The sequence below is a fragment of the Procambarus clarkii genome, chromosome 49 (genome assembly GCF_040958095.1).
Source record: "Procambarus clarkii isolate CNS0578487 chromosome 49, FALCON_Pclarkii_2.0, whole genome shotgun sequence".
Classification (NCBI taxonomy): domain Eukaryota; kingdom Metazoa; phylum Arthropoda; class Malacostraca; order Decapoda; family Cambaridae; genus Procambarus; species Procambarus clarkii.
In genome coordinates this window covers 26,608,340-26,747,827 of record NC_091198.1, presented here as the reverse complement: position 1 = coordinate 26,747,827, position 139,488 = coordinate 26,608,340, and the positions used below count along the sequence as shown (strand labels likewise).

At 50.3% G+C, this 139,488-nt stretch overlaps 1 protein-coding gene and 3 non-coding genes across 4 annotated transcripts; 2 read left to right on the top strand and 2 right to left on the bottom strand.

The window, feature by feature from the left end:
• The first annotated feature begins 23,549 nt into the window (after window positions 1-23,549).
• Window positions 23,550-23,623, top strand: TRNAN-GUU (transfer RNA asparagine (anticodon GUU)). Its single transcript has one exon. It is a non-coding gene; the product is annotated as a tRNA-Asn (tRNA).
• Window positions 23,624-27,456: 3,833 nt separating this feature from the next.
• TRNAV-CAC (transfer RNA valine (anticodon CAC)) lies at window positions 27,457-27,529 on the top strand. The gene has a single exon. It is a non-coding gene; the product is annotated as a tRNA-Val (tRNA).
• Window positions 27,530-40,437: 12,908 nt separating this feature from the next.
• Window positions 40,438-40,511, bottom strand: TRNAN-GUU (transfer RNA asparagine (anticodon GUU)). Its single transcript has one exon. It is a non-coding gene; the product is annotated as a tRNA-Asn (tRNA).
• A 26,207-nt stretch (window positions 40,512-66,718) lies between these two features.
• On the bottom strand, window positions 66,719-121,136 carry LOC138351235 (peptidyl-prolyl cis-trans isomerase-like). The gene is made up of 3 exons (XM_069302870.1): window positions 120,994-121,136; window positions 68,182-68,361; window positions 66,719-68,065 (listed from the first exon to the last, which is right to left on the bottom strand). The coding sequence occupies exons 1-3, from the start codon at window positions 121,108-121,110 to the stop codon at window positions 67,553-67,555; spliced, it is 810 nt and encodes a 269-aa protein (XP_069158971.1). The 5' UTR covers window positions 121,111-121,136; the 3' UTR covers window positions 66,719-67,552.
• Window positions 121,137-139,488: the final 18,352 nt, after the last annotated feature.

Genomic DNA, 139,488 nt, shown 5'->3' with positions numbered 1-139,488 from the left:
GGGTGTGTGCGTGGGAATACCCACCACATCGGTTCGAATCCTCATCATGGCTCCTAAGGAATTTTTCACTAATTTGATTATTCCCATCCTGATTAGTATCTATATGCATTCGAGAAATAGTGATGAGCTTTAATTACTCTCGGGTCACTTCCACACCTGCAGAGGTAGGAAATAAACTCCTAAGTAAAAAAATAGAACATTTAATAAAAATAAATGACGATGGCAAATATTGATATTAACTGAGACTGGACCCACAACCTCTCAGTGTACTCTTCTTGAACTCTCCTCAACACTCCCGTTACACCATGTCACAAACATGTTGTTAATTGTCTTATATCACACGTGACTGTCTCCTCTGTAACTGAGGTGAACCTTTGGTCAAAACTGTACATATATCTAATGTGCTCATGTGCTCAATATCTTCACCACATAACCTTCGCTTCCTGGCCAAAAATAGTTACCAATAAATCAACATATGGTCAAACACTCCACATAATGGACAACAATAAATGGGTACACTAACTTGCACATATATGTCTAATATTGGTAAATCCCTTGATGATTGTTCATCAATAACATTCCCTGAGGTAATTAAGATCAGCCATTCTCGACACGAAGACAAAAGAATATTACATGCATGGAAAGGTATGAGCAGTTGGTCATAGGAGACACTGCTAACGACCCGTTGTTGAGTGCCTTAAACACTCCACTGGGATGTTGGGACAATGTTTACACTGATGCATCTGGCAGCGTGGCGCCTCCCTTGCTGGCTGAGACCCAGTAACAGTCTGGGCTTCACATTCTCCTCCAAATATATCAACCCAGCCTCTTGTTTACACACTGCTTTTGTAACTGTGTGTACTGCTGTGTAACTATGTGCACCTGTGTACTGCTGTGTAACTATGTGCACCTGTGTACTGCTGTGTAACTATGTGCACCTGTGTACTGCTGTGTAACTATGTGCACCTGTGTACTGCTGTGTAACTATGTGCACCTGTGTACTGCTGTGTAACTATGTGCACCTGTGTACTTCTGTGTAACTATGTGCACCTGTGTACTGCTGTGTAACTATGTGCACCTGTGTACTGCTGTGTAACTATGTGCACCTGTGTACTGCTGTGTAACTATGTGCACCTGTGTACTGCTGTGTAACTATGTGCACCTGTGTACTGCTGTGTAACTATGTGCACCTGTGTACTGCTGTGTAACTATGTGCACCTGTGTACTGCTGTGTAACTATGTGCACCTGTGTACTGCTGTGTAACTATGTGCACCTGTGTACTGCTGTGTAACTATGTGCACCTGTGTACTGCTGTGTAACTATGTGCACCTGTGTACTGCTGTGTAACTATGTGCACCTGTGTACTGCTGTGTAACTATGTGCACCTGTGTACTGCTGTGTAACTATGTGCACCTGTGTACTGCTGTGTAACTATGTGCACCTGTGTACTGCTGTGTAACTATGTGCACCTGTGTACTGCTGTGTAACTATGTGCACCTGTGTACTGCTGTGTAACTATGTGCACCTGTGTACTGCTGTGTAACTATGTGCACCTGTGTACTGCTGTGTAACTATGTGCACCTGTGTACTGCTGTGTAACTATGTGCACCTGTGTACTGCTGTGTAACTATGTGCACCTGTGTACTGCTGTGTAACTATGTGCACCTGTGTACTGCTGTGTAACTATGTGCACCTGTGTACTGCTGTGTAACTATGTGCACCTGTGTACTGCTGTGGGAGTGGACAGGGGTAGAGGGAAAGACCCGGCTTAAAAACGGTGAAACGTATAATTGTCAATATCTCCACTAGTTTATAATCACATCTCCACCATTCTAGTTCTCTTCACACAATGGGACTTTCCACCTGCAGAGTTCAGTACAGTCATCCCGTGCAATTGGTGTTTGCCAGAGATGAATTTATAATAATCTAACCCAATTAACACTCCTATATCTTTGATACGTTTAAATTTGTTTTATGGGTCAGCTAATTTGACTCGCTGCTGTTTTAAATGTTTAATTGTGATCCCTAGACCTGGTACATGTAGGTCAGATGGGATTGTGTCCACGACTATAGAGAATACAGGTCTGAGGTAACCACCCAAGGGAATGTAGGGTTTGACTACGATGTAGGGTTTAGGTCCACTGTTGGATAAAAACCCAAGTATATTCAGGGTGACCTGCATCACTGGTTTGAATTTCATTTGTTCTGCCGCCCTCTGTGTGACAAAGGTTTTCTGGGAACCCTCATAAAACAGCACCTGAATAGTAGTTTCCTTTTCCCCTGAGGCAGAGTTAACATGGCTGTTGGTAGGGTTGCAGCAGTGTTGGTTTGGGTCAGCATAGCCCCTGTACTGCCTTCCACTTGACAGTCGTTGTCTGCTGCAGTAGTTTAGGGTTTAACGCCGGATGACGATGGAGTTGGTCTCCTACCGTCACCCCTTCACATTCCAGCCCGTTGCTTGGTGGGCTGCTGTCAGAGTGTGATGCTCCATGGGACAGCATTTCCTTTGTCCTTTAGTAGCCTTATGCTTCTAAAGGATATACCCCATTGTCCTTTCGTGAGAGGGACTTAGTGGGCAGCAGCCAAGGTGTGATGATCCATGGAACAGTCCTCTGCCGTCTTTACGAATCATGCTGGTTGCTATTTCCTCTTCCTTATGTTTTGTTTTCCCTTCCCCATCTTTTTCTTTCTAATTGTCATTTCCCGCCGATCTTTTGCATGCTTCATTATTCTTTCGAACATCTTCTGGTTTGACGCCCGGATGTTTGGGGAGGCACATTTTCACCCGTAGAACTGTGGTACCCGACGTTGCGAGGGAGGGGGCGCTTGTATTGTCAATCCTCGCCTTCGTTGCTGAACCCGATTTCGACGGACTGACGGTTCTTAAGGTGATGATTGCGGGGTGTATACTCATGATGCACCCCTGGGGTGGGGAGAGGGGGGCCATCTTGCCAGGTGTTCTATCTTCTAATTGTGGCTCCAGGGTGGGTATGGGGGTTTATTCGTAAATCAAATTATTACCTGCTCATTCCTATGCCACTGAATGATCCTCTTATAACTTCCCCAGACTCGTGGGGTGGACGACCAAGCCCCCGAGGTGGACTGTGATGCAAGATTGGGCTCTTTAGCTCCCGCAACATTGGGCCCAGACCAAGCTACTTCTTTGACCCTATCGACTAACCCCCTCCGGTCCCCTCCCACCTCTGTGGTAGGGTTGAGCTCCACGACCCCAGGGTTGGGCACCTCATCACCTCTCCCCCACCACATCTGTATTTTGCATGATTCCTGCCAGTGCTAATGTGTTCCACACCTTGTTTGGCCCTGCTACGTGGACTAAATACTTTGGTCTCAACCATCTGGATTCTACACGGCCTGATGATTTCTTCCTCCATAAACACCTCATCGATTCAGTGGATACCTCTGTTTCTTTTAACCTCACCCGTCCTGGTTCATGTGTCATTGCTGCTCCTTCTCAGGAAGTAGCTGCCCACTTAGCCATATTGTCCAGCATTGGGGAGACGCCTGTTAGGATCTCCAAAAATGCCCGGTTAAATGTCAGTATTGACACTGTTATCTGGCGCACTATGTTGCGGCTGGTGTTAGGGACCTGAAAGACTGCCACGAGGATATTAAACATATCCTTGCAGCCCAAGGCCATTCTGTCCTCCAGGTTGATACGTTCACCCAACCCTTTCGTGGTCGTCATCAGCCTCTTCGCATCGTGAAGATCACTTTTGATAGTAGTATTTTGATAGTATTTGATCACTCCCTTCTGCTTAATTCTTGCTGATGCCAGATGCTCCATTCAGGAGTACATTCCCTCTCCTAGACTTTGCAATAGGTTATCTTGAGGTTATTTTGAGATGATTTCGGGGCTTAGCATTCTCGCAGCCCAGTCCTCGACCAGGCCTCCTCATTGTTCCACACCCCAGGAAGCAGCCCGTAGCAGCTGTCTAACTCCCAAGTACCTATTGACTGCTAGATAACAGGGGCATTAGGGTGAAATAAACATTTTACCCATTTGTCTCCGTCTCCACCCGGGGATCGAACCCGGAACCTCAGGACTACGAATCCGAAGTGCTGTCCACCCAGCTGTCAGGCGTCAGGTACTGGAACTTTGGGCATGTTTTTTTTAACTTTGAACTTTGGGGGCCTGACAGCTGAGAGGACAGCGCTCAGCATTCGTAGTCCTGAGGTTCTGGGTTCGATCCCAGGTGGAGGCGGAAACAAATGGGCAGAGTTTCTTTCACCCTGATGAGCCTGTTCACCTAGCAGTAAATAGGTACCTGGGAGTAAGACAACTGCTACAGGCTGCTTCCTGGGGGTGTGTAACAAAAAGGAGGCCTGGTCAAGGGCCGGGCCGCGGGGATGCTAAGCCCCGAAATTATCTCAAGATAACCTCGAGGAACCTCAAGATTAGATGGTGCCCTTAAATTCACATGTGCAGTGTCAAAAGGCTCAGATGACATTCATTATGAGATGTTGCATCATCTCTCTCCATGCGCGTTTCAGTGTTTACTGAATCTGTATAACCGTCTCTGGGAGTCGTCGTCAGTCCCTGAGGACTGGCTCGAGGCAGTTGTTCTTCCTATTCGGAAACCAAGGTCTCTAAGGACATCACCTAAGGACTTCTGACCCATTGCCCTCACAAGTTGCATCTGCAAACTCTTTGAACGTGTGGTCAATGTTCGTCTGATGTGGTTCTTAGAACACTATCACCAGCTCTCCTCTTCTTAATTTGACTTTTGCAAGTGCTGCAGTTTGACTGATGTCCTGGTGAACTTGGAGGTCCATATTCGTGCTGCGTTTGCTGCGAAAACCTCCGTTGTTGTTGTCCTTTTTGACCTGGAAAAGGCATACGACACCACCTGGAGATACCATAGTCTGTCCCAACTCCGTTCTTTTAGCCTTCGTAGTAATCTCCCTCTCTTCCTCCGAAGCTTTCTCTCTCTAGTCGTTCCTTTAGAGTGAGGTTTGGTACCACCCTCTGTGCCTCTTTTCGGCAGTACGATGGTGTGCCCCAAGGTAATGTTCTGAGCACTACTCTTTTTCTGGTTGTCCTCAATGGTCTTCTTTCCTCCCTTCCCTCTGGCATCTTCACAGCACTCTATGTTGATTATCTTTCCCTCTGCTGTCGAGGTGATGACTCGCCTTTCCTTCAACGACGGCTTTAACTTATGATTGATGCCGTGTCGTCTTGGGCCACTAATCATGGCTTCATGTTCTTTACAACTAAAACTTGTGCTATGACTTTTACTTAGAAGCAGGTCGTTCTTCATCCCCCTTTGTCGCTTTATGGTCATCCCCTTGTGTACAAAGATTCTGATAATCTTTTGAGGTTATTCTTTGACACTTGTTTGTCTTGGTCGCCCTGTATCTCTTACCTCCGAGTTGAACGCTCTAAGGCCCCTAACTGATATAAGGTCTTGTCTCATACTTGGGGAGTATGAGACAAGGAGACATACTTGGGGAGCGGATAGGCACATGCTCCTCTTTCTAAATTCCTCTCTCTTACTGTCTAAACTCGATTAGGGTTGCTCTGCTTACTCGTCTACTTCTCCTTCTACTCTTTGCCGTTTGGATGCTCTGCACCATACTGGGTTGCTCCTCAGATCTGGTGCCTTTCTTTCGACTCCTACCCCAACCCTAAGCCTGTGATCGCTAACGCCCAAACTGGCGTCCTGTCTCTACAGGATCAACATGATCGCTACTGTCTTCGCTACCTTGCACGGTCCCTTACTCTCGTGAATGTCGTACTTTGACCTTTACTCCTCCTGTGGTCCCCAGTTCCCTTTCACCACTTACCTCTTTCTGTACGATTGTCTCGCATATAAGATTCTCTTTCGGTTCGTGTTTCCAATATTTCTCTTCATGTCGTTTCGTCCTTGCCCCTTTGAAGGGTCCCCTTTCCTCAGTTTTGTAAAACTTTGGCTCACGTAACTAAAGCTTTTACCCCTCCTACCGGGGGGGGGGAGTAAGGGGAGTAAAGTCTGGGTCTAAATCTAAGTACAGAAGGGTCTAAGTCTGCCGACGGTGTAGGCTACTCTGTTGTTTTCCCTGACAACACCTATATGTGTCGCCTGCCTCCGGAGACTAGCATCTTCATGGTGGAACTTTATGCTATTTTGTATGTCCGTCGTCGCTGCTTTCTCGGTGTCAACTCTCCTTTGTTGTTGTAGTTGACACTCACAGTGCCCTCATGGCTCTGGAGTGCTTTAATCCAGTCCATCCTGTAGTAGTCGAAACTCAACATTGGCTGTTTCTTATCTCTAGTAGATTGAAGACAATGGAGTTTTGCTGGGTTCCCAGCCATATTGGCGTGTCCTTAAATGAGCATGCAGACGCTGTCGCTAAGGAGGCTCTCCACACTTGTGCCATCTCCCGTAAAGGTATCCTCTATTCCAACTTCTACCCAGTTATTCATTCCTCAATCCTTGCCCATTGGCAGGGTCGTTTGTCTTCTATTACTGGTAAAATAAGTAAAGTAAATTTTATTCAGGAAAGTACATACATAGTTGATTAACAAACATAATGTTGGGTTTATAAATAGAGCTAGTACATACAATACCTAAAGTTACTAGTACGCACAGCGTTTTGGGCAAGGTATAGGGGAAAAAAACATAGAATAAAACTTAATAGTAATTGGGATTTGGTATAAATTATCTTGAAAAAAGGAATAAAAAATAAAAAAAGGGGGGGAACATGGCAGAAATCAGAAATTGTACAAGTTCGTGAACAAACAGCATTGTTTTACAAATAAATAGCAAGACATGGGGTTGACATATAGGGGGTAAGGTAGGTTACATGGAGTTAATTAGGTAGTACTTGGTTTTACTCTTTAACTGGTTGAAGGAGGTACAGTCTTTGACATAATTGGGGAGGTCGTTCCACATTCTGGGTCCCTTAAATTGTAGAGCATTTCTAGTTTGGTTAAGTCGCACTCATGGAATATCAAATAGGTATTTGTTTCTGGTGCGATGCCCATGCGATCTGTTACAACCTTCTAGGAAGCTTTTAAGTTCAAGATTGACATTGCAGTTCAGAGTTTTAAATATATTGAGTACACATGAGAGGATGAGCAGTGACTTAATATCTAACTTATTTAAAGATTTGAGTAAGGGTACCGAGTGCTGTCTGGGGCCAGAGTTAGATATTGTTCTAATAGCAACTTTGTGTTGAGTAATTAGAGGACGTAAATGATTTTGTGTAGTAGAACCCCAAGCACAAATACCATAGTTGAGATATGGATAGATGAGGGAGTAATAGAGCATCACCAGGGCAGGGCGTGGTACATAATATCTGACCTTAAAAAGAATGCCAACAGTTTTTGAAACTTTTTTTTATATATATTTAGAATGTGTCCCTGGAAATTCAGCTTGTGGTCTATGAGAACACCAAGGAATTTGCCATCTACTTTGTTACAAATTTGGATATTGTTTATCCTGAGATTAATTTGATTTGAGGATTTATTGCCAAACAAAATATAGAAAGTTTTGTCAATGCTGAGGGTGAGTTTGTTGGCAGTTAGCCAGAGATTGACTTTATTTAGTTCAGTATTCACTGTGACATTTAGAGCAAGAGGGGTCAGGACTGGAGAAGTTGAAGGTTGTGTCGTCAGCAAATAGAATTGGTTTGAGGTGTTGAGAGGCATTTGGAAGGTCATTAATGTAGATGAGAAAGAGGAGAGGGCCAAGTATGCTGCCCTGGGGAACACCAATGTTGATGGGTAGGGTGGAAGAAATTGAATTATTCACAGAAACATACTGAAGCCTGTCAGTAAGGTAAGATTGAAGGTATTGCAGGAAGTGACCTCTGACTCCATAATGATGTAATTTAAAAAGAAGGTTTTGGTGGTTGACAGTGTCAAAAGCCTTACGCAGGTCCACAAATAACCCAACATGGAACTCATTATTATCAAGAGCTGCATGTATCAAGTTAATCATACTAATAAGTGCATCGTTAATACTTTTTGGGGGGTCTGTAGCCATATTAACAAGAGCTAAGTATATTGTGTTTGGCTAGATAAGAGTAAAGCTGCTTGTAGATTAGTTTTTCAAATACTTTTGACAAGTTTGGCAGAATTGATATAGGTCTGAAGTTGTTGACATCAGTGAGATCACCACATTTGTGGACTGGGGTTACTCTCGCTTTTTTTAGAATGTCTGGAAAAGTTTGGAGTTCAAGTGACTTGTTGTAGAGCAATGCAATGGCAGGGGCTAAAGATCTGGAGGCTTTTTTGTAGATTAGAGTTTGTATCTCAGCAAGGGCACTGGACTTGGTTTTAAAGGAAAGGATTATGTCAGTAACATCAGTGGAATTAGCGGGCGTTAGGTACAGAGACTGTGGGTAGTTACCTGTAAGATAGTTCTGAACATTAGTAATGGAAGATGGAATATCATTAGCAAGGGATGACCCAATGGATGAGAAGAACCTATTGAATTCAATAGCAGTATCAGAGGCTGAAAGCAGACCATTGTTATTGGACAGGATTATTGGTATAGTGTTCTGTATACTGTTCGGGGTGCTGTATAGTGTATAGGTTTCTGTATACTGTACACTGTACGAGGTTCTGTATACTCTACACTGTTTTGTATACTGTACGAGGTTCTGTATACTGTACGCTGTTTTGTATACTCTACGCTGTTTCGTATACTGTACGTTGTTCTGTATACTGTTTGCTGTTCTGTATAATGTACACTGTTCTGTATACTGTATGGGGTTGTGTATACTGTACACTGTTCTGTATACTGTACACTGTTCTGTATACTGTACGGGGTTCTGTATATTGTATGCTGTTCTGTATACTGTACAAGGTTCTGTATACTGTACAGGGTTCTGTATACTGTACACTGTTCTGTATACTGTACGGGGTTCTGTATACAGTGCAAGGTTCTGTATACTGTACACTGTTCTATATACTGTACGGGGTTTTGTATACTGTACGATGTCCTGTATAGTGTGCACTGTTCTGTATACTGTACAAGGTTCTGTATACTGTACAGGGTTCTGTATACTGTACAGGGTTCTGTATACTGTATGCTGTTCTGTATACTGTACGCTGTTCCATATACTGTACACTGTTCTGTATACTGTACACTGTTCTGTATACTGTATGGGGTTCTGTATACTGGACGGGGTTCTGTATGCTGTTCTGTGTATTGTACGGGGTTCTGTATACTGTACACTCTTCTGTATATTGTACACTGTTCTGTATACTGTACACTCTTCTGTATATTGTACACTGTTCTGTATACTGTACACTCTTCTGTATACTGTACACTGTTCTATATACTGTACAGGGTTCTGTATTGTATGCAGTTCTGTATACGATACACTGTTCTGTATACTGTACACTGTTCTGTATTCTTTACGTGGTTCTGTATACTGTACGGTGTTCTGTATACTGTACACTGTTTTGTATACTGTACGCTGTTCTGTATACTGTACACTGTTCTGTATACTGTTTGGAGTTCTGTATACTGTACGCTGTTCTGTATACTGTACACTGTTCCGTATACTGTATACTGTTCTCTGTATTGTATGCTGTTCTGTATACTGTACACTATTCTGTATACTGTATGGGGTTCTGCATACAGTACACTGTTCTGTATACTGTAGGGGTTCTGTATATTGTACACTGTTCTGTATACTGTACATTTTTCTGCATACAGTACACTGTTCTGTATACTGTACGGGGTTCTGTATACTGTACACTGTTCTGTATACTGTACACTGTTCTGTATACTTTATGCTGTTCTGTATACTGTACGCTGTTCTGTATACTGTATGCTGTTCTGTATACTGTACGCAGTTCTGCATACTGTACGCTGTTCAGTATACTGTATACTGTTCTGTATACTGTACTGCTGTTCTGTATACTGTACACTGTTTTGTATACTGTGGCTTGCTGTGTTCATCCTGGGACCCTCAACCGTTCCTGGTATGGGAGCCACCATGCCCCGTCTGGCTTGCTGCGTTAGTTCTGGGGCCCTCAACCGTTCCTGGTATGGGAGCCACCATGCCCCGTCTGGCTTGCTGTGTTAGTCCTGGGGCCCTCAACCGTTCCTGGTATGGGAGCCACCATGCCCCGTCTGGCTTGCTGTGTTAGTCCTGGGGCCCTCAACCGTTCCTGGTATGGGAGCCACCATGCCCCGTCTGGCTTGCTGTGTTAGTCCTGGGGCCCTCAACCGTTCCTGGTATGGGAGCCACCATGCCCCGTCTGGCTTGTTGTGTTAGTCCTGGGGCCCTCAACCGTTCCTGGTATGGGAGCCACCATGCCCCGTCTGGCTTGCTGTGTTAGTCCTGGGGCCCTCAACCGTTCCTGGTATGGGAGCCACCATGCCCCGTCTGGCTTGTTGTGTTAGTCCTGGGGCCCTCAACCGTTCCTGGTATGGGAGCCACCATGCCCCGTCTGGCTTGCTGCGTTAGTCCTGGGGCCCTCAACCGTTCCTGGTATGGGAGCCACCATGCCCCGTCTGGCTTGCTGCGTTAGTCCTGGGGCCCTCAACCGTTCCTGGTATGGGAGCCCATTTAGTTCTGAGACGCTTTTTGTCGCTCTGTGTTGTACTTTCTCCACAGCAGATATGTTCTGAAGCTGAGGCCTCTATGCTTGATACAGCAGTCCAAATGTGGCCGCACCAGAGATGTTTACAGTTCAATAACTTTATTTTCCTTGAAAGTAAAGTTGACTTTCTTATTAGAGTTCACAATTGTTGTGCAACTTTCAATGACTGTGTAACAAGAGAGCAGTACATAGTACATGAACATCATAACAGCATGAACAGGCCACGTGGAGGATGAACAACCCACAGGCGCCAGACAGGCGGCGGCAGACAATGTAAAAGTTACACCTCTGTACAAGTTACCCATAGAGTCAGGTCAACGGTCATCGAATCACAAAGAGGTCAGAGTTGATGCCGTCATGGTAATCTTCAGGGATTAACCCCTAAACATCAAATGCAAAACCCTCATGTTCAGCTGAGGAGCAGCAGATCATGGGACAGAGTTGAGTGGGCGCAGCCCAGTAGGAAGGTGTGTGTGGACTCGGGGAAGGAACATCATCTCCCGGAAACGGTGGAACAACATACGAGTAAGTACGGCTCTCTTGTACTAAAGCACCTCATTCAGTACCCTTGGCCTCTAGTAGGGAATATAGTTAGGGAGTGTCTTATTTAATTAATTCAATAAAGTCATATATTAAGTGTTATTAAATGTGTATTAATGGTTCCTTGTCTTAGTGATATTGGGCCTACCGTCCCCTTTGCCCCAGTGACCTAGTGTTCTTAATTATCCCGTACTCCTCCCCCCGTTCGTCTTCCGTGTTGAGGTGTTAGTATTGGGTGTGTCCCGCCTTATTCTTGTGTACCCTATAGTTCCCAAGTGGTCAGGATTATTCGAGTGTCAGGCCAGGATCCTTGTACCGTTCAATTGTCCCCTACACCTGTCCTGGTAGGTTATTCCATCTGCAAGACCTACGACTCTCACTCCGGTCCCCTGTCCGGTAACTCAGGGTGGTGGCAGCGTCACTCGGTAACTCATACGATAGGCTGTGACTACGATTATCTCTATCTTCCTGTCTCACTCTTCCTCACTAGTGTCTCACTCTCCCTCGCCCTCACGCGCTCTCGTTCTCCCTCCCTTGGTCTTGTTCTCGCTCTGCCTCACTCTTCCTCTCTCTCTCCTCTCTCTCCTCTCTCTCGCCTCCCTCTCTCTCTCTCTCTCTCTCTCTCTCTCTCTCTCTCTCTCTCTCTCTCTCTCTCTCTCTCTCTCTCTCTCTCTCTCTCTCTCTCTTCTGTTTACTGGTTTACGTCTTCGTATGACGGCCCGAGTGTTAACATCTTACATGATCGATAGCATCTGTTATTACCATAGAAAGAGTGGAGATTGCACGGTTAGCTCAGTGGTAGTAGCGGAGTGCGCGGTCGAGATAGATAAAAGGCGAGATATTACAATGTGGGTTATTACAATGGTGGTTTAGCGGTGGTGAACATTGTTTTACAGTGTTCAGTCTCACGCGTCTTGTGCCGTTCGGTGTATCTATTAAGTAGTTTTAAGCGGTGGTTCTGTTCAAATTATCGCTATTGACTGATTTACTCCAATTGAACGCGATAATCTGAGGTGTACTGGTATTGTACAGCATGCTAGTGTGGACTAGTGTGTCAGTTGACTCACGTCTAGGGAAGCCTGACGTTTGAAGTCTGGTCACAGGAGTGGCAAAAGTTTTGAGTTGTTGACCGGCGAAGAAGCTAGGGAAACACTCTGGGTCACGTGATGTGGCTGTAGGTTTAAGGAGTAAGAGTTAAGCTCATACGAGCAGTAATTACAGTTTCCCGATAGGAAGTACAAATAGTTTCTATCAGTGAATTATTGTTAATGAATAGTGCGTGGGAAATTGTGTATTGGTATCGCGTAGGAGAAGTTGTCTCAACGCGGTGAAAGTAATATCGATTATATTCTGTCATAAGAGCAGGCAGATTGAAAACTAATTACGTTTTTTTTTTGGTTTAGAAGTGACATTGAAATTACCATCCTTGTTAAGTAAAGGGGCTGTTTATAACAACGTTGTGAGTTTTTGTCTTGTTCTCAGTGAATCATTGTTAGTTCCAAAGATTTGTTTTAATTTTTTTCAACATTTTTGGGTCAGCGCTAGTCCGGTGAACTATTCGTTCGGACGTAGTTTAGTGGCATCATGAGTTCAGATAGGACATTAAGGAGTCAGGGAGGGCTTAGCCAACGGAACCTTCTAGCAGTACAGTTTTCAGAGGATCAGGCTGAGGCCGCACGTAGGGACTTAGCCATGACATTGTATAATTCCTCAGATGTAGTGGAAGTTGAAATGTTGAGACCGAGACAGGCTATCCAAGTGGATAGCACGGTTCAGGAGTCAGGTGACGATCCACAAGGTGCAGGTGATGGGGTCACATCAGGTCACATGCTGGGTAGCCGTCCTTTGTCCACCCCTGATACTCAGCAGCCTAATGACATCACCCCTCCCCCACTTCCTCCCAGACCGACCCCCCAACCCAACACCCCAGGGGCGCGGCGGCCTGCACCTTCCCCACATTCCCCTCCCACCTTACCCATCCTCAGAAAGTAGGAAGCGCCTCTCTGAACCCCTGTATGTGAACCTTCCGGCAGGGCGCTTACATACGCCTACCCAGGGGTCCACCCAGGGGTCCACCCAGGTGACTGTCCCCACCAATACCACCCCACCTCTCCCCCCTCGCAACCCCAACCTTGGTCAGACGACCAAACCCTCCTCTACCTGGTTGGTTGATACCTGGTTGATGGGGTTCTGGGAGTTCTTCTACTCCCCAAGCCCGGCCCGAGGCCAGGCTCGACTTGTGAAAGTTTGGTCCACCAGGCTGTTGCTTGGAGCGGCACGCAGGCCCACATACCCACCACAGCCCGGTTGGTCCGGCACTCCTTGGAGGAATAAATCTAGTTTCCTCTTGAAGATGTCCACGGTTGTTCCGGCAATATTTCTTATGCTTGCTGGGAGGACGTTGAACAACCGCGGACCTCTGATGTTTATACTATGTTCTCTGATTGTGCCTATGGCACCTCTGCTCTTCACTGGTTCTATTCTACATTTTCTTCCATGTCGTTCACTCCAGTACATTGTTATTTTACTGTGTAGATTTGGTACTTGGCCCTCCAGTATCTTCCAGGTGTACATTATTTGATATCTCTCTCGTCTTCTTTCTAGTGAGTACATTTGGAGGGCTTTGAGACGATCCCAATAATTTAGGTGCTTTATTGCATCTATGCGTGCCGTATATGTTCTCTGTATTCCCTCTATTTCAGCAATCTCTCCTGCTCAGAAGGGGGAAGTGAGTACTGAGCAGTACTCAAGACCGGACAACACAAGTGACTTGAAGAGTACAACCATTGTGATGGGATCCCTGGATTTGAAAGTTCTCGTAATCCATCCTATCATTTTTCTGGTTGTCGCAACATTTGCTTGGTTATGCTCCTTAAACGTTAGGTCGTCAGACATTATTATTCCCAAATCCTTTACATGCTGTTTTCCTACTATGGGTACATTTGATTGTGTTTTGTACTCTGTATTATGTTTAAGGTCCTCATTTTTACCGTACCTGAGTACCTGGAATTTATCACTGTTAAACATCATGTTATTTTCTGATGCCCAGTCGAAAACTTTATTAATATCAGCTTGAAGTTTTTCAATGTCCTCAGCCGAGGTAATTTTCATACTGATTTTTGTGTCATCTGCAAAGGATGATACGAAGCTGTGACTTGTATTTTTGTCTATATCTGATATGAGAATAAGGAAAAGCAGCGGTGCAAGGACTGTACCCTGAGGTACAGAGCTTTTCACTGCACTTGGACTAGATTTTATATGGTTGACAGTTACTCGCTGAGTCCTGTTTGACAGAAAACTGAGTATCCAGCGTCCTACTTTACCGGTTATTCCCACTGACTTCATTTTGTGTGCTATCACGCCATGGTCACATTTATCGAAAGCCTTTGCGAAGTCCGTGTATATCACATCAGCATTCTGTTTCTCTTCTAATGCCTCAGTGACTTTGTCGTAGTGCTCAAGTAGCTGTGAGAGGCACGATCTTCCCGCTCGAAATCCATGTTGGCCTGGGTTGTGAAGGTCATTGGTCTCCATGAAATTGGTGACCTGACTCCTAATCACTCTCTCAAATACTTTTATGATGTGCGATGTTAGTGCAACTGGTCTATAATTTTTTGCCAATGCTTTGCTCCCTCCCTTGTGTAGAGGGGCTATGTCTGCTACTTTAAGTGCATCTGGTATCTCCCCCGTGTCCAAGCTCTTCCTCCACACTATACTGAGTGCCTGTGCTACCGGCACTTTGCATTTCTTTATAAATATTGAATTCCATGAGTCTGGACCTGGGGGTACCATCCCATGCCTTGCCCAGAACCAACCCCTAGAATCCCCTGCCTCACACCAACATCACCCTACCCAACCCTCCCCCCCACCTGACCATCACTATAACCCTACCTTACACCAACCCTTCCCTACCCATTACCAGCCCTTCCCTAACCATTGCCAACATCTACACTCCATGCCCCCTGCGTCTCATGGTATGCGTCAGCCCCCATTTTCATCATTCTCATTGCCTAGACCAGTGTTACCCAAACTAATTTGCAAAGAGTTACCGACAAACATAGTGGAACGTAACCGGAAAATAGACGACTGGCTAGGGCAAGTAGGTTCATGTTTGTCAGCTGCCCAGGATGACTGGGTGAAAATTAATTTAGCAGCGGGAGCTTGTATAGACCCTATAATGGTTCAATAATGCAGGACCAAGAGTTTCAATATTTGCAAACATGGCCAGAGTTTGTGTCAGCAATTAAGAGACGATATAAAGATAAAATAACAGAGGAAACAGCTAATAGGTATTTAGCTAGTTTAAAACGAGGCCCAAACGAAACTCTCAAGGACTTTGGAACTGGCATATTGCGTAGAGTGCGTGACTTGAGGCATGAATTAGGATACGATGACCTGAGAATTAGTCAGAAGGCTAAACAACTGTTTTGTATGTCAATCCCCGGGACACTTGGAGCTCACGTTTCAGCTGCAAGTGTAACGATGGATTACTACAGTTTAATAGAGTACGCTACGGACTTACAGAATATTCAGGGGCAGTGTAAGTATACAACTGACACCAGACAATCCTCTTATGTCCAAGCGGTAGATACGAACAATTCGCATCGTGTTAAGGAGAGTGTAGGTAACTCTCACAGCAACCAGAGGGGAGGGCACCATAGAGCAGGTCTGCCTCCTCACTGGTACTACACTTATGACCCCAGGTGTTGGAGTTGTGGCGGACGCGGCCACAAACGAGAGGATTGCCCCAATAATAAGGAGGAATTATGAGATAAGGCCCCCAAGGAGGAAGGGCGGCCCACTTTTGAAGTGAGGGTGTACGGGAAGAGGTTGACTGCATTCCTGGACACTGGTAGTCAGGTAACCATCATTAAGATGGACTCATTTAGGACCTTCAGTCAGGTGCGCCTTAAGGAAGGGGGTGCACAATTAACAGCTGTCAATGGTCAACATTTTGACGTTCTGGGAAAATGTATTTTAACTTTTAACATTGAAAAAGATAAACCTTGTATCCATGAATGTACTGTGGTGGATAATGTAATATTCCCTGGTGATATATTGTTAGGTATGGATTTTTTGAAACGATTTACGTATTCTTTGACATCGGAGAAGGGAGCAAGACACAGTAGGCTACAGTTGGGATCTGTGTCTTTCCCAGTAAAGTTAACTGATCACCCTCCCATAATTGCTTCAATTCAACGAGCACCTAAATATGTAAACCTTCCTAAACAATTGTTCAAGTCTCTTCAAGACCCTGACAAGAAAACATGTAGACTACATGCTGTACACAGACAAGTATGTCCACCACGGTCATTTAAGTTTATTAAAGTCGCCGTAGGAAGAAACATTCAACCCGGAAGTACCCTTCAGGTAGCTGGCAGAGTTGATAAGTTGTTGATACCATATACTCTGGTATCTGTACATGACAAAGGTGCGATAATACCAGTGGTCAACCTCTCACAAACCTTATCGCTTTAGGGTAGGCGATAGTCTGACACAAGGAATTGTGGTAAATTTAAAAGAAATAATAGAGTCAGATACCACACAAACATCGACTGTAACAGCGCAATGTAGCGCATTGAACGTAAGAGACGAGAAGTCACACAGTAAGATCGGTAAAGAAATCTCGTTATCTCCTCAAGATAAGGAAATGGTGGATAAATTAATAACTGCTCTAGATTTGACTCATATGTCACCTGCTGAACGTAAACAGGTACGGGAAGTCCTCCGTAAATTTCCTAGGTTATTTGCGACCGAGGATGAGGAAATAGGCTACCTGCCTCAAGTCGAACACACCATTCCAACAGGTGATAATCCTCCGGTCCAAACACGTCAATGGAGACTCCCAGAGCAGGCGAAACAACTTATTAGAGATGAGTGTAGAAAGATGATGAGACAGGGCGTTATAGAAGAAAGCACGTCACCATGGCTTTCCCCAGTAGTGCTGGTACGCAAACCTGATGGTAGTTACAGGTTCTGTGTAGATTACCGTAAAGTGAACGAAGTGACAACAGCGGACGCTTATCCTTTGCCTCTCATTCAAGAGATCATAGACCAGTTTGGCACAGCTAAGTACTTCTCGACACTTGACGCAAAGTCAGCGTATTGGGCCATACCAGTTGCAAGGCAAGACAGAGAAAAAAACTGCATTTTCGGATGGTGTTAGGACTTACCATTTCAAGCGTATGCCATTTGGATTAAAAACAGCTCCTTCATCTTTTCAGAGGGCGATAAATTATATTCTAAGCCCTGTTCTTGGTAGGCACTCATTGGCGTACCTTGATGATGTTGTAGTGTATTCTAGAACTTTTGATGAACACCTCCATGATTTGACAGAGACCTTGTCGCTGTTGAACAAGGCCGGGTTCAAATTGAACGCCCAAAAGTGTACCCTGGCGGCTCAGAAATTCAAGTTTCTGGGTTTTCAGGTAAGTACAGATGGAATACGCCCTGACCCGGACTCTTGTCGCGCTATTGCTGAAATGCCAACACCAAAGACAGCAAAGGACGTGAGAAGATTTCTGGGTATTTCCGTCGACACATAGAAAGTTTTGCGAGAACGTCAGCTTCACTGACGAATCTCACTAAGAAAAATTTTAAGTTTGTATGGACCCGAGAGCATGATGAGGCTTTTGAGAAGTTAAAATCACAATTGAGTACTACTCCAGTTTTAGCAATTCCTAACTTTGAGAAAGATTGGGAAGTCCACACTGACGCTAGCGGCATTGCCATAGGTGGCTGTTTAATTCAGCGTGACTCGGAGAACAACCCGCACCCGGTAGCTTACTTTAGTAGGAAAGTGAAAGGACCGGAAGTAAGGTACTCAGCGACTGACAAGGAAGCTTTAGCTGTAGTAGAGAGTGTAAGGTATTTTGAGCCTTATTTGTTTCAGCGTCACTTCATAATTTTTACTGATCATTGAGCATTGACCCATATTTTTAAGAAAAAGACACGTTGCCCGAGAATGACAAGGTGGGGTCACGAACTGTCAGCACACTCGTTTCAGATATTGTATAAACCTGGTCCATCTCATGTTGTTCCTGATGCGTTAAGTAGGAACATTGCTACCATCAATATGAATGTAAACATTGAAACGATTGCGAGCGATAAAATGAGAGAACTTCAGATGAAGGAACAGCGATGGAAGGAAATTATTGAACATCTGGAAGGTGGGAAATATCCTTCGAGAAAACAAAGTACCTCTTTAAATGACTTTGCACTCAAAGAAGGAGTGTTGTATCATGTAAATGCCCAGAAAGACAGGGCGTTGTTTCAGCTAGTTATCCCTGACGCATTAAAGCCTTCAGCATTAAAACTTGCGCATGCGTCAAAGATTGCAGGTCACCCGGGAGTGTACAAAACTTACACAAAGGCCAAGTCATTATTTTATTTCCCAGGGTTATTATCACATGTAATTAAGTACGTGAGGTCATGTGGGAACTGTCAACGACGCAAAGGTACTCCTAAAGTACAAGCCCCACTCCAGGAATTCTCAGAGATAGCAGAACCCTTGGATCGGGTGGGGGCTGATTTAATTGATTTACATAGTAGCAATTCAGGCAACAGATATGCGCTAGTTCTAGTGGACCATCTGTCCAGGTATACCACTCTAGTAGCCCTTCCCAGGAAAGACCCCCAAACAGTGGCAGATGCATTTTTAGCTAGGTTTGTTACTGTGTTCGGTCCGCCTAAAGTTCTAGTATCTGACAGGGGACAGGAGTTTATTGGTAGCTTATTTCAGGAAGTATGTAAACTCTTAGAAACAACAACAGCGCTAACAACAGCATACCATCCCCAGACGAACGGTATGGTGGAACGAACTAATAGAACGGTGAAGGATATGCTTGCCATTTTAGCAGAGAATGACCCGGCCACTTGGGATGAACAGTTGCCCTTTGTTCAGTTTGCACTAAACACCGCAGTGCATCAGTCAATAAATACTCAACCACTTTTGCTGTTTACTGGACACTCGTGTAATTTTGCGTCAGGTCTGCTTAACAGACATACTATTAGTTATGGAGAGGATTATCCTTCAGAAATCCTCACCAAGATGAAGAATGCGTGGAGGATAGCAGCTGAAGCATCAAAGAAAGCAAGGACACGGTATGCCCATTATTATGATAAGCAGGTACAACCATTAAGAGTGAAGGAGGGAAGCCTAGTGATGCGGTTGAATGAGTCAGCGCCCGCCAATCAGAGTAGGAAGTTAGCAGCTAGATGGCGAGGCCCTTACATAGTTATTAAGAAACTAGGCCCAGTAAATTTCATAATCAAGGGTATATTTGAAGACCAGGTTGAAAGAACCATCCATATAAATAAATTGAAACTTTATGTAGCAAGGGAAGAACTGGAATTACCTTCAGCAATTCCAATTCCCGAGAGAGTGGAGGGAATGGTTATTCCTGATGCTCAATCAGAGGAGGATGATGACATCCTATCATCCTTACTTAGTAGCCAAGTTAGGCCTGGTCACCCTATGGTCACCAGATCTCGCGCGCACATGAGCGCACAGTAACTGAGTTAAGCTGTCATCTGAGTTATAGGTAGAGGCAAAGAATTGTACTGTAGGTGCTTGGTCAAGAGTGACGTACCTTGGAGGAGTTATCTTTCTTAAAACCTCCAGGGCAGATCCAGGTCTCCACCAGACATGAGTTATGAATGTTTCTTTTCCCAGGTCTGCTCACATTTCCACACTGTCGGCCATATCCCATCTCTACAACTGAGGGCAGAGTAGCATGTCACCGCTATTGTCTGGCGGGAACCAGGTTTAGTTCCCGAGGGACAGGACGGGTCACACTACATCACCCCCTCCATCCCTCACCCCCACCCTTGTTAGTGGTACCTGCCATGGTGGGGGCGGCTACAAGTCAAGGTCACAGCCGACACCTCATCTCTTAATGAGGGTATGGAACTGCCAACACTAGCTGTCATCTGGAGGACTGATTCAACATATCAGACGAGACATTAATGAGGTCACCTGCCTTGCTATAAAGAACACCGGTGACCGGAAATGTACAGCCAAGAACAATGGAGTGGATTGGGCAACGGTTGCGGGATTACACAAGGTCTTGCCCACTCCTGAGGTTTCTGATGCGCCGAGCAACAAGATGTGAAACTTGGTGGCTACGTAAGAACAGCACGTTCCCTCTAGAGTGTGCATGATACGCCAACGCGGATGCACGATTTGCATCTTGGGCCTACAATCATGTGCATGATGGGATAACGAAGAAAGTCGTAAAGGCCTAGTACGACGTAGCAGAAGAAACACCTGTAAGTGGATGGAACCCAAGAGCTGGAGCCGGAACCCGAGGGTTCTGCCGCCACGCCCACCCCGCCTCAACGGACTGGAGCTGTTCACTCGTCAAGCAAGACCTCGTCTGGTGTCAACGTCTCAGTACTCCCAGGAAGTCAACATGTATGCGGCAGACAGAACATCGCCAGCAGACGTTCAGCAGGCGACAACATCTTACAAGAGGATGGAACCCCGGTACGCCAGAGTTCCCCCCAGTGACCGGACAGCAAGTCAATCATCGCTGTCAACACCGACGTCATCGCCTCGTCGACGACCCGGAAGTATGGACCAGCAGCGCGGATGTACTGCGGATTGTGGACTAGATCAGTGGAAGACTCTAGTCAGGAGGGGAGTGGATCTCTTCTCACAACAACTGAGGCCAACTGAAGAACATCGTTGGTGAAGAACACGACGCATCGTTGCAGAACTACAGCAAGAATACAGCAAGGGGCGAGTCAACAACATCGGGACAACGGACTCGTCGGGAATAAAGACTTTGTTAATTTGTATATACAATATATATGTAATTTTTTTTAAGTTCAGAAAACTTGGAGTTCACCGTTACAGAGAAAATGTTATGAATGACAATTTTTGTGTAGACTCTGGTGAACTGGGGAACCAGCGGAAAGATGGTTCCAGTATAAATTTAATTGGTTATCATAAATTGTGTGTTAATTTTTTTTCTCAAATTAATGTTGATTTGTCATCTGAGAGGATTGATGGGCTGCCATGCAGGTATGGTCAGCCTGGATTTTGAGTTACCAAAGTAACTGTTATTGTTGAGAGTTTTTATAAATATTTCTCGACTGTGAGATGTATATATTTAGATAGGGTAGCTATTTTTTTTTTCGAGGCATGTGCTAGTTCCTTTGTGGTCTGGGATAAGAAAAGCCATGTTCGAGTTCCTCGCCCACGGTTTTTCTTAAACCGGGACATTGGGGGATATGTAACAAGAGAGCAGTACATAGTACATGAACATCATAACAGCATGAACAGGCCACGTGGAGGATGAACAACCCACAGGCGCCAGACAGGCGGCGGCAGACAATGTAAAAGTTACACCTCTGTACAAGTTAGCCATAGAGTCAGGTCAACGGTCATCGAATCACAAAGAGGTCAGAGTTGATGCCGTCATGGTAATCTTCAGGGATTAACCCCTAAACATCAAATGCAAAACCCTCATGTTCAGCTGAGGAGCAGCAGATCATGGGACAGAGTTGAGTGGGCGCAGCCCAGTAGGAAGGTGTGTGTGGACTCGGGGAAGGAACATCATCTCCCGGAAACGGTGGAACAACATACGAGTAAGTACGGCTCTCTTGTACTAAAGCACCTCATTCAGTACCCTTGGCCTCTAGTAGGGAATATAGTTAGGGAGTGTCTTATTTAATTAATTCAATAAAGTCATATATTAAGTGTTATTAAATGTGTATTAATGGTTCCTTGTCTTAGTGATATTGGGCCTACCGTCCCCTTTGCCCCAGTGACCTAGTGTTCTTAATTATCCCGTACTCCTCCCCCCGTTCGTCTTCCGTGTTGAGGTGTTAGTATTGGGTGTGTCCCGCCTTATTCTTGTGTACCCTATAGTTCCCAAGTGGTCAGGATTATTCGAGTGTCAGGCCAGGATCCTTGTACCGTTCAATTGTCCCCTACACCTGTCCTGGTAGGTTATTCCATCTGCAAGACCTACGACTCTCACTCCGGTCCCCTGTCCGGTAACTCAGGGTGGTGGCAGCGTCACGCGGTAACTCATACGATAGGCTGTGACTACGATTATCTCTATCTTCCTGTCTCACTCTCCCTCACTAGTGTCTCACTCTCCCTCGCCCTCACGCGCTCTCGTTCTCCCTCCCTTGGTCTTGTTCTCGCTCTGCCTCACTCTTCCTCTCTCTCTCCTCTCTCTCCTCTCTCTCGCCTCCCTCTCTCTCTCTCTCTCTCTCTCTCTCTCTCTCTCTCTCTCTCTCTCTCTCTCTCTCTCTCTCTCTCTCTCTCTCTCTCTCTCTCTCTCTCTCTCTCTCTCTCTCTCTCTTCTGTTTACTGGTTTACGTCTTCGTATGACGGCCCGAGTGTTAACATCTTACATGATCGATAGCATCTGTTATTACCATAGAAAGAGCGGAGATTGCACGGTTAGCTCAGTGGTAGTAGCGGAGTGCGCGGTCGAGATAGATAAAAGGCGAGATATTACAATGTGGGTTATTACAACTGGTCCCCGTGCATGCAGTCCCCGTGGCGCAGTGGTGAAACAATAATCCCCGCACTTCGCGAATAATTTAGTCTGGGTTCGTATCCTGGCCGGGGAGGATTGACTAGGTTCCAATCCTTAACTGTACGCCTCTCTTCACCCAGCAGTGAAACGATCTGACGGGTCGTATTCCGGGGTTTTAATTAAGATTAATATTAATCTTAGGACCTAACTGTATTAGAATAAAGGACCTGCCCGAAACGCTATGCGTGCTAGTGGCTTTACAAGAATATAAAAACTGGTGGACCATCCAAATAGTAGGCGTCCATCTGTCTCAGGAGACTATGGTGTTCCGCTCTGGTTGTCGGTCTGGAGTGGCCTCTCCAGGGCACAAAGCCAGTGTAGGTTGATACGTGGGGAGAAGCTGTCACCCATGCAGCAGGTCCCCCTCTCCACAGCACCGAACGTCTCAATTGGAAAGGCAAACGCCACTAAGACAGGGTCCAGCGCTGTCGCAGGAACTCTCAGAACGAGGTTGAAGGCAACAAGGAACTGCCCCCAGGGGGCTCCAGCTCCGGAGTTAACCTCGAAGTTGGTAAAAGAAAGCACAGGGACTCCAACCCCAGAGTCTTTTTGTTGTTGTTACTCTTTTTTGTGGGGGGAAAGGAGGAAAATTAGGGAAGAAAGAAAAGGAAGAAACTTAGGAAAAATGGGGGAACCATTGACAAGCTGCCGGCTTCCCGTCTCCGTCGTGACCACTAGACACAAGGTTACTTTAGGCATTAGGACACTATTGGAATTCTCATCATCAGGAAAAGATCATCAAGGCAAATGGGGGGACCTTCGATAAGCCGCCGGCCTCCTGTCCTCATCGAGGCCACTATTAGTAGCTCTCAAACTCAGATAATTATTACACTTCGATAGCTAAGTAGTTCCGCCTTATTACAAATTTGTTTAGTATGTTCTTCAAGCCTCCGTGGCACAATTGGTTAGCGCGTTCGGCTGTTAACCGAAAGGTTGGTGGTTCGAGCCCACCCGGGGGCGATTATTTAGGCCAACTCTAGGGGTTGACCCCAGACAAGACCGACATAACTCACTTGACAGCGATGTCACACTTGGCCCCGTGATCCAGCCCGTCTTCCTCAAGTCTCCCAACGTCAACAAACTCTCGCGCGTAAGTGACCTTATCCTAACACAACAGAGAACGGCACAGTATGTCAACGTCGCCACCCATCCTCCTGTTTACACAGTAGTTGTTGTATATGCTCCATAGTACAAACGTTGACGTACTAAGTCATTACATAATAGTACTTACTGATCACTTTATAGTCTGAATTCTTAATTATAGTCTTAAATATAGACTCTTTATAGTCGGAAGTGAAGTATATAGCACTAATCACTTTATAGTCTGGAAAAATAAAGCTAAAAAATATATATATATTCCTAGGTCTAGTATAGCACACATATGTACGATATTAGGCCTCAAATAGCGTGTATTAGGCCTAGGAAGATTCAGTGAGTTTAGGTTGTCTTTGCAACATAAATACAAAACCTTTTCCGGTTTGTCTAATATCAATAGTAAAAATTTCTACTTTCTAATTGCGTTGTACGTCGATATATTTACTTTGGTCCTCATCGTTACTATAAGTACTACCAACACAAGAGGATGGGCTGCAGTTTCACGAGCCGCTACCATTTTCTAGTACGACAATTGTTGGTCTCGGGAAGAGTATTCGTCAAAAGGCGCCGTTCTATTAGGAGGACGGGATGAACATCTACATACCGAGTTTTGGCGGCATAACACAACAATTTAGAAAATAATATATAATTATAAACTGCCTCCCAGTCCTTTGGAGCTCATAAACTGTTTAATATGTGTAAAGTCGCCAAAGATTGAGATAACATGTTCGTAAGTACTTGCGTAACTGACTGATGAATCTCGGTCCAGACACTAAATATAATTCTTATGCTTGGAATGTTTACATGCAAGAAGAGTTGCTATAGACCTCAACAAACATGACAGATCAGCCTCAAGGGCTGAGTGGATCCCATACTTATCCTGTAGACCCCATGTATACCTATCCTGTGAGCGTTAGTGCCTCCAATACATGTCCTGTTCATGAGTGGTAGTGAACCCATACCCATCGTGTGCAGCAGTGATCACATACCCATGCTATGATGTATGTCATACCCAGCTTGCTGTGCACAGTAGCCATGATGTGCGCATCCCATGCGCAAGATTAGTACGTACTGGTGCGTTACTGCGCAGAAACACTGATACTTTTATTTATGAAGAAAATATTACCAATTATAATATTATAAAAGATGTATAAAATGTATCATCCAAATAATATGAGCAGCAGAGTGGCGCAGTGGAAGCGTGCTGGGCCCATAACCCAGAGGTCCGTAGATCGTAACTACGCTCTGCTACGAAGTTGTTTTAATGTAATAATAATGTTTTATATTACAAATGTAGGTACATAGCAGTCTCTGGCTACCCCCTTCAATATTAGTAATTACATATTACAGGTCGAGCTAGCTATATGTTTAAAAATAAAGGCACAATAACGAACGTGGGAGATTTGTACCTGAATTTACCTGTCTCTAGTGTCCTGTAATCCTGTAAATATTTCATTCAAAATGATCTGCTACCAGAAATTTTAGCCAAATATCCCCAGTTTGCTAACTGTAGCCTCTGTAACCCTTTCCACTACCGCCCACAAGATGGGTATGGGGTGCATAATAAATGAACTAAACTAAAGTAAACTAGTGTCCTCGACGGATAGTGGAAGCCATCAGCTTGTCAAAGGTCCCCCCCCCCATGGTTCATGAGGATTGTTTCTGTTTGGATTTTGAACTGAGGTAATATCTTGGTATTTAACGTGTGACGATAATCTCCTTCAAGAGATTGAGCCTGCTCTTCCCTCCAAAAATACGTCGTTACAAATATATAAAACTACTATGGAAGAAATGTCCAACAACACAACAACATCTCCAAGGTTTGACAGAGCGCAAAACGTATGCAGCCAGGAACACCTGCTTCACCTCAAACCGCCAAACTACCTGTCTTATTGCCGGCTCCTCGCTGATTGGCCGCCGGTCCAGCTGCTACTGCACTCACCCACCATACTACTTGATGTCTGGGGCCGCCATGACCTCAGTCTTCAGAATATTCAGTGCTTTCATACGGTTAACACTTCTTCCTGGTAGACTAAGCTGTGGCTTACGTGTACTAAGAGAGGTGATAGCTTAAAGCCAATATTCCTGCACCTCTCATTTTATTGTATATTGCACAGCTTGTTATTGCTCACTTGTCTTAACGTAACTTTTCATTTTGTCATTTAATTATTCTTATTATTTTGATTGATTGATTTTATTATACGAATTTGTATGTCCATTTTATTCATGTTTTGTTTATTTAACGTAATTAAAATTCCATTGTTAAAATTTACTTGTGTTTTGTGTGTCTTCTCCTTACCTTACCACAGACGAAGTTCCAGATTTTCTATTTTTTTTTTATTCTATGTGACGAGGCCATACCCCTAGCTTTGAACAGCCGAACACCAACGCGTTACCGTCACAAACGACTTCGCTAGTTAGACAATTCCATGGGATAACCCTAGTTTATAGTTTAGTTCATTTAATATGCATCTCATACCCGTCCTGTGGGCGGTAGTGGGAAGAGTTACAGAGGCACATAATGGGCTCAGGGACTGAACCCCACAATTCATTTACCTGAGCAAGTTAATCTTGCTAAGAGAGTTACAAAATTCAATGCACATCATCACATCAACAATGGGCTCAAGACCGCCCACAAGTACAGTTTCTAAATTAAGCAACTGACATGTGGAGAGTCCTACAGCGAGAAACATTTGTACGCTAACCAACTGTGTTACGGAGGCTACGCTCTCTAAAACCTTACAAATATTTCCTCCTGCTTCCTCCCGCTCTCTGAAGCTCTAGTAACATTTCTTTCCACTCTCTGAACATATAAAAATACTTCCTCCAACTCGTTCCCGCTCTCTGAAACCCTATTAATACTACCTTCTGCTACCTCCCACTTCCTCCCGCTCTCTGAAGCCTTAAAAATATTCCCTCCTGCTCTCTGAAGCCCTAATAACACCACCTCCTGTTTCCTCATGAAGCACATACCTTACAGATACTTACTTCCTACTGCTTCCTACCACTGGCTCCTGCTCTCTGAAGCCCTAAACTCATTTCCTCCTGCTTCCTCCCGTTCGATCCCGCTCTCTGAAGCGTTACAAATTATTTCTCCTGCTTCCTGCCACTCGCTACCGCTCTCTGAAGCCCTAATAACACTTTCTCCTGCTTCCTATAACAAATGTTCCAGAGATGTGTAAATATTTAATTCAAAATGATCTGCTACCAGAAATTTTGGCCAAATATCCTCAGTTTGCTAACTGTAGGTAGTAACTAATTGATTGTAAGCTATCCACCGCTGCCCACTGGATGGGGGATGGGGGGCGGTGTGCAGGACAAACATATCAATTGTGACACTAGCTCTCCACATTCAGTTGTTTAATTTAGAAACCGTACTTGTGGTCAATCACGAACCCATTTATGATGTGACGACTTATACTGAATTTTTTAACTAGCTTATCAAGATTGACGCTTGCTTAGCTAAGTGAATTGTGGGGTTCATGAGTCCCTGAGCCCATTATGTGCCTCTGTAACCCCTTCCACTACCTCCCACGAGAAGGGTATGGGGTGCATAATAAATGATCTAAACTAAACTTAACCTCTCATGTTATCGTGACGTCACACACACATATTATATCGTTGAAGGAAAACTATGTGCATCTCCGGTATCAATTAACCGGATTTGGTCCATATAATAACAGGTCACTATACTTCAGGTTTCCGTAGTGTAGTGGTTATCACGTGCGCCTCACACGCGCAAGGTCCCCGGTTCGATCCCGGGCGGAAACATTTGACTTTTTAAATGTTTGTTTTCATAACCCATTGAAATAAACTCCAAGTGAAAAAGTGTCCAACCCCTTGGGTCGAACGGTAGAGTGACGGTCTCGCTTCTTGCAAGGCGGCGTTCATCCCGACCGTCCAAGTGGTTGGGCACCATTCCTTCCCCCCGTCCCATCCCAAATCCTTATCCTGACCCCTTCCCAGTGCTATATAGTTGTAATGGTTTGGCGCTTTCCCCCTGATAGTTCCCTTCCCTTCCCTTCAAAGAGCTAAAATTAATAACAAAGAATATTGACAATATTTATTAAATCATAAAACTTATACCATTTTGTAATTTGCTAATACTACATTACACTAATTATTAATATTGAGAGTCATATAACTATATATTGTGGAGCAGAGTGGCGCAGTGGAAGCATGCTGGGCCCATAATCCAACTAGAGGTCCATAGATCGAAATTACGCTCTGCTACAGTCTAATTTTTTCCTACCATAACAAACCAAAAGAAATGTTTTTATCTTTAATGAATGCAATCTATCCTCCTGTACATTTTGTAACTATGTAAAACATCGTACATATAAATGAAATATTGACGTAATAGACAATTACATAGTAGAATTTGGTACTAATCACCTTATAGTCCGGAATAAATATAGCTAAAACCAAACATATATATTCCTAGGCCTAGTATAACATATATATGTACTATATCTGGCCTCAGTTAGCATGTATTAGACCTTGGATGGTAAGTTAAGTTTTATGAGAAACAAATACAAAGGTTCGGGCCAACCTTGCCTGAAACGCTTTGCGTAATAGTGGCTTTAGACATTGTATGTACAAGCTCTATCTATAAATCCAACATGTTTGTATCTGACCTTGTATGTATATACTTTACCTGAATAAACATTTGATTTGACAAAACCTTCGCCGGTTTATCCAAATTCACTAATACCAAATTCTACTATCCAATTGTCCATTACATCAATATATGTACGATGGAGGATGGATGTGTTGCTTATAGGCACTGCTATTAATATATCATAAGCTCCTACATAGATTACACACAGAAATCACAATAGCGTGATGCATCAAATGAACAAATCTACCAGGTCCGTGACGAGGGTTCAAACCTACGTCCGAGAGGATCCCAGACGCTGCCTTAATCGACTGAGCTACGACATGGTAAAAGAATTGCAACCACAAGTTCTTCTGACCGTACTTGGATCCTGCAGCCTCTCCGAGACACAAACCAGGATTTTACACAATTCCCCCCATGCACCCGAGCTCTGTCAGTAAGCCGTTCTACCTCTTCGCCCTTACTTTATTTTCTAGGATCCTCTCGGACGTAGGTTCGAACCCTCGTCACGGACCTTGTGGATTTCTACTACATAGATGTTATTACTGCACGGTTGTCTTAGGTTTGCTATTAATATAAATGCCGATATTTCTTAAAGTATTACAATTCGGCGGACACCGACTAGGCTATGACGCTCCCCTACCCAACATGACTCATCTTGGAAAGCTGGGCGAGGCTAGTCCCACCAAGTGTCTGGTCACCAACCTCGGATAAACATTCTATTTTATAGATATAGGTTATATAAATATATAGGGGTATCATCTTTGGTTGCGTTTGTAGGGACCCTCGACCTCGAAGAAGACGACATGCAGCATCCGGTTAAGCCTTGTGGGGCACCCGCGTACACTCACATATTGTCTTTTCATACCACCCCTTTTTTTTTTATTTTGTCATTTTATTTTATTTAAAATTTCATTACACAAAAAGGGTTACAACATTGGTTACATTCAAAGTACAAGACTTCTTATTACAGGTTGTAGAGTTCCTCCAATATATAGTTTTGTGTTAACTAACACTATTACATATATATTATTACCTATATCTTCTAGTCGTAGTAGTAGCAGGCATCCATCAGTCTCAGGAGACTATGGAGTTGTGCTCTGGTTGTCGGTCTGGAGTGGCCTCTCCAGGGCACAAAGCCAGGGTAGGTTGATACGGGGGAGAAGCTGTCAACCATGCAGCAGGTCCCCCCTCTCCACGGCGCCGAAAGTCTCCAATGGAAAGGCAAACGCCAATACGATTGGTTCCAGCGCCGTCGCAGGAACTGTGAGCTCCGGAGTTGACCTGGAAGCTGGTGAAGGGACTCATAACCCGGAGACCGCCGTGGTCGGGGCCGGAGAAGAACCACCCCAGCAAGTGCAAGAACGCCCCCAGCCTCCTGAAGCAGAGCCTGGGGCTGCTAGAGCCCAAGGAGGAGGACTTCAGAGTCCCGCACCTACGGGTTCCAGGCGTAGTTCAATAACTAACTGATAAACATAACTTTAATATTGATTCATTAACTAAGTTCAATAACTAATTGATAAACCTTAAAGAACTGGTGAGAACAACTGTGTACACTTCAGTTTGCTTAAATTTATTAGATCTGTGCTGCTTATAAAATACGTTTGTGTTCGATCCCCGATGGTCCCAGTGCTTCATGGGCACCGTTACTCCACTCCGTCCTCTCGCTTCTTGCAAGGTCTGCGTTCTATCCCCGATGGCCCAAGTGTTAGCTTTCCATTCCTTCACTTCGTCCTTATATATCCCAGATGATCTTAATATCCCTTCCAAGTGCTGTATAATCATACTGGCCTAGTACTTTCACCTCATAATTACCTTACCTTACCTCGCTTCCTCAGAGACTTTTCCTTCCTGATTTTGTCTTCACATGTCTCAGTTGTCAGTTGATGATGTATGATGAAGTGGATGAATGTATGACTGTTGAGTTCTTCATTAAGCAGGAAGAGTCGTGGCCAGACTGGGAGGTCGGACCCGGTGTTCACGCGGTCACCAGTTCCAACTCTCAGTGGCTGACATTTCCTTTTTTCATTTAGTTACATAATGATACAGTTTTAATTATTTATTCGCAGTTTTCATTTATATAATCACATTTTAAATGTTCAATCTCGTTAAGTTTGTCAATTACAGCAACTTTATTATATATGTTAAATAACATTTTATTTAATCTAACAGTTTGTTCATTCAGTCACATTTTATTTATTCATTTATTTTATATACATCTATTTAATCACTTGTTAGTTATTTGTTTTCTATCACCTTTTGTTTATTTATTCAATCACTAACTTTTATAAAATTTACATATTTGCAATAAAACATTAATGTCTGGCAAGAATACAACGTTAAACACTTGATGGGAATTTGAGTTGTGAGTGTTGCATCACAATAATTACACGATGATAGTTGCAAAATTGCAACGCTGTAAACTGTGCTTTGAGTGTTACAACACAACAATGACGCGGTGTGAGTGTTGCAAGGCAATAACCTCTTGTTACAGTTACAACATAAATAATGTGTTCTGAATGTTGCAGTACTTATAAATATAATTGCGTGTTGCAACATTGAAATAACGTGTTGTGATGTTGCAACAAAGAAATAATGTGTTGTATTGCAATGCAGGTATAATGTGTTGTATTGCAATGCCGGCATAATGTGTTGTATTGCAATGCAGGTATAATGTGTTGAAACGTTACATTACAGTAATAACATGTTGCAACCCTCACAGTATGTTATTTATGAGTGACAATCCTGGCTACGTATTGTTTTGTTGCAACACTCACAACACGTTTTATTTTGCAACACTCGCAAAACTCCTTCTTGTGTTCAAACACTTATAACTTTTCATTTCAGTGTTGCAACACTCACAACACCTTATTCAAATTCTCAACACTCACAAAACCTTATCTATGTGTTGCCACACCCAAAACACGCTATTCTTGTACGTTGCAACACGTGCAGCATGTGTGTGTGTGTGTGTGTGTGTGTGTGTGTGTGTGTGTGTGTGTGTGTGTGTGTGTGTGTGTGTGTGTGTGTGTGTGTGTGTGTGCAATCGTTTGAAGTCTATATTTTTGGATATGTATTTGACAAGTTTTATCTAAAGTCTGGTTTTCCTTCAGGAGTCTTTCCTCTCTTGAGTAAATAAACTTATATTATCAAAACCTTTTAAATGTCATAAGATATTGAAAGGAATATAAGATAATTACCTAAAGAATACTATAATATTACCATAATTACCTGAACTATTACTATAATATTACCATAATTTCTTTAATTATTACTATAATTTTACAAAAACTACCTAATTATTACTATAATATTAACATGATTGTCTTTATTAGTACTATAATTTTGCCATAATTACCTTAACTAGAAGTAGGCATCGGTCAACCCCGTGCGGGTTATGGAGTTGTGCCCTGGGTGTCTAGTTGTTATAGTGTAGTTGGATGCTGCGCCTGCTGTGGCTGTGAAGGCCAACCCGAGAATGACAGTCCTAACTGCAGCGAGTGCAGGTAAACGCCGAAGCGGGTGCGTCTGACAGTGGTCGAGACCTCCTCTGCTGATGTCGATGCTCATCTGCTTGAGGTCGCGTTTGCTGCCGTCTTTGAAACGCAGCTGAGGTCTTCCGGTGGGTCTCCTTCCTGATGCCAGTTCTTCATACAAGAGGTCCTTTGGTATGCGGCCATCTTCCATATGTGTGACATGTGCCAGTCATCGCAAGTGTCTCTGTTTCAGGAGAGTGAATATTGAAGGGACTCTTGTTCCCTCGAGTCCTGTATTCTTGGTGACGTGGTCTTTCCATGTGATATCAAGGATGCGTCTCAGGTCCCGCATGTGAAAAGTATTGAGCCGTCTCTCCTGGCGAGAGCGCAGGGTCCAGGATTCCAAGCCGTAGAGAAGTGTACTCACCACACATGCCATGAAGACTTGTGCCTTGGTGTGCACTGTCAGTTTGGCATTTTCCCAAATGCGCTTTGTGAGCCTGGCCAATGTAGTTGCGGCCTTCCCGATACGCCTGTTGAGTTCAGTGTCCAGAGAAAGGGTGTCTGAGATTGTGGAGCCCAGGTACACAAACTCGTGAACTGCCTCCAGCACATAGTCTGCTATGTTTACAGGGTAGCTCATTGACGTCTTGTCCCATCACCTGTGTCTTCTTCAAGCTGATTGTCAAGCCAAATGCGGAACAGGCTGCGGCAAAGCGATTTAATAGCTGCTGCAGGTCTTCTGTGTGCATGATCGCTTCGTCGTCGGCGAAGAGGAACTCCCTGAGGATTCGCATCTGTACATTTGTCTTTGCTCGGAGTCTGGATAGATTATAGTTCTATCAGATCTTGTTTGGAGATAGATGCCCTCTGTGGTTGTTTCAAAGACATGCTTGACGAGGATCGCGAAGAAGAGGCCAAACAGGGTTGGAGCAAGAACGCACCACTGTTTAACACCACTCTTGATGTTGAATGGTTCAGAAGTTGAGCCGTCGTACACGACCGTGCCCTTCATGTCCTTGTGGAACGATTGTATCATGCTGAGTAGGGTGGGTGGGCAGCCAATTTTGGCCCAGATCTTAAAGAGTCCGTCCCTACTCACGAGGTCGAAGGCCATTGTAAGGTCAATGAAGGCGATGTACAAGACTTTTCTCTGCTTCCTGCACTTTTCTTGAAGCTGTCTCAGGGTGAACACCATGTCAGTGGTCGACCTCTGCTCGGAAACCACATTGTGACTCAGGGTACACTCTTTCAGCAAGAATCTGAAGCCTGACCAAGACGACCCTGGCGAAGAGTTTGCTGACGACGCTAAGGAGGGAGATGCTACGATTGTTGTTTACATCGCTTCTGTCACCTTTATTTTTGTAGAGAGTGATGATGTTTGCATCTCTCATGTCTTGTGGCACCGAGCCCTCCCTCCAGCACTGGCACAGAAGTTCATGAAGCTCAGTTTTAAGTGTTCCACGAGCGCACTTGAGAACTTCAGGCGGAATCCCGTCGTCTCCTGGGGCCTTCCCTGAGGAAAGTGAATCCAATGCTTTCTCAACTTCTTCCACAGTCGGTTCAAGGTCAAGTTCTTCCATGATGGGCAGGTACTTGATTGCATCCAAGGCTTCTACGCTGACCAAGTTCTTTCTGGAGTAGAGTTCGGAGTAATGCCCTACCCAGCGATTCATCTGTTGATCACGGTCTTTATACATCTCTCCGGTGGCTGACTTCTGAGGAGCCGTCCTGTTTTGTGTAGGGCCTGTTGCCTGTTTGATCCCTTCGTACATGCCTCCTATGTTGCCAACAGTGGCCGCAGTCTGGATGCTGGAACAGAGTCGGAGCCAGTAATCGTTAGCACAGCACCTCACAGTTTGTTGAACTCTACTGCGGGCAGTACGGAGGGCCTGTAGGTTCCTTTCTGAGGGCAGGTTTTTGTAGGATGAGAGAGCTCGTCTCTTTTCCTCTACAAGGGGTAACAGTTCCTCTGCACTGGCCTCGAACCAATCTGCTGACTTGTTCTGCCTCTTACCGAAGATGGATATGGCAGTTGTAACACGGGACGGTATTGGCTCTACTCTGTCCTTTACCCTGTCCGTGACTATGCTTACTGAAACTTAAACCGAATTCCAAAGGACCCCAGAGTATACTCTATAGCCGAGTCCCACGCCACTTGGTCTTAGCCGTTTGACCGGCTAAGCTTCTATAGTCACGTGACGTCGTACTAGGTTTTCTAGCAAACTCAAGGGATCGTCAAGACACCCTTGGTTTGGTTGCAGGTAGAGAGTTTAAGAGAACACCAACTCCTACTCAGGTTAAACGCCTCCTAAACAAAAGTACTCAGGACACACGGAACAAAATTACTTATGTTGTGCAAGTGTTTAACGATCTTAAATGTTACCTTAATTCCCTTGACACTTAACCATGGCTCATCAAACAAAAACAATTAAGTTTCTTTCTTGGAATATTCGAAGTGTTTATCTTCGGATAAATAACGTAACCTTGTATGCTAAAATGAGAGACGTGGATGTGATCTGTTTACAGGAACCATATACGTCCACAACTATCAAGAAGGTCCCACCCAGGATACCTGGGTATATAGCATACAACAACGATATTGGAACTGGTCTACTCACGTATATTAAGAGTGGATTAATCTGTAAACTAATTAAAAATCACAGGAGTGATAGTATACATTATCAAAAATTCAAATTACAAACTGCAAATAGCCATTTCCTACTGTATAACATATATGGACGATGTAGTGTACTTAAAGCAGACCTGCTACCGACACCTACAGGTAACACAGCTATGTTATGTATGGGTGACTTTAATGCTCGTCACACTGCTCTTGGTGATGTTCAGTGTAACAATAATGGAAGGGTCTTCTTGAAATACCTTAATGATCATAATATTACTGTGTATGATACTGATAAACAGACCCATTTATTGGGGGTAGACTAGATTATGTGATTATATACAGCCTAGTAGATAGCAACGTTAACGTTCAGCTCATCCCAGAACTAGTAAGTGATCATTTTGCAATATATTATGAATACAATGTGGCGGATATTAGGTCCAGTCCTCATTCTAGAGTTAAAATTAACATTCCAGACAATCTTAAACAGCACTTTAAGGCTTATGTACATAAATGGTACACTGGGTATACACCTGTATCACTGGACCACTTTTACAATGATCTTGTCAGTATCATTACCAGTTATTATGATACCTGGGTTAAATCAAGGAAAAAAAGAACACTCGTTCTTCCTCATGGACAGAGGATCCTATTATTATTGCAGAGCTAAAGTGCTTCAGCTGCTGACTGTTATAAACGAGACAAAACAGCTGACAATTTACTTGCATTCCTTAATGCCAACAGAGATTTTCGCGAGCTTAAGGGTCAAGTTAAGAACACATATTGGGAACAATTCCTACAAGGTATCAATAGAACTACAACATTATCGGAAATGTGGAACAAAATTAAAAACATTACCAAACCTTCAGCCCCAGTTCAGCTTCATCATACTCCTGCAGAATATGCTGACATGCTCTTAGCTCAATGGTCTAGTGTCTCACAAATTTCTTCCTTACCCCCAGATATACAGCAGCATTTAAGACATACCAACATTAACAGAAACTCTAATATTGAAATAGCACGCTCCTCACCAGATTTAACAGATCAGTTTCCAATAACCCCCTTTGAATTAACATCAGCATTAGGAAAACCTAAGCACACTGCCCCTGGTGAGGATGGTATAACTTATAACACCTTGAGCTTACTGAATGATGTCCCTAGCCACCCTCTGCTTGACCTCTATCAAATGAGTCTCTCACAAGGTATCTTGCCAAAGAAATGGACACAAAGTCTCATAATACCAATTCCTAAACCTAACTCTCAAAACTTCAGACCCATTTTCCTTACATCTTGCATGTGTAAAGTCTTGGAGAGAATTGTTCTCAATCGTGTCATGTTTCAGGTCAAAGAAAAACTGGCCTCAAACCTATATGGGTTCATGCCCAAGTGTAGCACACAAACATGCTTTGCTGAATATTTTGTAAACTCCCAGGATGGGACACAGGCAGCCTTTATGGACCTAAAGTCAGCTTTCGATGTAGCGAATGGCGAAATAATATTAGAACAACTTGCTGAATTTGGAATCAAAGGTAATCTTCTGAGTTGGATAAAGAGCTACCTATCCAACAGGCGTGCTAGTGTCCTATTTAAAGGAGTTAAAAGTACAAGAACAGATGCATTCGAACTAGGCACACCTCAAGGTGGTGTCCTAAGCCCTATGCTCTTCAATATACTTATGCACAAACTTATCCATGACATACCTATACAACCTACGGAAACTGTTATATGTTATGCTGATGATATTTGTATTATGGCACACAGTAAACCAAGGCTACAAGTGTTACTTGATGCATTCTCCAAAAAAGTAGTAGAATGTGGCCTCATAATCTCTGTTGATAAAACAAGGGTTCATATTCCCCATTCTCTTCATGTTAACTATACTATTAATGGAGTGCCCGTGGAGACTTGCGAGTCTTATAAATATCTTGGAGTCGAGGTTAATGATACAAATCTCGTCAGCAACCTGCGTAAAAAACTAGTTGAGCGTCTTAAACCTCTCAAAACTCAAGTTGGCAAAGGATTTGGCATTAACATAAAATATGCTCGTAGTTTTTATATTGCCTTTATACGATTTGTTGTTGATTATTATGCCTTGCATCTTCTTAATTTTTATCCTAAATAATTACAAGGCCTAGATGTAGTACAGAATGATGCCATGCGCATCATCCTGAGTTGTCCTAGAACTGTCAGAATTGTTAACATAAGAAAGGAACTAAACTTACCTTCCATTTACGAAAGAATAGTTCTACTTAGTACTATGTTTTGCGCCAAAACTTTGAAAAATAATGGTCCCCCCAGCTCTATTCAAATTAAATTGAGATCCATTCTAAACAATTCTGACTGTTCCCTCAATCCGCCGCAAAAAGCTCCCTACAGTGTGTGGCTCAGTTGTTGTGCCTATAATCTTCAAAAACTGAATGTGTCTCTTAACCCTGATAAAACTGTTCACTATATTCCCCCTTGGAAAGATGTGGAGGTCTCTCTGCATTATACTCCCATCAGTGTAAAACAAATGTATAACACTGACATTTTGAGATGTATAACATTAGAAGCTATTGGCAGTCATCTTCAAATTCTCAAACCGACTGAATCCTATGCCTTTACTGATGGCTCTGTGCAGTTAGGCACTGGTAGAACAGGTTGTGCATGTGCAGTGTATAAAGGGAATGAAATGATCATGACTAGTACACAGAGATTGAACAACTGGGCAAGCACGACACAGACCGAGCTATTGGGTATTTATCTAGCCACTGAATACCTTAAGCTCAATGGTGGTGGAGTTATTTTCTGACTCTAAAAGTGCTCTGCAGTCCTTAAATAACCCATCACAATGTATGTCGGAAGTAGCTTGTAATATTAAATGGAATGTAATTTTTGCCAATGATAATAACTCTTGTATAAAATTTGTGTGGATCCCATCCCATGTTGGAGTTGGAAAACATGACTTTGTAGATCAATTGGCCAATGAGGCTTGCAGGAAAGAAAACATTGATTATGACTTTGGACTATCTAATGCAGTTATTAGAAACATACAAATTAAAGAAATTAATTCAGATTTAGAAGAACTAAGAAATGCCCAGAGACCTGAAAACTGCAGTATTAAAAGTTATGACAAGTTTTGTAATAATAGGTATTTGTATGGTCAGCACAGTAACCGGACCAGGCAATGTGATGTAGTCATTGCGCGAATTCGCCTTGGCTATAGACACATCTGGCAGGTTAGTGAGGCTGAGCCACTACCAGAATACTCAGATTGTAAACTCTGTGATAAACCTTTAATGCATTCACTAGAACACTATATTGATGAATGTGAAACCGTAAAGGACTTTAGACCTCCTGGCTTCTTGTACCACCAACTGTGTAACTATTTTATTGACTCAGGTGTTCTGGACGACATCCTAACAATTTACCCAAAATTTGCTTGTCCATTTTAAAGAATGAAGAACAATTTTTATTTATATTACTTCTAAGCTGTATCACTTATGAACCCATCCCTGCCCTTGTGTGGCAGTGCACAATAGAAAGTTGTTTTCACATATCCATACATTAAAACATTGATTGTAATCATGATATATATGTGCTTCAGCCTACAGTTTAGACCTATTGTCTTATGTATGACCCTCTGTCCTGCGTAACAGTGAATACCAGCATTATCCTCACTTTAATAAGACTATCAAAATCCTCAGATTAGGCAAAATTGTAATTAATTTTGTCAATAAAGATGTTAATAATAAATAATTTCGATGGCGGGAGCGGGCGGTAAGAAGCAGGAGGAAATATTTGTAAGGTTTTAGAGAGCGTAGCCTCCGTAACACAGTTGGTTAGCGTACAAATGTTTCTCGCTGTAGGACTCTCCACATATCAGTTGCTTAATTTAGAAACTGTACTTGTGGGCGGTCTCGAGCCCTTGTTGATGTGATGATGTGCATTGAATTTTGTAACTCTCTCAGCAAGATTGACTTGCTCAGGTAAATGAATTGTGGGGTTCAGTCCCTGAGCCCATTATGTGCCTCTGTAACTCTTCCCACTACCGCCCACAGGACGGGTATGGGGTGCATATTAAATGAACTAAACTATAAACTAGGGTTATCCCATGGAATTGTCTAACTAGCGAAGTCGTTAAATACCAAGATATTACCTCAGTTCAAAATCCAAACAGAAACAATCCTCATGAACCATGGGGGGGGGGGGGGGGACCTTTGACAAGCCGATGGCTTCCACTATCCGTCGAGGACACTAGTTTACTTTAGTTTAGTTCATTTATTATGCACCCCATACCCATCTTGTGGGCGGTAGTGGAAAGGGTTACAGAGGCTACAGTTAGCAAACTGGGGATATTTGGCTAAAATTTCTGGTAGCAGATCATTTTGAATGAAATATTTACAGGATTACAGGACACTAGAGACAGGTAAATTCAGGTACAAATCTCCCACGTTCGTTATTGTGCCTTTATTTTTAAACATATAGCTAGCTCGACCTGTAATATGTAATTACTAATATTGAAGGGGGTAGCCAGAGACTGCTATGTACCTACATTTGTAATATAAAACATTATTATTACATTAAAACAACTTCGTAGCAGAGCGTAGTTACGATCTACGGACCTCTGGGTTATGGGCCCAGCACGCTTCCACTGCGCCACTCTGCTGCTCATATTATTTGGATGATACATTTTATACATCTTTTATAATATTATAATTGGTAATATTTTCTTCATAAATAAAAGTATCAGTGTTTCTGCGCAGTAACGCACCAGTACGTACTAATCTTGCGCATGGGATGCGCACATCATGGCTACTGTGCACAGCAAGCTGGGTATGACATACATCATAGCATGGGTATGTGATCACTGCTGCACACGATGGGTATGGGTTCACTACCACTCATGAACAGGACATGTATTGGAGGCACTAACGCTCACAGGATAGGTATACATGGGGTCTACAGGATAAGTATGGGATCCACTCAGCCCTGGAGGCTGATCTGTCGTGTTTGTTGAGGTCTATAGCAACTCTTCTTGCATGTAAACATTCCAAGCATAAGAATTATATTTAGTGTCTGGACCGAGATTCATCAGTCAGTTACGCAAGTACTTACGAACATGTTATCTCAATCTTTGGCGACTTTACACATATTAAACAGTTTATGAGCTCCAAAGGACTGGGAGGCAGTTTATAATTATATATTATTTTCTAAATTGTTGTGTTATGCCGCCAAAACTCGGTATGTAGATGTTCATCCCGTCCTCCTAATAGAACGGCGCCTTTTGACGAATACTCTTCCCGAGACCAACAATTGTCGTACTAGAAAATGGTAGCGGCTCGTAAAACTGCAGCCCATCCTCTTGTGTTGGTAGTACTTATAGTAACGATGAGGACCAAAGTAAATATATCGACGTACAACGCAATTAGAAAGTAGAAATTTTTACTATTGATATTAGACAAACCGGAAAAGGTTTTGTATTTATGTTGCAAAGACAACCTAAACTCACTGAATCTTCCTAGGCCTAATACACGCTATTTGAGGCCTAATATCGTACATATGTGTGCTATACTAGACCTAGGAATATATATATATTTTTTAGCTTTATTTTTCCAGACTATAAAGTGATTAGTGCTATATACTTCACTTCCGACTATAAAGAGTCTATAATTAAGACTATAATTAAGAATTCAGACTATAAAGTGATCAGTAAGTACTATTATGTAATGACTTAGTACGTCAACGTTTGTACTATGGAGCATATACAACAACTACTGTGTAAACAGGAGGATGGGTGGCGACGTTGACATACTGTGCCGTTCTCTGTTGTGTTAGGATAAGGTCACTTACGCGCGAGAGTTTGTTGACGTTGGGAGACTTGAGGAAGACGGGCTGGATCACGGGGCCAAGTGTGACATCGCTGTCAAGTGTGTTATGTCGGTCTTGTCTGAGGTCAATCCCTAGAGTTGGCCTAAATAATCGCCCCCGGGTGGGCTCGAACCACCAACCTTTCGGTTAACAGCCGAACGCGCTAACCAATTGTGCCACGGAGGCTTGAAGAACGTACTAAACAAATTTGTAATAAGGCGGAACTACTTAGATATCGAAGTGTAATAATTATCTGAGTTTGAGAGCTACTAATAGTGGCCTCGATGAGGACAGGAGGCCGGCGGCTTGTCGAAGGTCCCCCATTTGCCTTGAAGATCTTTTCCTGATGATGATAATTCCTATAGTGTCCTAATGCCTAAAGTAACCTTGTGTCTAGTGGTCACGACGGAGACGGGAAGCCGGCAGCTTGTCAGTGGTTCCCCCATTTTTCCTAAGTTTCCTCCTTTTCTTTCTTCCCTAATTTTCCTCCTTTCCCCCCACAAAAAAGAGTAACAACAACAAAAAAGACTCTGGGGTTGGAGTCCCTGTGCCTTCTTTTACCAACTTCGAGGTTAACTCCGGAGCTGGAGCCCCCTGGGGGCAGTTCCTTGTTGCCTTCAACCTCGTTCTGACAGTTCCTGCGACAGCGCTGGACCCTGTCTTAGTGGCGTTTGCCTTTCCAATTGAGACGTTCTGTGTTGTGGAGAGGGAGACCTGCTGCATGGGTGACAGCTTCTCCCCCGTATCAACCTACCCTGGCTTTGTGCCCTGGAGAGGCCACTCCAGACCGACAACCAGAGCGGAACACCATAGTCTCCTGAGACAGATGGACGCCTACTACTTGGATGGTCCACCAGTTTTTACATTCTTGTAAAGCCACTAGCACGCATAGCGTTTCGGGCGGGTCCTTTATCCTAATATGACTAATTCATAAGATTACTATTAATCTTAATTAATAACTCCAGAATACGACCAGTCAAATGATTAAGGATTGGAACCCAGTCAATCCTCCCCGGCCAGGATACGAACCCAGACTAAAATGTTCGCGAAGTGCGGGGGCTAGTGTTTCACCACTGCTCCACGGGGACCAGTCATTGAAAGTTGCACAACAATTGTGAACTCTAATAAGAAAGTCAACTTTGCTTTCAAGGAAAATAAAGTTATTGAACTGTAAACATCTCTGGTGCGGCCACATTTGGACTGCTGTATCAAGCATAGAGGCCTCAGCTTCAGAACATATCTGCTGTGGAGAAAGTACAACACAGAGCGACAAAAAGCGTCTCAGAACTAAATGGGCTCCCATACCAGGAACGGTTGAGGGCCCCAGGACTAACGCAGCAAGCCAGACGGGGCATGGTGGCTCCCATACCAGGAACGGTTGAGGGCCCCAGGACTAACGCAGCAAGCCAGACGGGGCATGGTGGCTCCCATACCAGGAACGGTTGAGGGCCCCAGGACTAACGCAGCAAGCCAGACGGGGCATGGTGGCTCCCATACCAGGAACGGTTGAGGGCCCCAGGACTAACGCAGCAAGCCAGACGGGGCATGGTGGCTCCCATACCAGGAACGGTTGAGGGCCCCAGGACTAACACAACAAGCCAGACGGGGCATGGTGGCTCCCATACCAGGAACGGTTGAGGGCCCCAGGACTAACACAGCAAGCCAGACGGGGCATGGTGGCTCCCATACCAGGAACGGTTGAGGGCCCCAGGACTAACGCAGCAAGCCAGACGGGGCATGGTGGCTCCCATACCAGGAACGGTTGAGGGCCCCAGGACTAACACAACAAGCCAGACGGGGCATGGTGGCTCCCATACCAGGAACGGTTGAGGGCCCCAGGACTAACACAGCAAGCCAGACGGGGCATGGTGGCTCCCATACCAGGAACGGTTGAGGGCCCCAGGACTAACACAGCAAGCCAGACGGGGCATGGTGGCTCCCATACCAGGAACGGTTGAGGGCCCCAGGACTTACACAGCAAACCACAGTATACAGAACAGCGTACAATATACAGAACCCCGTACAGTATACAGTATACAGAAGAGTGTACAGTATACCGAAGAGTGTACAGTATACAGAACAGCATACAGTACAGCGTACAATATACAGAACAGTGTACAGTGTATGGAATAGAGTACAGTATACAGGACAGTGAACAGTATACAGAACTCCTTACAGTATACAGAACAGTGTACAGTATACAGAACAGCATACAGTATACAGAACAGTGTACAGTATACAGAACCCCGTACAATATACAGAACACTGTACATTATACAGAACAGCGAACAGTATACAGAACCCCCATACAGTATACAGAACAGCGTACAGTATACAAAACCCCGTACAATATACAGAACCGTGTACAGTATTCAAAACCCTATACAGTATATAGAACAGTGTTCAGTATACAGAACAGTGTACATTATACAGAACAGCGAACAGTATACAGTATACGGACCAGCGTACAGTATACGGAACAGCATACAGTATACAGAACGGCGTACAGTATACAGAACAGCATACAGTATACAGAGCAGTGTACAGTATACAGAACCCTGTACAGTATACAGAACCCTGTACAGTACACAGAACAGTGTACAATATACAGAACCTTGTACAGTATACAGAACCTCGTACAGTATACAGAACAGTGTACAGTATACAGCACCCCATACAGTATACAGAACACTGTACCAATAATCCTGTCCAATAACGATGGTCTGCTTTCAGCCACTGATACTGCTATTGAATTCAATAGGTTCTTCTCATCCATTGGGTCATCCCTTGCTAATGATATTCCATCTTCCAGTACTAATGTTCAGGACTATCTTACAGGTAACTACCCACAGTCTCTGTACCTAACGCCCGCTAATTCCACTGATGTAAATGAGGTAATCCTTTCACTTAAGACCAAGCCTAGTGCCCTTTCGGAGATACCAATTCTAATCCTGCCTAACTTGTCTAAAATATTTGAAAAACTAATCTACAAGCAGCTTTACTCCTATCTAGCCAAACACAATATACTTAGCTCATGTTAATATGGCTTTAGACCCCCAAAAAAGCATTAACGATGCACTTATTAGTACGATTAACTTGATACATGCAGCTCTTGATAAAAATGAGTTCCCTGTTGGGTTATTTGTGGACCTGCGTAAGGCTTTTGACACTGTCAACCACCAAAACCTTCTTCTTAAATTACATCATTATGGAGTCAGAGGTCACTCCTTGCAGTACCTTCAATCTTACCTTACTGACAAGCTCTAATATGTTTCTGTGAATAATTCAATTTCTTCCACCCTACCCATCAACATTGGTGTTCCTTAGGGCAGCATACTTGGCCCTCTCCTCTTTCTCATCTACATTAATGACCTTCCAAATGCTTTTCAACACCTCAAACCAATTCTATTAGCTGACGACACAACCTTCATCTTCTCCAGTCCTAACCCTCTTGCTTTAATTGTCACAGTGAATACTGAACTAAATAAAGTCCGTCTCTGGCTAACTGCCAACAAACTCACCCTCAACATTGACAAAACTTTCTATATTTTGTTTGGCAATAAATCCTCAAATCAAATTAATCTAAGGATAAACAATATTCAAATTTGTAACAAAGTAGATGACAAATTCCTTGGTGTTCTCATAGACCACAAGCTGAATTTCCAGGGACACATTCTAAATATATCAAAAAAAGTTTCAAAAACTGTTGGCATTCTTTCTAAGATCAGATATTATGTACCTCGCCCTGCCCTGGTGATGCTCTATTACTCTCTCATCTATCCTTATCTCAATTATGGTATTTGTGCTTGGGGTTCTACTACATAAAATCATTTATGCCCTCTAATTATTAAACACAAAGCTGCTATTAGAACAATATCTAACTCTGGCCCCAGACAGCACTCGGTACCCTTACTCAAATCTTTAAATATGTTAGATATTAAGTCACTGTACATCCTCTCATGTGTACTCAATATATTTAAAACTCTGAACTGCAATGTCAATCCTGAACTTAGAAGCTTCCTAGAAGGTTGTAACAGAACTCATGGGCATCGCACCAGAAACAAATACCTATTTGATATTCCAAGAGTGCGACTTAACCAAACTAGAAATGCTCTACAATTCATGGGACCCAGAATGTGGAATGACCTTCCCAATCATGTCAAAGACTGTACCTCCCTCAACCAGTTAAAGAGTAAAACCAAGTACTACCTAATTAACTCCATGTACCCTACCTTACCCCCTAAATGTCAACCCATGTCTTGCTATTTTTTTTAAACAATGCTGTCTGTTTACCAACTTGTACAATTGCTGATTTCTGCCATATGTTCCCCCCTTTTTTATTTTTTTTCAACATAATTTATACCAAATCCCAATTACTATTAAGTTTTAGTCTAAGTTCCCCCCCCCCCCACACCTTGCCCGAAACGCTTTGCGTACTAGTAACTTTAGGTATTGTATGTATTAGCTCTATTTATAAATCCAACATTATGTTCGTAAATCAACTATGTATGTACTTCCCTGAATAAAATTTACTTTACTTTACTTACTTTACCAGTAATAGAAGACAAACGACCCTGCCAATGGGCAAGGATTGAGGAATGAATAACTGGGTAGAAGTTGGAATAGAGGATACCTTTACGGGAGATGGCACAAGTGTGGAGAGCCTCCTTAGCGGCAGCGTCTGCATGCTCATTTAAGGACACGCCAATATGGCTGGGAACCCAGCAAAACTCCATTGTCTTCAATCTACTAGAGATAAGAAACAGCCAATGTTGAGTTTCGACTACTACAGGATGGACTGGATTAAAGCACTCCAGAGCCATGAGGGCACTGTGAGTGTCAACTACAACAACAAAGGAGAGTTGACACCGAGAAAGCAGCGACGACGGACATACAAAATAGCATAAAGTTCCACCATGAAGATGCTAGTCTCCGGAGGCAGGCGACACATATAGGTGTTGTCAGGGAAAACAACAGAGTAGCCTACACCGTCGGCAGACTTAGACCCTTCTGTACTTAGATTTAGACCCAGACTTTACTCCCCTTACTCCCCCCCCCCCCCCGGTAGGAGGGGTAAAAGCTTTAGTTACGTGAGCCAAAGTTTTACAAAACTGAGGAAAGGGGACCCTTCAAAGGGGCAAGGACGGAACGACATGAAGAGAAATATTGGAATTTATTTATTTATTTATTTTATTTATTTATTTATATATATACAAGAAGGTACATTGGGATTGAGGATACATAGCATAGTAATTACATTCTTGTAAAGCCACTAGTACGTGCAGCGTTTCGAGCAGGTCCTTAATCTAAGAAAATTTTAAGTAGGTAAATATTTGCAAAATTATTAAAAAATGATAACAGTTACAAAGCAAGAAAAAAAATAAAAGATGAGAGAAAATTGTAGGTATATTAAAGCACATAGGTAGCTCAGATTGATTGCAATGACAGCTTGAATGGTAGTTTAACAAAAATTTGTAGGCACAATACAGCATATGGCTAGCACATAAAAGAAGACAGCAATGAACACAATGATAAAGTTGTTTGTGTTAAGTACATAAACATTTGGGAGATTGGATAACACTAGATACAGAGCAAATTTAAAGCTCAGTGTAGGAAACTACGAAGATGAAATTAGGTACTTTTTGTTTTTGTTTTTAAGTGAGGCAAAAGTTTGACAGCTTTTCAATTCACTAGGGAGTGAGTTCCATAGACTGGGTCCCTTAATTTGCATTGAGTGTTTACACAGATTAAGTTTGACCCTGGGGATTTCAAAGAAATATTTATTTCTGGTGTGGTGATAAAGGGTCCTATTACATCTGTCCAGGGAGAGTTTCAGAGCATGGTTTGCATTTAAGAACAGGGTTTTGTAAATGTAGTTGACACAAGAGAATGTGTGGAGGGAGTTAATGTTGAGCAAGTTTAGGGATTTAAACAAGGGAGCTGAGAGTCTGAAAGCAGAGTTTGTTATTATTCTGATAGCAGATTTTTGCTGGGTGATGATGGGCTTAAGGTGGTTTGCAGTGGTAAACCCCCATGCACCAGATACCATAATTAAGATAGGGGTAGATTAGTGCATAATATAGTGAGAGGAGAGCAGAGTTAGGAACATAATATCTTATTTTAGAGAGTATACCAACTGTTTTAGAGACTTTCTTAGTTATGTGTTGAATGTGGGTGCTGAAGTTGAGTCTCTTGTCTAGGAATAGGATAAGAAACTTGCCATCATTTTTATTACTGATGTTAATGTTGTCTATCTGTAGCTGAATTGTATTCGATGATCTGCTTCCAAATAAGATGTCGTAGGTCTTTTCTATGTTTAATGTTAGTTTGTTCGTTGATATCCATAAGTGGACTTTTTTAAATTCATTATTCACAACATTATTTAGTGTATGTAGGTTGGGGTCTGAATAGATAAGGGTAGTATCGTCAGCAAACAATATAAGTTTAAGAATATTAGAGACATTAGGCAGATCATTGATATATATATGAAATAGAAGAGGTCCTAAGATGCTGCCCTGTGGCACTCCAACGGAAATTGGTAGAGTGGAAGAAGTTGTATCATTGATGGTTACATATTGGTGTCTGTCACTAAGATAGGATCGGATGTAGTCAAGGGCAAGGCCTCAGATTCCATAATGCTGGAGTTTAAGTAAGAGGTAGTTGTGATTAACAGTATCAAAGGCTTTTCTTAGGTCAATGAAGAGTCCAATCGGAAACTCATTTTTGTCAAGTAGATTAGTAGGTTTGTCTGAGTAGATTACATCAAGGAGACTAATGATTGCACCATTGGTGCTCTTTTGGGACCGGAAGCCAAACTGGCAGGGGCTGAGTATGTCGAATTTTGCGAGGTAGGAATAGAGCTGTTTGTAGATAATTTTTTCAAATATTTTTGATAGAATGGGTAGATTTGATATTGGTCTATAGTTGTTTATGTCCGCCGGATTGCCTCCTTTATGGACTGGCGTTACTCTTGCTTTTTTTAAGGATATGAGGGAAGGTGTGACACTCTATAGATTTGTTGAACAGTAGAGCTATGGGTGGGGCAAGGGCATGGGAGGCGCTCTTGTACACAATGGATGGGATTTCACTGGTGTTCCCTGCCTTGGTTTTTAGAGAGTGTATGATGGACACAACATCTGCCGGGCTGATTGGTGAGAGGAGAAGAGAGTTTGGATAGCTGCCTGAGAGATATGTGTTGATATGTGTCTGAGTCTTTGGGATTTTACTGGCAAGATTAGCGCCAACCGATGAAAAGAAACTATTAAATTAATTTGCCATTTCTAAATCAGTTGACAGTGTATACCCATCCTTATAGAGTTTTATTTGGTTATGTGAGTGTTGTTTAGTTCCTAGGATACTAGAGATTGTTTTCTAAGTGCTTTTCATGTTGCCTTTTGCTTCATTGAATCTATTCACATATGAAAGTTTTGTCTTTCTTATGATACTGGTAAGCATTGATGAGTACCTTTTAGCTACTTCCTTTGAAACTAGGCCAATCCTAAGTTTCTTTTCATATTCATGTTTCTTGTTGACTGAGTCGAGAATGCCACTTGTGAGCCATGGATTGTTTAATCTTTTGTCAGTTACTTGCTTGGTAAGAAGGGGACAATGAAGGTTGTAGAGGCTTAGAGTTTTGGAGAGGAAGAGGTTAGCTAATGAATTTATATCCTGGGTATTACTGAATTCAGAATCCCAGTTAATATTGTGAAGTGCATTTGTAAGATTGCCTAAAGCTAATTCACTGTGTAGCCTAAATGTAAGTTTCTTGCTTTTTGGTGGTGTATGTCCATGTTCGCTGTGAGAAAGGTAGGATAGTGGTCAGTTATTCTGTCGTAGATTATACCAGATACAAGGGGAGCTGTTATGTTTGTCCATATGTGGTCCAAGGTAGTGGCTGATGTTTGAGTGACTCGGGTAGGTTTGGTGATTGTGGGGATTAGCATACAGGAGTTCATGCTGTTAAGGAAATAGTCAACTTGAGAGCAATTTTGTTGACCCAGGTCAATATTAAAGTCTCCTCCCAGAATGATGTGGTTTTTGTTGAGATTGTTGTTTATAATAAGATTCCTTAGGTTGTCTGAGATAGAAGCTATGTTAGTATTGGAAAATCTATAGATGGATCCAATAGTTAAGGAGGATTTAAGGGATTTAATTGTAAACTGAACAAAAGTATATTCACAGTAGTCATCTCTGTCACTAATAACACTGTTGCAGATAAATGTATTTCGGTAATATATGGCTGTGCCACCACCTTGGTGGTGAAAGGGAACAGGAGACCACAGGAGGAGTAAAGGTCAAAGTACGACATTCACGAGAGTAAGGGACCGTGCAAGGTAGCGAAGACAGTAGCGATCATGTTGATCCTGTAGAGACAGGACGCCAGTTTGGGCGTTAGCGATCACAGGCTTAGGGTTGGGGTAGGAGTCGAAAGAAAGGCACCAGATATGAGGAGCAACCCAGTATGGTGCAGAGCATCCAAACGGCGAAGAGTAGAAGGAGAAGTAGACGAGTAAGCAGGGCAACCCTAATCGAGTTTAGACAGTAAGAGAGAGGAATGTAGAAAGAGGAGCATGTGCCTATCCGCTCCCCAAGTATGAGACAAGACCTTATATCAGTTAGGGGCCTTAGAGCGTTCAACTCGGAGGTAAGAGATACAGGACGACCAAGACAAACAAGTATCAAAGATTAACCTCAAAAGATTAGCAGAATCTTTACACAAGGGGATGACCATAAAGCGACAAAGGGGGATGAAGAACGACCTGCTTCTAAGTAAAAGTCATAGCACAAGTTTTAGTTGTAAAGAACTTTAAGGCGGGGGGGGGGGGGGGGGGTTTAGGTTGGTTTTGGAAAAGTTGTTCAATGTCAACCAATATTTTTTGACTAGCTGTATATGAAAAGGGCTGCAATTGTCCCAAGTTTCAGTACTGCAGCGTAAATAGAAAGGGAGATTTTTTTTAACGACTTTTACCCATTTTCAAGTCTGAATAAATTAACACACGTTTCAGATATAATTATTCTGTGACACTTTTCTGACACATTAGCATATAATAAAGGATATGTTGATAGATAATTTCCAAAACATCTTTAGTTTTCCTAATACAAATTTTCAAAGTTCCCCCAAAAAATTATGCAAATATGGCATGTTTATTGCTATTATAAAATCAATAAATAAAATTAGAGAAAAAAGCCATCAACAACATTTAGAGACATGCGCTCTACATATACTGTGTAAGTTTCATGTTAATTGAATAAAAAATAAAAAAGTTATTTGAACGCTTATGTCAATTGAAAAAACACAAGCAAATAATAAAGTCTAAGGTTCTAAAATCTGTGGCTGAGGTTGACATCAACCAATTTTCTCCAAAATTGGTACCCTTACAGATAGGCTTACCTGCAGTCAGGTGTATAAGTTTCATACAAATCGTCCGATAAAAAGAAGAAAAAAAAATATTTTGAAAAAAAAAATCATTTTTTTTTTTAACTTAAAACACTTAGTGCGCGCGGCACTCGTGAAAAAAAAAGCGCCTTAAGCGCGAGGCGTTCTGGGCGCTCAAGCGTAAACACAAAAAAGTGTATAATCTTTTCACGCTCCTAGCATCAATTCTCGAGCTACGTTTTTCATTTTGGTATCAATGCGTTGGCAATAAAATTCTCTACAAGATCATAGGCATAAAATGTCACCAAAGCATTTGCTATCCCACCACGAAGTAAATAAACACGAAGATGACTCGCCATGACACCCAAACAGGAAGTAAATGTTCATACTCTTTCGTTTGTTGCCAGCCTCACAGTCATCGTACAGCGCTTATTTTGATATCACTGAACTCGCAATAAAATTCCCCACCCAGACATATGCCTATCAATGTCTAATTATGGTATGGGGTCACCCGCACGAGTGTGGGAACTGGGCAAAGCATTAGCCGTGATTTCAGCAGCGACGACACTGTTGTGATGCAGGGCTTTGAAAGTTTATACTTATTTCACTGTCCTGACATTATTTCTCGAGCTATGTATTTCATTTTTATAGCAATGTGTTCGCAATAGAAAGTTCTATAAGAACATGGGTAGAGTTGGCCAACAGAGCGTCAAATAAATTTGCGGCGAATAAAATCTAACGCGTGTTTGTACCCGTGAGCGTAAAAAGTTTTTACTTTGCTCATGTTTTTCAAGTTTATACTTGTTTCACACCGTTTTTTTTGTTTGTATAGTGTTCGCAATAAAATTCCCTACACAGACATATGCATATCAAATACAATTCCTTGGAATTCACAGCTGTAGAGATGACGGAAAACACAACCGGAACCCGCTCTTGACACTCCAACTCACACCCGCAACACCCACAAAGAAAGTTTCTCTTGTTTCGTGTATACTTACTTTAGTTTTCGTGCTACAGTTATCATTTAGGTATCAAAATATTCCTAAGAAAATAAACTACAATACTAAAATAATCTAAGACAATTATGTGTACTTACCAAAGCAAAGACGATTGTAGTAAAATAAGTTGAGCATTTTATCTCCACTCCACCTCCTTCAGGTACTGATTCCTGAAGTTGTTCAACAGATGTTCCTAGGTGGAGTGAAGCTGGTGTGGGTGGTTATTTCTTCTCCACCCAATACACCCTTTTCCTGTGATAAGTGGTGTAACAAGGTATGACGCAAAGTGGAACATCGCATGTCTTGCACGCTATACCAGTTTCCTTCCTGATACCCGACTTTGCACACACTTCACACCTGCGACGTTTGGGGATTTTTACCAGCTCATGTTTCAATTTATAGTTCAGGCGAGTCTCTGCTATAACAACACGTCGCTGTTGTCTCTGGGTTGGCAATAAACTACTGTCTGAATCGTCGCTCTCACTATTGTTTTCAAGCAGTAATGTGGAATATGAATTATCTTCATCAGATTCAGCTTCAGCACTAGGTGTAGACGTGAAGAGAGGGCGCCTCACACCCGACGGGCCAGGTGTTGACGGGTCAGCAGCAGGATACACAGGACCAGTGTCATCATTTATGTCTGGAGCATGAACTAGATGTGGAGATGGTGTAGTTGTTGCAGGCCACTCTGCCTTGTCAAATTTCAATAAAGACCAAATAGCAACTTCATGGAACTGGAGCAGAGTTAGTTTCCTTCGATCATCTGTGTTGGCCTTGTACAATGCATAAGCGTTTTGCAATGCCATTTGCAAGAAATAAAATGTTATTTTCTTGGTCCACTTGTGACATTTCCTGGCGAAATGGTAATACTTTACCATTTGATCAAAGTGGTCAACACCCTTCATGAACTTATTGTAGTCAACAATTGCCTGTGGTTTGTTCACCACAACCTGCTGTAGTGTTACTGTTACATCTGCCCTGCGAACTCGTTTTCTTTTCTGAACTTTCTTTGTGTCTGCATTGTGTAGGTTGGTAATCATAGAGACAACTCGCTTGTCTTTCCACAGCAGAATGAAGGTGTTGTCCTTGCGGCGGTAGACTGTGGTATCCACATCAATCTTAGTCTTCGCTATTTGTTGCAAGTCTCTTGGGGCGCCACGTAAGAGTCTAATTGTTCCACAGGTGTACACTCCCACTTCTCGCAACTTCTCTGTAAGGGTAACTGAGTTGTAATAGTTATCCATATAGAGGTGGTGCCCCTTGTTCAACAATGGCCGCATCAAACCAGTAACTGTTTCAATGATTGTTCTACCAATGCCAGAGTAAACCTCAAATGAATAAATGTAGCCAGATGTTGATTCGGCTAGCATATAAAATTTGACGCCATATTTGTCTGGTTTGCTTGGATTGTACACTTTGAACGACAGCCGGCCTCGCCATGCCATTGTGCCTTCATCCAAACATAACTCTCTCATTGGGTAATAAACTTCTTGAAAACGGTGTCTTAGGTAGTCCATCACTGGTCTCACTTTGATCAATTTATCTGTATTGTCCACTGGCACCGCATTGCTGTTGAACGCATGAAAAAACTGACGTATGTGTTGAAACCTTTTGCCCGTCATAAACATGTTGAAGAATCTTGTATGCCATGGTTTATTTGTCTGCCAATACATGCGCATAGTGGGGTTTTTGGTCACTCCCATCAACATACACAGTCCTAAGAATCTGGCCATTTCTTTCAACTTCACCGGTTTCCAAATATCATCGACATTTTCGTTAGCCAGGTTGAATATTTGTAAAGCGTACAGATTGGTTTCATATGCCAAGTAATGAATCAACTCACGAGTAATAAACAACTGAATATATGCAAATGCACTAGTTGGTTTTGTAATCTTTAGGCCTGGGCTTCCAGTAAAATCATCGAACACTGGTGGAATATTGTCCTCAAGCCACCCACCACTGGCCCCAGGCTGGCGAGTACGACGTACCGGAATGCTTGCGAGGAGGCTTGGGTGCCTCATCTTCATCACTAGGTTCATCCTCACCTGATATTTCAAAGCTGGAATCACTACCACTATCAACAACTGGGGTTATTTTCAAACGACGAGTAGGATGTCGTTTACTTGGCTGGATTTTAGGAGTGCACGCACCACGTGTGCGCCTTGTGGTGAGAGGCGGCGGTGCTGGTGCTCCCTCCTCCTCCTCCTCCTCAGTTTGGCTTTCAGTCTCCTCCTCTGTTGAGTCATCCCCAAGGGGTCTACGGCCCCCAATTTCAAATTCTTCTTCTACATCCTCACCTTCTGCATCACCTCCATCGTTTTCAACTTGATCAAAGGCATCCAAGACATTGGGAATCTTGGTGGGAGTGAGCCTCACACCAGCAAACCTCCTATAGATGGCAGTAATCCTGTCTTTTCCACTTGAATCTGAGCCTCCTGTAGCCGAAACACCGCTTGGGCCTGGTGCTGGATCCATTATTGATGAATTTAGTTGGTTACAAACACACAGAAACGGGTAATAATCCTTGAAAACGTGCGAGTTTGGCGGCCGAGGGGAGAGAGATCCGATCGCTCCACGTGACAACAAAACAATGGGCCTGTCACGTGACCCAGTAGGCCGACGTGACTTGCGGCCAACCCGAGAGAACGGGAATTTCATGGCGCGCAGTTTGAAACAAACCCAAAGTAAATCGGATTTAAACTGGATTTTTTTACAAATATTTTAAACCGGACCGTAAATTTACGTCGTGATCCGACAAGCGGTTAAATAAAACGCCCGTAATTCCAAGTGGATTTTTTCCAATTAAACTAATTAAAATATTTGTTTAATATATGCTATTGTGATAGCAAAGAGTCATAGCTATGATTTCAGTCGACACTTTTGTTTGATAATCGTTTTTGACCATTTTGGAATAATTTTGACACCTACTTCAATATTTCTTTTCTCCTTTCCTATTTATGCTACGATGCTGAAACTTGGACCAGATGAAACACTTTTCATATACAACTTGTCAAAAAAGTTTGAGTGAAATCGAACGAGTTTTCATTTATTGCATTTTTGGGGCAAATTGAAACCTAATGCCCCCTGAAGCCATGATTGGTGGTCCAAGACGTCACGGCATCAATCATAAGTTAAAGCCGTCGTTGAAGGAAAGGCGAGTCATCACCTCGACAGCAGAGGGTAAGATCATCAACATAGAGTGCTGTGAAGATGCCAGAGGGAAGGGAGAAAAGAAGACCATTGAGGGCAACCAGAAAAAGAGTAGTGCTCAGAACATTACCTTGGGGCACACCATCGTACTGCCAAAAAGAGGCCCATAGAGTGGTACCAAATCTCGCTTTAAAGGAACGACTAGAGAGGAAACTTTGGAGGAAGAGAGGGAGATTCCAACGATGGCCAAAAGAATGAAGTTGGGACAGAATATGATACTGCCAGGTAGTATCGTAAGCCTTTTCCAGGTCAAAAAGGACAAAAACAACGGAGGTTTTCGCAGCAAAAGCAGCACGAATATGGACCTCCAAGTTCACCAGGACATCAGTCAAGCTGCAGCACTTGCAAAAGCCAAATTGAGAAGTGGAGAGCTGGTGATAGTGTTCCAAGAACCACATCAGACGAACATTGACCACATGTTCAAAGAGTTTGCAGATGCAACTTGTGAGGGCAATGGGTCAGAAGTCCTTAGGTGATGTCCTTAGAGACCTTGGTTTCCGAATAGGAAGAACAACTGCCTCGAGCCAGTCCTCAGGGACTGACGACGACTCCCAGAGACGGTTATACAGATTCAGTAAACACTGAAACGCGCATGGAGAGAGATGATGCAACATCTCATAATGAATGTCATCTGAGCCTTTTGACACTGCACATGTGAATTTAAGGGCACCATCTAATCTTGAGGTTCCTCGAGGTTATCTTGAGATAATTTCGGGGCTTAGCATCCCCGCGGCCCGGCCCTTGACCAGGCCTCCTTTTTGTTACACACCCCCAGGAAGCAGCCTGTAGCAGTTGTCATACTCCCAGGTACCTATTTACTGCTAGGTGAACAGGCTCATCAGGGTGAAAGAAACTCTGCCCATTTGTTTCCGCCTCCACCTGGGATCGAACCCAGAACCTCAGGACTACGAATCCTGAGCGCTGTCCTCTCAGCTGTCAGGCCCCAAAGTTCAAAGTTCAAAAAAACATGCCTAAAGTTCCAGTACCTGACGCCTGACAGCTGGGTGGACAGCACTTCGGATTCGTAGTCCTGAGGTTCCGGGTTCGATCCCCGGGTGGAGACGGAGACAAATGGGCAAAATGTTTATTTCACCCTAATGCCCCTGTTATCTAGCAGTCAATAGGTACTTGGGAGTTAGACAGCTGCTACGGGCTGCTTCCTGGGGGTGTGGAACAATGAGGAGGCCTGGTCGAGGACTGGGCTGCGAGAATGCTAAGCCCCGAAATCATCTCAAAATAACCTCAAGATAACCTATTGCAAAGTCTAGGAGAGGGAATGTACTCCTGAATGGAGCATCTGGCATCAGCAAGAATTAAGCAGAAGGGTCCTACTATCAAAAGTGATCTTCACGATGCAAAGAGGCTGATGACGACCACGAAAGGGTTGGGTGAACGTATCAACCTGGAGGACAGAATGGCCTTGGGCTGCAAGGATATGTTTAATATCCTCGTGGCAGTCTTTCAGGTCCCTAACACCAGCCGCAACATAGTGCGCCAGATAACAGTGTCAATACTGACATTTAACCGGGCATTTTTGGAGATCCTAACAGGCGTCTCCCCAATGCTGGACAATATGGCTAAGTGGGCAGCTACTTCCTGAGAAGGAGCAGCAATGACACATGAACCAGGACGGGTGAGGTTAAAAGAAACAGAGGTATCCACTGAATCGATGAGGTGTTTATGGAGGAAGAAATCATCAGGCCGTGTAGAATCCAGATGGTTGAGACCAAAGTATTTAGTCCACGTAGCAGGGCCAAACAAGGTGTGGAACACATTAGCACTGGCAGGAATCATGCAAAATACAGATGTGGTGGGGGAGAGGTGATGAGGTGCCCAACCCTGGGGTCGTGGAGCTCAACCCTACCACAGAGGTGGGAGGGGACCGGAGGGGGTTAGTCGATAGGGTCAAAGAAGTAGCTTGGTCTGGGTCCAATGTTGCGGGAGCTAAAGAGCCCAATCTTGCAACACAGTCCACCTCGGGGGCTTGGTCGTCCACCCCACGAGTCTGGGGAAGTTATAAGAGGATCATTCAGTGGCATAGGAATGAGCAGGTAATAATTTGATTTACGAATAAACTCCCATACCCACCCTGGAGCCACAATTAGAAGATAGAACACCTGGCAAGATGGCCCCCCTCTCCCCACCCCAGGGGTGCATCATGAGTATACACCCCGCAATCATCACCTTAAGAACCGTCAGTCCGTCGAAATCGGGTTCAGCAACGAAGGCGAGGATTGACAATACAAGCGCCCCCTCCCTCGCAACGTCGGGTACCACAGTTCTACGGGTGAAAATGTGCCTCCCCAAACATCCGGGCGTCAAACCAGAAGATGTTCGAAAGAATAATGAAGCATGCAAAAGATCGGCGGGAAATGACAATTAGAAAGAAAAAGATGGGGAAGGGAAAACAAAACATAAGGAAGAGGAAATAGCAACCAGCATGATTCGTAAAGACGGCAGAGGACTGTTCCATGGATCATCACACCTTGGCTGCTGCCCACTAAGTCCCTCTCACGAAAGGACAATGGGGTATGTCCTTTAGAAGCATAAGGCTACTAAAGGACAAAGGAAATGCTGTCCCATGGAGCATCACACTCTGACAGCAGCCCACCAAGCCTCCTCACGTCAACAACGGGCTGGAATGTGAAGGGGTGACGGTAGGAGACCAACTCCATCGTCATCCGGCGTTAAACCCTAAACTACTGCAGCAGACAACGACTGTCAAGTGGAAGGCAGTACAGGGGCTATGCTGACCCAAACCAACACTGCTGCAACCCTACCAACAGCCATGTTAACTCTGCCTCAGGGGAAAAGGAAACTACTAGTCAGGTGCTGTTTTATGAGGGTTCCCAGAAAACCTTTGTCACACAGAGGGCGGCAGAACAAATGAAATTCAAACCAGTGATGCAGGTCACCCTGAATATACTTGGGTTATTATCCAACAGTGGACCTAAACCCTACAACGTAGTCAAACCCTACATTCCCTTGGGTGGTTACCTCAGACCTGGATTCTCTATAGTCGTGGACACAATCCCATCTGACCTACATGTACCAGGTCTAGGGATCACAATTAAACATTTAAAACAGCAGCGAGTCAAATTAGCTGACCCATAAAACAAATCTGACCGTATCAAAGATATAGGAGTGTTAATTGGGTCAGATTATTATAAATTCATCTCTAGCAAACACCAATTGCACGGGATGACTGTACTAAACTCTGCAGGTGGAGAGTCCCATTGTGTGAAGAGAACTAGAATGGTGGAGATGTGATTATAAACTAGTGGAGAAAGGGGGAACTCCTCCCATTGTGTGAAGAGAACTAGAATGATGGAGATGTGATTATAAACTAGTGAAGATATTGACTCTTATATGTTTCACCTTTTTTAAGCCGGGTCTTTCCCTCTAGCCCCGTCCACAGGTGCACATAGTTACACAGCAGTACACAGGTGCACATAGTTACACAGCAGTACACAGGTGCACATAGTTACACAGCAGTACACAGGTGCACATAGTTACACAGCAGTACACAGGTGCACATAGTTACACAGCAGTACACAGGTGCACATAGTTACACAGCAGTACACAGGTGCACAGTTACACAGCAGTACACAGGTGCACATAGTTACACAGCAGTACACAGGTGCACATAGTTACACAGCAGTACACAGGTGCACATAGTTACACAGCAGTACACAGGTGCACATAGTTACACAGCAGTACACAGGTGCACATAGTTACACAGGTGCACATAGTTACACAGCAGTACACAGGTGCACATAGTTACACAGCAGTACACAGGTGCACATAGTTACACAGCAGTACACAGGTGCACATAGTTACACAGGTGCACATAGTTACACAGGTGCACATAGTTACACAGCAGTACACAGGTGCACATAGTTACACAGGTGCACATAGTTACACAGCAGTACACAGGTGCACATAGTTACACAGCAGTACACAGGTGCACATAGTTACACAGCAGTACACAGGTGCACATAGTTACACAGCAGTACACAGGTGCACATAGTTACACAGCAGTACACAGGTGCACATAGTTACACAGCAGTACACAGGTGCACATAGTTACACAGGTGCACATAGTTACACAGCAGTACACAGGTATGCACAGCAGTACATGGGAAAAGGACTGCAATTTGGAGTTCTGCTGAACACACGAGGGTTTCCTGAGGCTTCTACTGAAGCCGGACCAGGATTTTCACACAATCCCCCCCCCCCATGCACTCTGATAAAGTGCATCGGGGTAATCACATGTTAGTATCATTACTCTGTGTATTAAAAGAGGAGCATCAGAGGTAAGTAAGTAAGTAAGTAATTATCAAAAGAAGGCACCAAACCGGGAAGGCTATGTAGCACCATCAAATACGCAAAATAATCAGAGGGCGCTAAATATCACCAAGGATGCCAATACGAGAACAAAAACGCATAAGGCGAACGATATCAAAAGTATCCGAGTCACCAAGAATTCTATCGAGGGACAGGTGACCGCGAGGGGTGGTCGGAAAGCAAGACACACGCTCGTCCTGGAAGTCAGGACATTCAAGAAGGACATGCACGACCGTAAGAGGGACAATGCATCTAGGACAATAAGGAGCAGGGCGGCGCTCCATCAAGTGACCATGGGTTAAGCGAGTATGGCCAATACGCAACCTCGCCAGAGCTGTTTCCCACCGCCGGTTACGGTGGAAGGAGGACGGCCACGAGGAAACACAACATTTAAGAGTACGTAGCTTGTTACCAGTAACAGACAACCAAGAAGCCTGCCAACGGGTAAGAACTGAGGAATGGATAACTGGGTAAAAGTCGGAATACGGAATGCCTTTACGAGAGATGGGACAAGAGCGGACAGCTTCCTTAGCGGCAGCATCCGCACGCTCATTTAAAGACACACCAATATGGCTGGGAACCCAACAAAACTCAACCGACTTAAATTTACTGTGAACGAGAAACAGCCAATGCTGGATCTCGACAACTACTGGATGAACCAGATAAAAGGACCCGAGAGCCATGAGGGCACTACGAGAGTCAACAACAACCACAAAGGAAGACTGACAACGAGAAAGCAGGAGACGAAGAGCATAGAGAATAGCATAAAGTTCTGCTGTAAAGATGCTAGTCTCCGGAGGCAAGCGACACATATAAGTGCGATCAGGAAAAACAACAGAGTAGCCAACACCGTCCGCTGACTTAGACCCATCGGTGAAGACAGAAACGGAGCGGGAGTGAGAAGAAAAGTGCTCGAGGAAAAGGCGTTTTAGAACTGTAGGAGGGGTAAAAGCTTTAGTGATACGGGTCAAGGAAGTACAAAACCGCGGAAGAGGGACCCTCCACGGGGGCAAAGAAGGAACAACACGAGGAGAAACATCAGAAATACGAACGGAGAGAGAATCCTGTAGGCGAGATAACCGGACAGAAAGAGGGAGGTGGTGAAGAGGAACAGGAACCGCAGGAGGGGTAAAAGTTAAAGCACGACAGAGGCGAGAGGAAGGATGTTGCAAGGATCGCGCAAGATAGCGAAGACAGTAGCGATCACGGCGGTCCTGGAGAGACAGGAAGCCAGTGTCAACATACAAGCTAAGGATGGGAGTCGAACGAAAGGCACCAGAACTGAGGCGCAACCCAGTATGGTGCAAAGCATCAAGACGGCGAAGAGTAGAAGGAGAAGCAGACGAGTAAGCAGGGCAACCATAATCGAGCTTAGACAGGACGAGAGAGGAATGTAAAGCAAGGAGAGTGCGCCTATCTGCCCCCCAAGAAGTATGGGACAAGACCCGAAGGAGGGTAAGGGCCTTAGAGCACTCAACACGGAGGTAAGAGATATGGGGAGACCAAGACAAACGAGTGTCAAGGAATAACCCCAAAAGCTTCGCGGAATCTTTGTATTCAAGGGGATGACCATAAAGTGACAAAGAGGGACGAAGAACAACCCGTTTCCGCGTAAAAGTCATGGCACAAGTCTTAGAAGTAGAGAACTTGAAGCCATGACCTGTGGCCCAAGACGACACGGCATCAATTGCAAGTTGAAGCCGGCGTTGAAGGAGAGGCGAATCATCACCCTGACAACAAAGGGTAAGATCATCGACATAGAGAGCGGAGAAGACACCAGAAGGAAGAGAGGAAAGAAGACCATTGAGGGCAACAAGAAAAAGAGTAGTGCTCAGAACACTACCCTGGGGCACACCTTCGTATTGCTGAAAAGAGGGAGAGAGAGCGGTACCAAGGCGCACCCGAAAGGAACGACGAGAGAGGAAGCTGCGGAGAAAGAGAGGGAGATGACCACGAAGGCCAAAAGAATGAAGTTGAGATAGGATATGATAACGCCAAGTGGTATCGTAAGCCTTTTCTAGGTCAAAAAGGACGGCAACAACGGAGGTCTTCGCAGCAAAAGCAGTACGAATATAGACCTCCAAGTTCACCAGGACATCTGTCGTGCTGCGGCACTTGCGGAAACCAAATTGAGAAGGGGTGAGGAGGTGATGGTGTTCCAGGAACCACATCAGACGAACGTTAACCATACGTTCAAAGAGTTTGCAGACACAACTTGTGAGAGCAATAGGGCGAAAGTCCTTAGGGGAAGTACCCAGAGACCCCGGTTTGCGAACAGGGAGGACAACGGCATCGAGCCAGTCCTCAGGGACTGACGACGACTCCCAGATCCGATTATACAGACTCAGTAAATACTGAGACGTGCTCGGAGGGAGTTGGCGAAGCATCTCATAATGAATACCATCGGAGCCCGCCGCCGTAGAACCGCAGAGGGCCAGGGCAGAACGAAGTTCAGAGAGAGAGAAGGGATCATTATAGGGAAGCTGAAGATGAGTGCAGAAATCTAAAGGACGAGACTCAAGGACAGGTTTACGAAGAAGGAAAGATTGGGGAAGATGAAGACCAGAGCTAACAGAAGAAAAATGGGAACCCAGTTCGGAAGCGACCTGCAACGGGTCCGCCACAAGAGTATCATGGAGGTGAAGGACCGGTGAAACATCGGGAACGAACTTAACCGCTATCTTGCGGATACGCTTCCAGATCTGGGCCAGAGGGGTCTCGGACGTAATTGTTGAGACATAAGATGCCCAACATTCACGTTTAGCCGTACGGATGGCCCTACGGGCCACCGCACTCGCTTTCCGAAAGAAAAGAAAAGAATCGGTCGTCTGCCTACGGCGGTGCCTCTTCCAGGCTGCACGCTTACAGCGGACAGCCCGAGGACAGTCCGCATTCCACCAGGGAACGCACTTCCGTGGACCCCGAGAGGAAGAGCGAGGAATAGAGCGGAGGGCAGCGTTGAAGACAGTGTCATGAAAAAGGAGGAGAGCGCGAGAGAGAGGCAGAAGGGAGAGGTCAGGGAGAGCAGCACTGAGGGTAAATAGGGTCCAGTCTGCCTTAGCAAACTGCCACCTAGGGAAAAAGAGGGAAGGGCGAAAAGAGAAAAAGGAAACAAGGATGGGGAAATGATCACTTCCATGGAGGTCATCAAGAACCTGCCACGTGAAATCTAAGTAAAGAGAAGAAGAGCAGAGAGAAAGATCAAGACAAGAAAGGGTGCGAGTCCGAGAGTCCAAATGAGTGGGCTCACCAGAATTCAGAAGAGACAGGGAAGAAGAGAGGAGAAACGGCTCAAGGAGGCGACCCCGGGTATTCGTCAGAACGTCACCCCAAAGAGAATGACGACAATTGAAGTCACCCAGCAGGAGCACAGGCTCCGGCAAGGAGTCCAGGAGGTGTTTCAAATCAGGAAGAGAGAGCGGGACACTCGGGGGGAGATAAATGGAACAAACTGTGTACCATTTCCCCACAAAGATACGAGCAGCAGAACAATGGAGAGGCGAAGGAAAAAGTAAAGGAACAAAGGGAACATCAGCCCGAATCAAAAGAGCAGAAGAATTAGAAGCCCCAGCAATGGCTGGGGGGGGGAGAGAAAGGAATAGCCACGAAAACGACCAGGACGAGCACCAAGCATTGGCTCCTGGAGACAGACACAAAGGGGCGAAAACCGCGAAATCAGAAGTTGGAGTTCGAGGAAATTGGCGTAATAACCTCGAACGTTCCATTGAAGAATGGACAACGACGAGAAGAGAAAGGACAAAAACAGAGAACAAGGAAGAAACAAAGGCGAAAGACCAACAGAGCACGTTAAAGAATATCAGGGTCGGGATCGGGGTCAGCAAAGTCAGGGTTAGGGGGCATGGGTAAACTGAGCAAAGACGGAGGGAAGGAAACGGGAGAACAGAGCAGAGGTGGGCGGGCAGGGTCTGGAGGAGGAGGAGGAAGAGGAGGAGACAACGGAGAGGAGCCGTCAAGGACAGCAGCAGGAGGAGGGGGAGTAGAAAGAGGGGAGCGCACCCCAGCAAGAGCAGCAACCGAAAGGGAAGCAGGGGCCAAAGAAACCTCCATAGCAGGAACAGGGGGCGCAAGCACTGAAACGGGAGGGGAAGGAGCAACAGAGCCAGAAGGAGGAGCTGAGGAAGAAAGCGAAGCCTTCTTACCCGCCGGGGAAGAGGAAGGAGAGGAGCCAGGCTTACGCTTCTGACTTAAAGAGACCGGTGTCCCAGCAACTACGTACCGGGCAACGGATTCCAGTGTCTCAACAGGAGAAGCCGAACGAGAGCACACACGACGGCCGTTAGGAGAGCGATGGACATCCGCCCGCACCGACAGGCGGTGGGGAGAGCCAATAGATGGAGGAAGAGGATGGGAAGGAGGATCGGAGGGGGACGAGGAAGAAGACACAGAAGACACGACAGACCGGGTAGAAGGAAGGGGAACCCCAGACAGAGGACCAGGAGGAGGATCCTTCGGGAGAGAACCCAAAGGAACAGAGGAGGGGGCAGTGGGCGCATCAGGGTCCAAGGCCCGGAAACGGTTGTGAGTCTGAGGAAGGCGGGAAGGACGAGGAGAGGAAGAGCGCAACACGCGAGCATAAGAGATATTAGCATAAGGCGGGAGCCGGCGAACCTGGCGCCTCGCCTCAGGAAAAGATAAACGCTCCCGGTGCTTCAGGTTGAGGACGGCTGCCTCAAGCTTGTAATGGACACACGCACGGGAGAAGGTAGGATGGGCCTCACCGCAGTTGAGGCAACGAGCCTGGGGAGAAGTGCACTCCGACTTAGAGTGACCCTCGCCACCACACAAAGGACAGAGAGAGACAGTCCCGGAGCAGCGGAGGGCACCATGCCCAAACCTCCAGCACTTGTTGCAGAGCCGAGGAGAAGGAATGTACTCCTGGACAGAGCACCTGGCACCAGCAAGAATGACAGAGGGTGGAAGGGTCCTACCATCAAAGGTAATCTTCACAACCCGGAGGGGTTGACGGCGACTACCACGAGGGGGACGAGTAAACGTGTCCACCTGGAGAATAGAATGGCCCTGGGCAGCGAGGATATGGCGAATATCGTCGTGGCAGTCGCGCAGGTCCCGAACACCGGTTGCAACATGGGGCGGGAGCAAAATACAGGGTGGTGGTGGTGTCACAACCATTAACAAATGAGGTATGAGGAATCAATATCATATACAGCACAATGGCATCACTTAAGATCCTCAGCTACCCTCCTCACTAAGATATATAACAGCACCTATCACCTGGTATAAAGGATACACAATGGTAGAATTGATCCATGGTATACATTACTGCAACATGACAAATATCCTAGCAGTCAAATGACACAAATAAGGTCACAAAGCCCGGACCGTAGCGGCAACACATGCGCTCGACTGAGAAAATCAAAGAGTGACCGCCCAGAGCCATGCTGGCCGGGAGCGACACTGTATCCACCTCTATGAGTCAGCTGACTCCTCTCTTTTAAATATCTCAAGCTCATCTACAGACATATCTTGATCAAGAACTTCTAATTCATATATCAACAAAATAAAGACTATAATACACAACCTTACATAATAATACATATTAATAATTCAGTACATTAAAAATTATATCATGATATAAAAATATGTGAACAAAGAATTCATATTGGCAAGACATGGTAACACTGGCGGGAGAGGGGAGGAGGGGTTAAGGGAGGATTTCAAGACGTCTGTCAGCCAGCCATTATACATAAGTATACATGAATACAATATAAAATATAAATATATACAACATGTGTATCAAAACTATGTCTATGTGGTATACATCTCACAGTGCCAAAATCTAATTTAATGTTAGAGGACAATGTAATGTACAATAATGAAAGGGAAATTATACAGTACACAAGACAGTAATACATCCGAGACCTAAATTTATACATTCTCCATCATAGTTCACATATTTCCTATACAGCATTATGTAGCATTCCATAATATAAGCATATACGGATGTTTTTCAAGCTACATGACATTAGGCTACTGCTATTCACTAGACTTCTAATATATATCCACAAATACATGGCAAGGACTTATGGTACAGATATATAATATACATAGATATATGTGGAATACATTGGCAATACACATTTAATACTAGTGTGTTGTCGAAAAAAGAATAACTACATAAATTAATATTCGTGATACTAGGCTAATCAGCCAAGACATCACTATACAGTTTGAGCACATCATACACCAGTTACAGTATGATCATACTGGTGTATGTGTGGTCATAACACCACCTCACACCCATATGGTAATATCACAACACACCATGGACCAGTATGGTAATATCACAACACACCATGGTCCAGTATGGTAATATCACAACACACCATGGTCCAGTATGGTAATATCACAACACACCATGAACCAGTATGGTAATATCACAACACACCATGAACCAGTATGGTAATATCACAACACACCATGGTCCAGTATGGTAATATCACAACACACCATGGTCCAGTATGGTAATATCACAACACACCATAGACCAGTATGGTAATATCACAACACACCATGGACCAGTATGGTAATATCACAACACACCATGGACCAGTATGGTAATATCACAACACACCATGGTCCAGTATGGTAATATCACAACACACCATGGTCCAGTATGGTAATATCACAACACACCATGGTCCAGTATGGTAATATCACAACACACCATGAACCAGTATGGTAATATCACAACACACCATGAACCTGTATGGTAATATCACAACACACCATGGTCCAGTATGGTAATATCACAACACACCATGGTCCAGTATGGTAATATCACAACACACCATAGACCAGTATGGTAATATCACAACACACCATGGACCAGTATGGTAATATCACAACACACCATGGACCAGTATGGTAATATCACAACACACCATGGTCCAGTATGGTAATATCACAACACACCATGGTCCAGTATGGTAATACCACAACACACCATGGTCCAGTATGGTAATATCACAACACACCATGGTCCAGTATGGTAATATCACAACACACCATGAACCAGTATGGTAATATCACAACACACCATGAACCAGTATGGTAATATCACAACACACCATGGTCCAGTATGGTAATATCACAACACACCATGGTCCAGTATGGTAATATCACAACACACCATAGACCAGTATGGTAATATCACAACACACCATGGACCAGTATGGTAATATCACAACACACCATGGACCAGTATGGTAATATCACAACACACCATGGTCCAGTATGGTAATATCACAACACACCATGGTCCAGTATGGTAATATCACAACACACCATGGTCCAGTATCGTAATATCACAACACACCATGGTCCAGTATGGTAATATCACAACACACCATGGTCCAGTATGGTAATATCACAACACACCATGGTCCAGTATGATAATATCACAACACACCATGGTCCAGTATGGTAATATCACAACACACCATGGTCCAGTATGGTAATATCACAACACACCATGGTCCAGTATGGTAATATCACAACACACCATGGTCCAGTATGGTAATATCACAACACACCATGGTCCAGTATGGTAATATCACAACACACCATGGTCCAGTATGATAATATCACAACACACCATGGTCCAGTATGGTAATATCACAACACACCATGGTCCAGTATGATAATATCACAACACACCATGGTCCAGTATGGTAATATCACAACACACCATGGTCCAGTATGGTAATATCACAACACACCATGGACCAGTATGGTAATATCACAACACACCATGGACCAGTATGGTAATATCACAACACACCATGGACCAGTATGGTAATATCACAACACACCATGGTCCAGTATGGTAATATCACAACACACCATGGTCCAGTATGGTAATATCACAACACACCATGATCTAGTATGATAATATCACAACACACCATGGTCCAGTATGGTAATATCACAACACACCATGGTCCAGTATGGTAATATCACAACACACCATGGACCAGTATGATAATATCACAACACACCATGGTCCAGTATGATAATATCACAACACACCATGGACCAGTATGGTAATATCACAACACACCATGGTCCAGTATGGTAATATCACAACACACCATGGTCCAGTATGATAATATCACAACACACCATGGTCCAGTATGGTAATATCACAACACACCATGGTCCAGTATGGTAATATCACAACACACCATGGTCCAGTATGGTAATATCACAACACACCATGGACCAGTATGGTAATATCACAACACACCATGGTCCAGTATGGTAATATCACAACACACCATGGTCCAGTATGATAATATCACAACACACCATGGTCCAGTATGGTAATATCACAACACACCATGGTCCAGTATGATAATATCACAACACACCATGGTCCAGTATGGTAATATCACAACACACCATGGACCAGTATGGTAATATCACAACACACCATGGACCAGTATGGTAATATCACAACACACCATGGACCAGTATGGTAATATCACAACACACCTGAGTGATTGTGAGGTGATGGTGATATAGCAGTGATAGTATAGTAGTGATATAGCAGTGATACTGAGGTGATAGTGATATGACAGTGATGGTGCAGCAGTGGTGCTGTAGCAGTGATGGTGATATATCAGTGAATGTAAGGAGGAAATCTATCACTGTGAGGTGATAATGCAGAGAAAGTGAAATGATGTTGGTGTAGCAGTGATAGTGTTATGTGATAGTGAGCTGTTGGTGATATAACAGTGACAACAGCTGTCATATAGTAACACCAACAATTTGTTACTCAACATGGTCAGTATATGACCCCAAGTGTGGGTCCTGAGGTGATGGTGATATATAGAGGTGATAGTGAAGCTATAGAGATACAACAATGATAGGTTACAGTACTGGGAAGATACAGCATTGATGGTGATACAGCCGAGATTGTCAGGTATATGATACCAAAGTTTAAATACCAAAGTGTTAAATACCAAAGATAGTGAAGTTATGATGATATAGTGATAAAGGTGTGTCCTTAAATTACATTGGCATCAAAACACGCAGTCCATGGTGATAGTGGTGGTACAGTGAACTAGAGTGGCAGCACAACAACACAATAGTGATGGTACAGTGAACTAGAGTGGCAGGACAACACCACAGTAGTGATGGTGGTGGTACAGTGAACTAGAGTGGCAGCACAACACCACAGTAGTGATGGTGGTGGTACAGTGAACTAGAGTGGCAGCACAACACCACAGTAGTGATGGTGGTGGTACAGTGAACTAGAGAGGCAGCACAACACCACAGTCCACCACAGTCACCTCCGTAATGTCACTGTGGTTGACTGCTGCCCTCACCACATCCAGGCCGCTCACCACATCACCGAAGACATCTGTAAACTGGCCACCATCCTGGCAGTCCCTGGTGATGATGACGAACTGGGCACTCCTGGGACCCCACGGCCTATACAAGGAAAACACAGCTCCTGCCCGGCCTGACTCCCGGTACTGCCCCTGGAGGTGAGGCAGCAGTGGGGCTCCTCCCTCACCATCATTCCTCTCGTAGTCTCCGCCCCTCACCCACTCCCCCGGCTTACCCTTGTGCCACACCTCCAACAGTTTAGTGTTGCGGTAGGTGTGGCCCCGCTGGCCCGTACACAACAACACAAACTGTCTGGCCAGCGGAGTGTCAGGGGTCAGCCGGATGGTGACCCGCCCTCTTGTTGACCCTGCCCACCCGAGGTCAAGGAACGCCAAGGTGCAGGAGGGCTCCAGCACGCCCACAACCTCACTCTTCTGCAGAAAATGAAATAAATCATGCTGATACCTGTATAACAAAATGTTATCATATTAGTTATCACAACTCAGTAAGTCAGTAATGTCAGTAAGACTAGTAGGTGTAATAAAGTAACCTGGAGGGTGTGGGCGTGGGCGGGCGTGGGCTGACGCAGGAGTGGGTGGAGGTACAGCTGTCCGTCTTGTAGAGTTATCATGGCGGAGCGGCGGCCATCTTGGTCTTCCTGGACGGCCAACACCCGGCCAGCCTCCACCAGCCTCTTGACGGGCTCCCTCATCCTGCGGAGGTCCTCAACCTGTGGACAGTGTCAGCACCATTATCACCTGTGGACAGTGTCAGCACCATTATCACCTGTGGTCAGTGTTAGCCCCATTATTACCTGTGGTCAGTGTCAGCCCCATTATCACCTGTGGTCAGTGTCAGCCCCATTATCACCTGTGGTCAGTGTCAGCCCCATTATTACCTGTGGACAGTGTTAGCCCCCATTATTACCTGTGGTCAGTGTTAGCCCCATTATCACCTGTGGTCAGTGTCAGCCACATTATCACCTGTGGTCAGTGTCAGCCCCATTATCACCTGTGGTCAGTGTCAGCCCCATTATCACCTGTGGTCAGTGTCAGCCCCATTATCACCTGTGGACAGTGTCAGACCCATTATCACCTGTGGACAGTGTTAGCCCCATTATTACCTGTGGTCAGTGTCAGCCCCATTATCACCTGTGGTCAGTGTCAGCCCCATTTCACCTGTGGTCAGTGTCAGCCCCATTATCACCTGTGGTCAGTGTTAGCCCCATTATTACCTGTGGTCAGTGTCAGCCCCATTATTACCTGTGGACAGTGTCAGCCCCATTATTACCTGTGGTCAGTGTCGGCCCCATTATCACCTGTGGTCAGTGTCAGCCCCATTATCACCTGTGGTCAGTGTCAGCCCTATTATCACCTGTGGTCAGTGTCAGCCCCATTATCACCTGTGATCAGTGTCAGCCCCATTATTACCTGTGGACAGTGTTAGCCCCATTATTACCTGTGGTCAGTGTCAGCCCCATTATTACCTGTGGTCAGTGTCAGCCCCATTATCACCTGTGGTCAGTGTCAGCCCCATTATTACCTGTGGTCAGTGTTAGCCCCATTATTACCTGTGGTCAGTGTCAGCCCCATTATCACCTGTGGTCAGTGTCAGCCCCATTATCACCTGTGGTCAGTGTCAGCCCAATTATCACCTGTGGTCAGTGTCAGCCCCATTATCACCTGTGGTCAGTGTCAGCCCCATTATCACCTGTGGTCAGTGTCAGCCACATTATCACCTGTGGTCAGTGTCAGCTCCATTATAACCTGTGGTCAATGTCAGCCCCATTATCACCTGTGGTCAGTGTCAGCCCCATTATTACCTGTACCATCAGCCCCCATCTACTGGCAGGGGGTTGGTGCTGGACCTGTAGCTCCAGCTCACCTCTACTGGCAGGGAGTCGGTTCTGGACCTGTAGCTCCAGCCCCCCTCGACTGGCAGGGGGTTGGTTCTGGACCTGCAGCTTCAGCCCCCCTCTACTGGAATGGGGTTGGTGCTGGACCGGTAGCTCCAGCACCCCCCTCTACTGGCCGGGGGTCGGTCCTGGACCTGTAGCTCCAGTCCCCCCTCCACTGGCCGGGGGTCGGTTCTGGACCTGTAGCTCCAGTCCCCCCTCTACTGGCAGGGGGTTGATGCTGGACCTGTAGCTCCAGCCCCCCTCTACTGGCAGAGGGTTGGTTCTGGACCTGTAGCTCCAGCCCCCCTCTACTGGCAGGGGGTTGGTTCTGGACCTGTAGCTCCAGCTCACCTCTACTGGCAGGGAGTCGGTTCTGGACCTGTAGCTCCAGCCCCCCTCGACTGGCAGGGGGTTGGTCCTGGATCTGTTTCTCAAGACCCCCCTCTACTGGCAGAGGGTTGGTTCTGGACCTGTAGCTTCAGCCCCCCTCTACTGGCAGGGGGTTGGTGCTGGACCTGTAGCTCCAGCCCATCTCTACTGGCAGGGGGTTGGTGCTGAACATGTAGCTGCAGCCCCCCCCCTCTACTGGTAGGGGGTTGGGGCTGGACCTGTAGCTCCATCCACCCCTCCCTACTGGCAGGGGGTTGGTGCTGGACCTGTAGCTCCAGCCCCCCTCTAATGGCAGGGGGTTGGTGCTGGACCTGTAGCTCCACCCCCCTCTCTACTGGCAGGGGGTTGGTGCAGGACCTGTAGCTCCAGCCCCCCCTCTACTGGCAGGGGGTTGGCGCTGGACCTGTAGCTTCAGCTTCCCCTCTACTGGCAGGGGGTTGGTGCTGAACCTGTAGCTTCAGCTTCCCCTCTACTGGCAGGGGGTTGGCGCTGGACCTGTAGCAACAGCCCACCTCTACTGGCTTCGGTTCGGTGCTGGACCTGTAGCTCCAGCCCACCTCTACGGGCAGGGGGTTTGTGCTGGACCTGTAGCTCCAGCCCTCTCTACTGGCAGGGGGTTAGTGCTGGACCTGAAGCTCTAGCCCCCTCTACTGACAGGGGGTTGGTGCTGGATCTGTAGCTCCAGCTCCCTCTACTGGCAGGGGGTTGATGCTGGGACTGTAGCTCCTGCCCCCCTCTACTGGCAGGGACTTGGTGCTGGACCTGTAGCTCCATCTCCCTGTCTACTGGCAAAAGGTTGGTGCTGGACCTGTAGTTCCAGCCCCCTCTACCGGCAGGGGGTTGGTGCTGGACCTGTAGGTCCAGCCCCCCTCTACTGGCAGGGGCTTGGAGCTGGATCTGTAGCTCCAGCCCCCCTCTACTGGCAGGGGGTTGGTCCTGGATCTGTAGCTCCAGCCCCCCTCTACTGGCAGGGAGTTGGTTCTGGACCTGTAGCTCCAGCCCCCCTCTACTGGCAGGGAGTTATTTCTGGATCTGTAGCACCAGCCCACCTCTACTGGCAGGGGGTTGGTGCTGAACCTCTAGCTGCAGCCCCCCTCTACTGGCAGGGAGTTGGTGCTGGACCTGTAGCTCCAGCCCCCCTCTACTGGCAGGGGGGTTGGTGCTGGACCTGTAGCTCCAGCCCCCTCCCTCTCTACTGGCAGGGGGTTTGGTGCTGGACCTGTAGCTCCACCCCCTCCCCCTTCTACTGGCATGGGGTTGGTGCTGGACCTGTAGCTCCAACCCCATCTCAACGGGCAGGGAGGATGATGCTGAACCTGTAGCTCCACCCCCTCTAATGGCAGGGGGTTAGTGCTTGTCCTGTAGCTCCAGCCCCCTCTAATGGCAGGGGGTTAGTGCTTGACCTGTAGCTCCAGCCCCCTCTTCTGGCAGGGGGTTTGTGCTTGACCTGTAGCTCCAGCCCCCCCTCTACTGGCAGGGGGTCGGTGCTGGACCTGTAGCTCCAGCCCACCTCTTCTGGCAGGGGGTTAGTGCTTGTCCTGTAGCTCCAGCCCCCCTTCTACTGGCAGGGGGTTGGTGCTGGACCTGTAGCTTCGCTCCCTCTACTAACAGGGGGATGATGCTGGGACTGTAGCTCCAGCCCCCCTCCACTGTCAGGGGGTAGGTGCTGGACCTGTAGCTGCAGCCCCCTCTACTGGCAGGGGTTGGTGCTGGACCTGTAGCTCCAGCCTCCCTCTACTGGCAGGGAGTTGGTTCTGGGCCTGTAGCTCCGGCCACCCTCTACTGGAAGGGGATTGGTGCTGGACCTGTAGCTCCAGCCCCCCTCTACTGGCAGGGGGTTGGTGCTGGACCTGTAGCTCCAGCCCCCCTCTACTGGCAGGGGCTTGGAGCAGGATCTGTAGCTCCAGCCCCCGTCTACTGGCAAGGGGTTGGTGCTGGACTTGTAGCTCCAACCCCTCTCTACTGGCAGGGGGTTGGTGCTAGACCTGTAGCTCCAGCCCCCCTCTACTGCCAGGGAGTTGGTTCTGGACCTGTAGCTCCAGCCCCCCACTACTGGCAAGGGGTTGGTGCTGGACCTGTAGCTGCAGCCCCCTCTACTGGCAGGGGGTTGGTGCTGGACCTTTACCTCCAGCCTCCCTCTACTGGCAGGGGGTTGGTGCTGGACCTGTAGCTCCAGCCCCCTTCTACTGGCAGAGGGTTGGTCCTGGATCTGTAGCTCCAGAACCCCATCTACTGGCAGGGAGTTGGTTCTGGACCTGTAGCTCCAGCCCCCCTCTACTGGCAAGGGGTTGGTGCTGGACCTGTAGCTCCAGCCCCCTCTACTGGCAGGGGGTTGGTGCTGGACCTGTAGCTGCAGCCCCCTCTACTGGCAGGGGGTTGGTGCTGGACCTGTAGCTCCAGCCCCCCTCAACTAGCAGGGGGTTGGTGCTGGACCTGTAGCTCCAGCACCCCCCCCCCCCCCTCTCTACTGGCTGGGGTTTGGTGCTGGACCTGTAGCTCCACCCCCTTCCCCCTCTAGTGGCAGGGGGTTAGTGCTGGACCTGTAGCTTCACACCCCTCCATACTGACAGAGGGTGGTGGTGGACCTGTAGCTCTAGCCCCCCTCTACTGGCAGGGGGTTGGTCCTGGACCTGTAGCTTCACACCCCTCCATTCTGGCAGGGGGTTGGTGCTGGACCTGTAGCTCCAGCCCCACCTCTACTGGCAGAGGGTGGTGCTGGACCTGTAGCTCCACCCCCCTCTACTGGCAGGGGGTTGGTGATGGACCTGTAGCTCCAGCCCTTCTCAACTGGCACGGGGTTGGTGCCAGACCTGTAGCTCCAGCCCACCTCAACTGGCAGGGGGTTGGTGCTGGACCTGCATGTACAGCCCACCTCTACTGGCAGGGGGTTGGTGCTGGACCTGTAGCCCCAGCCCCCCTTCTACTGGCAGGACGTTGGTGCTGGACCTGTAGCCCGAACCCCCCTCTACTGGCAGGGAGTTGGTGCTGGACCTGTAGCTCCAGCCCACGTTTACTGGCAGGGGGTTGGTGCTGGACCTGTAGCTCCAGCCCACCTCTATTGGCAGGGGGTTGGTGCTGGACCTGTAGCTCCAGCCCACCTCTACTTGCAGGGGGTTGGTGCTGGACCTGTAGCTCCCGCCCCTCTCTATTGGCAGAGGGTTGGTGCTGGACCTGTAGCTCCAGCCCCACTCTACTGGCAGGGGGTTGATGCTGGACCTGTAGTTCCAGCCCTTCTCTACTGGCAGGGGGTCGGTTCTGGACCTGTAGCTCCAGCCCATCTCTACTGGCAGGGGGTTGGGGCTGGACATGCAGTTCCAGCCCCCCTCTACTGGCAGGGGGTTGGTCCAGGATCTGTTTCTCAAGACCCCCCTCTACTGGCAGAGGGTTGGTGCTGGACTTGTAGCTCCAGCCCATCTCTACTGGCAGGGGGTTGGTGCTGAACCTGTAGCTGCAGCCCCACCTCTACTGGCAGGGGGTTGGGGCTGGATCTGTAGCTCCATCCACCCCTCTCTACTGGTAGGGGGTTGGTGCCGGACCTGTAGCTCCAGCCCCCCTTTAATGGCAGGGGGGTGGTGCTGGACCTGTAGTTCCACCCCCCTCTCTAATGGCAGATGGATGGTGCGGGACCTGTAGCTCCAGTCCCCCCTCTGCTAGCAGGGGGCTGGTTCTGGATCTGTAGCTCCAGCCCCCCTGTACTGGCAGAGGTTGGTTCTGAACCTGCAGCTTCAGCCCCCCTCTACTGGCAGGGGGTTCGTGCTGGACCTGTAGCTCCAGCCTCCTTCTACTGGCAGAGGGTTTGTGCTAGACCTGTAGCTCCAGCCCCACTCTACTAGCAAGGGGTTGGTGCTGGACCTGTAGCTCCTGCCCACTTCTACTGGCAGGGAGATGGTTCTGGACCTGTAGCTCCAGCTACCCCCCTCTATACTGACAGGGGGGGGGTTGATGCTGGACCTGTATCTCCAGCCTACCTTTACTGTCAGGGGGTTGGTGCTGGACCTGTAGCTCCAGCCCCCCTCTACTGGCAGGGGGTTGCATCTGGACTTGTAGCTCCAGCCCCCCCCCCCTCTACTAACAGGGGGTTGGAGCTGGACCTGCAGCTCCAGCCCCCCTCTACTGGCAGGGGTTGGTGCTGGACCTGTAGCTTCAGCCCCCCTCTACTGGCAGGGGGTTAGTGCTGGACCTGTAGCTCCAGCCTCCCTCTACCGGCAGGGGGGATGGTGCTGGACCTGTAGCTCCAGCCCCCTTCTACTGGCAGGGGGTTGGTGCTGGACCTGTAGCTCCAGCCCCCCTCCACTGGCAGGGGGTTGGTGCTGGACCTGTAGCTCAACCCCCCTCTCTACTGGCAGGGGGTTAGTGCTGGACCTGTAGCTCCAGCCTCCCTCTACCGGCAGGGGGATGGTGCTGGACCTGTAGCTCCCGCCCCCCTCTAGTGGCAGGAGGTTAGTGCTGGACTTGTAGCTCCAGCCCACCTATACTGGCAGGGGGGATGGTGCTGGACCTGTAGCTTCACACCCCTTCATACTAGCAGGGGGTTGGTGCTGAACCTGTAGCTCCAGCCCTCCCTCTACTGGCAGGGGGTTGGGGCTGGACCTGTAGCTCCATCTACCCCTCCCAACTGGCAGGGGGTTGGTGCTGGACCTGTAGCTCCAGCCCACCTCTACTGGCAAGAGGTTTGTGCTGGACCTGTAGCTCCAGCCCCCATATACAGGCAGGGGTCGGTGCTGAACCTGTAGCTCCAGCCCCCCCTCTATTTGCAGGGAGTTATTTCTGGACCTGTAGCTCCAGCCCACCTCTACTGGCAGGAAGTTGGTGCTGAACCTCTAGTTGCAGCCCCCCTCTACAGGCAGGGAGTTAGTTCTGGACCTGTAGCTCCAGCCCACCTTTACTGGCAGGGGGTTGGTGCTGGACCTGTAGCTCAAGCCCCCCTCTACTGGCAGGGGGTTGGTGCTGGACCTGTAGCTCAAGCCCCCCTCTACTGGCAGGGGGTTGGTGCTGGATCTGTATCTAATGCCCCCTCTACTGGCAGGGGTTGGTGCTGGACCTGTAGCTCCAGCCACCCTCTACTGGCAGGGGGTTGGTGCTGGACCTGTAGCTCAAGCCCCCTTCTACTGGCAGGGGGTTGGTGCTGGACCTGTAGCTCTAGCCCCCCTCTACTGGCAGGGGGTTGGTGCTGGACCTGTAGCTCCAGCCCCCCTCTACTGGCAAGTGGTTGGTGCTGGACCTGTAGCTCCAGCCCCCCTCTACTGGCAAGGGGTTTGTGCTGAACCTGTAGCTCCAGCCCCCCTCTACTGGCAAGGGGTTGGTGCTGGACCTGTAGCTCCAGCCCCCCTCTACTGGCAGGGGGTTGGTGCTGGACCTGTAGCTCCAGCCCCCCTCTACTGGCAAGGGGTTGGTGCTGGACCTGTAGCTCCAGCCCCCCCTCTACTGGCAGGGGGTTGGTGCTGGACCTGTAGCTCCTGCACCCCTCTACTGGCTTCGGGTTGGTGCTGGACCTGTAGCTCCAGCCCCCCTCTATTGGGAGGGAGTTATTTTTGGACCTGTAGCTCCAGCCCACCTCTACTGGCAGGGGGTTAGTGCTGGACCTGTAGCTTAAGCCCACCTCTACTGGCAGGGGGTTGGTGCTGGACCTGTAGCCCCAACCCCTCTCTACTGGCAGGGGGTTGGTGCTGGACCTGTAGGTCCAGCCCACGTATACTGGCAGGGGGTTGGTGCTGGACCTGTAGCTCCAGCCCACCTCTATTGGCAGGGGGTTGGTGCTGGACCTGTAGCTCCAACCCACCTCTACTGGCAGTGGGTTGGTGCTGGACCTGTAGCTCAAGCCCACCTCTATTGGCAGGGGGTTCGTGCTGGACCTGTAGCTCCAGCCCCTCTACTGGCAGGGGGTTGGTGCTGGACCTGTAGCTCCAGCCCACCTCTATTAGCAGGGGATTGATGCTGGACCTGTAGCTCCAGCCCCCCTCTACTGGCAGGGGGTTGGTGCTGGACCTGTAGCTCCAGCACCCCTCTACTGGCAGGGGGTTGGTGCTGGACCTGTAGCTCCAGCCCACCTCTACTGGCAGGGGGTTGGTGCTGGACCTGTAGCTCCAGCCCCCCTCTACTGGCAGGGGGTTGGTGCTGGACCTGTAGCTCCAGCACCCCTCTACTGGCAGGGGGTTGGTGCTGGACCTGTAGCTCCAGCCCACCTCTACTGGCAGGGGGTTGGTGCTGGACCTGTAGCTCCAGCCCCCCCTCTACTGGCAGGGGGTTGGTACTGGACCTGTAGCTCCAGCCCCCCTCTACTGGCAGGGGGTTGGTGCTGGACCTGTGGCTCCAGCCCCCCCCCTACTGGCAGGGGGTTAGTTCTGGCCCTGTAGCTCCAGCTATCCTCTACTGGCAGGGGGTTGGTTTTGGGCCTGTAGCTCCAAACCCCCCCCCCCCCCTCTACTGGCAGGGGGTTGGTTTTGGGCCTGTAGCTCCAACCCCCCCCCCCTCTACTGGCAGGGGGTTGGTTTTGGGCCTGTAGCTCCAACCCCCCCCCCCCTCTACTGGCAGGGGGTTAGTTTTGGGCCTGTAGCTCCAACCCCCTCCCCCTCTACTGGCAGGGGGTTGGTGCTGAACCAGTAGCTCCAGCCCACCTCTACTGGCAGGGGGTTGTTACTGGACCTGTAGCTCCAGCCCACCTCTACTGGCACGGGGTTGGTGTTGGACCTGTAGCTCCAGCCCCAACTTTACTGACAGGGGGTTGGTGCTGGACATGTAGCTCCAGCCCCCCTCTACTGGCAGGGAGTTGGTGGTGGAACTGTAGCTCCAAACCCCCTCCCTCTACTGGCAGGGAGTTGGTGTTGGACTTATAGCTCCATCCCCCTCTACTGGCACGGGGTTGGTGCTGGACCTGTAGCTCTAGCCCCCCCCCGTCTACTGGCAGGGGGTTGGTGCTGGACCTGTAGCTCCAGCCCACCTCTACTGGCACGGGGTTGGTGTTGGACCTGTAGCTCCAGCCCCAACTTTACTGGCAGGGGGTTGGTGCTGGACCTGTAGCTCCAGCCCCCCTCTACTGGTAGGGGGTTAGTGGTGGAACTGTAGCTCCAGCCCCCCCCCCCCTCTAATGGCTTCGGGTTGGTGCTGGACTTGTAGCTGCAGCCCCCCCCCCTCCATTGGCAGGGAGTTATTTCTGGACCTGTAGCTGCAGCCCCCTTCTACTGGCAGGGGGTTGGTGCTGGACCTGTAGCTCCAGCCCCCTTCTACTGGCAGGGGGTTGGTGCTGGACCTGTAGCTCCAGCCCCCGTCTACCTGCAGGGGGTTGGTTCTGGACCTGCAGCTCCAGCCCCCCTCTACTGGCAGGGGGTTGGAGCTGGACCTGTAGCTCTAGCCCACCTCTACTGGCAAGGAGTTAGTGCTGGACCTGTAGCTCCAGCCTCCCTCTACCGGCAGGGGGGATGGTGCTGGACCTGTTGCTCCACCACCCTATACTGGCAGGGGGTTGGTGGTGGAACTGTAGCTCCAGCCCCACTCTACTCCAGGAGCTACAGGTCCTGCCCACTTCTATTGGCAGGGAGATGGTTCTGGACCTGTAGCTCCAGCTACCCCCCCTCTAAACTGACAGGGGGGGGGGGGTTGATGCTGGACCTGTATCTCCAGCCTACCTTTACTGTCAGGGGGTTGGTGCTGGACCTGTAGCTCCAGCCCCCCTCTACTGGCAGGGGGTTGGATCTGGACTTGTAGCTCCAGCCCCACCCCTCTACTAGCAGGGGGTTGGAGCTGGACCTGTAGCTCCAGCCCCCTTCTACTGGCAGGGGGTTGGTGCTGGACCTGTAGCTACAGCCCCCCTCCACTGGCAGGGGGTTGGAGCTGGACCTGTAGCTCAACCCCCCTCTCTACTGGCAGGGGGTTAGTGCTGGACCTGTAGCTCCAGCCTCCCTCTACCGGCAGGGGGGATGGTGCTGGACCTGTAGCTCCAGCCCCCCTCTAGTGGCTGGAGGTTAGTGCTGGACCTGTAGCTCCAGCCCACCTCTACTGGCAGGGGGTTGGTCCAGGATCTGTTTCTCAAGACCCCCCTCTACTGGCAGAGGGTTGGTGCTGGACTTGTAGCTCCAGCCCATCTCTACTGGCAGGGGGTTGGTGCTGAACCTGTAGCTGCAGCCCCACCTCTACTGGCAGGGGGTTGGGGCTGGATCTGTAGCTCCATCCACCCCTCTCTACTGGTAGGGGGTTGGTGCCGGACCTGTAGCTCCAGCCCCCTTTAATGGCAGGGGGGTGGTGCTGGACCTGTAGTTCCACCCCCCTCTCTAATGACAGATGGTTGGTGCGGGACCTGTAGCTCCAGTCCCCCCTCTGCTAGCAGGGGGCTGGTTCTGGATCTGTAGCTCCAGCCCCCCTGTACTGGCAGAGGTTGGTTCTGAACCTGCAGCTTCAGCCCCCCTCTACTGGCAGGGGGTTCGTGCTGGACCTGTAGCTCCAGCCTCCTTCTACTGGCAGAGGGTTTGTGCTAGACCTGTAGCTCCAGCCCCACTCTACTAGCAAGGGGTTGGTGCTGGACCTGTAGCTCCTGCCCACTTCTACTGGCAGGGAGATGGTTCTGGACCTGTAGCTCCAGCTACCCCCCTCTATACTGACAGGGGGGGGGTTGATGCTGGACCTGTATCTCCAGCCTACCTTTACAGTCAAGGGGTTGGTGCTGGACCTGTAGCTCCAGCCCCCCTCTACTGGCAGGGGGTTGCATCTGGACTTGTAGCTCCAGCCCCCCCCCCCTCTACTAGCAGGGGGTTGGAGCTGGACCTGCAGCTCCAGCCCCCCTCTACTGGCAGGGGGTTGGTGCTGGACCTGTAGCTTCAGCCCCCCTCTACTGGCAGGGGGTTAGTGCTGGACCTGTAGCTCCAGCCTCCCTCTACCGGCAGGGGGGATGGTGCTGGACCTGTAGCTCCAGCCCCCTTCTACTGGCAGGGGGTTGGTGCTGGACCTGTAGCTCCAGCCCCCCTCCACTGGCAGGGGGTTGGTGCTGGACCTGTAGCTCAACCCCCCTCTCTACTGGCAGGGGGTTAGTGCTGGACCTGTAGCTCCAGCCTCCCTCTACCGGCAGGGGGGATGGTGCTGGACCTGTAGCTCCCGCCCCCCTCCAGTGGCAGGAGGTTAGTGCTGGACTTGTAGCTCCAGCCCACCTATACTGGCAGGGGGGATGGTGCTGGACCTGTAGCTTCACACCCCTTCATACTAGCAGGGGGTTGGTGCTGAACCTGTAGCTCCAGCCCTCCCTCTACTGGCAGGGGGTTGGGGCTGGACCTGTAGCTCCATCTACCCCTCCCAACTGGCAGGGGGTTGGTGCTGGACCTGTAGCTCCAGCCCACCTCTACTGGCAAGAGGTTTGTGCTGGACCTGTAGCTCCAGCCCCCATATACAGGCAGGGGTCGGTGCTGAACCTGTAGCTCCAGCCCCCCCTCTATTTGCAGGGAGTTATTTCTGGACCTGTAGCTCCAGCCCACCTCTACTGGCAGGAAGTTGGTGCTGAACCTCTAGTTGCAGCCCCCCTCTACAGGCAGGGAGTTAGTTCTGGACCTGTAGCTCCAGCCCACCTTTACTGGCAGGGGGTTGGTGCTGGACCTGTAGCTCAAGCCCCCCTCTACTGGCAGGGGGTTGGTGCTGGACCTGTAGCTCAAGCCCCCCTCTACTGGCAGGGGGTTGGTGCTGGATCTGTATCTAATGCCCCCTCTACTGGCAGGGGTTGGTGCTGGACCTGTAGCTCCAGCCACCCTCTACTGGCAGGGGGTTGGTGCTGGACCTGTAGCTCCAGCCCCCTTCTACTGGCAGGGGGTTGGTGCTGGACCTGTAGCTCCAGCCCCCCTCTACTGGCAAGTGGTTGGTGCTGGACCTGTAGCTCCAGCCCCCCTCTACTGGCAAGGGGTTTGTGCTGAACCTGTAGCTCCAGCCCCCCTCTACTGGCAAGGGGTTGGTGCTGGACCTGTAGCTCCAGCCCCCCTCTACTGGCAGGGGGTTGGTGATGGACCTGTAGCTCCAGCCCCCCTCTACTGGCAAGGGGTTGGTGCTGGACCTGTAGCTCCAGCCCCCCCCTCTACTGGCAGGGGGTTGGTGCTGGACCTGTAGCTTCTACACCCCTCTACTGGCTTTGGGTTGGTGCTGGACCTGTAGCTCCAGCCCCCCTCTATTGGGAGGGAGTTATTTTTGGACCTGTAGCTCCAGCCCACCTCTACTGGCAGGGGGTTAGTGCTGGACCTGTAGCTTAAGCCCACCTATACTGGCAGGGGGTTGGTGCTGGACCTGTAGCTTCACACCCCTTCATACTAGCAGGGGTTGGTGCTGAACCTGTAGCTCCAGCCCTCCCTCTACTGGCAGGGGGTTGGTGCTGGACCTGTAGCTCCAGCCCACCTCTACTGGCAAGAGGTTTGTGCTGGACCTGTAGCTCCAGCCCCCATCTACAGGAGGGGGTCGGTGCTGAACCTGTAGCTCCTGCCCCCCCTCTATTTGCAGGGAGTCATTTCTGGACCTGTAGCTCCAGCCCACCTCTACTGGCAGGAAGTTGGTGCTGAACCTCTAGTTGCAGCCCCCCTCTACAGGCAGGGAGTTAGTTCTGGACCTGTAGCTCCAGCCCACCTTTACTGGAAGGGGGTTGGTGCTGGACCTGTAGCTCAAGCCCCCCTCTACTGGCAGGGGGTTGGTGCTGGACCTGTAGCTCAAGCCCCCCTCTACTGGGAGGGGGTTGGTGCTGGACCTGTATCTAATGCCCCCTCTACTGGCAGGGGTTGGTGCTGGACCTGTAGTTCCAGCCACCCTCTACTGGCAGGGGGTTGGTGCTGGACCTGTAGCTCAAGCCCCCTTCTACTGGCAGGGGGTTGGTGCTGGACCTGTAGCTCTAGCCCCCCTCTACTGGCAGGGGGTTGGTGCTGGACCTGTAGCTCCAGCCCCCCTCTACTGGCAAGTGGTTGGTGCTGGACCTGTAGCTCCAGCCCCCCTCTACTGGCAAGGGGTTTGTGCTGAACCTGTAGCTCCAGCCCCCCTCTACTGGCAAGGGGTTGGTGCTGGACCTGTAGCTCCAGCCCCCCTCTACTGGCAAAGGGTAGGTGCTGGACCTGTAGCTCCAGCCCCCCTCTACTGGCAAGGGGTTGGTGCTGGACCTGTAGCTCCAGCCCCCCCTCTACTGGCAGGGGGTTGGTGCTGGACCTGTAGCTCCTGCACCCCTCTACTGGCTTCGGGTTGGTGCTGGACCTGTAGCTCCAGCCCCCCTCTATTGGGAGGGAGTTATTTTTGGACCTGTAGCTCCAGCCCACCTCTACTGGCAGGGGGTTAGTGCTGGACCTGTAGCTTAAGCCCACCTCTACTGGCAGGGGGTTGGTGCTGGACCTGTAGCCCCAACCCCTCTCTACTGGCAGGGGGTTGGTGCTGGACCTGTAGGTCCAGCCCACGTATACTGGCAGGGGGTTGGTGCTGGACCTGTAGCTCCAGCCCACCTCTATTGGCAGGGGGTTGGTGCTGGACCTGTAGCTCCAACCCACCTCTACTGGCAGTGGGTTGGTGCTGGACCTGTAGCTCAAGCCCACCTCTATTGGCAGGGGGTTCGTGCTGGACCTGTAGCTCCAGCCCCTCTACTGGCAGGGGGTTGGTGCTGGACCTGTAGCTCCAGCCCACCTCTATTAGCAGGGGATTGATGCTGGACCTGTAGCTCCAGCCCCTCTCTACTGGCAGGGGGTTGGTGCTGGACCTGTAGCTCCAGCACCCCTCTACTGGCAGGGGGTTGGTGCTGGACCTGTAGCTCCAGCACCCCTCTACTGGCAGGGGGTTGGTGCTGGACCTGTAGCTCAACCCCCCTCTCTACAGGCAGGGGGTTAGTGCTGGACCTGTAGCTCCAGCCTCCCTCTACCGGCAGGGGGGATGGTGCTGGACCTGTAGCTCCCGCCCCCCTCCAGTGGCAGGAGGTTAGTGCTGGACTTGTAGCTCCAGCCCACCTATACTGGCAGGGGGGATGGTGCTGGACCTGTAGCTTCACACCCCTTCATACTAGCAGGGGGTTGGTGCTGAACCTGTAGCTCCAGCCCTCCCTCTACTGGCAGGGGGTTGGGGCTGGACCTGTAGCTCCATCTACCCCTCCCAACTGGCAGGGGGTTGGTGCTGGACCTGTAGCTCCAGCCCACCTCTACTGGCAAGAGGTTTGTGCTGGACCTGTAGCTCCAGCCCCCATATACAGGCAGGGGTCGGTGCTGAACCTGTAGCTCCAGCCCCCCCTCTATTTGCAGGGAGTTATTTCTGGACCTGTAGCTCCAGCCCACCTCTACTGGCAGGAAGTTGGTGCTGAACCTCTAGTTGCAGCCCCCCTCTACAGGCAGGGAGTTAGTTCTGGACCTGTAGCTCCAGCCCACCTTTACTGGCAGGGGGTTGGTGCTGGACCTGTAGCTCAAGCCCCCCTCTACTGGCAGGGGGTTGGTGCTGGACCTGTAGCTCAAGCCCCCCTCTACTGGCAGGGGGTTGGTGCTGGATCTGTATCTAATGCCCCCTCTACTGGCAGGGGTTGGTGCTGGACCTGTAGCTCCAGCCACCCTCTACTGGCAGGGGGTTGGTGCTGGACCTGTAGCTCCAGCCCCCTTCTACTGGCAGGGGGTTGGTGCTGGACCTGTAGCTCCAGCCCCCCTCTACTGGCAAGTGGTTGGTGCTGGACCTGTAGCTCCAGCCCCCCTCTACTGGCAAGGGGTTTGTGCTGAACCTGTAGCTACAGCCCCCCTCTACTGGCAAGGGGTTGGTGCTGGACCTGTAGCTCCAGCCCCCCTCTACTGGCAGGGGGTTGGTGATGGACCTGTAGCTCCAGCCCCCCTCTACTGGCAAGGGGTTGGTGCTGGACCTGTAGCTCCAGCCCCCCCTCTACTGGCAGGGGGTTGGTGCTGGACCTGTAGCTTCTACACCCCTCTACTGGCTTTGGGTTGGTGCTGGACCTGTAGCTCCAGCCCCCCTCTATTGGGAGGGAGTTATTTTTGGACCTGTAGCTCCAGCCCACCTCTACTGGCAGGGGGTTAGTGCTGGACCTGTAGCTTAAGCCCACCTATACTGGCAGGGGGTTGGTGCTGGACCTGTAGCTTCACACCCCTTCATACTAGCAAGGGTTGGTGCTGAACCTGTAGCTCCAGCCCTCCCTCTACTGGCAGGGGGTTGGTGCTGGACCTGTAGCTCCAGCCCACCTCTACTGGCAAGAGGTTTGTGCTGGACCTGTAGCTCCAGCCCCCATCTACAGGAGGGGGTCGGTGCTGAACCTGTAGCTCCTGCCCCCCCTCTATTTGCAGGGAGTCATTTCTGGACCTGTAGCTCCAGCCCACCTCTACTGGCAGGAAGTTGGTGCTGAACCTCTAGTTGCAGCCCCCCTCTACAGGCAGGGAGTTAGTTCTGGACCTGTAGCTCCAGCCCACCTTTACTGGCAGGGGGTTGGTGCTGGACCTGTAGCTCAAGCCCCCCTCTACTGGCAGGGGGTTGGTGCTGGACCTGTAGCTCAAGCCCCCCTCTACTGGGAGGGGGTTGGTGCTGGACCTGTATCTAATGCCCCCTCTACTGGCAGGGGTTGGTGCTGGACCTGTAGTTCCAGCCACCCTCTACTGGCAGGGGGTTGGTGCTGGACCTGTAACTCAAGCCCCCTTCTACTGGCAGGGGGTTGGTGCTGGACCTGTAGCTCTAGCCCCCCTCTACTGGCAGGGGGTTGGTGCTGGACCTGTAGCTCCAGCCCCCCTCTACTGGCAAGTGGTTGGTGCTGGACCTGTAGCTCCAGCCCCCCTCTACTGGCAAGGGGTTTGTGCTGAACCTGTAGCTCCAGCCCCCCTCTACTGGCAAGGGGTTGGTGCTGGACCTGTAGCTCCAGCCCCCCTCTACTGGCAGGGGGTTGGTGCTGGACCTGTAGCTCCAGCCCCCCTCTACTGGCAAGGGGTTGGTGCTGGACCTGTAGCTCCAGCCCCCCCTCTACTGGCAGGGGGTTGGTGCTGGACCTGTAGCTCCTGCACCCCTCTACTGGCTTCGGGTTGGTGCTGGACCTGTAGCTCCAGCCCCCCTCTATTGGGAGGGAGTTATTTTTGGACCTGTAGCTCCAGCCCACCTCTACTGGCAGGGGGTTAGTGCTGGACCTGTAGCTTAAGCCCACCTCTACTGGCAGGGGGTTGGTGCTGGACCTGTAGCCCCAACCCCTCTCTACTGGCAGGGGGTTGGTGCTGGACCTGTAGGTCCAGCCCACGTATACTGGCAGGGGGTTGGTGCTGGACCTGTAGCTCCAGCCCACCTCTATTGGCAGGGGGTTGGTGCTGGACCTGTAGCTCCAACCCACCTCTACTGGCAGTGGGTTGGTGCTGGACCTGTAGCTCAAGCCCACCTCTATTGTCAGGGGGTTCGTGCTGGACCTGTAGCTCCAGCCCCTCTACTGGCAGGGGGTTGGTGCTGGACCTGTAGCTCCAGCCCACCTCTATTAGCAGGGGATTGATGCTGGACCTGTAGCTCCAGCCCCCCTCTACTGGCAGGGGGTTGGTGCTGGACCTGTAGCTCCAGCACCCCTCTACTGGCAGGGGGTTGGTGCTGGACCTGTAGCTCCAGCCCACCTCTACTGGCAGGGGGTTGGTGCTGGACCTGTAGCTCCAGCCCCCCTCTACTGGCAGGGGGTTGGTGCTGGACCTGTAGCTCCAGCACCCCTCTACTGGCAGGGGGTTGGTGCTGGACCTGTAGCTCCAGCCCACCTCTACTGGCAGGGGGTTGGTGCTGGACCTGTAGCTCCAGCCCCCCCTCTACTGGCAGGGGGTTGGTACTGGACCTGTAGCTCCAGCCCCCCTCTACTGGCAGGGGGTTGGTGCTGGACCTGTAGCTCCAGCCCCCCCCCTACTGGCAGGGGGTTAGTTCTGGCCCTGTAGCTCCAGCTATCCTCTACTGGGAGGGGGTTGGTTTTGGGCCTGTAGCTCCAAACCCCCCCCCCTCTACTGGCAGGGGGTTGGTTTTGGGCCTGTAGCTCCAACCCCCCCCCCCCTCTACTGGCAGGGGGTTGGTTTTGGGCCTGTAGCTCCAACCCCCCCCCCCTCTACTGGCAGGGGGTTAGTTTTGGGCCTGTAGCTCCAACCCCCTCCCCCTCTACTGGCAGGGGGTTGGTGCTGAACCAGTAGCTCCAGCCCACCTCTACTGGCAGGGGGTTGTTACTGGACCTGTAGCTCCAGCCCACCTCTACTGGCACGGGGTTGGTGTTGGACCTGTAGCTCCAGCCCCAACTTTACTGACAGGGGGTTGGTGCTGGACATGTAGCTCCAGCCCCCCTCTACTGGCAGGGAGTTGGTGGTGGAACTGTAGCTCCAAACCCCCTCCCTCTACTGGCAGGGAGTTGGTGTTGGACTTATAGCTCCATCCCCCTCTACTGGCACGGGGTTGGTGCTGGACCTGTAGCTCTAGCCCCCCCCCCCCTCTACTGGCAGGGGGTTGGTGCTGGACCTGTAGCTCCAGCCCACCTCTACTGGCACGGGGTTGGTGTTGGACCTGTAGCTCCAGCCCCAACTTTACTGGCAGGGGGTTGGTGCTGGACCTGTAGCTCCAGCCCCCCTCTACTGGTAGGGGGTTAGTGGTGGAACTGTAGCTCCAGCCCCCCCCCCCCTCTACTGGCTTCGGGTTGGTGCTGGACTTGTAGCTGCAGCCCCCCCCCCCCTCCATTGGCAGGGAGTTATTTCTGGACCTGTAGCTGCAGCCCCCTTCTACTGGCAGGGGGTTGGTGCTGGACCTGTAGCTCCAGCCCCCTTCTACTGGCAGGGGGTTGGTGCTGGACCTGTAGCTCCAGCCCCCGTCTACCTGCAGGGGGTTGGTTCTGGACCTGCAGCTCCAGCCCCCCCTCTACTGGCAGGGGGTTGGAGCTGGACCTGTAGCTCTAGCCCACCTCTACTGGCAAGGAGTTAGTGCTGGACCTGTAGCTCCAGCCTCCCTCTACCGGCAGGGGGGATGGTGCTGGACCTGTTGCTCCACCACCCTATACTGGCAGGGGGTTGGTGGTGGAACTGTAGCTCCAGCCCCACTCTACTCCAGGAGCTACAGGTCCTGCCCACTTCTATTGGCAGGGAGATGGTTCTGGACCTGTAGCTCCAGCTACCCCCCTCTAAACTGACAGGGGGGGGGGGGGTTGATGCTGGACCTGTATCTCCAGCCTACCTTTACTGTCAGGGGGTTGGTGCTGGACCTGTAGCTCCAGCCCCCCTCTACTGGCAGGGGGTTGGATCTGGACTTGTAGCTCCAGCCCCACCCCTCTACTAGCAGGGGGTTGGAGCTGGACCTGTAGCTCCAGCCCCCTTCTACTGGCAGGGGGTTGGTGCTGGACCTGTAGCTCCAGCCCCCCTCCACTGGCAGAGGGTTGGAGCTGGACCTGTAGCTCAACCCCCCTCTCTACTGGCAGGGGGTTAGTGCTGGACCTGTAGCTCCAGCCTCCCTCTACCGGCAGGGGGGATGGTGCTGGACCTGTAGCTCCAGCCCCCCTCTAGTGGCAGGAGGTTAGTGCTGGACCTGTAGCTCCAGCCCACCTCTACTGGCAGGGGGGATGGTGCTGGACCTGTAGCTTCACACCCCTTCATACTAGCAGGGGGTTGGTGCTGAACCTGTAGTTCCAGCCCTCCCTCTACTGGCAGGGGGTTGGGGCTGGACCTGTAGCTCCATCTACCCCTCCCAACTGGCAGGGGGTTGGTGCTGGACCTGTAGCTCCAGCCCACCTCTACTGGCAAGAGGTTTGTGCTGGACCTGTAGCTCCAGCCCCCATCTACAGCTGGGGTCGGTGCTGAACCTGTAGCTCCAGCCCCCCCCTCTATTTGCAGGGAGTTCTTTCTGGACCTGTAGCTCCAGCCCACCTCTACTGGCAGGAAGTTGGTGCTGAACCTCTAGTTGCAGCCCCCCTCTACAGGCAGGGAGTTAGTTCTGGACCTGTAGCTCCAGCCCACCTTTACTGGCAGGGGGTTGGTGCTGGACCTGTAGCTCAAGCCCCCCTCTACTGGCAGGGGGTTGGTGCTGGACCTGTAGCTCCAGCCCCCCCCCTCTACTGGCAGGGGGTTGGTGCTGGACCTGTAGCTCCAGCCCCCCTCTACTGGCAAGGGGTTGGTGCTGGACCTGTAGCTCCAGCCCCCCTCTACTGGCAAGGGGTTTGTGCTGAACCTGTAGCTCCAGCCCCCCTCTACTGGCAAAGGGTTGGTGCTGGACCTGTAGCTCCAGCCCCCCTCTACTGGCAGGGGGTTGGTGCTGGACCTGTAGCTCCAGCCCCCCTCTACTGGCAAGGGGTTGGTGGTGGACCTGTAGCTCCAGCCCCCCCTCTACTGGCAGGGGGTTGGTGCTGGACCTGTAGCTCCTACACCCCCTCTACTGGCTTCGGGTTGGTGCTGGACCTGTAGCTCCAGCCCCCCCTCTATTGGGAGGGAGTTATTTTTGGACCTGTAGCTCCAGCCCACCTCTACTGGCAGGGGGTTAGTGCTGGACCTGTAGCTAAAGTCCACCTCTACTGGCAGGGGGTTGGTGCTGGACCTGTAGCCCCAACCCCTCTCTACTGGCAGGGGGTTGGTGCTGGACCTGTAGGTCCAGCCCGCGTATACTGGCAGGGGGTTGGTGCTGGACCTGTAGCTCCAGCCCACCTCTATTGGTAGGGGGTTGGTGCTGGACCTGTAGCTCCAACCCACCTCTACTGGCAGTGGGTTGGTGCTGGACCTGTAGCTCCAGCCCACCTCTATTGGCAGGGGGTTGGTGCTGGACCTGTATCTCCAGCCCCTCTACTGGCAGGGGGTTGGTGCTGGACCTGTAGCTCCAGCCCACCTCTATTGGCAGGGGATTGATGCTGGACCTGTAGCTCCAGCCCACCTCTACTGGCAGTGGGTTGGTGCTGGACCTGTAGCTCCAGCCCCCCTCTACTGGCAGTGGGTTGGTGCTGGACCTGTAGCTCCAGCCCACCTCTATTGGCAGGGGATTGATGCTGGACCTGTAGCTCCAACCCACCTCTACTGGCAGTGGGTTGGTGCTGGACCTGTAGCTCCAGCCCCCCTCTACTGGCAGTGGGTTGGTGCTGGACCTGTAGCTCCAGCCCACCTCTATTGGCAGGGGGTTGGTGCTGGACCTGTAGCTCCAGCCCCCCTCTACTGGCAGTGGGTTGGTGCTGGACCTGTAGCTCCAGCCCCTCTCTAATGGCAGGGGGTTGGTGCTGGACCTGTAGCTCCAGCCCACCTCTACTGGCAGTGGGTTGGTGCTGGACCTGTAGCTCCAGCACCCCTTTACTGGCAGGGGGTTGGTGCTGGACCTGTAGCTCCAGCCCACCTCTACTGGCAGGGGGTTGGTGCTGGACCTGTAGCTCCAGCCCACATCTACTGGCAGAGGGCTGGTTCTGGACCTGTAGCTCCAGCCCCCCCCCCTACTGGCAGGGGGTTGGTTCTGGCCCTGTAGCTCCAGCTAACCTCTTCTGGCAGGGGGTTGGTTTTGGGCCTGTAGCTCCAACCCCCCCCCCCCCTCTACTGGCAGGGGGTTGGTTTTGGGCCTGTAGCTCCAACCCCCTCCCCCTCTACAGGCAGGGGGTTGGTGCTGGACCTGTAGCTCCAGTCTCCCTTTGTACTGGCAGGGATGTTTGTGCTGAACCTGTAGCTCCAGCCCACCTCTACTGGCAGGGGGTTGTTACTGGACCTGTAGCTCCAGCCCACCTCTACTGGCACGGGGTTGGTGTTGGACCTGTAGCTCCAGCCCCAACTTTACTGGCAGGGGGTTGGTGCTGGACCTGTAGCTCCAGCCCCCCTCTACTGGCAGGGGGTTGGTGGTGGAACTGTAGCTCCAAACCCCCTCCCTCTACTGGCAGGGATTTGGTGTTGGACTTATAGCTCCATCCCCCTCTACTGGCACGGGGTTGGTGCTGGACCTGTAGCTCTAGCCCCCCCCCCCCTCTACTGGCAGGAGGTTGGTGCTGGACCTGTAGCTCCAGCCCACCTCTACAGGCACGGGGTTGGTGTTGGACCTGTAGCTCCAGCCCCCTCTACTGGCAGGGGGTTGGTGGTGGAACTGTAGCTCCAGCCCCCCCCCCCCCCCCCCTCTACTGGCTTCGGGTTGGTGCTGGACTTGTAGCTGCAGCCCCCCCCCCCACCCTCCATTGGCAGGGAGCTATTTCTGGACCTGTAGCTGCAGCCCCCTTCTACTGGCAGGGGGTTGGTGCTGGACCTGTAGCTCCAGCCCCCCTCTACCTGTAGGGGGTTGGTTCTGGACCTGCAGCTCCAGCCCCCCCTCTACTGGCAGGGGGTTGGAGCTGGACCTGTAGCTCTAGCCCACCTCTACTGGCAGGGGGGTTGGTGCTGGACCTGTAGCTTCACACCCTTCCATACTGGCAGGGGGTTGGTGCTGAACCTGTAGCTCCAGCCCCCCCTCTATTGGCAGGGTGTCATTTCTGGACCTGTAGCTGCAGCCCACCTTTACTGGCAGGGGATTGGTGTTGGACCTGTTGCTCCAACCCCCATCTACAGGCAGGGGGTTGGTGCTGGACCTGTAGCTCCAGCCCCCACTCTATTGGCAGGGTGTCATTTCTGGACCTGTAGCTGCAGCCCACCTTTACTGGCAGGGGATTGGTGTTGGACCTGTTGCTCCAACCCACCTTTACTGGCAGGGGGTTGGTTCTGAACCTATACCTCCAGTCCCACCTCTACTGGCAGAGGGTGGTGCTGGACCTGTAGCTCCAGATCCCCTCTACTGGCAGGGGGTTGGTGCTGGGCCTGTAGCTCCAGCCCCCCCTCTACTGGCAGGGGAGTTGGTGCTAGACCTGTAGCTCCACCTCCTATACTGGCAGGGGGTTATTGTGGGACCTGTAGCTCCAGCCCACCTCTACTGGCAGGAGGTTGGTGCTGGACCTGTAGCTCCACCACCCTATACTGGCAAGGGGTTGGTGGTGGAACTGTAGCTCCACCCCCTATACTGGCAGGGGGTTAGTGCTGGACCTGTAGCTCCAGCCCCCCTCTACTGGTAGGGGGTTGTTGCTGGACCTATAGCTGCAGCCCCCCTCTACTGGCAGGGGGTTGGTGTTAGACCTGTATCTCCAGCCCCTCTCAACTGGCAGGGGGTTGGTGCTGGACCTGTAGCTCCAGCCCACCTCTACTGGCAGGGGGTTTGTTGATGGACCTTTAGCTCCAGTCCACCTCTACTGGCAGGGGGTTGGTGCTGGACCTGTAGCCCCAGCCCCTCTCTACTGGCAGGGGGTTGGTGCTGGACCGGTAGCTCCAGACCCCCTCTACTGGCAGGGGGTTGGTGTTGGACCTGTAGCTCCAGCCCCCACCTCTACTGCCAGAGGGTTGGTGCTGGACCTGTATCTCCACCCCCCCCCCTCTACTGATAGGGGGTTGGTGCTGGACCTGTAACTCCAGCCCCCATTTACTGGCAGGGGGTTGGTGCTGGACCTGCAGCTCCAGCCCCCCTCTACTGGCAGGGGGTTGGTGCTGGACCTGTAGCTCCAGCACCCCTCTACTGGCAGGGGGTTGGTTCTGGACCTGCAGCTCCAGCGCCCCTCTACTGGCAGGGGGTTAGTGCTGGACCTGTAACTCCAGCCCCCTTCTACTAACAGGGGGTTGGTGCTGGACCTGTAGCTCCAGCCCCCCTCTACTGGCAGGGGGTTGGAGCTGGACCTGTAGCTCAACCCCCATCTCTACTAGCAGGGGGTTAGTGCTGGACCTGTAGCTCCAGCCTCCCTCTACCGGCAGGGGGGATGTTGCTGGACCTGTAGCTCCAGCCCCCTCTAATGGCAGGAAGTTAGTGCTGGACCTGTAGCTCCAGCCCACCTCTAATGGCAAGAGGTTTGTGCTGGACCTGTAGCTCTAGCCCCCATCTACAGGCAGAGGGTTGGTGCTGGACCTGTAGCTCCAGCCCCCCCTCTATTGGCAGGGAGTTATTTCTGGACCTGTAGCTCCAGCCCACCTCTACTGGCAGGGAGTTGGTCGTGAACCTCTAGCTGCAGCCCCCCTCTACAGGCAGGGAGTTAGTTCTGGACCTGTAGCTCCAGCCCACATTTACTGGCAGGAGGTTGGTGCTGGACCTGTATCTAATGCCCAACTCTACTGGCAGGGGGTTGGTGCTGGACCTGTAGCCCCAATCCCCCTCTACTGGCAGGGGGTTGGTTCTGAACCTATACCTCCAGCCCCACCTCTATTGTCAGAGGGTGGTGCTGGACCTGTAGCTCCAGATCTCCTCTACTGACAGGGGTTGGTGTTGGGCCTGTAGCTCCAGCCCCCCCCCCTCTACTGGCAGGGGGGTTGGTGCTGGACCTGTAACTCCAGGCCCCTTCTACTGGCAGGGGGTTAGTGCTGGATCTGTAGCTCAAGCCCCCCTCTACTGGCAGGGCGTTGGTTCTGGACCTGCAGCTCCAACCCCCCTCTACTGGCAGGGGGTTGGTGCTGGACCTGTAGCTCCAGCCCCCCTCTACTGGCAGGGGGTTAGTACTGGACCTGCAGCTCCAGCCCCCCTCTACTGGCAGGGGGTTAGTGCAGGACCTGTAACTCCAGCCCCCTTCTACTGGCAGGGGGTTGGTGCTGGACCTGTAGCTCCAGCCCCCCTCTACTGGCAGGGGGTTGGAGCTGGACCTGTAGCTCAACCCCCCTCTCTACTGGCAGGGGGTTAGTGCTGGACCTAAAGCTCCAGCCTCCCTCTACCGGCAGGGGGGATGTTGCTGGACGTGTAGCTCCAGCCCCCCTCTAGTGGCAGGAGGTTAGTGCTGGACCTATAGCTCCAGCCCTCCCTCTACTGGCAGGGGGTTGGGGCTGGACCTGTAGCTCCATCTACCCCTCCCTACTGGCAGGGGGTTGGTGCTGGACCTGTAGCTCCAGCCCACCTCTACTGGCAAGAGGTTTGTGCTGGACCTGTAGCTCTAGCCCCCCCTCTATTGGAAGGGAGTTATTTCTGAACTCTAGCTGCAGCCCTCCCTCTACTGGCAGGGGGTTGGGGCTGGACCTGTAGCTCCATCTACCCCTCCCTACTGGCAGGGGGTTGGTGCTGGACCTGTTGCTCCAACCCACCTTTACTGGCAGGAGGTTGGTGCTGGACCTGTATCTAATGCCCAACTCTACTGGCAGAGGTTGGTGCTGGACCTGTAGGCCCAACCCCCCCTCTACTATCAGGGGGTTGGTGATGGACCTGTAGCTCCAGCCCCCCCTCTACTGGCAGGGGGTTGGTGCTGGACCTGTAGCTCCAGCCCCCCTCTACTGGCAGGGGGTTGGTGCTGGACCTGTAGATCAAGCCCTTTTCTACTAGCAGGGGGTTGGTGCTGGACCTGTAGCTCCAGCCCCCCTCTACTGGCAGGGGTTTGGTGCTGGACCTATAGCTCCAGCCCCCCTCTACTGGCAAGGGGTTGGTGCTGGACCTGTAGCTCCAGCTCCCCTCTACTGGCAGGGGGTTGGTACTGGACCTGTAGCTACTGCACCCCCTCTACTGGCTTCATGATGGTGCTGGACCTGTAGCTCCAGCCCCCCCCCCTCTATTGGCAGGGAGTTATTTCTGGACCTGTAGCTCCAGCCCACCTCTACTGGCCGGGGGTTGGTGCTGGACCTGTAGCTCCAGCCCACCTCTATTGGCAGGGGTTGGTGCTGGACCTGTAGCTCCAGCCCCCTTCTACTGGCAGGGGGTTGGTGCTGGACCTTTAGCTCCAGCCCCCATCTACCTGCTGGGGGTTGGTTCTGGACCTGCAGCTCCAGCCCCCCTTTACTGGCAGGGGGTTGGAGCTGGACCTGTAGCTCTAGCCCACCTCTACTGGCAAGGAGTTAGTGCTGGACCTGTAGCTCCAGCCTCCCTCTACCGGCAGGGGGGATGGTGCTGGACCTGTAGCTCCAGCTTCCCCCCTCTAGTGGCAGGAGGTTAGTGCTGGACCTGTAGCTACAGCCTCCCTCTACTGGCAGGGGGGATGGTGCTGGACCTGTAGCTTCACACCCCTCCATTCTGGCAGGGGGTTGGTGCTGAACCTGTAGCTTCAGCCCCACCTCTAATGGCAAGAGGTTTGTGTTGGACCTGTAGCTCCAGCCCCCATCTACAGGCAGGGGGTTAGTGCTGGACCTAAAGCTCCAGCCTCCCTCTACCGGCAGGGGGGATGATGCTGGACCTGTAGCTCCAGCCCCCCTCTAGTGGCAGGAGGTTAGTGCTGGACCTGTAGCTCCAGCCCTCCCTCTATTGGCAGGGGGTTGGGGCTGGACCTGTAGCTCCATCTACCCCTCCCTACTGGCAGGGGGTTGGTGCTGAACCTGTAGCTCCAGCCCACCTCTACTGGCAAGAGGTTTGTGCTGGACCTGTAGCTCCAGCCCCCCCTCTATTGGCAGGGAGTTATTTCTGGACCTGTAGCTCCAGCCCACCTTTACTACCAGGAGGTTGGTGCTGGACCTGTATCTAATGCCCAACTCTACTGGCAGGGGGTTGGTGCTGGACCTGCATCTACAGCCCCCCTCTACTGGCAGGGGTTGGTGCTGGACCTGTAGGCCCAACCCCCCTCTACTATCAGGGGGTTGGTGCTGGACCTGTAGCTCCAGCCCCCCTCTACTGGCAGGGGGTTGGTGCTGGACCTGTAGATCAAGCCCTTTTCTACTAGCAGGGGGTTGGTGCTGGACCTGTAGCTCCAGCCCCCCTCTACTGGCAGGGGGTTGGTGCTGGACCTGTAGCTCCAGCCATCCTCTACTGGCAAGGGGTTGGTGCTGGACCTGTAGCTCCAGCCCCCCTCTACTGGCAGGGGGTTGGTGCTGGACCTGTAGCTACTGCACCCACTCTACTGGCAGGGGGTTGGAGCTGGACCTGTAGCTCTAGCCCACCTCTACTGGCAGGGGGTTGGTGTTGGACCTGTAGCTCCAGCCCCCCCCCCTTTATTGGCAGGGAGTTATTTCTGGACCTGTAGCTCCAGCCCACCTCTACTGGCAGGGGGTTGGTGCTGGACCTGTAGCTCCAGCCCACCTCTATTGGCAGGGGGTTGGTGCTGGACCTGTAGCTCCAGCCTCCTTCTACTGGCAGGGGGTTGGTGCTGGACCTGTAGCTCCAGCCCCCCTCTACTGGCAGGGGGTTGGAGCTGGACCTGTAGCTCCAGCCCCCCTCTACTGGCAGGGGGTTGGTGCTGGACCTGTAGATCAAGCCCTTTTCTACTAGCAGGGGGTTGGTGCTGGACCTGTAGCTCCAGCCCCCCTCTACTGGCAGGGGGTTGGTGCTGGATCTGTAGCTCCAGCCCCCCTCTACTGGCAAGGGGTTAGTGCTGGACCTGCAGCTCCAGCCCCGTCTACTGGCAGGGGGTTGGTGCTGGACCTGTAGCTCCAGACCCCTCTACTGGCTTCATGTTGGTGCTGGACCTGTAGCTCCAGCCCCCCCCCCCCCCTCTATTGGCAGGGAGTTATTTCTGGACCTGTAGATCCAGCCCACCTCTACTGGCAGGGGGTTGGTGCTGGACCTGTAGCTCCAGCCCACCTCTATTGGCAGGGGGTTGGTGCTGGACCTGTAGCTCCAGCCCCCTTCTACTGGCAGGGGGTTGGTGCTGAACCTGTAGCTACAGCCTCCCTCTACTGGCAGGGGGGATGGTGCTGGACCTGTAGCTTCACACCCCTCCATACTTGCAGGGGGTTGGTGCTGAACCTGTAGCTTCAGCCACACCTCTAATGGCAAGAGGTTTGTGTTGGACCTGTAGCTCCAGCCCCCATCTACAGGCAGGGGGTTAGTGCTGGACCTAAAGCTCCAGCCTCCCTCTACCGGCAGGGGGGATGATGCTGGACCTGTAGCTCCAGCCCCCCTCTAGTGGCAGGAGGTTAGTGCTGGACCTGTAGCTCCAGCCCTCCCTCTATTGGCAGGGGGTTGGGGCTGGACCTGTAGCTCCATCTACCCCTCCCTACTGGCAGGGGGTTGGTGCTGAACCTGTAGCTCCAGCCCACCTCTACTGGCAAGAGGTTTGTGCTGGACCTGTAGCTCCAGCCCCCCCTCTATTGGCAGGGAGTTATTTCTGGACCTGTAGCTCCAGCCCACCTTTACTACCAGGAGGTTGGTGCTGGACCTGTATCTAATGCCCAACTCTACTGGCAGGGGGTTGGTGCTGGACCTGCATCTACAGCCCCCCTCTACTGGCAGGGGTTGGTGCTGGACCTGTAGGCCCAACCCCCCTCTACTATCAGGGGGTTGGTGCTGGACCTGTAGCTCCAGCCCCCCTCTACTGGCAGGGGGTTGGTGCTGGACCTGTAGATCAAGCCCTTTTCTACTAGCAGGGGGTTGGTGCTGGACCTGTAGCTCCAGCCCCCCTCTACTGGCAGGGGGTTGGTGCTGGACCTGTAGCTCCAGCCATCCTCTACTGGCAAGGGGTTGGTGCTGGACCTGTAGCTCCAGCCCCCCTCTACTGGCAGGGGGTTGGTGCTGGACCTGTAGCTACTGCACCCACTCTACTGGCAGGGGGTTGGAGCTGGACCTGTAGCTCTAGCCCACCTCTACTGGCAGGGGGTTGGTGTTGGACCTGTAGCTCCAGCCCCCCCCCCTTTATTGGCAGGGAGTTATTTCTGGACCTGTAGCTCCAGCCCACCTCTACTGGCAGGGGGTTGGTGCTGGACCTGTAGCTCCAGCCCACCTCTATTGGCAGGGGGTTGGTGCTGGACCTGTAGCTCCAGCCTCCTTCTACTGGCAGGGGGTTGGTGCTGGACCTGTAGCTCCAGCCCCCCTCTACTGGCAGGGGGTTGGAGCTGGACCTGTAGCTCCAGCCCCCCTCTACTGGCAGGGGGTTGGTGCTGGACCTGTAGATCAAGCCCTTTTCTACTAGCAGGGGGTTGGTGCTGGACCTGTAGCTCCAGCCCCCCTCTACTGGCAGGGGGTTGGTGCTGGATCTGTAGCTCCAGCCCCCCTCTACTGGCAAGGGGTTAGTGCTGGACCTGCAGCTCCAGCCCCGTCTACTGGCAGGGGGTTGGTGCTGGACCTGTAGCTCCAGACCCCTCTACTGGCTTCATGTTGGTGCTGGACCTGTAGCTCCAGCCCCCCCCCCCCCCTCTATTGGCAGGGAGTTATTTCTGGACCTGTAGATCCAGCCCACCTCTACTGGCAGGGGGTTGGTGCTGGACCTGTAGCTCCAGCCCACCTCTATTGGCAGGGGGTTGGTGCTGGACCTGTAGCTCCAGCCCCCTTCTACTGGCAGGGGGTTGGTGCTGAACCTGTAGCTACAGCCTCCCTCTACTGGCAGGGGGGATGGTGCTGGACCTGTAGCTTCACACCCCTCCATACTTGCAGGGGGTTGGTGCTGAACCTGTAGCTTCAGCCACACCTCTAATGGCAAGAGGTTTGTGTTGGACCTGTAGCTCCAGCCCCCATCTACAGGCAGGGGGTTAGTGCTGGACCTAAAGCTCCAGCCTCCCTCTACCGGCAGGGGGGATGATGCTGGACCTGTAGCTCCAGCCCCCCTCTAGTGGCAGGAGGTTAGTGCTGGACCTGTAGCTCCAGCCCTCCCTCTATTGGCAGGGGGTTGGGGCTGGACCTGTAGCTCCATCTACCCCTCCCTACTGGCAGGGGGTTGGTGCTGAACCTGTAGCTCCAGCCCACCTCTACTGGCAAGAGGTTTGTGCTGGACCTGTAGCTCCAGCCCCCCCTCTATTGGCAGGGAGTTATTTCTGGACCTGTAGCTCCAGCCCACCTTTACTGGCAGGAGGTTGGTGCTGGACCTGTATCTAATGCCCAACTCTACTGGCAGGGGGTTGGTGCTGGACCTGCATCTACAGCCCCCCTCTACTGGCAGGGGTTGGTGCTGGACCTGTAGGCCCAACCCCCCTCTACTATCAGGGGGTTGGTGCTGGACCTGTAGCTCCAGCCCCCCTCTACTGGCAGGGGGTTGGTGCTGGACCTGTAGATCAAGCCATTTTCTACTAGCAGGGGGTTGGTGCTGGACCTGTAGCTCCAGCCCCCCTCTACTGGCAGGGGGTTGGTGCTGGACCTGTAGATCAAGCCCTTTTCTACTAGCAGGGGGTTGGTGCTGGACCTGTAGCTCCAGCCCCCCTCTACTGGCAGGGGGTTGGTGCTGGATCTGTAGCTCCAGCCCCCCTCTACTGGCAAGGGGTTAGTGCTGGACCTGTAGCTCCAGCCCCCTCTACTGGCAGGGGGTTGGTGCTGGACCTGTAGCTCCAGACCCCTCTACTGGCTTCATGTTGGTGCTGGACCTGTAGCTCCAGCCCCCCCCCCCCTTTATTGGCAGGGAGTTATTTCTGGACCTGTAGATCCAGCCCACCTCTACTGGCAGGGGGTTGGTGCTGGACCTGTAGCTCCAGCCCACCTCTATTGGCAGGGGGTTGGTGCTGGACCTGTAGCTCCAGCCCCCTTCTACTGGCAGGGGGTTGGTGCTGGACCTGTAGCTCCAGCCCCCCTCTACTGGCAGGGAGTTGGAGCTGGACCTGTAGCTCTAGCCCACCTCTACTGGCAAGGAGTTAGTGCTGGACCTGTAGCTCCAGCCTCCCTCTACCGGCAGGGGGGATGGTGCTGGACCTGTAGCTCCAGCCCCCCCTCTAGTGGCAGGAGGTTAGTGCTGGACCTGTAGCTCCAGCCTCCCTCTACTGGCAGGGGGGGATGGTGCTGGACCTGTAGCTTCACACCCCTCCATACTGGCAGGGGGTTGGTGCTGAACCTGTAGCTCCAGCCCCACCTCTAAAGGCAAGAGGTTTGTGTTGGACCTGTAGCTCCAGCCCCCATCTACAGGCAGGGGGTTGGTGCTGGACCTGTAGCTCCAGCCCCCCCTCTATTGGCAGGGTGTTATTTCTGGACCTGTAGCTCCAGCCCACCTGTACTGGCAGGGAGTTGGTGCTAAACCTCTAGCTGCAGCCCCTCTCTACAGGCAGGGAGTTAGTTCTGGACCTGTTGCTCCAGCCCACCTTTACTGGCAGGAGGTTGGTGCTGGACCTGTATCTAATGCCCACCTCTACTGGCAGGGGGTTGGTGCTGGACCTGCATCTACAGCCCCCCTCTACTGGCAGGGGTTGGTGCTGGACCTGAAGCCCCAACCCCCCTCTAATGGCAGGGGGTTGGTGCTGGACCTGTAGCTCGAGCTCCCAACTACTGGCAGGGGGTTGGTGCTGGACCTGTAGCTCCACCTCCTATACTGGCAGGGGGTTGGTGTGGGACCTGTAGCTCCAGCCCACCTCTACTGGCAGGAGGTTGGTGCTGGCCCTGTAGCTCCACCACCCTATACTGGCAGGGGGTTGGTGGTGGAACTGTAGCTCCACCCCCTATACTGGCAGGGGGTTAGTGCTTGGCCTGTAGCTCCAGCCCCCCTTAACTGGCAAGGGATTGGTGCTGGACCTGTAGCTCCAGCCCACCTCTACTGGCAGGAGGTTGGTGCTGGACCTGTAGCTCCACCACCCAATACTGGCAGGGGGTTGGTGGTGGAACTGTAGCTCCACCCCCTATACTGGCAGGGGGTTAGTGCTGGACCTGTAGCTCCAGCCCCCCTCTACTGGTAGGGGGGTTGGTGCTGGACCTGTAGCAGCAGCCCCCCTCAACTGGCAGGGGGTTGGTGCTGGACCTGTAGCTCAAGCCCCCTCTACTGGCAGGGGGTTGGTGTTGGACCTGTATCTCCAGACCCCCTCTACTGGCAGGGGGTTAGTGCTTGGCCTGTAGCTCCAGCCCCCCTTAACTGGCAAGGGATTGGTGCTGGACCTGTAGCTCCAGCCCCCCTCTACTGGCAGGGGGTTGGTGCTGGAGCTGTATCTCCAGCCCCTCTCTACTGGCAGGGGGTTGGTGCTGGACCTGTAGCTCCAGCCCCCCTCTACTAGCAGGGGGTTGGTGCTGGACCTGTAGCTCCAGCCCCCACCTCTACTGCCAGAGGGTTGGTGCTGGACCTGTACCTCTACCCCCCCCCCCTCTACTGGTAGAGGTTGGTGCTGGACCTGTAACTCCAGCCCCCTTTTACTGGCATGGGGTTGGTGCTGGACCTGCAGCTCCAGCCAGCCTCTACTGGCAGGGGGTTGGTGCTGGACCTGTAGCTCCAGCCCCCCTCTACTGGCAGGGGGTTGGTTCTGGACCTGCAGCTCCAGCCCCCCTCTACTGGCAGGGGGTTAGTGCTGGACCTGTAACTCCAGCCCCCCTCTACTGGCAGGGGGTTGGAGCTGGACCTGTAGCTCAACCCCCCTCTAATGGCAGGAGGTTAGTGCTGGACCTGTAGCTCCAGCCCTCCCTCTACTGGCAGGGGGTTGGGGCTGGACCTGTAGCTCCATCTACCCCTCCCTACTGGCAGGGGGTTGGTGCTGGACCTGTAGCTCCAGCCCCCCCCCCTCTATTGGCAGGGAGTTATTTCTGTACCTGTAGCTCCAGCCCACCTCTACTGGCAGGGAGTTGGTGCTGAACCTCTAGCTGCAGCCCCCCTCTACAGGCAGGGAGTTAGTTCTGGACCTGTAGCTCCAGCCCACCTCTACTGGCAGGGGGTTGGTGCTGGACCTGTAGCTCCAGCCCCACCTCTACTGGCAGGGGGTTGGGGCTGGACCTGTAGCTCCATCTACCCCTCCCTACTGGCAGGGGGTTGGTGCTGGACCTGTAGCTCCAGCCCACCTATACTGGCAAGAGGTTTGTGCTGGACCTGTAGCCCCAACCCCCCCTCTACTGGCAGGGGGTTGGTTCTGAACCTATACCTCTAGCCCCACCTCTACTGGCAGAGGGTGGTGCTGGACTGTAGCTCCAGATCCCCTCTACTGGCAGGGGTTGGTGCTGGGCCTGTAGCTCCAGCCCCCCCCCCTCCTCTACTGCCAGGGGGGTTAGTGCTTGACCTGTAGCTCCAGCCCCCCTCTACTGGCAGGGGGTTAGTGCTGGACCTGCAGCTCCAGCCCCCCTCTACTGGCAGGGGGTTAGTGCTGGACCTGTAACTCCAGCCCCCTTCTACTGGCAGGGGGTTGGTGCTGGACCTGTAGCTCCAGCCCCCCTCTACTGGCAGGGGGTTGGAGCTGGACCTGTAGCTCAACCCCCCTCTCTACTGGCAGGAGGTTAGTGCTGGACCTGTAGCTCCAGCCCCCCTCTACTGGCAGGGGGTTGGAGCTGGACCTGTAGCTCAACCCCCCTCTCTCTACTGGCAGGGGGATGTTGCTGGACCTGTAGCTCCAGCCCCCCTCTAATGGTAGAGGTTAGTGCTGGACCTGTAGCTCCAGCCCTCCCTCTACTAGCAGGGGGTTGGGGCTGGACCTGTAGCTCCATCTACCCCTCCCTACTGGCAGGGGGTTGGTGCTGGACCTGTAGCTCCAGCCCACCTCTACTGGGAAGAGGTTTATGCTGGACCTGTAGCTCCAGCCCCTATCTACAGGCAGGGGGTTGGTGCTGGGCCTGTAGCTCCAGCCCCCCCTCTACTGGCAGGGGGGTTGGTGCCGGACCTGTAGCTCGAGCTCCCAACTACTGGCAGGGGGCATTGATGCTGGACCTGTAGCTCCACCTCCTATACTCGCAGGGGGTTGGTGTGGGACCTGTAGCTCCACCCCCTATACAGGCAGGGGGTTAGTGCTGGACCTGTAGCTCCAGCCCACCTCCACTGGCAGGGGGTTGGGGCTGGACCTGTAGCTCCATCTACCCCTCCCTACTGGCAGGGGGTTGGTGCTGGGCCTGTAGCTCCAGCCCCCCCTCTACTGGCAGGGAGTTAGTTGTGGACCTGTAGCTCCAGCCCACCTCTACTGGCAAGAGGTTTGTGCTGGACCTGTAGCTCCAGCCCCCCCTCTATTAGCAGGGAGTTATTTCTGGACCTGTAGCTCCAGCCCACCTCTACTGGCAGGGGGTTGGTGCTGGACCTGTATCTAATGCCCAACTCTACTGGCAGAGGGTTGGTGTTGGACCTGTAGCTCCAGCCCCCCCTCTATTGGCAGGGAGTTATTTCTGGACCTGTAGCTCCAGCCCACCTCTACTGGCAGGGAGTTGGTGCTGAACCTCTAGCTTCAGCCCCCCTTTACAGGCAGGGAGTTATTTCTGGACCTGTAGCTCCAGCCCACCTTTACTGGCAGGAGGTTGGTGCTGGACCTGTATCTAATGCCCAACTCTACTGGCAGGGGGTTGGTGTTGGACCTGTTGCTCCAACCCACCTTTACTGGCAGGAGGTTGGTGCTGGACCTGTATCTAATGCCCAACTCTACTGGCAGAGGGTTGGTGTTGGACCTGTTGCTCCAACCTACCTTTGCTGGCAGGGGGTTGGTGCTGGACCTGCATCTACAGCCCCCCTCTACTGGCAGGGGTTGGTCCTGGACCTGTAGGCCCAACCCCCCTCTACTATCAGGGGGTTGGTGATGGACCTGTAGCTCCAGCCCCCCCCTCTACTGGCAGGGGGTTGGTGCTGGACCTGTAGCTCCAGCCCCCCTCTACTGGCAGGGGGTTGGTGCTGGACCTGTAGCTCAAGCCCTATTCTACTGGCAGGGGGATGGTGCTGGACCTGTAGCTCCAGCCCCCCTCTACTGGCAGGGGGTTGGTGCTGGACCTGTAGCTCCAGCCCCCCTCTACTGGCAAGGGGTTGGTGCTGGACCTATAGCTCAAGCCCCCCTCTACTGGCAGGGGGTTGGTGCTGGACCTGTAGCTACTGCACCCCCTCTTCTGGCAGGGAGTTATTTCTGGACCTGTAGCTCTAGCCCACCTCTACTAGCAGGGGGTTGGTGGTGGACCTGTAGCTCCAGCCCCCCTCTACTGGCAGGGGTTTGGTGCTGGACCTGTAGCTTAAGCCCACCTCTACTGGCAGGGGGTTGGTGTTGGACCTGTAGCTCCAGCCCACCTCTATTGGCAGGGGGTTGGTTCTGGACCTGTAGCTCCAGCACCCCTGTATTGGAAGTGGGTTGGTGCTGGACCTGTAGCTTAAGCCCACCTCTACTGGCAGGGGGTTGGTGCTGGATCTGTAGTTCCAGCTCACGTATATTGGCAGGGGGTTGGTGCTGGACCTGTACCTCCAGCCCACCTCTATTGGCAGGGGGTTGGTGCTGGACCTGTACCTCCAGCCCACCTCTATTGGCAGGGGGTTGGTGCTGGACCTGTAGCTCCAGCACCCCTCTATTGGCAGGGGGTTGGTGCTGGACCTGTACCTCCAGCACCCCTCTATTGGCAGGGGGTTGGTGCTGGACCTGTACCTCCAGCCCACCTCTATTGGCAGGGGGTTGGTGCTGGACCTGTACCTCCAGCCCACCTCTACTGGCAGGGGGTTGGTTTTGGACCTGTAGCTCCAACCCCCCCTCTACTGGCAGGGGGTTGGTGCTGGACCTGTAGCTCCAGTCTCCCTTTGTACTGGCAGGGATGTTTGTGCTGAACCTGTAGCTCCAGCCCACCTCTACTGGCAGGGGGTTGTTACTGGACCTATAGCTCCAGCCCCCATTTACTGGCAGGGGGTTGGTGCTGGAACTGTAGCTCCAGCCCCCTCTACTGGCACGGGGTTGGTGCTGGACCTGTAGCTCTAGCCCCCCCCCCTCTACTGGCAGGGGGTTGGTGTTGGACCTGTAGCTCCAACCCACCTCTACTGGCAGGGGGTTGGTGCTGGACCTGTAGCTCCAGCCCACCTCTACTGGCAGGGGGTTGGTGCTGGACCTGTAGCTCCAGCCCCCCCTCTACTGGCAGGGGGTTGGTGCTGGACCTGTAGCTCCAGCCCACCTCTAATGGCAGGGGGTTGGTGCTGGACCTGTAGCTCCAGCCCCCCTCCCTCCATTGGCAGGGAGTTATTTCTGGACCTGTAGCTCCAGCCCCCTTCTACTGGCAGGGGGTTGGTGCTTGACCTGTAGCTCCAGCCTCCCTCTACTGGCAGGGAGTTGGAGCTGGACCTGTAGCTCAACCCCCCTCTCTACTGGCAGGGGGTTAGTGCTGGACCTGTAGCTCCAGCCTCCCTCTACCGGCAGGGGGGATGGTGCTGGACCTGTAGCTCCAGTCCCCCTCTAGTGGCAGGAGGTTAGTGCTGGACCTGTAGCTCCAGCCCCCCTCCACTGGCACGGGGGATGGTGCTGGACCTGTAGCTTCACACGCCTCCATACTGGCAGAGGGTTGGTGCTGAACCTGTAGCTTCAGCCCCACCTCTACTGGCAGGGGGTTGGGGCTCGACCTGTAGCTCCATCCACCCCTCCCTACTGGCAGGGGGTTGGTGCTGGACCTGTAGCTCCAGCCTACCTCTACTGGCAAGAGGTTTGTGCTGGACCTGTAGCTCCAACCCCCATCTACAGGCAGGGGGTTGGTGCTGGACCCTTAGCTCCAGCCCCCCCTCTATTGGCAGGGTGTTATTTCTGGACCTGTAGCTCCAGCCCACCTCTACTGGCAGGGATTTAGTTCTGGACCTGTAGCTCCAGCCCACCTTTACTGGCAGGGGGTTGGTGTTGAACCTCTAGCTGCAGCCCCCCTCTACAGGCAGGGAGTTAGTTCTGGACCTGTAGCTCCAGCCCACCTTTACTAGCAGGGGGTTGGTGCTGGACCTGTAACTCCAGCCTCCCTCTACCGGCAGGGGGTTGGGGCTGGACCTGTAGCTCCAGCCTCCCTCTACCGGCAGGGGGTTGGGGCTGGACCTGTATTTAATGCCCACCTCTACTGGCAGGGGGTTGGTTCTGAACCTATACCTCCAGCCCCCACTCTGCTGGCAGGGGGGTTGGTGCTGGACCTGTAGCTGGAGCTCCCAACTACTGGCAGGGGGTTAGTGCTGGACCTGTAACTCCAGCCCCCCTCTACTGGCAGGGGGTTAGTGCTGGACCTGCAGCTCCAGCCCCCCTCTACTGGCAGGGGGTTAGTGCTGGACCTGCAGCTCCAGCCCCCCTCTACTGGCAGGGGGGTTGGTGCTGGACCTGCAGCTCCAGCCCCCCTTTACTGGCAGGGGTTTAGTGCTGGACCTGTAACTCCAGCTCCCTCTACTGGCAGGGGGTTAGTGCTGGACCTGCAGCTCCAGCCCCCCTCTACTGGCAGGGGGTTAGTGCTGGACCTGCAGCTCCAGCCCCCCTCTACTGGCAGGGGGTTGGAGCTGGACCTGTAGCTCAACCCCCCTCTCTACTGGCATGGGGTTAGTGCTGGACCTGTAGCTCCAGCCTCCCTCTACCGGCAGGGGGGATGTTGCTGGACCTGTAGCTCCAGCCCCCCTCTAGTGGCAGGAGGTTAGTGCTGGACCTGTAGCTCCAGCCCTCCCTCTACTGGCAGGGGGTTGGGGCTGGACCTGTAGCTCCATCTACCCCTCCCTACTGGCAGGGGGTTGGTGCTGGACCTGTAGCTCCAGCCCACCTCTACTGGCAAGAGGTTTGTGCTGGACCTGTAGCTCCAGCCCCCATCTACAGGCAGAGAGTTGGTGCTGGACCTGTAGCTCCAGCCCCCCCTCTATTGGCAGGAAGTTATTTCTGGACCTGTAGCTCCAGCCCACCTGTACTGGCAGGGAGTTGGTGCTGAACCTCTAGCTGCAGCCCCTCTCTACAGGCAGGGAGTTAGTTCTGGACCTGTAGCTCCAGCCCACCTTTACTGGCAGGAGGTTGGTGCTGGACCTGTATCTAATGCCCACCTCTACTGGCAGGGGGTTAGTGTTGGACCTGCATCTACAGCCCCCCTCTACTGGCAGGGGTTGGTGCTGGACCTGTAGCCCCAACCCCCCTCTACTGGCAGGGGGTTGGTTCTGAACCTATACCTCCAGCCCCAGCTCTACTGGCAGAGGGTGGTGCTGGACCTGTAGCTCCAGATCCCCTCTACTGGCAGGGGGTTGGTGCTGGGCCTGTAGCTCCAGCCCCCCCTCTACTGGCAGGGAGTTAGTTGTGGACCTGTAGCTCCAGCCCACCTCTACTGGCAGGAGGTTGGTGCTGGACCTGTAGCTCCACCACCCTATACTGGCAGGGGGTTGGTGGTGGAACTGTAGCTCCACCCCCTATACTGGCAGGGGGTTAGTGCTGGACCTGTAGCTCCAGCCCACCTCTGCTGGCAGGGGGTTGGTGCTGGACCTGTAGCTCCACCCCCCTCTACTGGCAGAGGGTTGGTACTGGACCTGTAGCTCCAGCCCCTCTCTACTGGAAGGGGGTTGGTGCTGGACCTGTAGTTCCACCCCCTTCTCTACTGGTAGGGGGTTGGTGCTGGACCTGTAGCTCCTGCCCCCCTCTACTAGCAAGGGGCTGGTTCTGGATCTGTAGCTCCAGCCCCCCTTTACTGGCAGGGGGTTGGTGCTGGACCTGTAGTTCCACCCCCCTCTACTGGCAGGGGGTTGGTGCTGGACCTGTAGCTCCTGCCCCCCTCTACTGGCAGGGGGCCGGTTCTGGACCTGTAGCTCCAGCCCCCCCCCTCTACTGGCAGGAGGTTGATGCTGGACCTGTACCTCCACCTTCCCCCTACTGGTAGGGGGTTGGTGCTGGATCTGTAGCTCCAGCCCCAATCTACTGGCAGGGGGTTGGTGCTGGACCTGTAGCTCCAGTCCCCCCCCCCTTCTACTGGTAGGGGGTTGATGCTGGACCTGTAACTCCAGCCCCCTTTTACTGGCAGGGGGTTAGTGCTGGACATGCAGCTCCAGACCCCCCCCCCCCCCCCTCTACTGGCAGGAGGTTGATGCTGGACTTGTACCTCCACCTCCCCCCTACTGGTAGGGGGTTGGTGCTGGATCTGTAGCTCCAGCCCCCCTCTACTGGCAGGGGGTTGGTGCTGGACCTGTAGCTCCAGCCCCCACCTCTACTGCCAGAGGGTTAGTGCTGAACCTGTACCTGCACCCCCCCCCCCCTCTACTGGTAGGGGGTTGGTGCTGGACCTGTAACTCCAGCCCCCTTTTACTGGCAGGGGGTTAGTGCTGGACATGCAGCTCCAGACCCCCTCTACTGGCAGGGGGTTGGTTCTGGACCTGCAGCTCCAACCCCCCTCTACTGGCAGGGGGTTGGTGCTGGACCTGTAGCTCCAGCCCCCCTCTACTGGCAGGGGGTTAGTGCTGGACCTGCAGCTGCAGCCCCCCTCTACTGGCAGGGGGTTAGTGCAGGACCTGTAACTCCAGCTCCCTTCTACTGGCAGGGGGTTGGTGTTGGACCTGTAGCTCCAGCCCCCGTTCTACTGGCAGGGGGTTGGAGCTGGACCTGTAGCTCAACCCCCCTCTCTACTGGCAGAGGGTTAGTGCTGGACCTGTAGCTCCAGCCTCCCTCTACCGGAAGGGGGGATGTTGCTGGACCTGTAGCTCCAGCCCCCCTCTACTGGCAGGGGGTTAGTGCTGGACCTGTAGCTCCATCTACCCCTCCCTACTGGCAGGGGGTTGGTGCTGGACCTGTAACTCCAGCCCACCTCTACTGGCAAGAGGTTTGTGCTGGACCTGTAGCTCCAGCTCCCATCTACAGGCAGAGGGTTGGTGCTGGACCTGTAGCTCCAGCCCCCCCTCTATTGGCATGGAGTTATTTCTGGACCTGTAGCTCCAGCCCACCTCTACTGGCAGGGAGTTGGTGCTGAACCTCTAGCTGCAGCCCCCCTCTACAGGCAGGGAGTTAGTTCTGGACCTGTAGCTCCAGCCCACCTTTACTGGCAGGGGGTTGGTGCTGGACCTGTATCTACAGCCCCCCTCTACTGGCAGGGGTTGGTGCTGGACCTGTTGGCCCAACCCCCCTCTACTGGCAGGGTGTTGGTTCTGAACCTATACCTCCAGCCCCACCTCTACTGGCAGAGGGTGGTGCTAGACCTGTAGCCCCAACCCCCCCTCTACTGGCAGGGGGTTAGTTCTGAACCTATACCTCCAGCCCCACCTCTACTGGCAGAGGGTGGTGCTGGACCTGTAGCTCCAGATCCCCTCTACTGGCAGGGGGTTGGTGCTGGGCCTGTAGCTCCAGCCCCCCTCTACTGGCAGGGAGTTAGTTCTGGACCTGTAGCTCCAGCCCACCTCTACTGGCAGGAGGTTGGTGCTGGACCTGTAGCTCCACCACCCTATACTGGCAGGGGGTTGGTGGTGGAACTGTAGCTCCTCCCCCTATACTGGCAGGGGGTTAGTGCTGGACCTGTAGCTCCAGCCCCCCTCTACTGGCAGGGGGTTGGTGCTGGACCCGTAGCTCCAGCCCCCCTCTACTGGCAGGGGGTTGGTGCTGGACCTGTAGCTCAAACCCCCTCTACTGGCAGGGGGTTGGTACTGGACCTGTAGCTCAAGCCCCCTCTACTGGCAGGGGGTTGGTGCTGGACCTGTAGCTCAAGCCCCCTCAACTGGCAGGGGGTTGGTACTGGACCTGTAGCTCAAGCCCCCTCTACTGGCAGGGGGTTGGTGCTGGACCTGTAGCTCAAGCCCCCTCTACTGGCAGGGGGTTGGTACTGGACCTGTAGCTCCACCCCCCTCTACTGGCAGGGGGTTGGTGTTGGACCTGTAGCTCCAGCCCCCCTCTACTGGCAGGGGGTTGGTGATAGACCTGTAGCTCCACCCCCCTTTACTGGCAGGGGGTTGGTGTTGGACCTGTAACTCCAGCTCACCTCTTCTGGCAGGGGGTTAGTGCTGGACCTGTAGCTCCAGCCCCCCTCAACTGGCAAGAGGTTGGTGCTGGACCTGTAGCTCCAGCCCACCTCTACTGGCAGGGGGTTTGTTGATAGACCTTTAGCTCCAGCCCACCTCTACTGGCAGGGGGTTGGTGCTGGACCTGTAGCCCCAGCCCCCCTCTACTGGCAAGGGGCTGGTGCTGGACCTGTAGCTCCAGCCCACCTCTACTGGCAGGGGAGTTGGTGCTGGACCTGTAGCTCCAGCCCTCCTCTACTGGCAGAGGGCTGGTTCTGGACCTGTAGCTCCAGCCCCCCCTCTACTGGCAGGGAGTAGGTGCTGGACCTGTAGCTCCACCCCCCTCTACTGGCAGAGGGTTGGTACTGGACCTGTAGCTCCAGCCCCTCTCTACTGGCAGGGGGTTGGTGCTGGTCCTGTAGTTCCACCCCCCTCTACTGGCAGGGGGTTGGTGCTGGTCCTGTAGTTCCACCCCCCTCTACTGGTAGGGGGTTGGTGCTGGACCTGTAGCTCCTGCCCCCCTCTACTAGCAAGGGGCTGGTTCTGGATCTGTAGCTCCAGCCCCCTTTTACTGGCAGGGGGTTGGTGCTGGACCTGTAGTTCCACCCCCCTCTACTGGCAGGGGGTTGGTGCTGGACCTGTAGCTCCAGCCCCCCCCTCTACTGGCAGGAGGTTGATGCTGGACCTGTACCTCCACCTCCCCCCTACTGGTAGGGGGTTGGTGCTGGACCTGTAGCTCAAGCCCTTTTCTACTGGCAGGGGGTTGGTGCTGGACCTGTAGCTCCAGCCCCCCTCTACTGGCAGGGGGTTGGTGCTGGATCTGTAGCTCCAGCCCCCCTCTACTGGCAGGGGGTTGGTGCTGGACCTGTAGCTCCAGCCCCCACCTCTACTGCCAGAGGGTTGGTGCTGGACCTGTACCTCCACCCCCCCCCCTCTACTGGTAGGGGGTTGGTGCTGGACCTGTAACTCCAGCCCCCTTTTACTGGCAGGGGGTTAGTGCTGGACCTGCAGCTCCAGACCCCCTCTACTGGCAGGGGGTTGTTTCTGGACCTGCAGCTCCAACCCCCATCTACTGGCAGGGGGTTGGTGCTGGACCTGTAGCTCCAGCCCCCCTCTACTGGCAGGGGGTTAGTGCTGGACCTGCAGCTGCAGCTGCAGCCCCCCTCTACTGGCAGGGGGTTAGTGCAGGACCTGTAACTCCAGCCCCCTTCTACTGGCAGGGGGTTGGTGCTGGACCTGTAGCTCCAGCCCCCCTCTACTGGCAGGGGGTTGGAGCTGGACCTGTAGCTCAACCCCCCTCTCTACTGGCAGGGGGTTAGTGCTGGACCTGTAGCTCCAGCCTCCCTCTACCGGCAGGGGGGATGTTGCTGGACCTGTAGCTCCAGCCCCCCTCTACTGGCAGGGGGTTAGTGCTGGACCAGTAGCTCCATCTACCCCTCCCTACTGGCAAGGGGTAGGTGCTGGACCTGTAGCTCCAGCCCACCTCTACTGGCAAGAGGTTTGTGCTGGACCTGTAGCTCCAGCTCCCATCTACAGGCAGAGGGTTGGTGCTGGACCTGTAGCTCCAGCCCCCCCTCTATTGGCAGGGAGTTATTTCTGGACCTGTAGCTCCAGCCCACCTCTACTGGCAGGGAGTTGGTGCTGAACCTCTAGCTGCAGCCCCCCTCTACAGGCAGGGACTTAGTTCTGGACCTGTAGCTCCAGCCCACCTTTACTGGCAGGAGGTTGGTGCTGGACCTGTATCTAATGCCCAACTCTACTGGCAGGGGGTTGGTGCTGGACCTGCATCTACAGCCCCCCTCTACTGGCAGGGGTTGGTGCTGGACCTGTAGGCCCAACCCCCCTCTACTGGCAGGGGGTTGGTGATGGACCTGTAGCTCCAGCTTCCCCCCTCTACTGGCAGGGGGTTGGTGCTGGACCTGTAGCTCCAGCCCCCCTCTACTGGCAGGGGGTTGGTGCTGGACCTGTAGCTCAAGCCCTTTTCTACTGGCAGGGGGTTGGTGCTGGACCTGTAGCTCCAGCCCCCCTCTACTGGCAGGGGGTTGGTGCTGGACCTGTAGATCCAGCCCCCCTCTACTGGCAAGGGGTTGGTGCTGGACCTGTAGCTCCAGCCCCCCTCTACTGGCAGGGGGTTGGTGCTGGACCTGTAGCTACTGCACCCCCTCTACTGGCTTCGGGTTGGTGCTGGACCTGTAGCTCCAGCCCCCCCTCTATTGGCAGGGAGTTATTTCTGGACCTGTAGCTCCAGCCCCCCCCCCCCTCTATTGGCAGGGAGTTATTTCTGGACCTGTAGCTCAAACCACCTCTACTGGCAGGGGGTTGGTGCTGGACCTGTAGCTTAAGCCCACCTCTACTGGATGGGGGTTGGTGCTGGACCTGTAGCCCCAACCCCCCTCTACTGGCAGGGAGTTGGTGCTGGACCTGTAGCTCCAGCCCACGTATATTGGCAGGGGGTTGGTGCTGGACCTGTAGCTCCAGTCCACCTCTATTGGCAGGGGGGTTGGTGCTGGACCTGCAGCTCCAACCCACCTCTACTGGCAGGGGGTTGGTGCTGAACCTGTAGCTCCAGCCCACCTCTACTGGCAGGGGGTTGGTGCTAGACCTGTAGCTTAAGCCCACCTCTACTGGCAGGGGGTTGGTGCTGGACCTGTAGCCCCAACCCCCCTCTACTGGCAGGGGGTTGTTGCTGGACCTGTAGCTCCAGCTCACGTATATTGGCAGGGGGTTGGTGCTGAACCTGTAGCTCCAGCCCACCTCTATTGGCAGGGGGTTGGTGCTGGACCTGTAGCTCCAACCCACCTCTACTGGCAGGGGGTTGGTTCTGGCCCTGTAGCTCCAGCCCACCTCTACTGACAGGGGGTTGGTTTTGGACCTGTAGCTCCAACCCCCCCTCTACTGGCAGGGGGTTGGTGCTGGACCTGTAGCTCCAGTCTCCCTTTGTACTGGCAGGGATGTTTGTGCTGAACCTGTAGCTCCAGCCCACCTCTACTGGCAGGGGGTTGTTACTGGACCTGTAGCTCCAGCCCCCATCTACTGGCAGGGGGTTGGTGCTGGACCTGTAGCTCCAGCCCCACCTCTACTGGCAGGGGGTTGGGGCTGGACCTGTAGCTCCATCCACCCCTCCCTACTGGCAGGTGGTTGGTTCTGGACCTGTAGCTCCAGCCCCCCCCCCCCCACATCTCTACTGGCAGGGGGTTGGTGTTGGACCTGTAGCTCCAGCCCCTCCTTTCTACTGGCAGGGGGTTTGTGCTGGACCTGTAGCTCTAGCCCCCCTCTCTACTGGCAGGGGACTGGTGCTAGACCTGTAGCTCCAGCCCCCCTCTACTGGCAGGGGGGTTGGTACTGGATCTGTAGCTCCAGCCTACCTCTACTGGCAGAGGGTTGGTTCTGGATCTGTAGGTCCAGCCCCCCCTTTACTGGCAGGGCGTAGGTGCTAGACCTGTAGCTACACCCCCCTCTACTGGCAGGTGGTTGGTTCTGGACCTGTACCTCCAGCCCCCCCCCCCCCACATCTCTACTGGCAGGAGGTTGGTGTTGGACCTGCAGCTCAAGCCACCCTCTACTGGTAGGGGGTTTGTTCTGGACCTGTAGCTCCAGCCCCCCCTCTACTGGCAGGGGGTAGGTGCTGGACCTGTAGCTACACCCCCCTCTACTGGCAGGGGGTTGGTGCTGGACCTGTAGCTCCAGCCCCCCAGGAGATCCGGAGAGTGTGGGGAGGGGAAGCACACGAGAGCACGAGTTCTTTGAAAAACAATATATATCTCGGGATATTTCAGTGATACAGGAACTAAACACAGTCAGATAACTCATAAAGTGCATCTCAACTTAATAAACAATATACCATAGTAAATGCCATCCGACTTTTGTGCTTTAAGGAAATAACAAGTGAATTTTGTGGAGTCCACCTCGTGGTGCCAGAGCCCACCCCATAGGCCCACGTCCCGTGTGCCCACCGTGTGTGTGTGTGTGTGTGTGTGTGTTCTTACTAGCAAATTGGTTTCCAACAAGTGTAATAGAGGAATGTGGATTGAGAAATTATTAATAGAGAAAGTGAATACTATTGCAAGTCGGAAATAAAGCAGAAAATCTCTTATTGTAATACAAGCGAATTAATATATCAGTGTTATAACCCAAGTAACTGGCAAGTGAGGGCCTCCAGCCGTGGCCTGGGACAACAACGTGTCAACTGTACAGCCTCTGAGACCCTCACCCTCGACCGTGCGATAAGTACTGACCATACAGTAGAACAAATAAACATATATATTGTTACAAATATACGGTATACATATAATATTATAAATATATAGATATGTATACAACAAAACAAGGCAAAATGGGAGTAAATAAACAAATTTGCGGCCACTGTAACAACTCCTTAAAGTCGAAGGTAACGGGAATTGAATGTTATATCTGTAAGAATAGATTTCATTCGGCTTGTACAGGAGTGAGTAACACTACGGCACTGAGAGCTGGCCACTTGCTCTGGGTGTGTAAAAATGACCTGCCAGCTTGGAATATCCTAAAAAACCTTCTAGATAACATGACGCATGATCAGAAAACATCATTCATTGGAAGCCTACCAGAGATCCAGAAGGAGTGGGAAAGGAACAACAACAATTCTAATATATGTACCAGGGGCGGAGGCTATAGTCAGGGATGAAACTGAGGCTGAAACTCAGGAAGTTGTAAACTCTGACTCAGTAGGCCAGGATGTAGATGACAGTAAACTAGAAAGTGTAACAGACAGCACTGACAGCTCGATAGGTACAGACACTACTATGGTTCCCGATAGAGCAATTCAGAACAGAAGGACAGACTTATGCAAATTTTATGCAAAGGGCATATGCAGACATAGATATGCTGGTAATAAAAAAGGATTAGAATGCAGTTACCAACATCCCAAAAAATGTTTAAATATGCTTAGGAAAGGTGAGTGTCGATTTGGATCAATATGTAGGTTTTTCCATCCTGACATGTGCCAAACCTCACTAGAGGACAGAAAATGCTATGACCTCAGCTGCCCATACTTTCACGTGAAAGGCACGGAACGCTACATAAAGAGTGGCAAGCAGGATAATGAATCTGGAGGAAACTCTATAAATTTTTTATACCAGACCGAAAGACAATTCAAAAGGAGGAGCATGGAGAGTGTATGGAACTGGATGTCAGATCCACTTGCATTCCAGAATTACAGATACAATTACACACCGAAAGGGAACTACAACTACGACAGACAACTGCCCTACAACAATCAGTACTGGTCAGAACAAACGCATTATGTCCACGCATAATGGGCTTGCCGAAAAAGTCTCCCATTCAAACTATCACTAATTTCATTCATCTTTGCCAACATGAAAACAAGAACAAACAACAAAGTACAGTTCATAAATGGCCTCCTCACGGAGTCAAATGCAGTATTTGGAGCTTTCACAGAAACCCATGCAGGGAAATTGTTGGACAGTGAGATCTGGATTCCAGGATATAACCTATACAGGTGTGATAGGAAAATTAGGTCACATGGAGGAGTGGGTCTGTATATTAGGGAAGACCTTGTATGCTCGGAGCTCCTAAACGTTACAAATGAGGTGGTAGAGGTACTGGGAATACAAATAGAGAAAATAAATTTAGTGATTATTCTAATATACAAACCGCCAGATGCAATGGCTGAGGAATTCACAGAACAGATAAACAAAATAGAGAATAGCCTTGATAATTTGGAGAACACGATACCTGATATTATCTTCCTAGGTGACTTCAACTTGCCTAGTCTCAGGTGGAAAATAGCAAACAATAATATTATACCAGGAAATCTATCAGGACCTAACCAACCACAGAGTAGAGAACTACTTAGATTCTGTGACAAATTTTCACTCAATCAGCAGATATCGGAGCCAACGAGAAATTAAAATATTCTAGATCTGGTCTTTACGAACAATAAAGACATTATCAGAGACATTACGATATTAGATACCACATACTCAGATCACAAGCTCATTGAAGTGCAAACGATCATCAATACTCAAAATAGACCTAAAACGTTGATAAAGCTAGAGGGGCTATTCAGTAAATTCAATTTTAATAATATAAGGATAGACTGGGAGATAATAAACAGGGAACTTATAAACATTCCATGGGAAACTGTTCTAAGTAATACAAGTCCTACAGAATGAATAGAAAAACTGACTTCGGAAGCGTATCAAGTCTGTCTGAAACATGTTCCTTTGAGGAAAGCCAGAAAGAGATCCAACGTAGAAAGAGAACGCAGATGACACTATAAACGCAGGAAAAAAATAACGGAACTGCTTATGCAGACACGAATTTCCCGTCAAAGAAGGAATAATTTAAATAGGGAGGGATATAAATAAAATAAATAGGGAATAAATTTCCGCTCGATGAAGAAATCGAACGGAAATTGAAACACTCATATGAAACTGAAGAAAGGCAGTTAGAACAGAAAGCAATTTAGGAAATAAAGAAAAATCCAAAATATTTCTTCACATATGCGAAATCAAAAGCAAAAACCACTGCCAGTATTGGACCTATTCGTACAAGTGAAGGTTCATACACGGAGGATGACAAAGAAATTAGTGAAATCCTAAAAAAGCAGTATGAAGACATGTTTAGCACTCCAATAAACAACATGAAAGTGGAAGATCCAGACAATCTCTTTATGTGGGATACTCAAACCCCGGTAAACATAACTGATATCAACACGAGCGCACAAATTTTGAAAGAGAAATTGAAAACATGCCCATGCACTCGGCCCCAGGTCCAGACTCATGGAATTCAATATTTATAAAGAAATGCAAAGTGCCAGTAGCACAGGCACTCAGTATAGTGTGGAGGAAGAGCTTGGACACGGGGGAGATACCCGATGCACTTAAAGTAGCAGACATAGCCCCTCTACATGAGGGAGGGCGCAAAGCATTGGCAAAGAATTATAGACTAGTTGCACTAACATCATACATCATAAAAGTATTTGAGAGAGTGATTAGGAGTCAGGTCACCAATTTCATGGAGACCAATGACCTTCACAACCCAGGCCAACAAGGATTTCGAGCAGGAAGATCGTGCCTCTCACAGCTACTTGAGCACTACGACAAAGTCACCGAGGCATTAGAAGAAAAACAGAATGTTGATGTGATATACACGGACTTCGCAAAGGCTTTCGATAAATGTGACCATGGTGTGATAGCACACAAAATGAAGTCAATGGGAATAACCGGTAAAGTAGGACGCTGGATACTCAGTTTTCTGTCAAACAGGACTCAGCGAGTAACGGTCAACCATATAAAATCTAGTCCAAGTGCAGTTAAAAGCTCTGTACCTCAGGGTACAGTCCTTGCACCGCTGCTTTTCCTTATTCTCATATCAGATATAGACAAAAATACAAGTCACAGCTTCGTATCATCCTTTGCAGATGACACAAAAATCAGTATGAAAATTATCTCGGCTGAAGACATTGAAAAACTTCAAGCTGATATTAATAAAGTTTTTGTCTGGGCATCAGAAAATAACATGATGTTTAACAGTGATAAATTTCAGGTACTCAGGTACGGTAAAAATGAGGACCTTAAACATAATACAGAGTACAAAACACAATCAAATGTACCCATAGTAGGAAAACAGCATGTAAAGGATTTGGGAATATTAATGTCTGACGACCTAACGTTTAACCCTTACACTGCTCAGGGGTCCTGGGGACATTTACACCCCTGTGCGCAAGAAAAAAGAAATCAAAATTTTTTTTTCGTTTTCTAAACATGTTAATTTGAGTCCCCTGAGCACAGGAAAAAAATAAAAAAAAATCATAGGTGACATATTTTGGGCGCAATTGGCCGAGGAAGTCTGGCAAAAAGTGGGCGTTGACAGAGCGGTCGTCAGACCCAGTTAGCGTCACCCGCGCTGACAGGTGGGAGTTGCCACAAAGATATTATTACCTAATTGTTTCAATGTCTCCGATTGATTTTTTCTTAGTTTTTTTGCAGTAATATTATTCAATAGTGTGTATTGTAATATATTTATATAATAAAAGTGGTGAATAATCGCTATACTCAAAAGTATGATGTGCATATTAGTGATTCAATTATTATGTTTATAAAACAATAAACAAATAGTTTTGCTGCTATTACACTCTATACACATGTAATATATAAGTATCTGCATGTTTTGGTCACCATAAAGAACCACTAAGTTGGTATTGAGAGTCGAAAAGCAACGAAGAGTTACCGCCACACACCAGCCAGCCACTCGCTGCCACTCCCTCAACACACGCACTAAACTTTCTTCCCCAACAATACCATTTGTGGTGTTATTACACTATATACAGACGTTATATATAAGTATGTATATATTTTGTTCACCACAACTGTACAGCTAAGCTGATATAGTTAGTTCAGGCACTAAGAGTCGTCGCTATACACAGATGGCGGCTCCCTCACTCATTCAAGGTCACACGCACTAAACTTTCTCCTCCAACAATACTGTTTGCAGTGTTATTACCCTATATACACATATTATATATAAGTATCTACATGTTTTATGCACCATAACTGTACACCTAAGCTTGTAGTGCGCCCAAAGAGCATAGTGGCCACCCTCTAAACAGCTAGACAAATCGTGCAGATGACGTCACCTCCGTCACCCATATGGCTCCTCCCAGCATAATCCTTCTGCTGTTATTACACTAATACACACATTATATATAAGTATCTACATTTGTGTTCAACATAGAGAACCACTGAGCTGGTATGGTGAATGCAAACAATAACAGGTGGCCACGCAGTCAGTAAACGATGCTGTCTCCCTCCGTCTCTCAGCATCACTCCTCCCACAGCACTAATTATTACAACAATCCTGCTATTATCACAACCCTGGTTATTTATATCACAGTCATGGGTCATCTGTAATATTGTCATCGCTAAATAATAACAATTATATATTTATTTTGATATTTCGACGATGCTGTGGTCACAAGCTGAACAGCAATGCTGTTCGCTCATGCTGCGTGCGCCAGCCTTGGTTGCTCCAACAGTACTGTACCTCTCACACCTGAGAATATTGCCCACGATTTTTTTTTTAAATGGTGTCTGTTTACAAGAGCCCTGAGGAAGCTACTGTGAACCCCATGTAGCCGCGGGCCATTTGAATTGGGCCTGGCACCCTATGGCAAATATATACGCCATGTGCACCGTGGGACATGTTACTCAGGGCGTATATATACGCCATGCACATTTTAAGGGTTATAGAGCATAACCAAGCAAATATTGCGACAGTCAGAAAAATGATAGGATGGATTACGAGAACTTTCAAATCCAGGGATCCCACCACAATGGTTGTACTCTTCAAGTCACTTGTGTTGTCCCGTCTTGAATACTGCTCAGTACTCAATTCCCCCTTCAGAGCAGGAGAGATTGCTGAAATAGAGGGAATACAGAGAACATATACGGCACGCATAGACGCAATAAAGCACCTAAATTATTGGGATCGTCTCAAAGCCCTCCAAATGTACTCACTAGAAAGAAGACGAGAGAGATATCAAATAATATACACCTGGAAGATACTGGAGGGCCAAGTACCAAATCTACACGTTAAAATAACAACGAACTGGAGTGAACGATATGGAAGCAAATACAGAATAGAACCAGTAAAGAGCAGAGGTGCCATAGGCACAATCAGAGAACACTGTATAAACATCAGAGGTCTGCGGTTGTTCAACGTCCTCCCAGCAAGCATAAGAAATATTGCCGGAACAACAGTGGGCATCTTCAAGAGGAAACTAGATTTATTCCTCCAAGGAGTGCCGGACCAACCGGGTTGTGGTGGGTATGTGGGCCTGCAGGCCGCTTCAAGCAACAGCCTAGTGGACCAAACTCTCACAAGTCAAACCTGGCCTCAGGCCGGGCTTGGGGAGTAGAAGAACTTCCAGAACCCCATCAACCAGGTATCAACCAGGTACCCCCTCTCTACTGGCAGGGGGTTGGTGCTGGACCTGTAGCTCCAGCCCCCCTCTACTAGCAGGGGGCTGGTTCTGGATCTGTAGCTCCAGCCCCCCCTCTACTGGCAGGGGGTTGGTTCTGGATCTGTAGCTCCAGCCCCCCCTCTACTGGCAGGGGGTTGGTGCTGGACCAGTAGCTCCAGCATCCTTCTACTGGCAGGGGGTTGGTTCTGGATCTGTAGCTCCAGCCTCTCTCTACTGGCAGGAGGTTGGTGCTGGACCTGTAGCTCCAACCCCCCCTCTACTGGCAGGGGGTTGGTTCTGGACCTTTAGCTCCAGCTCACCTCTACTGGCAGGGGGTTGGTGCTGGACCTGTACCTCTAGCCCACCTCTACTGGCAGGGGGTTGGTGCTGGACCTGTAGCTCCAACCCCCTCTCTACTGGCAGGGGGTTGGTGCTGGACCTGTAGCTCCAACCCCCCCTCTACTGGCAGGGGGTTGGTTCTGGACCTGTAGCTCCAGCCCCCCTCTACTGGTAGAGGGTTGGTGCTGGACCTGTAGCTCCAGCTCCCCCTCTACTGGTAGAGGGTTTGTGCTGGACCTGTAGCTCCAGCTCCCCCTCTACTGGCAGAGGGTTGGTGCTGGACCTGTAGCTCCAGCTTCCCCTCGACTGGCAGGGGGTCGGTTCTGGACCTGCAGCTCCTGCCCACCACTACTGGCATCGGGTTGATGCTGGGCCTGTAGCTCCAGTCCCCCTCTCTACTGGCTTATACCTGGTTGATACCTGGTTGATGGGGTTCTGGGAGTTCTTCTACTCCCCAAGCCCGGCCCGAGGCCAGGCTCGACTTGTGAGAGTCTGGTCCACCAGGCTGTTGCTTGGAGCGGCCCGCAGGACCACATGCCCACTACAGCCCGGCTGATCCAGAACTTCTCTTAGAAAACCGTCCAGTTTTCTCTTGAAGATGTCCACGGTTGTTCCGGCAATATTTCTTATAGTCGCTGGGAGGACGTTGAACAACCGCGGACCTCTGATGTTTATACAGTGCTCTCTGATTGTGCCTATGGCACCTCTGCTCTTCACTGGTTCAATCTTGCATTTTCTTCCATATCGTTCACTCCAGTACGTTGTTATTTTACTGTGTAGATTTGGGACCTGACCCCTCCAGTATTTTCCATGTGTATATTATTTGGTATCTCTCTCGTCTCCTTTCTAGTGAGTACATTTGGAGAGCTTTGAGACGATCCCAATAATTTAGGTGTTTTATCTCGTTTATGCATGCCGTATATGTTCTCTGTATTCCCTCTATTTCAGCAATCTCTCCTGCTCTGAAGGGGGAAGTGAGTACTGAGCAGTACTCAAGACGGGACAACACAAGTGACTTGAAGAGTACAACCATTGTGATGGGATCCCTGGATTTGAAAGTTCTCGTAATCCATCCGATCATTTTTCTGGCTCACACAATATTTGCTTGGTTATGTTCCCTAAACGTTAGGTCGTCGGACATCATTATTCCCAAATCCTTGACATGCTGTTTTTCTACTATGGGAAGATTCGATTGTGTTTTGTACCCTGTATTATGTTTCAGATCCTCATTTTTGCCGTACCTGAGTACCTGAAATTTATCACTGTTAAACATCATGTTATTTTCTGCTGCCCAATCGAAAACTTTGTTGACATCTGCTTGTAGTTTTTCAATGTCTTCAGCAGAGGTAATTTTCATGCTGATTTTTGTGTCATCTGCAAAGGACGACACGAAGCTGTGACGTGTATTTTTGTCTATATCAGATATGAGAATAAGGAACAGTAGCGGTGCAAGGACTGTACCTTGAGGTACAGGGCTTTTAACATCGCTTGGACTCGATTTTATCTGATTGACTGTTACTCTGTGTTCTGTTCGACAGGAAATTGAGTATCCAGTGTCCTACTTTTCCAGTTATTCCCATTGACCTCATTTTGTGAGCTATCACCCCATGGTCACATTCGTCGAACACCTTTGCAAAGTCAGTGTATACAACATCTGCATTTTGCTTTTCTTCTAGGGCTTCTGTGATTTTGTTATAGTGGTTGAGTAACTGTGACAGACAGGATCTTCCCGCTCTAAGTCCATGTTGTCCTGGATTGTGCAATTCATTGTTTTCCATAAAACTAGAAATTTGATTCCTAATCACTCTTTCAAACACTTTTATTATGTGTGATGTTAGTGCAACTGGCCTATAATTTTTTGCCAAGGCTTTACTCCCCCCCTTGTGCAACTGAGCTATATCTGCAGATTTAAGTGCTGCTGGTATCTCCCCTGTATCCAGGCTCTTTCTCCATATTACGCTGAGTGCTCGCGCTACTGGTACTTTACATTTCTTTATGAATATTGAATTCCATGAGTCAGGCCCAGGAGCTGAGTGCATAGGCATATTGTCAATTTCTCTTTCAAAGTCTTCCGAGTTTGTGATAATATCCGTTATATTATCTGCAGCTTGAATGTCATTCATAAAGAAGCTGTCTGGGTCATCAACTTTCATGTTGTTTATTGGTGTGCTAAACATAGCCTCATACTGGCCTCTTAGAATTTCACTAATCTCTTTGTTGTCCTCTGTGTACGTACCTTCATTTGTAATTAACAGTCCAATACTGGTCGATGTTTTTGATTTTGATTTTGCGTATGTGAAAAAATATTTCGGATTTTTCCGTATCTCTTGTATAGCTTTCTACTCCAATTCCATTTCCTCAGACTCATATGATCGCTTCAACGTTTGTTCTACTTCTTCGATATCCCTGCTTAGGCTTATTTTCCTTCCTTGTGATAGTTGTGTCTGCCGAAGCATTTCCGTTATTCTTTTCCTTCTCCTGTACAGTCGTCTGCGTTCTCTTTCTAAAGTGGACCTCTCTCTGCCCCTCCTCACATGCACGTGCTTCAAGCAGTCCTCATAAGCTTCAGCTGTCAGTTCAGCTATTCCCTGTGTGGGAGTTTTGTCGCTTAAGACCGTCTCCTATTGAATGGTTGCAAGATCTACATTTATTTTTTCCCAGTCAATCCTCCTATTGTTGAAATTGAATTGATTGAATATTCCTTCTCACTTGTTGGGTCTCTTAGACCTACTACCGTTATTTATGCTAGTTCGCACTTCAATGAGCTTATGGTCTGAGTATGAAGGCTGGGGGGTTAGTGCTGGACCTATAGCTCCAGCCCCCCTCTACTGGCAGGGGGTTGGGGCTGGACCTGCAGCTCCAGCCCCCTCTACTGGCAGGGGGTTGGTCCTGGATCTATAGCTCCAGACCCCCCTCTACTGGCAGGGGGTTGGTTCTGGACCTGTAGCTCCAGCCCCCCTCTACTGGCAGGGGGTTGGTGCTGGACCTGTAGCTTTAGCCCCCCTCTACTGGCAGGGGGTTGGTGCTGGACCTGTAGCTCCAGCCCCCCTCTACTGGCAAGGGGTTGTGCTGGACCTGTAGCTCCAGCCCCCCTCTACTGGCAAAGGGTTGGTGCTGGACCTGTAGCTCCAGCCCCCCTCTACTGGCAAGGGGTTGGTGCTGGACCTGTAGCTACAGCCTCCCTCTACTGGCTGACTCTGCGCCTTTGTGAGGGAGTCAGGATCCCGGGTTCAACAGAGGATCACAGGTTTAATCACCATGCAGGACAGAAATGTTTCCCATGTTTCCTTTCACTTGTTGCCTCTGTTCACCTACCAGTAAATATTTATCCAGGAGTTAGGCAACTATTGTGCATTGTATGTTAAGGAAAGTCAGTAGTTGACCTTGGGGAACCTCGATAAACCTAGGAACAGGCTTCCTCTCCTCAAAATGCAACTCAATATCTTGTGATATGACCTATGAGAGAAAATAAAAAACTTACTGTTAATTGCTTCTGGGGGATCTCTCCAGTGATTTCCTGAACTTTATCCATGATGCTGGAGGCTGAGTCTCCCAGGTGTACGGGGTCAGCTGTGGCACCTGTCTCTGTGGCCATCATCTCCAGGGCCTCCCTGATGGTCTCCTGCACCTGTCATTACCAACACAAACATTAATGGTGGAGGCTGAGTCTCCCAGGTGTATGGGGTCAGCTGTGGCACCTGTCTCTGTGGTCATCATCTCCAGGGCCGCCCTGATGGTCTCCTGCACATGTCATTACCAACACAAACATTAATGTGAAACTTGGACTATAATGAAGCATCAGGCTCTGAGTAAAGTAACTGTAATTGTCAAGTAATTTGACAATATAAGTAATGTTTTTCTACACTGACCACAGTGTAGAGTTGACAGTTGACAACCAAGATGACAGTTGACTTTATTAATAAAAATGTTTCAGGTGTTAGAGCAAAACGTTTCCTATATATAAAGTCAACTCTGATCTTGATGTGTCTCTATGTCAAAAGTGTTTATATAGAGGCAATACTACACTCAGTTGGGTGAGAACAATGTGACCTTCAGCAGCGTACCTTCACTGAGGTGTGGACAGTCTTGACATTTGGGAAGAGTTCCTGGCACTTCTGGAGCCAATCTTCTATCTTCATGCTGCACTCATCAGCTGTGTCTATGGTTGTGTCAACCTCCTGAGGGGTGTTGACTGTGTCGAGGCTCCCCAACATGGCCTGCAGCTGAGTCTTCCCTTCCTCTCCTTGTGTTGTCATATCCATCACACTGGTATCCTCCAGTTCCAAGAGCTTCATTGCTGACTTGTTCTGCTCTACCAGAGCATAGAGTCTGTCCTGGAGCTGGAGGTGCTGAGTCTTCCAGTCCCCCAGCTGGCCCCGATACTGCCCCAGCTGGGACAGCACCTCTTCACAGCTAGTAATGAGGCTGCTAATGCTGCTCTTCTGCTCCTGCACCAGGGAACGTAACTTCTTACTGATGCCTCTGGCGGGACCTTCATAAGGTTTTGCTGGCACTACTTCCTCAGTTGTTAGCTGGATATTTTTGAGTTTCCTAACAAAAGCCTCCACAGCATAGTTAATTGGGAACTGAGTAGCAGCTGTGGCAACGTGCTCGGCACGGCAGCTGGGGCAGGTCAGCTGACCATTCTTGATAGCATTGTCAATACACTGGGAGCAGAATGTGTGGCCGCACGGCAGTGTGCGAGGGCGTAGCTGATTGTCGTCATAATCGTTATAACACACTGAACATTCCTCTGGTTTGTTATCCTGTGGATAAAATATTTGGTAAATCTAGATATATTTCCAACAAAAAATATTATTACAGTACTGCACAATATTTCCTGATAAAAATTACATAATATTTTCATAATTTCTTTGTACAGAGGAACCTCGGTATTTGCACTACTCTCAATTCGCACTGCTAACCGGCCACTGAGGCCGAGGTGTGCAGATAACGGCGGAGAACCGCAACCAGACCCAACACATGATGTACTCTCAGCCTGATCAACCAAGCATCAATGTTCCAAGGACCCCCTCCAGAAAGCCGCTGTCTCAATCTCCACCAGAAAAGAAATAGACGGCTGCAACTGAACAAACCGACCACCAAGACTGAAAGAGCAAAAACCCCTGCGCAGGAGAGCATGAAGCTCACCAACCCAACCCCCAGAGGCCAATGCCAACAGAAACAGAACCTTGGAAAACAATCTTGAACTGAAGAGGCCACCACAAACCGAGGAAAAGAGGGCAAAAGAGAGCACCCAGTCCAAGGACCAAAACGGTTCCGGCAGCGCATGAGCTGGCCAGAGGTGAAACTATACATGAGAAAGCTTGCAGAATGGGGCAGAAATGACATCCACCCTAAACACAAGCTGGAGCAGCTGTGCCAGCACTGTAAGATAAGAGGCGACAGTAATAAGCATCAAATGATGGTCATGAAAAAGTCAAGAAAGAAAGGACAAAACAACCCAAACAGAAATAGAAGACAGCCTACAAAGAGAGAGGAAATGGCGAAAAGAACACCAGGAAACTTCATATTGTCGCCGAGACGAAGCTCGCAGGTGAGACACCTTCAATGAACCCACCTGATCCAAGTGGTGATGCACCCACGCCAAAAAGACCAGACACGAAGAGCAAAGGAGTAGACCAAACCAGCCATGTGCCAGACATTCCCAACCTGCTGAAAGAGGCGGAGTCGCGGAAAATGCCCCGGAACATAGGATTAACCCTTAAACCACGCAATACATATATACATATACGATGGTAGTAACTTTCCCAAAACTGCTCAATTCATACATATATGATTGAGGGTCTAGCGAACAATTTGAAATGCCCCGTGAGGGATAGGAGCAGCTATAGTCAAGCCGACCCCGAATGTAAACAGACACCACCTGGGGAAAAAATCCAGCATAGGCCGCCATTGACTGCAGGCCTCAGTTGCCCGACAGAGACCATGGCGAGCACATCACGTTCCACCAACCAACCCCGCTCAGTAAAGCGTACATAGCGGCCTTTGACTGAGGATGAAATTAATCAGAATTTTTTCCTGGATGGAGATGAACCTGATAATGACTACTCCGAGTGAACATGCTGGTGCCACGTGGGCTAGGCCTAGCTCCTCACCCATGCCTCCCCGCCCACAACTGACACCACTTCATGCCAATCCACATAGTTCATGTGTTACTTTGTCAGATTTTTATGTTTTGGTCGACAATTCGGAGAGGTGAATCATTTTCTGGTTTTAGTGATTTAGAATCAGAAAATAGTTTTGCTGCCGCTGGTGCCAGTGGAGTGTGTGGTGTTGCCAAGCAACATTTTGTTGCGTCAGCAGCATCTAGCCCAACCATGCGGCACCGCATGGCACCACATGGGGACACTGACGAACAAAGCCCCTCAACATCAACTAATTTTCCATCATCGTCCCTTCCCACCCGTACTGTTTCTAGACGGGCTTTAGTTCCTGGTCCATGGATTCCTAGCCGTGGTGCCGCTGTTGCCTCTCAAAAGACACCAGGTGTATATGTGTAGAGTGATGGGACAGATTTTGTTCCAGAAATTACTGCCTTTGACAATTCAGATGTTGGGATTACAGACCTTTTCCCTGATACAGGTGACGATATGTTTGAAATGGACTACTTTACTGCATATTTTGATGAGCCGCTCATGCAACATATTGTTCAGGAAATGAACAAATATGCAGCTGATCTCATTTGTGAGGAGTTATCCGATTTTTCACGATTACAACGATGGAAAGATACAACTTTAGGTAAAATGTATGTGTTTTTGGCACTGTGTATGTTGATGAAGCATTGTGTCAAACATGTACTCGACCATTATTGGTGCAAAGACCAGACTGTTTCAACACCATTGTTCGGGAAATATAAGTCTCGAGACAGATTTGCGATACTCCTCATGTGTCTTCATTTTGCAAGTAATGAAAACTAAACTGAAGATGATAGACTTTGGAAGGTGAGGCACATCCTGAATGAACTTGTTGGAGAGTACAGTGATTTCTATGTACCAGCTCACAAGATGGTGATTGATGAATCCCTTGTGCTTTTTAACCCTTAAACTGCGCAAGACTGCATATAAAGTTTTGAGTAACTGACACAAAAGTGCGCAACACTGCAAGTGCAGTTTTGGAGTACTTCGCAAGATTTAAATGGCAGAGGATACACAGGGTTCACATCACCTTCCTCAGGGCTCTTGTAAACAGACGCCATTTAAAAAAAAAATCATGGGCAACATTCCTGGGTGTGAGAGCCTCAGTACTGAGTGAGCCACCAAGGCTGGTGCACGCAGCATGAGCTCACAACATTGCTGTTCAGCTTGTGACCACAGCATCGCATAAAAATGCTAAAAATATATATAACATGATAGTACTACAGAAGATCCCTGACTGTGATATAAATGACTAGGATTCTGATAACAGCAGGATTGTTGTGATAATTGGCGCTATACTGTGTGAGGAGTAATGTTGAGGGTAGGAGGGCTGTAGCGTAGTCTGCCAAATCTATGCGGCCACCTATTGCTCTTTGCACTTACTATATACCATCTTAGTGGTTTGCTATGGTGAACAAATCATGTGATACTTATATATAATGTCTGTATTTAGTGAATTAAAGCACAAACAGTATGGTGGGAGGAGGATGTGGGTGAGTCAGGTGAGGGAGGGAGTGGCTGCCAGTGGCAGGCTGCCTGATGTGCCGGCCAGTCCTTGCTGCCTTTTGACTCGGCATACCAACTTAGTGGTTCGTTATGCTGAACAAAAATGTAGATACAGTGGTTATCTTGAGATGATTTCGGGGCTTTAGTGTCCCCGCGGCCCGGTCCTCGACCAGGCCTCCGCCCCCAGGAAGCAGCCCGTGACAGCTGACTAACTCCCAGGTACCTATTTACTGCTAGGTAACAGGGGAATTCAGGGTGAAAGAAACTTTGCCCATTTGTTTCTGCCTCGTGCGGGAATCGAACCCGCGCCACAGAATCACGAGTCCTGCGCGCTATCCACCAGGCTACGAGGCCCCCTCGAATAACGAATTTAATCCGTTCCAGCATTGTGATCGTCATGTGAAACGTACGTCACACAAAACGAATGTCCCTTTTGACAATAATGGAAATCAAATTAATCCGTTCTACCACCGAAAAACATCAATATGATATTTGATGTTTTAAATAATGGAGCAGCCTACCTTACATTCACTGAACAAACCTTTATGGCATTTTTCTTTCTTCAAATGTGTTCAATATGTCTTTTTCATTTGTCTTATAGCAAAAGGTTCGTTCGGTGTTCGGCAGGTAGGCTGCTCCATGTTTCTTAAGCTGCTAAGAGGTCCTCAGGAGATTTACACAAAAAAAATCTAAAAAATAATTTTGTCTTCTAAAAATGTTAATTTGTGTTCCCTGAGCACAGAAAAAATAAAAAATAAATCGTAGGTGACAATATTTTGGCCAAGGAAGTCTGGCAAAATGTGGGCGTTGACAGAGTGGTCGTGAGTGGTGGTTAGCGTCACCTGAGCTGTCAGGCAAGAGTTGCCACAAAGATATTACCTAATTATTTCAATGTTTCTGATTGATTTTTTCTTCGTTTTTTTTGCAGTATTATTATTCAATAGTGTGTAGTGTGATAGATTTATATAATAAAAGGGGTGAATCATCGCTATACTCAAAAGTATGGTGTGCATATTAGTGATTCAATTACATGTATTATGTTCATAAAACAATAAACAAACAGGTTTACTGTTATTACACTTTAGACATAGGTTATATATAAGTATCTGCATGTTTTGTTCACCATAACAAACCACTTAGTTGGTATTATGGGTCGAAAAGCAACGAGGAGTGACCGCCACACACCAGCCAGTTACTCGTTGCCATTCACTCAACAACGCCTCACTCACCCACTTTCTCCTCCCACCATCCTGTTTTTTTATTTTATTCACTATATACAGACGTTATATATAAGTATCACATGTTTTGTTCAACACAACTGTACAACTAAGCTGATATAGGTAGTTCAGGCACTAAGAGACGTCGCTACACAAAGTCAGCTGGCGGCTGCATCCCTCACTCATTCAAGGTCAGACGCACTAAATTTCTCCCCCAACAATACCGTTTGTGGTGTTATTACACTATATACAGACGTTATATATAAGTATCTACAAGTTTTGTTCAACACAACTGTACAACTAAGCTAGTATAGTTAGTTCAGGCACTAAGAAACGTTGCTACACAGTCAGCTGGCGGCTACCTCCCTCACTCATTCAAGGTCAGGCGCACTAAAATTTCTCTCCCAACAATACTGTTTGCAGTGTTATTACACTGTATACACACATTATATATAAGTATCTACATTTGTGTTCACCATAGAGAACCACTGAGCTAGTATGGTGAATGCAGACAATAACAGGTGGCCACACAATCAGAAAACGATGCTATCTCCCTCCGTCCCTCAGCAGTACTCCTCTCACAGTGCTAATTATCACAACAATCCTGCTATTATCACAATCCTGGTCATTTTTATCACAGCCAGGGATCATCTGTAATACTGTCATCGCTAAATAATAGCAGTTACATATTTATTTTGACATTTTTCGGCGATGCTGTGGTCACAAGCTGAACAGCAATGCTGTTAGCTCATGCTGCATGCGCCGGCCTTGGTTGCTCCAACAGTACTGTGCCTCTCACACCTGAGAATATTGCCCACGATTTTTTTTAAACATGGCGTCTGTTTACAAGAGCCTTGAGGAAGCTAATGTGAACCCCCGTGTAGCCGCGGGCCATTTGAATCGTGCCTGGCAACCTATGGCGTTTATATACACCATGCGCACCGTGGGACATGTTACTCATGGTGTATATACTGTATAGCCATGCCCAGTTTAAAGGTTACATAAAAAAAAAAAAAAAAAAATTGAAAACCAACACACATGTCATAAAGGTTCGTTCTGTGTTTGCCAGGTAGGCTGCTCCATGTTTCTTTAATAAAAAAAAAATTAAAAAAATAGAAAAACGGACAAATGCCATAAAGATTCGTTCAGTGTTTGTCGGGTAGGCTGCTCCATTATAGCAATCTTTCTTTGTTTAACATTTGTTCCATTTGTTTTGTATTTTTCATTTACGTCTCAATAATGGAGCAGCCTACCCGACACACACTGAACAAACCTTTATGGCATTTGTCTGTTTTTCAATTTTTTTCAATGTATTTTTTATTTAAAAAACATGGAGCAGCCTACCTGGTGACCACCGAACGAACCTTTTTGACATTTGCTGTTTTTCAAAAAAATTTATTTTTTGTTCTATAAAAAAAACAGCGTTGAATGTAATGAAACGCCATTTTCTGGGTGAGACCCAGAGGCTCCCCAGAGCTTTACCAGGCTGATATGCTAATGTCAAACTTTGGCATCAGTCATGTGTATGGAGTTCTAGGGCCTACCGGGGACCACGGCCAGAACCTGGCCCCCTCAGAGAGGTAAGGGGAGCAATGGCCTATAGAAACCCCCGTGTGGTAGGAAGCATCCTATCTCTGCCATCGACCGGGTCAAGCATCCAGAAAGGTAAGCATTCCAAAACAAACCCCTATTCTGGTGAAAATTGCTACCTAAAGCCGAACTAGTGGATAGAACTCTTCAACAGAAAACAAGGAAACTAGTATGACGTCATACGTCACCACGCCGCTGTCTGCGCAGCTCCCCCTCCCCAGGATGGAGAAGGGGGAGCCCCAGACCTCCCACGCCGGCTATCCACCCATCAGTTCTGAGGCTGGATGTCAAAACACGCGAAAAACCGCCGACCGGAGGGAGGGAGGGTTGCCGGGGAGCCTCCGGGTCTCACCCAGAAAATGGGGTTTCATTACATTCAACGTGGTTTTCTGGGGGGAGCCCCATCGGCTCCCCGGAGCTAACTACCCACAGAGGAAGGTCAAAGGGACAGAACCGGGAGGCGGACACCACGCACTCCCCACGGAAGCGAGACAACCGGCAGCAAACGCCAACCCAAGGTGCCACAGCCCCGAAAAGTCCCGGGAACAACACGAGAACAACGAGCAGCAAGGCCCCCGCACGAACACCTAAAATCCATGCCCGAAAGACCGCAAAGCCACGTCGCCCAGACGGCAGCGAGAGCAGCGAAGCCACGAACGCCACAGGCATGAGGGAAGAACACAGGCAGCTTAGCTGCAAGAACACGGCTGACCACCCGGGACACCATGACCCGCGAACCGGGAAGAACAGAACCGGATCAACGCAAAACGCACTCCGGACCCAAACGCCGTGGCACGCAAACAACAGCGGAGGGCCGCCACTGAACACAAAACACGACACCCCCCCGGCCCGACCAACGAAGCACCAACAAACCCTGGACCTCTCCAGAACGCAGCAGCCCCACCCCGCGCCAGAAAAGATGGAGGCTGCTGCCACCGAACAACCAAAACGCTAAAACCAAAGGAGCAAGAAAACTCAGTGACTCGACCCCCAGAGGCAAAGGCCAAAAGGAAAGAGCTGACGAAAAAACACACCGGAACCGAAGGGGCACTACCAACCGAGGAGAAGACAGAGCACGCTGACCAGAGACCAGGATGGTGCAAGCGGCGCACAAACAGGCCGGAGGTGAAACGACGCACAAGACAGCTTACTAACGGTGCAGAAGCAACACCAAGACCGAAAGCAAGCTGAAGCGGCTCCGCCAGCGCCGCACGAAAAGAGGCAACAGTATGTGGCTAGACAACGGCCCCCAATCCCCACCAGAAAACCAAGCCGAGAGTAAACCATGCTAACAAGAGTAACCACCTAAGAAGGGACAGGAAAAGGAAGGACCGCCAAAATACCCCATACTGCCGCCAAGAGAAGCACGCAGGTGGGACACCTACCACGAAGCCACCCAACCACCAACCGGAGGCGAGACCACGAGGCAAAACATAAGCAGCCTCGACAAGGCCCCTCCGAGCCCAGGAAAAGGTGGAGCCGCGGGAAGATCTCGGGCGCGACCACTGAAACCCAGGCGGCACAAGGAGATGGAACGTCTGCCGAACAGAAAAACTCCCCAAAGCATGCAAGCCTGCCAGAAATTCAGAAACAACGGGTCCGACGCGAGACATCGCAAGAACCCCCCCCCCCCCCAAAAAAAAAAACCCGGCAGGGCAAGCTAGGAAACCAAAGAAGGCGGAAGGGTCGCCGCCAGAACAGTACCCGAACCAAGGGGTACGAACAACTGCAATAGACCGAGACAAAGAAGCACATCACAGGACACAGGCTGAAAAACGCCCAAGAACACACGCAGAACACCCCTGCTGCAGAGGAGGCAGAAAGTAAGAGCAGAAGCACAAAAACCCCAGGAAAACAACCAGGAGTGGACAATCAGGCAGGGACAGAAAACCCCCACGCAATCCCCAGGCACAAAACAGCAGCAATGTGCCACACCACAACTGGACACAGGAACAAGGACACGCCACCGTGAAACACGGTACCAATGCACACGTGCAGCAGCAGCAACAGGCACCACCGCAACATGCAACATGTGAATAGCAACTCCCTTCTCCAAAGGCAGAGAAACGGAGCAGGCAGACCCCAGACAGGGCCGACGGAGACACGACAAAACCCAGCAGGCCCTGAAACCTGCAGCAGGCGACCGACGGCAGAGAAACCCCGCTCGATACCTGCTGGATGGGGTACTGGGAGCTCTTTTACACCCCAAGCCCGGCCCAAGGCCAGGCTAGACCGGCCAGAGGGTGGCCCACCAGGCAGCTGCTAGGAGCGGCCCGCCGGCCCACATACCCCCACAACTAGGATGGGCCGGAACTGCTATACGAAAACAGGCTAGTGTGCCCTGGAAGTCCACGGACGAACCAGCAAGAAGGCTTATGCTCGCAAGTAGGTCGTGTAACAACCACAGACCTCTGATGGTAATACAGTGTTCCCCAATTGTGCCTATAGCACCACTGCACTCCACTGGTACTATCCCGCAAGTTCTACCAGATAGGCAGGACCCAAGAGCCAGAGCTCAAACCCTGCAAGCACAGCCAGGAGCCTTACCAGGTGAGTACAGAACCAACCCTACAACCCCCACACCTCACAACATGAAAAAAGGTGGGTCCCCTGAATGACTCTAGCATGGGTTGGACATGCACATGAGGGGGACAGAAAGGGTTGAAAAAGGGACAGTCACTGGTGTGACTGTCCCTTTTTCCAGGGTTTTTCCAAAACACCAGCACTAAAACACCGCCCAGACAAAAACAAACTCCACGGCGCATGCGCATGACACGCTGGTCGAACCGCACAACCCTCTCTGCGGGAAGGCGCCAACCAGGACTACTGCACTAGAAAAGTAGCCAAAAGAGGAAGCAGGAACAATAAAACCGGCCAAAGAAGCAAAGAGAGCCCAAAAAGGAACCCAACTGGGCGACAAGTAGCCCAACAGGGCAACAAGTAGCCCAACAGGGCGACAAGTAGCCCAACAGGGTGACAAGTAGCCCAACAGGGCGACAAGTAGCTCAACAGGGCGACAAGTAGCTCAACAGGGTGACAAGTATCCCAACAGGGCGACAAGTAGCCCAACCGGCCCACATGTAGCCCAACCGGGCCACAAGTAGCCCAAAACGGCGACAAGGACGAGGAGCCGACAGACGTTCCAATAATGCGGGAAGTAGCGAAAAACCTTCCCAAACCCTCAAGAACACAGAAGCCAACACTAGTCCCGAAGGCACACAAAGGCGCAGGCGCACCCGAGGTCAGAAGTCACGTAGAACCCCATGGAACAGGGAAACATGACGAAAACACCGTCCCAAAAAAGGGTGGGAGGAAACATCCACCCACAGGACGGAACCAACTGACTCAAAGGCCAAGGAACCGAGCCCGGGGATGGGCCGACACCCAACAGCACGAGTGGGGGAGGAAAAAACCCACTCCGCGTAACCACAAGCCCCGCCGAGAGGGGGATAAAAACCCCCACGGGGTCCAACGGGGCAAAGGCCCCCCCAAGTCAGCCCCTCCCCAGCCCCGGGAACCTACACGACAGGCCCCGGGGCTGAGCAGTTCCCCCAAAGCCCCGGCCGTACCAGAAAACCGGGGCAGCCGTGAAAACACTAAGGAAGGGAGCCCACTGGCAGACTCATACAACACGGCTGGAGGAACAGGCTCAAATGCCCCCGTCACTACCCCGGAAGGGGAATTCCCCGAGACTGCCCGAGTCTCAACACCATCAAAAACCCCGCCCCGATCCTACGGACGGTAAGGAACCGGATGCAGGCAAGAAGGGTGATCCAGGGAAAAGACAAGGGGGCGTGGAAGGAACCGAAGCAACCAACACCCCCAAGTCCCAAAACGAACTAAAACGGGGCAGCCCCGGGGCTCCCGGGGAGGAAACCACAAGACCATTGCCACCACCAAGGCTCAAGTGCAACGCCCCTGCTGCCCGCACCCGCTTAGTCAGCACAACTGGGTAACCGAGCAACCAAACTCGCAGGACTCCGGGTCGAAGGTGTCACCGACCCCCACAGGCAGCAGACGGAGGCAAAACAGAGAGTCACCCAGAGACAAAGGGTGAGAGCAACCCTCAAACTCGCTGGAAGCGAGGGGGGGGGGGGGACTCTGGGGTCACATCCATCAGACACGCGCGCCCCTAGGGGTTTCCCAGGGTCCCGAGCGTATACTATAAGAGGACTCGCGCTTAGGTAATCCCAGGCAGGGTACTGCTAACCGGCACCCAAAGCTACCAAACAACTTTCTAAGAGCTGAACCCCCGGGACGTGTACACTCAGGGGACCTAGCAGGGGGAACCACCAGAAAATACTCTGAACACAAGGGGCAAGAACGAAGGCAGACCCCTCCCCCCCCCACCAGGTAGATAAACAAAAAGAAAAAGAAAACGCCGTAAGAGGACAGCGTACCCAAGCGGAACAGAGCCATCCACTATGATTGGTAAAGACAAGCTGCACAGTACCCTGCGCCCCACCAGTGCAAAAACTGCCCCTTACTCTAAGGCAAACAAGGGAGACAGAACACCCGAGCACACAAAGAGCGGCCGAAAACCAAGCAGTAAACGGCCAAGCAGGGGCAGGACCCAAGGAACTTGTGGAAGGCGGCCCCAAGGGCAGTACTTACAGGGCACCTAGGGAAGGGAACCCTAGGTGCATGCAGCCCGAGTACTGGAGAATCACTCCCGGCTCACGCACCACCTAGAAAACAGAAACCACACTCTAGGTACAGTGCTGAAACAACCACTGGAGCCGGAGCACATAACCGGTGCCTATAGCATCAGCCGAAGAACTGATCGGTGGATAGCCGGCGTGGGTCTGGGGCTCCCCCTTCCCCCTCGGGGAGAGGGGAGCTGCGCAGACAGCGGTGACATATGACGTCATACTAGTTTCCTTGTTTTCTGTTGAAGAGTTCTATCCACTAGTTCGGCTTTAGGTAGCAATTTTCACCAGAATAGGGGTTTGTTTTGGAATGCTTACCTTTCTGGATGCTTGACCCGGTCAATGGCAGACATAGGATGCTTCCTACCACACGGGAGTTTCTATAGGCCATTGCTCCCCTTACCTCTCTGAGGGGGCCAGGTTCTGGCCGTGGTCCCCGGTAGGCCCTAGAACTCCATACACATGACTGATGCCAAAGTCTGACATTAGCATATCAGCCTGGTAAAGCTCCGGGGAGCCGACGGGGCTCCCCCCAGAAAAGTCATTGCTTTGCAACATCTCAGCAGTCACCCCTTTATATCCCAGCATCATTAGCATCTTTAAACAAAAACAACATAATTTATTTGCATCGTCGGAGGCATCCGAGAATGTGCAAGATGCAGCGCGATCCCACCATGTGGTGTCGTCGTTATTCAAACAAGCGGTCACAATATGAGGTGAATTGTCGGCGATTGGGCCGTTCGTTACGCAAAATGAGGCGATCGTTATTCGAGGTACCACTGTACTTTTATATAATGTGTATATATAGTGTAATAACACCAAAAGGAGTGTTAGGAGAAGCCATTTTGGTGAGGGAGGTGGCGACATCTGCATGAGTTGTCATGCTATGTAAGGGTAGCCACTATGCTCTTTAGGCATTATACCAGCTTAGATGAACAGTTATGGTGAACAAAACATGTAGATACTTGTATGTAATGTGTGTGTATATAGTGTAATAATACCACAAACAGTATACTTGAAGGAGGAATGTTAGTGCATCTGGCCTTGAACCATTGAGTGAAAGAGGGAGGGAACATCAGTTGTGTGTGGCCACCTGTTACTGTCTGCAGTCACCATACAAGATTAGCGGTTCACTATGGTGAACACAAATATAGATACTAATATATTGTAGCGAGTTAATCTTATACTCACTCCATTATCTCATTATCTTAATAGCATAACTAATTACAGAAGCTACAATTCTTTCCCCAATTACAGGTAATACTCTTCTCACCTTGTTGGAGGAAGCTGAGGTGTAATCACCATATAAGCAACGATTTGATGAATAGAAGACAGTTCAATTTCCACAGTCAACAATGTAGCACTCGGAGTGTACAGTCCTAATCGACCCAAGACGCTACAGCTTCGACACAGAACAGACAGCAGACTACGACCGCATCAAGCCGCCACGCTCTCGCTCCCCGAGTTCAGACACTCACAATTCTCAATCGAGTCGCCACGCTCTCCCACATAGAGCTCCACGACTCCGGCCTCACTCAGCTCTCTGCTCTGCTCCAGGCTTCGTCTCAACGTCTATGACACTGCTGTATCCAGGACTACTAAATAAATATGAAACTCACTAAACACTGTGTATCTAATCAACCCAATAACATAACATAATCGTACGTTACATTGGTGACCTCAGAGAGTTTCGACGATACCCAGCCACGACTGACTACAACATGGATTCTCACTGGACCTCTACTGCTGTTGCTTGCTGTGGACCGCATCCACCTGTCATGGAACGCTGATCAAATTTACAAAGCGTTTCGGGCAGGAAAAACACTAAAGACTAAAACTTAATACTAATTGAGATTAATTATCAAGTATAAAATGTGTTGAGACAAAATAAAAATAAAAAACCAGCGTTGAATGTAATGAAACGCCATTTTCTGGGTGAGTCCCGGAGGCTCCCCGGAGCTATCCATGGCTGATATAGATACCATAACTATTTTGCATCAGTCGATGTGGGTGGAGTTCTAGGCCTACCGGGGACCACGAGCCAGAACCTGGCCCCCTCAGAGAGGCACGGGGAGCAATGGCCCATAGAAATGCACATGTGATTTGGAGCATTCTATATCTGCCATCGACCGGGACAGGCACCTGGTTGATACCTGGTTGATGGGGTTCTGGGAGTTCTTCTACTCCCCACCCAGAAAGTTAAGTGCCACAAAACAAACCCCTATTCTGGTTAAACAACAAAAATCGACAAACGAGTGGACAGAACTCCCCCAGGAAAACGAACTAACAAGCATGACGTCACGCGAGCCGCGCCACATGTCTGCGCAGCTCCCCCCTCCCCGGGAGGGGGAAGGGGGACCCCCGAGCCGGCGATCCCCGCCCCAGTTCTGAGGCTGGATATCAAAACCGTGAAAAACCCGCCGACCGGAGGGCGGGAGGGTGCCGGGGAGCCTCCGGCACCCACCCAGAAAATGGCGTTTCATTACATTCAACGCTGGTTTTCTGGGGGGAGCCCCTACGGCTCCCCGGAGCTACTTTACCAAAGACTACCTAAAAAACAAGGGGACATACCCGGGAGGCGGTCGGAGAATCACTCCACAACACGAAGTCGAGACAACAACCCAAGGTATAGCATTCGCCAGAAAAAAGGGAGAATGGCTGCAGACGAAGAAAACCTATGACCACGACAATAGGAGCCAAAAACCACTGCGCCTGAGAAGAGCAAGAAGCTCTGCCACACAGCCCCCAGAGGCGAATGCCAACACAAAAAGAAAATCGAGGCAAAGCAAACCTGACCCCAAGGAGCCACAACCACCAAGGAGAAGAAAAACAGGAGAGCACCCTGTCCAAAGACCAGGATGGCACAGACAGTGCATAAGCAGGCCGGAGGTGTAACAACGCACGATACAACCTGCGAAATGGCGCAGAAGGAATATCGATACCGAAAGCTAGCAGCAGAAACCAAGGTGCCAGACCCTGGAACGGCCCCAAGCGCCTCTACATCCTCCGCAAGCCAATCCTATGATAGCCCCAGGAGGGAAAAGAAAACGCAGGACCAAAACGAAAATGCCACAAGTGTGCAAGTCCACCGCCACAAGTGCAGCTGACAGGGAAGGAACTCGCATAAGGAGCCACCCCGCACCAACATCCCGCAGAAGGGCAGGAGCGAAAAGACTCATGAGGAGGAGCAAAATCGCTCCCAGGAAAACTAGGAGCGCCGAGACGGTGTGAAGAGAAGAGATATTCACAAAAGAACAAAAAGGCCAACACCCAGAAGCTGCTGGGAAGAGGACCCACAAGCCCTAGAAAGGACCGGAGGGAAGCTCAACCGAATGACGACAGACGCACCAGAAAACGGGAAGGAGCAAAACAGTCCCAATCCTTCGAGAACAAAAAGCAGCAAACACAAAGGACGAAGGCCCCAAAACCCCGTCGCACCCGAGACCAAAAGTCATGCAGAAACCCCAAGAAGAGGGGGACATGACGGAAGAAGGCCCGTCCTGGAAAAAAGGGGCGAAGAGCGTAGAAAAGCACCCACCGACAGGACGGAAACAACGGGTACAACGGACAAGGAAACCAAGCCCAGGGAGGGGCCGACGCCCACAAAGCACGTATGGAGAGGGGGAACGGAAAACCCCACACCACAAAACTGTAAGTCCCCCCAGAGGGTTAGAAACACCCCGGCGGGGACCAACGGGGCCTGAGGCCTCTCACGTGAGCCCCACCCCAGCCCCGGGAACCCACCCCGCAGGCCCCGGGGCCGAGCTGTCCCCTCAAAGCCCCAGCGTCAAGAAAACCCCGGGGCAGCCATGAAAAACACGAAGGAAGGGAGCCCACTAGGCTCTGGAACTTGAACCGAAACCGGAAGATAGGCGAGGGGCGAGATGAAGACCCCAAGCTCATCCCCAGCCAGCACAATGAGGCAAGGACAAGACAGTGAAACCAAATAGCATGGAAAAACCAGGCCCTGCACGGCAAGATCGGCAAGGAAGGAGAGCCCCAGAGGGAGCACGGAAGGGCCGAACATAACGCCACAACCAACCCCGACACGCAGCTGCAGTACCAAAACTGCAGCAAAACATCACCACACTCCCCGAGGAAGCGACAGAGAAGATAGATAAATCGTACATGAGTGGCACACAAGGGGACATAGGCGGGAACCGAGCACCCAACTGAGCCACAGGGACGGTAGAAGAAATGTGTGCAGTGTAACAGTCAATCAAAGGAACACATTAGGCAGCCCAACATGGGCTGACCCCATACACAGCCCCAAGAGCAGAGATGAGAGTGCCCAAGAAGCACAGAATCCGCCCGACAGGCAAACAACAGGGGAGAGGCGGAAAGAAAGAGCCAGAACCCAACCTGCAAACACAAGGAGGCAAACACAAAACCTCCGACACAGGAAAACTTACTACCAAACAGGCACCCCCACCGTTGCACTGCGGAACAAGGTGGAGGCGGGGCCCCGAACTCCAGCAAGGTTAGACAAGCATAGGAGAGGGGCAGGAGGAGTACAGGCAGGAACCGCCTCTGAAGGGACAAGAGGCCACCTGCAGACACCCGTGAACCGAGGAAGGAATCAGGTGGAGAGAACAAGAGCTGCCCAGTATGGGCTAATAGCCCTGCAGTAGGCACCTCGGATGATACGGTCCACGTTCTCAAGTACGTATGTACACCCATTCCTACTCCCAAAAACAAAAACAGCGTCAGGACGGAGGAGACGCCAAAACCGCACCAACTCACCTGCAGAACATAGGCCCTGAAGGGCCATGACGCAAGCGTTCGAGTCCGTATCCGCCGGAGGCGGCCAGTGCGCCCATGCTGGAGAGGAGGGGAGCAGCTAAGGAGGCTCCCCACCCTCGAATGCAGGGAAAAACCTCATGAATTCCACACAGCGGCACCCCAGAACACCCCCAAAGCAACGGGGCACGGATGGGAATAAGAAAAGAATGAGAGGCAAAGCCCCCCGAGAGAATTGGAGCAGAACACGTGTGCACACCGCCTGGAACCAAAATAAACTCCCACGGCGCATGGGCAGGACGCGAAAGACAGTAGCCCAACCAGGCGAGAAGTAGCCCAACCAGGCGAGAAGTAGCCCAACCAGGCGCGAAGTAGCCCTACAAGACGAGTAGTAGCCCAACAAGGCGAGAAGTAGCCCAATAAAGCGAGAAGTAGCCCAATAAAGCGAGAAGTAGCCCAACAAGGCGAGAAGTAGTCCAACCGGCTACAAGGAGCCCAAACGGCCACAAAGGAGCCCAAACGGCCACAAAGGAGCCCAAACGGCCACAAAGGAGCCCAAACGGCCACAAAGAAGCCCAAACGGCCACAAAGGAGCCCAAACGGCCACAAAGGAGCCCAAACGGCGACAAGGAGCCCAAACGGCTACAAGGAGCCTAAACGGCTACAAAGGAGCCCAAACTGCTACAAGGAGCCCAAACTGCTACAAGGAGCCCAAACTGCTACAAGGAGCCCAAACTGCTACAAGGAGCCCAACCTGTCCAGGACAGAAGGAACCAATATGGAGGCAAACTCCGGGACACGCAGGAGGAAGCCGCAAAGGCCAACCGCACCGCAGGCGAAGAGATTCGGTTAGCCGAAAACCTCCTGAAGACGGAACCGAAGAAACCACAGGGACACGGAACCGAACCCGGGGAGGAGCAGAACCCAAGCCCAAATCGTACGCAGAGGGGGGAAAGAAAACCCCACTCCTCGTAACAGTAAGCCCCGCTCGGAGGGACGGAAATCCAGGCGGGGCGCAATGGAGCCCAAGGCCCCCAAGGCCGCTCCACCCCAACCCCAGGAGCCCCTGCACCAGGCCCCGGGGCCGAGTCGACCTCCAAAGCCCCGGCCTCACAAGAAAAAGCCGGGGCAGCCGAGAGAGCTGAAAGAGAAGGGGCCCACTGGTCAAAACCCCGGAGCATCGGCCAGAGGAACAACCTCGAATGCCTCCGTAGCTACCCCAGACGGGGCAACCCCCGAAACTGCCCAAGTCTCAGAACCTCTAACCCCGCCCCGAAGCCTGCAGATGCGTAGGGGCCGGAAGCAGGAGGGGGAAAAACAAGGGGGGCGTGGAAGGAACCAAGGCCGAAGCGACCAAAACCACCCAAGTCAGGGTCCCTACACAAGCAGGGCAGCATCGGGGCGTCCGGGGAAGCGACAAACCAGAGCGCGTTGCAACATCCTACCCTGCAACGCGCAAGCTGCCTGCACCCACGGGAATTCATCAGCAAACTGGGTGAATGGAGTCACGAACAACCAACAAAGCTCGCAGGACTCAAGGGTCGAATGTGTCACCGACCCAACAGGCAGCACGACGGAGGCAAAAACAAGGAGAGTCACCCTGAGACAAAGGGACAGAGCAACCCTCAACTCGCACAAAGCGAGAGGGGATGCAAGGGTCTCCACTATCGGACCCGAGAGCCCCCGGGGGGTTTCCCAGGGCCCCTATGTAACGGGGGGGTGGGGGAAATAGCTCTATCTTGTCCATTATTCCACCCCCCAGTTAACTAACGAGGCCGGGGGAAACAGCTCTCTCTAGTCCGTTATCCCGTCCTCAGTTAGCTAACTATTCTAGAGCACTCCCAGAGTTCCTAAGGCAACCTCTCTCGCTCAACACCTTGTAACCTAGGTATTTGACTACCTAGGTGCTAAGACTACAAGGTGCCGTAACTTGATCGGCTACCCGAAACTCTAGAGAGAACTCTAGAATACAGAATCACTGCCACAAACGTATAAGAGAAAGCGAAAGGAAAGAAATGAATAGTGAAGTAATTAGTGAGGGTTTGGGTTGAGAGGTAGGGAGGTGGGAAGAGCGAGGAGGGTCATTAGTTGAAAGTGAGAGTTTAGAGAGGGGTGG

Coding starts and splice junctions, on each gene's coding strand:
- LOC138351235 (XM_069302870.1), bottom strand. CDS start 121,110: ATGATGGCCACAGAGACAGGTGCCACAGCTGACCCCGTACACCTGGGA. Junction 68,362..120,993: donor TCCCCCAGAAGCAATTAACA/GTAAGTTTTTTA, acceptor CACTGTCCACAG/GTTGAGGACCTCCGCAGGAT. Junction 68,066..68,181: donor CCCACGCCCACACCCTCCAG/GTTACTTTATTA, acceptor CATTTTCTGCAG/AAGAGTGAGGTTGTGGGCGT.